A 134,567-nucleotide genomic window follows, 5' to 3' on the forward strand; every position below is an offset into this window, starting at 1 on the left:
CGGATTCCTGTGTCAGGGAAGCTCTTGGGGAGCTGCACCACCCTTATGCCCTCCTGCCTAAGGTTTCCCTTTGGGAACGCGTCCAGCCGGTGGCACCCCATGCCTTGTGTATGTGGGGGTGGAGACCTGTTCTGTCAGAGCCTCCCACCTGCGTGTCTGGTGTGGAAGAAAGTTTGTCCAGTGACCTGAGAAACAGCTGTATTTCTGCAGCCTCCGAAGGAAGAGGCTGGTCGTGCAAAGAGTTCATCCAGAAAATATGTACCTGGGTTGAGTTTATTGAAAGTTGGGAGGCAAGCGGTGGGGAGCACGTGGGGTCCTGTGGGCTGAAGCTCTTCGGAGAAGGGACCTGCCTTGTTCAGCCACCTTGCGTTTTGGAATCTCTCTCCTCCGGGTTGAGGGGGGATGCTCAGACGAGTTGCAGCTGCAGCACGTGCTTTTTTGGGCTTCACCTGCAGAGTTATCTCTGGGAGATGCTACACCTGGAGTAAGTGTCCTGGTCCAGCAGGGCCAGACTGCAGGAGGCACAGATGTCACCCGTGTTGCGTCCTGCGGATGGCCATCCCCTCCCCATCGCTGGCAGTGTAAGGGACTTGTCTTTGTGGACGTGCCCATGGACGTGTGTGGGGCCTTGGAGAGGCCACGGCCCAGCACTGAATCCCTGTGGAGACACACAGGGTGGGTGTAGCTCACGTCACCTGCCCCGTGAAGACATGGTTCATCCTACCCGCCAGGGCCCAGAGGGCATCCGTCGGCCTTGGTGGCCCTGGCCAGCCTCGCCTGGGGCCTTCCCCACAGCCCCACACGGGCTCAGGAGCTTTCGTAAACACCCAGGCTGGGGCCTTCAGTCCTTGCATAAGCAACACTGCAGCTGTGCCTGGCTGTGGTCGCACCACGGCCCGTTCTGAATTGTCCCCGGTCTTTGCTACATCTCCATTACCTCTGACTGTTCACTATAACAGGGTGGTGACGTGGGGCGAGATCACGTGCCTGTCCCTCTCCGATGGCCTGTGCAAGCAGGGATTTCAGTTTTCCGTCTTGCCTTGACGAGTGGTTTTGCTCTTGCTGTCCTGCACGGAGCCCCCCCCGTCACTGGTAGCACACTAGAGATACGCCCTTTTTTTTCCCATCGCATGACAGGAGAGTGTGCGTTGTCTTGAAGTTAGCGGTTGACAAAAGACAGACAAAGTAAGAGAGCCAAGGCTACCTGGTAAGGAGTTCATAGAAAAGGAAACCAAGAGTTCCCCAGCAGGTACCTGCTGCGTCTCAGCTGTGCCGCTTTGGAAGCGCAGCGAGGCCCTGGTCCAGCCCTGGCATCCCCGCGGGGACTTGCAGCAGGAATTCTCCTAATGCCTCCACTACGTCTGCAGCCTCCCTGCCGCGGCCCACCCTGGGGCCAGTGCTTTTGGGCGTATTTGCCCGCTGCTTGAGAAGCCTCTTGCTTTTCAGAAATCCTATTGCCCCGTCACTCCAGCCTGCCTCAGGAAACGGGACTATTACATTGAGGTCCAGGAGAGACGGGAGGTGCGGAGATGGGAACCAAAGTATCTGCCAGTGAAGATCTGCAGCAGTAAGCGTGCACAATTCCTGCCATGTCTGTCCTGGCACAGTTTCTTGGCAGTGAAACCCCACGGGTTGAGATAAAGACACTCTAATAGTCTTTAGGAGGAAGAGGAAAAATAACAACAATAATAATAATGGTAGAAGAATATACAATAAAGTGATACAACGCAAGTTGCTCTCACCATCTGATGATCGGTGGCCCAGCCCATCGTGAGCAGTGATTGCATATCCCTGGCCTGGGCAACCGCCAGTTATACACCGAGCGTGTGTCAATGGTGTGCAATATTCCTTTGGCAGCTTGTCCCGTCTGTGCTCCCTCTCAGCTGCTGTGGGAAGCTGAAAAAGTCCTTGACTAATGTAAACATCATTTAGCAACAACTTAAAACAATCTGTGTTATCAAAGTATTCTCATACTAAATTGGTAGAGGAGGTGGCTTTTCAAGACTCGTTTATCAAGGAACCAAGAAAGGTGTGGGTTCAAGGAGTCTAATGCCTCCCTCTCCATCGCACGTGATTTGACTACGAGCCGACCGCTTTATCCCATAAGCCTGACAGCCTAAGTGAGCCGTCTCTGAGCTCTCCCTGCCAGGCAGCGTGGCTGCATGGTGGTGATCTCCCCTCGAGCTGGGACACCTCTCAAGGTTGCACCTCAACGCAGAGAGACCTTTCACCAATGGCAGATCTTTGGTAAGCAACCGATATCGCCCATAACCCTGTAGTGCGGTAACTTTGATTTGCCTTGGTAGTTTGATAGCGTGCTGAACTGATGCTAATGGAATATATACAGTCCTTTGGACGTAAACATTGGCCAAGTCTGGGGCTAAGTCTGGATCCAGACACACCTGAACTCCTTTCTGAGGAGTGCAGAAAGCAAGAGGGTCCATTCTGAACCTTGTGACTCAACGGGAGGTCTTCCCTTCCCCTCCGTGTCCCCGGTCTCTCTGTGAATCATTCTAACTCCAGCAGTAATTAATAGAATGAACCTTGCCATTGAACTTTGTTAAGCTGCACAACATCCCATTCAAACGGCTTTGCTAACACCTTTGGCAGTGGTTCTTCAAGCGATCTAAATCACCCGTTCATGACAGCACTGAGATACCCGAGTACAGGCGTCTGAATGCAAGCCTGCGTGGGAAGCTGGCTCTTCAACCCACGAGAGAGACCCAGTCGAAGGGGAGGTGGTCAGTCCTGAGCCTGGCCCCTCTCTAGGTCAGCGTTCTGGAATGAGAGCTCTGGAACACCACGGAGATGTGCGGGGCTTGGTAGGTCTGTCCTAAGGAGACCTGTGCCCCACTGGAACAGAGTCACCCCATCCCAGAGGACAGGCCTGGAAATGATCGGGCGTTTCTTGCTGCTCACCTGCCCGTTGGACCCCCTGGCATGGCTAGGGAAGCTGAAAAAGGTGACCCTGCAGATAGCCGTGGGTGAGTGAGATCCTCTTGATGGTCCCAGAGCACATGGGATGCACGTCTGGGTGCAAATTATGGCAGTGTCTCCCTAACTGTAATGGCCACACGCAACAGGCAAGTCAAAGCTTGCAAGGACGGGCAAAACCTTTTGTTGGAACCGCTACTCTTGGCTGGGAAGAGCAGGGAGCTTCCCACCCCCGTGCACATTGCTCCTCAGGGCCCTGCCCAAACACGGGTCTCCTTCCCCCAGCACATGCAGGACTCGTGAAACCAACTCTGTCCCCTTGTCACTCCAGTTCCCTCTCACATGGCGACTGATGCTTCCAGGACATGGGTTTTCCAAACCAGCTGGGTCAATGCAGGGAGCAGCAAGTGTGGGGCTGCCCCCCCAGAGGAGGATGAGCCTGGAGCTGAGGGTGGACAAAACACTGGCCATGCCCTCACCAGCAGGTATCTCAGCAGGGTGTGGGTCACAGGGCCCATCGAGGGTACCAGAAAGGGTGAGGGGATGAACCGTGTCAGGGTCTGTCCAGGAGAGGCCTACGGGTGCCCTCGGGGTCCTGATGGGCAGGATGAACCACCTCTTCATGGTGCCGGTGACGTGAGATAGACCCCTCCTGCCCCACGTATCTCCACAGGGATTCAGTGCTGAGTCGAGGCCTTTCCAAGGCCACACACATGTCCCTGGGCTTTCAGTGACACAGATCTGCTACGCTAATGATGGCAGGCCAGGAGAAGCCAGTCTCCTGAGGGGACCTCAGGAGAATGCCAAGGAGCCCCCGCTCCGAGGCAGGGGAGCTGCCCAGGCTGCTGCAAGCATCCGGGGACCAGGAGGAAAACACCACCTTGTTCAGCGCGACTGCTGTGGAATGTACTCAGACACGGCGTCCTGAATCCTCCTGACTTCTGAAAAACAAGTGATGCTCTGAGCCAGGGGGCTCAGCACCCCTCAGCACCATCCCAGCTACGGAGGAGATCGACGCAGCTGTGCCAGTCCAACCCCTCTGCTCAAGCAGGGCCTCCTGGAGCTGGTTGCCCAGGACTTTTGAATACCTCCAAGGATGGAGACTCCACAATCTATCTGGACTACCTGTTCCAGCGAGACCACCGGAGATGCATGTGGTGGAAACCAGTGGCTTTCTTTTCAACCAGCTCCTGGGCATTTTTGCTTGAGTTCCTGTTCATTGGATGAGAAAAGAGCGTGAGAGAGCAGGAGCAATACGGGGTACAGATCGACGAAGTGATGGTGTCACGTGTACAAAAACAGCTCTCTGGATATGGAGTCTTGAAGGAGCCCTTCAGATGTGCTCATTCAGTCATTTCTGTGGGGTCGTTCTTTCAGTCTTGTGGATGGCTCCATCCTTTTCTGCGCTGCGCTTGTCTCTCGTGCTCGCCTGCCCGTATGACCGTGAGGGAGGAGTTCACAAGAAAAGTCAAAGGACAGAAGGAGCGATGGGCTGTGTCGAGGGCATAGAGCAATCACCCCCTGCAACGTAGGCAGCTGTTGCCTGCAGAGCTTGCCCTGAGTTTGACCCGGGCTCTTCAGGTCCAGTGGCTGGAGCTAGTCACAGCCACGCTGTAGCAGGGAGCTCCAATTGATCTTCTAATTTACCATACTTCTCTTAGCATGACCAATAACTTTTGTTTATGACTGGAACATGGATTTGGAAGTCTGGGAGGTTTTGTGTGTTTGTTTTCTTTTAAATCTGGAGCATTAGGATTGTCTCCCAAGCACACTGGCTTAAAAAGCATCCAAAGAGGAAATGAAAATGTCCACTGTCTTCAGTAGGCGAGGGATGGAGCCTCAAATTTTGACTTGATTGGGAAAAAGGCCTTGGGGCTGCATGTTGTGAGAATGGCTGTACCATCACTAGAGGGCTCTTGGGCTCTTCGGTGGCACTGCCTGTGTTGACGCCTCTGCTTTGCCCTCCTTGTTCCTGCTCCGCAAAGAGCCATTCCCTGCCCTCTTCTGCGGTGCCACAAGGGACACCCAAGTGACGCCTCGCAGGGCTGTTGAGGTGACTCTCCTGGTTCCTGGGCAAGGGCTGGGGCTCAGCCAGGGTCAAGAGGGAATTTTTCCCTGCCGTTGTAGCATCTTGTCACCATAAGCAAGAGAGGTTCTGGCAAGGCTGGAAACACATAAAGGCCACCAGGAAAGGTGGAGGAGGAATATGGAACCTGGCTCTGCCCTTCCACCCCAGAGAGCCTGTCCTTCCTCTGGCAGAGCAGCCACCAGCAGACACCTTGCCCTTAGGGCCAGTGGTTCCTCCTCTGGGAACCAGACCCTGTTGGGCAGGACACCGTGCCCTCCTCTCTCCGTGCACATGGACACCTTCGGGGTTGCCCATTAGGCTTGCGGGCAAGATTGCGACCTGAGAGCATTAGGAAGCTTACAGAGATCTGCATGGAATCACATGGACCTGTGTGACTGCAGATGAGTGACGCATGAGGGGACTTAGGGAAACCCCAAGGTAGGGAAACCCCAAAGTCGGCAGTGCCAGTGCCAAGTGGAGGCGTGCTGGTGTGGGAGCTCCAGCTCTTACTGCCCTCAGCCCCCTTGGAAATGCCAAATAAAGCCCCCTGGGGCCAGCTCCCAGCGGGGACCACCAGCCTGTGATCTCCAGGGATTCGGGCAGGAGGGTGCAGATCCAGAAGGTGGCGGATGGTGGCACGGGGGCACAGCAGCCCCCCTCAAGGTGGCCCTGCTCAGACAGCTCGCCCCATTCTTGCCCCACAGGGGACTTGAGCAGGTGCAGGGAGGGGAAGGGAGCACCGAGAAAGGGAAATCATAGAATCAAAGGGTGGTTCGAGTTGGAAGGGACCTTAAAGGTCACCCAGTGCCACCCCCTGCCCTGGGCAGGGACACCTCCCACCAGCCCAGGTTGCTCCAAGCCCCGACCAACCTGGCCTTGAACCCCTCCAGGGATGGGGCAGCCACAGCTTCTCTGGGCAACCTGGGCCAGGGGCTCACCCCCCTCACAGCAAACAATTTCCTCCTAATATCTAATTAAATCTCCCCTCTCTCAGTGTAAAACCCTTCCCCCTCGTCCCATGGCTCCCCTCCCTGCTCCAGAGTCCCTCCCCAGCTTTCCTGGAGCCCCTTTAGGGACTGGAAGGGGCTCCAAGGTCTCCCCGGAGCCTTCTCTTCTCCAGGCTGAACCCCCCCAGCTCTCTCAGCCTGTCCCCACAGCAGAGGGGCTCCAGCCCTCCCAGCATCTCCGGGGCCTCCTCTGGCCCAGTTCCGACAGGTCCATGTCCTTCTGATGTTGGGGGCTCCTCCAGTGGTGGATGTCTGGGGACACAGGTCTCTCTGGGGGGATCAGGGAGGCACCCGGAGGGCAGCGGAGGAGAGGTGAGCCCGGGGCAGTGGAAGAAGGGGAGGTGTGAGCCTGCAGGAGGGGAAGGGAGGAGACCTGAGCCATTGTGCTGGGAGGGGAAGGGATCCGACACGGTAGCAAGCAGAGTATCCTGGTTCAGGCAGGGGTCAGTGGAGAAGATGTCAGCATGCATGGAGGGAAGGAAGGGACTTTGAGCATCCCAAGAGGGGAAGGAAGGAGATGTGAGTGCTCCAGGGTGGAGAATGAAGGGAGCGTGAGCATGAACAAAGGAAGAATGGAGGATCGGAGCAGACAGGGAGGGTGGCAGGGAGAAGTGTGACGAGGCACTGTGGGGAGCTGCGAGCTGCATGGGAGGCTGGAGGAGCCTTGGAGGGGAAGTGAGGTGCTCTGGCTGCGCAGGGAGGGGAAAGGCCAGGGACATGATTGCTTACAGTGGGCCTGGAGGGGGTCCAGGAGCTTGCAGAAGGGAAGGGAGAGGGTGAGGGTGCTCAGGGAGGGGATGGGATGTGAGCAAACAGGGTGGTGTAGTGGCTTGACCTTGGCTGGACACCAGGTGCCCACCAAGCCGCTCACTTGCTCCCCTCCTCAACAGGACAGGGTGAGAAGATACGCTTTAAAACTCATGGGACAAGATAAGGGCGGGGAGATCGCTTACCAATTACCATCATGGGCAAACCAGACTCAACTTAGGGGAATTTAATTTGTTGCCAATTAAGCATAGCAGAGTAATGAAAAATAAGAAAAAGTCTAAAAGAATCTTCCCCCCAGACTTCCCCTCTTCCCAGGCTCAGCTTTGCTCACAATTTCTGCTCCACCATGGACCTCCACAGGCTGTGGGAGGACAACCTGCTTCACCATGGTCTTCACCAGGGGCTGCAGGGGAATCTCACCTCTGGCACTTGGAGCACCTCCTCCCCCTCCTTCTCCACTGACCTTGGTGTCTGCAGAGCTGTTCCTCTCACTTTCTCACTTCTCTCTCCCAGATGCTGCAGTTTTTATCCCTTCTTAAATTAAAGTCACGGAGGTACGACCACCATTGCTGATGGGCTCAGCCTTGGCCAGCAGCTGGTCCATCCTGGAGCTGGCTGGAACAGACTCTGTTGGACATGGGGATGCTTCTGGCATCTTCTCCAGCATCTTCTCCGGCATCTTGTCTCCCCACTAGGAAAACCTCGTGACGTAAATCCAATGCAGGTGGGTACTGGGAGATCCGATGTGTCCAGGGTTGAGGGGATGTGAGCTTGCCTGGTGGGTAAGGCAGGGGCTGCGAGGGCAGGGGAGGAACCGAAGGGGTGGCATACCCTCGGGAGGTTCTGAGCGACGGTGGGGGTCTGGCAGGGCATGGTGTGGGCCAGGGGGACCCTGGAGGAGACCTGAGTGAGGAGGTGGGGGGGCTGTGGGGACTGGTCAGCAGTGGGGCCGTGGAGCTGCCCTGGGGCCGGGGTGGGCAGGGGTGGTGACCATTGGGGTGCTGAGGGGGGTGTCCCTGGTGACACTCATGGGTCCAGGGTGGGCAGCAAGCATTGCAGTGCCCAGCGGTGCCATTGGCCATTGGGGCACCTTCAGGGACCTGCAGATCAAAGCTAGTGTCGGGGCCAGGAGCACTGATGCAAAAAGCCTCAGCTCAGCGGCACCGAGAATCCTGTCCCCCTTCTGCTGTGCCATCCCACGGGCGGTTTGGGCACTTCTCCTCCAGGACGGACATAGCTCCTCTCCCTGGAGTGTGCTGCCGGGTGGGATGGCCCCGCGTCCCGGAGGAGTTTGGGGGAGGGCTTGGCACCTGGCAGAGAAACCACAGCCTTAAAATCCCGCCCCGCCAGTGCATCCAGCGCAGGGTTGACGGATTTGCTGGTGTTACTTGGTGGGGAGATGGAGCCTGTGGTTCTGGAGGTGGAATGGGCACGGGCTGGAGCAGTTCCCAGGCTGTTTCGAGCAGATCCCTCTGCCCCAGCGCCTTACGACTCCCAGTCCCCACTCCTCAGGGAGGGAGCTGCAGGAGCAGAGCTGCTGCAGGTCCAAGGTTGCCCCACCCAGCACCGGCTGGACCTGCAGGGATTGCCCTTCTCTGCCGTGCTTCGGTACCCCGGCAGTGGTGCTGAGCCGTGCTTTGGCTCCGTGTTTGCATGGCGGCCCCTCTCCCTGTGTCGTTCACATCTCCATCGCGGCAACCCCGTGCACCTGTGCAAGTCACTCGACAGGACAAATGGCATGGCGTAGCAAGGCGGTGGTGGCTGCTGGGCTGTCATCCAGCCTAGGCTGGTTTGATCTCAGCAGAGGGCTCCTGTGCTTCAGATGAGAATCCCGCATCTCCCACTGCACCCCCCAGTCCCAGGACACAGCTGTCCCACAGCCCTTGGCCCACAACCTGTAGATACAGCTCCAGACAGGGACGTTGGTACATAAATGAGCTTTCTAGTTTCCTCAGAAACAACAGCATTTCCACAGGTGACGCCAGTCAATGAAAGTCTTGGGGTCACTGGGGTTTGGAGATGCCGTCCTAGAAGTGACGCCCTGCACTGATCTCATGGTGCTGTTCCCAAAGACTTGCTCACCAGATCTCTACCGATACCACCACAGATCCTACACACGCTTCTGCTTGCTGTGGCTCCCGAGTGCCCACAGTTACCTGGGGAGCTGGGGGTGTCCCTTCCTTTCTTCTAGACCCTGCACCTCCTGGTGTCCAGGCAGGTCTTCCACCAAGCCACCGCACCTCCTCTCTTCTGAATAAGCCGACAGCCACAGCTAGGTCTGGTGGAAGGCTGGAGACGTGGGGGCACTTGTCTCCTCCCTCCATGGAGCAATTACTGTCAAGAATGAGCTTCCCATTTGAGGACAACCATGAGCCAAAGTGGGAGCCACAACTGTATGATAAGCCAGAGCACATGGCACCTCTGCTCAAAACCACGGGAGGAAGAGCAGCAGCTATTTGGGGCAGGAGATGCTGAGCAAAAGACCCAAAACACAAAGAGGAGACACAAAGGGAGAGACCCGAGGGCGTGCATGAGGAGGTGTGTGAGGAGTGAGGAGGAGACGGCAGAGGAGACCTGCAGGAGGGGGCTCTGTTGGCAGAAGGTGGAGGTGGTACACCTCTGAGGGACTGCAGCCCATGGAGTACCCGTGCTGGAGCAGGACGCTGCTGAGAGAATGAAACCCATCGAGGAACCCCCACTGGAGTAAAGGAGCAGTAGGAAGACACTTTTGAATATCACCATGGATGGAGACTCCACATCTCTGGGCAACCTGTTTCCAGTGTTTGACCACCTAAAAGAGGGTTTATTCTGTGCGGGTGGAATTTCCTGGGTTTTTAGTTGGTGCCTGTTGCCTCTTACCTGTCTGTGGGAACAACTGAGAAGTGTCTGGCTCCCTCTTCTTCACTCCCTCCCATCAGATATTTACAGGGCTCTGCATGTCACCTTGTTGAACATCCACGATGAGGTTCCTCAGCCCAGTTGTCCAGCCTGTCAAGGTCCGTCTGGATGGCAGCACAACCCTCCGTCTGGTGGGTCAGCCACTCCTCCCCACTGCGTGTCATCTGCGAAGCTGCCGAGGGTGCATCTGCCCCGGTGTCCAGGTCATTAATGAAGATGTTGAACAGGACTGGCCCCAGCATCCCCTACCCCTGGGGTAGACCACTAGTGACTGGCCTCCGGCTGGACTTTGTGCCGCTGATCACCACACTCTGGCCCGCCCGTGCAGCCAGTCTTCAGTCAACCTCACCGTCCACTTACCTGACCAGACTTCTCCAGTTTCTCTACGAGGATGTTATGGCTGACAGTGTCAAGAGCCTTACTGAGGTGGAGGTAAGCAACACCCACTGCTCTTCCACCAAGCCGGTTGTCTCATTGCAGAAGGCCATCAGGCCGGTGAAGCACAATTTCCCCTGTGGCAGCCCGTGCTGACTGCTCCCCGTCTGCTTCTCACGAACATGGAAATGGTTTCCGGGGCGTAATTCTTGAAGACAGGAGTGATACTTTGCTCTCTTCCAGTCCTCTGGAAGCTCTCCCAGTCCCCACGATCAATCAAAGTTAATTTAGATCCAGCTCCCCCAAGCGCTCCAGTGCTCCTGGTGGGTCCTCACACTGCATCCCAGGCCCCCGCGCCCGCTCACTCCCCAGCGCATCCTTGGCCCTGCACTCCCCTATGCTCAGCGCTGCACCCCACCTTCACGGTGCTGCCCACTACGTTCCTGGTGCCCCCTGGACCCCCTCTGCCCCTGTGGGGCTGCAGGCACACCTGGGTCCCTTCCCAGCTTTTGGGGTGCAGAGGGATGGGACCCAGGGCCCCAGGCCATTGGGTCCTCCTGGCTCCTGCCTGTTTCCCCTGCAGCCTCACCCGTCTGGGGCAGACGGGGCCACCCAAGGGGGACAGGAGATGGGATGGGGACAGGGTGAGGGCATGGGGTCAGCCCCTGCTGAGAGGGGTGAGGGGACCCCGTGCCCGTGCCCCCCGGCCCCCCAGGCCTGCCCTGTCTGCGCACCCAGTGCCGCACGTGGCCGGAGACAAAGGGTGCGTGGGGACACGGGCTGGACTCTGGCCCGGTGACACGGGGGCAGCAGGGCCGGTGCATCCCGACCGCATGCCCCCCACCGGCTGCCATCCGTGGGCCCACGTCACCACTGTCCCCGCGGTGCGGTGGTGTGCTACAGCCCAGCCCCGGCCAGCATCAAGCCGCTGACCCGTGCCCGGCCGGGCACCGCTGCTTCCTGCCCCGGGCTGACCCGCCGCTGCTCAGCCCGCTGGGCCGCGGTTCCTGCCGGGCAATGGTCACCCCGGGGCGGGGACGGGGGCACCAGTCACCCCAGGGCCCCTGTGTGACGCTGATGCAGAGAGCCCGGAGCTGCTCCGCGGGGTGTCCCCCGTGGTCTGCCTCAGTGACCCCACGACCTGGTGCGGTGCCGGTGCTGGGCCTGGTGTGGGCTGGTCCTGAGCTGTGCCGGACCCACATGGCCACAAAGCAGGCCGTGCAGAGCCGAGCCCACACCCGGGCCGGGCCGTGCCACACCAGTGCTGGGCTGTGCCGAGCCAGCCCCCACCGGGGCCAGGCCGGGATGAGGCTGCAACTGCGCCTGGGTCGGACCGGGCCAAGCCCATCGGAACCGGGCCGGGTCGGGCCAAGCCAAACCCAACCGAGCCGGTCTGAGCCGGGCCGAGCCCACCGGAACCGGGCCGGGCCAAGCCAAACCCAACCGAGCCGGTCTGAGCCGGGCCGAGCCCACCGGAACCGGGCCGGGCCGAGCCCAGCCAAACCCAACTGAGCCGGTCTGAGCCGGGCCGAGCCCACCGGAACCGGGCCGGGCCGAGCCCAGCCAAACCCAACCGAGCCGGTCTGAGCCGGGCCGAGCCCACCGGAACCGGGCCGGGCCGAGCCCAGCCAAACCCAACCGAGCCGGTCTGAGCCGGGCCGAGCCCACCGGAACCGGGCCGGGCCGAGCCCAGCCAAACCCAACCGAGTCGGTCTGAGCCGGGCCGAGCCCACCGGAACCGGGCCGGGCCGAGCCCAGCCAAACCCAACCGAGCCGGTCTGAGCCGGGCCGAGCCCACCGGAACCGGGCCGGGCCGAGCCCAGCCAAACCCAACCGAGCCGGTCTGAGCCGGGCCGAGCCCACCGGAACCGGGCCGGGCCGAGCCCAGCCAAACCCAACCGAGCCGGTCTGAGCCGGGCCGAGCCCACCGGAACCGGGCCGGGCCGAGCCCAGCCAAACCCAACCGAGCCGGTCTGAGCCGGGCCGAGCCCACCGGAACCGGGCCGGGCCGAGCCCAGCCAAACCCAACCGAGCCGGTCTGAGCCGGGCCGAGCCCACCGGAACCGGGCCGGGCCGAGCCCAGCCAAACCCAACCGAGCCGGTCTGAGCCGGGCCGAGCCCACCGGAACCGGGCTGGGCCGAGCCCAGCCAAACCCAACCGAGCCGGTCTGAGCCGGGCCGAGCCCACCGGAACCGGGCCGGGCCGAGCCCAGCCAAACCCAACCGAGCCGGTCTGAGCCGGGCCGAGCCCACCGGAACCGGGCCGGCCCCCCGCGGCCGCGCCGCTGAGCGTGCACGTGGTGCCGGGGCGCGCTGCCCGCGTGGGGGTGGGGCGGGGCGGGGGGGGGTGTGTGGAGGGAGGGGGGGAGGCCCGGGCTGCGAGCGCGGCGCTGTCCAATGGGGCCGCGGCCTGGCCCCGCCCCGGCGGCGAGCGGGCCAATGGGGGCGGCGGGCGGGGGCGCGCGGCGGGCGGGGAGGGTGGGGGGTGGGCGGGGGCGGCGGTCACGTGGGGCGGCGGGGGCGCTTAAAGCGCGGCGGCGGCGGGTGGCGGGGGTGGCGCGGCGACGGAGCGGAGCGGAACCGGCACCGGCTCCGGCCCTTCCTGGTGAGCGCGGCCCAGCCCGGCCGGTGAGCAACGGCCGCCTCGGGCGGTGGGGCGGCGAGGCGAGGCGAGGCGAGGCAGCCGCCCACATGGCGGCGGGTGGCGCGGCGGCGCGCGCGGGAGCGGCCGTTACCGGTGCGCGGGAAGGGCCGTTATCCCGTCCCCCCCCCACCCCGATCCCGCTGAGCGCCGTTATCCCGTCCCCCCGGTCCCGCTGACCCCATCTCTCCCGCAGGATGAAGAGCAGCCCAGGCCATGGCGCGGCACCCGGTCCCCAGCCCCCGCGGCCGGCGGGGCCGTAGGACGGCGGAGTGCCCCTGCACCCTATAGCGACTGCCACCCGCCCTCCCCCCCCACCCCATTTAATTTTATATCTAATTTATTAATACCTCACCTAAACCATGGACCCCACCTCCGCGGTGCCCCCCGCCCCCATGGTGGACTTCCTCTGGATGCTGGTCCTGGGGTTCATCATCGCCTTCGTCCTGGCCTTCTCCGTCGGCGCCAATGACGTGGCCAACTCCTTCGGCACTGCGGTGGGCTCGGGGGTGGTCACCCTCCGGCAGGCCTGTGTCCTGGCCAGCGTCTTCGAGACAGTGGGCTCTGTCCTGCTGGGAGCCAAAGTCAGCGAGACCATCCGGAAGGGGCTGATCGATGTGGATATGTACAAGTCTGAGCAGCAGCTGATGATGGCGGGTTCGATCAGCGCCATGTTTGGTAAGGAACAGGGGGGTCAAAATGGGGTGGGTGGTGTGTCCTGAGGTGCCCCAGTGACGGCTTTCTCACCAGGCTTCTCCTTCTCCTCCAGGGTCTGCTGTGTGGCAGCTGGTGGCTTCATTCTTGAAGCTCCCCATCTCTGGTACCCACTGCATCGTTGGAGCCACCATTGGCTTTTCGCTGGTGGCCAAAGGGCAAGAAGGCGTCAAGTGGTCTGAGCTGCTAAAGATTGGTAAGTCCGGCTGGTCTGAGCATCCCACGTGCCCCTGGGGCTTCCCCTTCCAGTGGCGGGCGGCTGATCCTGCCTCTTCTCTCCTAGTGTTGTCCTGGTTCATCTCACCCCTCCTTTCGGGCATCATGTCTGCTATCCTGTTCTTCCTTGTCCAGAGGTTCATCCTCCGTAAGGTAAGGGCTGTTCACCCCACTTTCTCGTTTTCCGACACCTCGGGGCTCCCAGGTGCTCCCTTGCCTGCCCATTGGACTGGTTCGTTGCTTATGTGCACCAGAGCTTCTCCAGGCACATCCACCCTCACGTTGGCATTTGGGTGAGCCCTTACCCAGGAGGAGCTGAAGGGATGGGAGAAATGGGACCTGTAGCTGCTGCGTGAAGCAGAGCCTGGGGCGTGAGGAGGCTTCATTCAGCCTCCTCCAAACCTTCTGGGCTGGGAGGGCCCTGCCTGGCTTCAGCAGAAAAGGCTGCAGCTTCCAAGTAGTGAAGAAACCCAGAACAGATAGGAAAAGCCTGACAAGAAGCTCTGGTCTTGAGTCCTGGTGCGAGGCTGGACCTCCTCTTGTGTCCTGCTGCAGAGGAAGGCAGTGACCAACAGCGGTGGCTTTTTTGAAGCCAGGAGGGACAGAATTGTTCCTGGTGCTGTGAAAACTATGCTCCTCTCCTACCCGGGGCCCCAGGTCCACCGAGGGGTGCTCAGCCTGGCTTCAGGGATGTGCTCCCGCTGTTGGCATCGTCTGACGGCCCGGGAAGGGGCATCAGGCACCCGAAAGCAGCAGCACCACACCTCGCCTTTCTGAGGCGACGGTGACCCTGGAGTGCGGGGTGCTGCCAGCCCAGAGCAGGGGTATCCAGCCAGCTGTGCAGAGGGGCTCCAGCATTTTCTTCGGCGTATGCAAGGTTAACTTAAATTATTTTAGGACTTCGCTTTAACTATTTCTGGTTCAAGAGGTGTTAAGATCTTATCACTGCTGGTTTCTACCTAGCAGCCCTTTAAAACATTTCAGCGTCACCGCTGTCACAGTAACCTTGCGTAACTGGTCTTTCAAAGCCGGGCTGGCCCCGTCATGCTCCGTTCTGGCACGGAATAGTCTGGTTGCTCTGTCCTGCTCCGTGTTCAGTAACGCTTGGTGTGTTTGTACTGACGCTAGACCCCAACCGCTGGTCAGCAGCGGAGATTAAGTGCTCCTGCTGCTCGGGTGAGGGCCTCTCTGTGCAGGTATGTGCTCAAATAAGCTGCTTTGAGTAATGGACGCTTTTTTTATTTTGTCCAAGTCAGCTGGAAAGAGGTAAAAGCTTTGTCTGACAAACGGTTTTGTCTGAAAGTGTCTGGGGAGGTGAAAGAAAACATCCGTGCAGCTGGAGGCCGGGGAGGGCTCGAGAGCCGGGCAGCCCAGGCTGCGAGCGCAATGAGATGCTTCAGCCTCGGGAGTTGCGGGACATTCAGCTGGTCCAGCTCTGCGGAGCCCCGCAGCACCCACGGCGTCCTGCCGCCTTCTCCCCTGGACTGCCGGGGGTCAGACGATGGCAAGCCCCCGGGTTGTTCTCTAAAAGCCATTGGGAGCTCTGGCTTTTGGCAGAGCTTGCGGGGGGGGATTTGGTATCGGAGCTGCTGTCAGCAGCTAAGCGAGGGCACAAAACCCCTGGTGGGAAGGGACCGTTCCTCGGCGGCTGCTCAGCCCCCGGGGTCTGCCCTTCCCAGCGCCAGCCCTTGTTTTGCAGGCCGATCCCGTCCCCAATGGCCTGCGAGCGTTGCCTGTCTTCTATGCCTGTACGGTGGGGATCAACCTCTTCTCCATCATGTATACTGGCGCACCCTGTAAGTACACCACAGACTACTTGAACCTTAAGTTTTAAGTGCTTTATAAAACCTCCATTAAATGCATGATTTACCCCTTTTTTGCTTTACAGGGATGAAATCTCCTAGAAGGCGGCTGGCCTGTGCCGGTTTCAGAAGGCTGCAGGCTAGCGTGCGCTGAGTTCTGGGCTAGATAGTTGCCCGGCCAAAGAGACCTGCTCAAACTAAACCCCTCCAGACCTTTCTCCTTAGACTTCACAGGACTGGCAGATAACATGACTTCCCCTTCTCTTACCTGTGCTAAAACTCAGGTACCGGCTGCCACTGCAGAGACTCCTTGGCTGCCGGCAGCGGGGCTGGGAGCAGGGACGGAGGCTGCGCCTCCCCGCTCACCTTGTCCCTAAGAATAAACTCGTTATCCCTGGTGAGAAGAGCCGGCACCCGCACTTGAGAAGAAGCATTTGAACTTTGAAAAGCCAAATTGAAATGCTTGTTTGGCCGTTGTGTACGGGGCCAGGGTGCAGGCAGGGCTAGGAGAAGGCTCGGCAGGGGAGGGTGCCGGAGGCTCCGTAGCCCCCACCTGCCAGGGTGACTCGGTGTGAGCTGTTTTTGGTCTGAGATGGGTTTCCTGTTGTGGAGTAGTCGCTGGAGGGGGGGTGAGGGCAGGCAGCACTGGCTCCACAGGGTTTTCTCTGTAAACAGTGGCTGGAAAAATGTTTGGAGGGATGTTGGCTTCCCCTTCCCACGGCGTTCCGGCCCTGGGGAGGAGGCAGGGTCGCTGCGGTGCTGCTCCAAGATCACCTTATCACTTGGCACCCCCGAGGCGGATTCATGTTTATCCCGAGTCCTCAGCTGCAGGAGGGGCTGGGTGAGCTCTGTGTCTCTGGAGTGCAGGGTTTGTAGCCTTCGGCAAGCGTAAGCAAATAGCCGAATGGGCGGGTGAAGTAGCCGTGATGTTGCTGGTGGTGCGTCAGGAGCAGTAAGGCATTGCCTGCAGCAGAAAATGCAGGAGTCGAGCAGTCGCAAGCACCCGATAGCCCGACCAGGGGCTGCAGCAGGCTGTGTAATGCAAAACCTCTGCTAAAAGTCACGCTGCGTGTGAGGATGCCTGTAAATAGGTCACGTAATATCTTGGATGCCTTGAAACCGGAGTTCCTGGGGACTCAGGGAGCAAGAGAACCACCTTCCCCCAGCAGCTGGGGGGGTGAATGGAGGTGTGGGGCTCGCTGGTGGGAGCAGCCCGGGTCCCGCGTGGGGTAAGCGGTGCTGTCGCTGCAGCAGCCCTGCCGGCTGGCGAGGTGTGTGTGTGGTTCTTTTTTTTTTTTTTTTTTTTGACATTGCAGCAAGCGAGGAGCCTCCTGTCCCTGCTCAGGGCAGACACCGGTCCCCAATGGGCTTTGGCTGTGGGAGGGAGGGGAAAGTGTCTGCACATGTGAAAGATTAGCCCTTGATGGGGGAGACCGTAACCTGGGGGGGAAATGCCGTGTGGGTTGAGGTTTCGGTGCGCTCAGCGGTGGCTTTCCGACAGCCTTTCTCCCTGGCAGGTGAATTAGCTCAGGGATGTCGCAGGTGATGGAGTCCCCGTGTTGGGAAGAGCAGAGTCATATGTCGAGGAGGCTTTTGCCCAGAGGTTTTTCAAAGATCCGTTGTTTTATTTCCTAGTGCTGGGCTTTGACAAACTTCCTCTGTGGGGTATCCTCCTAATTTCGGCGGGGAGTGCTGTTGTCTGTGCTCTTGTCGTCTGGTTCTTTGTATGTCCGAGAATGAAGAAGAAAATTGAACGTAAGTAACACCTCTTTCTTTGCAATCCTTTGGGGAAGGGCACGCTCGGACTAACCAACTTCTTTTCCCAGCGGGAGATCTCATTAGCCGCAGGGCCGTTATTAGCAGGGATCCTCAGCGTCGGTTATCACTTAAGCTGCTCTGCAAACCCTGAGTCACTGGGGCGCATCCCTGTGAGCTGGACCCTGCCTGCTCCTAACCCCCAGCAGCACCACGACGCCGCTCCGGGGACCCCAGAATCCCCTGGGAAGTCGCCGTTGTGTTTCCCAGCGGCGTCTGGCGGCTGATTTCTGAGCAGGGCGAGCTCTCCTTGAGCCACGCAGGACAGCGGGCGATATTAGACAGCCCCGTTTCGCCCTTTAATGTAGAAGAGGAGGAGGCAGGAGACAACCTTCCTGTTAACCAGTGTAACCTTTAATCCTCTGCATACCTGCTGATCAATCTTTGGCCTGGAAGATGCAGATCACAAGTTTAAAGCGTGTAAGCTGATGAAATCCTTTCCCTGTAGCGGAGGGGGGGGGAAAAATAATAAATCTATTGAAAGGCATCCAAAAGAGCAGTCCCGAGCTCTGCCTCCTGAAAAGTACGGGCAGCTCTCCTGGAGCCGTGTGTGGTCTTGCATATAAATGTGGTGTGCAGTCTGGGGCTCTGAAGGAGCTGGAGATGAGGGGATAACCAGTGTCCTTGCCAGACTGGTGTAACTGGGGTGTGACTAACAGCTTTATGGCTGCCCTTGACATTCTTCCAGCTGTTCGAGCTTTGGCTTAACTCCTGCCTGCGAGGCGGCCTCCCCTGCCTGCTGGGGAGCATTGCTGGGAGGTGGGGGTGGTGCAGGGGGGGGGATGAGCTCTGCAGGGGCTTGATGCCAGGGTGAGGGGCTGGATGCCACAGCCGGGCCCTCGCGGCCCACAAACTGGCTGGAAAATGGTTATGTTTGTGACGAGGAGGTGGCTTTTGTTGTTGTCTGAAGGAGCTGACCTCATGTTTTTCACCTGGAGGAAACATGCTTTTCCTGGTAGAGGGGGTGTAACAGCCTCAGCTTCCAGGGCTTGGTGCTGCTGGCTTTGGCAATTCCAGTGGGACAGGAAACCAGGCTGCCCTCGGGAGGTGGAGACCGGCTCCTGTTTGGGTTTGTCACCCACCAGCGGGAGCTGGAGAGGAGCCCAGGCAGGCGAGTCCTGCCGGCAGGAGCTGATGGGCTGGCGGAGGAGCTGGTCTCTCCTGGGCACCTTCCCATCAACTTCAGGGATCACAGCCACCCCAGAAGCAGGTCCAGAGCATCCCACATCCTCTGGGAATGGGGAAGGGACAAACATGGCTCGAAGAGGAACCTCTGCCATTGGAAGAACGGGCACAGAAGCCCCATAATGGTGCTCACCACACCCCGTGTGGGTGTGGGGGCTCTAAAAATAGGAGATGAGCTGGCTTGTGATGGTTTGGCTGTCGTGCCCGGGACAAAGTGTGACTGCCCAGCAGTTTCCAGAGTTCAGGATGGGGGGAAGCTGTAAATTTTATTTAGCTGCCATAAATCTGAGTGGTCGGGGGTGTGGGCTTGCTCCTGGTGTTGGGTGTGGTGGTGGGAAGGGGTTTTGATAGCACCTGCCTCCCTTCGCAGGAGAGATCAAATCCAGTCCTTCTGAAAGCCCCTTGATGGAGAAGAACATCAGCCCAAAGGAGGACCATGAAGAGCCCAAGATGCCCTTGGGCGATGCCAAGAGCCCCATTGCTGATGTGGGGTCGGCTGTGCCCCACCGGGTGGTGGTGGAGGAGAGGACAGTCTCCTTCAACATGGGGGACCCAGAGGAGGCCCCGGAGCAGGAAAAGCTCCCCAGCCTTGACCTGAAGGAAACCAGCATTGACAGTGGTGAGTGGGGGGCGGCAGTACAGGAGGATGGGGGTCGTACCCCACTCCAGGTACCCCCAGCTGCTAAACCCCCACTGTCTCTTGGCAGGAGCCGTGCGGCTGCCCAATGGCAACCTTGTCCAGTTCAACCAGGCCGTGGGCCACCAGATAAGCTCCAGCGGGCAGTACCAGTACCACACCGTGCACAAGGACTCTGGCCTCTACAAGGAGCTGCTGCACAAACTGCACCTGGCCAAGATGGGGGACTGCATGGGGGACTCGGGGGACAAGCCCCTGCGGCGCAACAACAGCTACACCTCCTACACCATGGCCATCTGCGGCATGCCCCTGGACTCCCTCCGTGCCAAGGAGGGTGAGGAGACGGAGAAGCTGACCTGGCCCGTGGCGGACACCAAGAAGAGGGTCCGCATGGACAGCTACACCAGCTACTGCAACGCAGTGGCCGATGCCCACCCAGCGGCTGATGTGGATCTGAACACAGCCCAGGTGGAGATGGGCATCAGCGACCGCAAGGGCAGCAGTACCTCCCTGGAAGAATGGCATGACCAGGACAAGCCCGAGGTGTCCCTCCTCTTCCAGTTCCTGCAGATCCTCACAGCCTGCTTTGGCTCCTTTGCTCATGGTGGCAACGATGTCAGGTGAGTTGGGCCAGCAGGAGTTGGTGGGGTTGCTAGCTGGAGCTGGTGCCCTCCTTGCCCAGAGCCTCTGGCCCTCTAGACCAGCTCTCCTTTCTCTTCCAGCAATGCCATAGGGCCCCTGGTCGCGCTCTACCTGGTCTATCAGACAGGTGATGTGGCTACCAAGGTGGCAACTCCCCTCTGGCTGCTGCTCTATGGAGGTGTGGGGATTTGCATTGGCTTGTGGGTCTGGGGAAGAAGAGTCATCCAGACGATGGGGAAGGACCTGACGCCCATCACGCCATCGAGGTAAGGCCTGCCTTGCGGCAGGGGGAGGCTTCAGGCAGTCCTAGAGCTGCCTCCTGCTCCTGGAGCCCTTCGGGGGGGGGGGGTTCATTGCTCAGGTGGTGGAGCTGGGCCACGTGTGGCCCCGTAACACCTCCCTGCATCCCTTGGGGGATCGGCCTGGGGCTCTGGAGAGCCAAGGGAGGAGCTGACCCTGCCTGGGGGTGGCGGGGGGCAGTCCGAGGTCCACTTGGGCTAAGCCAGCCTGGTCTGCCGGGGGCTCTGGTGCGCGGGGTCTCACGCACTTTCTGTCCCCGCAGCGGCTTCAGTATTGAGCTGGCGTCTGCTCTGACAGTGGTGATCGCCTCCAATGTCGGCCTCCCCATCAGCACAACCCACTGCAAGGTAGGTGGGGGTGGCAGGAGGGGATGGTGCCGGCTCAGTGTGAGTTCGGCTTCCCCCCCCACCCCGAGTCTTGGTGCTAAGAAGGCTGAGCTGTGTGGGAGGTCCCCAGCGTGGGCTGCTGGCTGTCCTTCAGGTCCCAGCTCTGCATTTACATCTCAATGGGGTGACGGTGGCTTCCCAGGGCTGGGTGAGGGGGCACTCGAGGGGGTGAGGGGAGAACAAAACCCCTTTGATGGACCCTTGGGCTCGGTGGAGCAGCCGTGGGAACTGGGGCTCTGTGCTGCTCTGAGCTGGCAGCTCCTTGCCCTGGGCTCTCCTGGGTCCCCAAGGGGCTGGAGCAAGACCCTGGTGTCCTGTGTCCCGTCCCCCTCCCCCCCCCCCCCCCGGGGGTGGTGGTGGGACACGGGGGGTTGCTCCATCCCCCTGCCGTGCTGAATGGTGTCCTGGCTCCTCGGGCAGGTGGGCTCGGTGGTCTCGGTGGGCTGGCTGCGCTCCAGGAAGGCAGTGGACTGGCGCCTCTTCCGCAACATCTTCATGGCCTGGTTTGTCACCGTCCCCATCTCGGGTCTCATCAGTGCTGCCATCATGGCTGTCTTCAAGTACGCCGTCCTGAGGCTGTGAGGGCTCCCGGGCTCCTGCTGTTCCTGCTTCCCTGTTGCCACCTTCCTCTCCAGGAGCCAGGAAGGCTCGTCCTGGTGCGGGATGGGGGCTGCCATCATCTCTGGAGCTTCCTCAGTTCTGCATAGTGTTGTCACTGAAGTGTGTGTATATATATATATATATTATTTTTTTTTTTAATATAAATGTCTTGGCGCTAAGTTTCTGGGGGGGTGCAGCGCTGAGGCTGTGCCTGCCCCCGGCGTGACTCCCCTGCTGCGCTGTAGCTTTAGATTAGCAGTTACGGGAAGCCACTTTTCTTATTTTTAATGACTTAATTCAGATCCCCTGGCAGTGATTGCTCCTTCAGTAAGGACCAGGGCTGGTCCTTGCCCCTCCTGGGAGGGCTTGGGGGCTGCGGGGCACCCCCCACCGTGGGCTGTACTCTTCAGCTTTGCCTCCCTTGCTGTAGTGGTGCTGACACCAGGCGCTGCCCACCCATCCTGCTTGGGGTGCCTGGGGGGGGCACCCCCCACCCCCCCTCACTGCTGCTACCTCGGACTCAATAAAGATTTCCTTCCTACACCAGCGCTGTCAGTGCTCCTGGGGGGGAAGGGGGGGTGCCGGGGTGGCCCTGGGCCCTGTCCCTTGTCGCATGCCGCCCCGTGGCTTTTCTCCTGCCCCTCCTTGGACCCACGCCCTGGGAGGGAGCTGGGGCTGGGGTGGCTGATAAGAGCCCCGTGTGTCCCCCAGTGTCACGGGACCTGCTGTAAACAGCCCCGAGCTGCACCCCAGCCCTGGGGGGGGGTGTTATCGGGGCCCCACACCTGGGGGCAGCTGTGGCACTGTGCTGCAACAGCGGCTCCTTGCCCCGTTACCAGCCCCCTTCCCCCTCACCCCCCGGGGCAGGAGCTGCCCCTGCTTGTCCCCTCCACCTTCCCCCGGGTGCCCCAGTGATGCTCCCTCCTGTCCCGGGGGGTCAAGGCCAGTCACGGGGACCCACGTCAGCGGGTCGGCACCGGGATGTCGCAAGGGCTGCGGGCAAGTGCCAGGGCTGGCCCTGGGCCAGGGCAGGTGGCTGGGGGACACCAAGTGCTTCCCCCGGAGGTGCTGAGCCCCGGGATCGGGGGACAGGGTCGGGAACGCGCCTGGCGGAGCTGCCGCGGGGATGCGACCCGCGGGGCCGGGGAAAGGTCCCGCCCGGGACACTCGCCGCTGGCGCCGGGCTGCGTCCCACGGGCCGTGGGTGCCGCCTCCCGTCCCTGTCCCTCTGGCGGTGCGAGGTGCCGGGGGTGGGCCCTGAGCCGTGCAGCCCCTCCCGCTCCCTCGCCGAGCCCGGGAGCGCCCGTCGGGGCGGCGGCGGGGCCGGTCCTTGACCCCGGTTAATGATTCGCGGCCGGGCGCTGCCAGCGGCCCCGCTGGGCAAACACCAGCCCGGGGGCTCCAGGCCCGGCCGGGCGCTGCTGGCGCCGTCGGGGCCGGGGCCGTGGGAGGGCGCATCCCCCCGGGGGCCGCTGGGGCACGGCCCGGGGGGGTGGGGGGTGTCACGGTCCGGGGAGCCCCTTCTGGGGGGAGGCACGGGGAGGGGGTCACCGCCCCGTTTTGGGGGTCGCCAGCCGGGTCCCGTCGCGGCTGTTGCTCCGGGGGGGGGGGCCGGGCCGGGGGCCGGTGGCCGCGGGGCGGGGGGGGAGGGGGGGGGCCGGGGCGGGGCGGTCCCGCGGGGCGCCGTTAAAGCGGCGGCCGGAGGCCGTGGCCGGAGGCGGCGGCGATGGGCAGCGAGGGGGAGCGGGGCGCGGCGGCGGCCCCGGGCCCGGGCGACCCGCGGGCGCTGCGGAGGGACTGCCAGCACCGGTGGGGCTGGGGGGACGCGGGGGAGGAGGCGGGCGGGGGATGGGGGCAGGAGCGGGGGCGGGGGGAGGTCGGGGGGGTCCGATCGGGGACAGCGGGACCTGGAGCGGCGGGGAAAGGGGTTGGGGGGGGGTCGGGGGGGACTCTGTGGAGGGGGAGGCAGGACCTGGGGGAAGGACCCCGGGGGTGGCAGGTACCGGGGAGGACTCCTGGGGGCGGGCGGGAAGGGGCAGCGGCCCTGAGGGGGCCCCATGGAGACACGCCGGGGGGTGCAGGCCAAAACAGGGGGCTCACCATCCCCCCCTTCCCACCCCCCCCTCCCCCCAGGGCTCCATTTCCAGCTCAAAAGCCCATTTTTCTGCTCCAATAACTCACTGTCCGGCCCCTGGGCCAGGGCGGGCGTGCAGCCCGTGCCCCCCAGCCCTCTGGCCAAGGACAGGCGACGTGGGGACAGGTCCCCATCCCCTCCTCCGTGCCCCCCCCCAGCCCTAGACACCCCCACACACCCCATAACCCGCCCCCCCCCCCCGGGTTGTCCCCCAGGATCTTCGTCAACCGGAGTCTGGCGCTGGAGAAGATCAAGTGCTTTGGCTTTGACATGGACTACACCTTGGCCAGTGCGTTTTTGGGGTGGGGGGTGCTGAGGCGAGGTGGGGGGCAGTGGAACCCCCCCAGCCCCTGCCCACGCTGCCCCTCCTGGCCCCTACAGTGTACAAGTCGCCCGACTATGAGGAGCTGGCCTTCGCCCTGCTGCTGGAGCACCTCGTCTCCATCGGGTACCCCCACGAGATCCTCGCCTACAAGTACGACCCCACCTTCCCCACCCGGTGAGTTTTGGGCGGGGGGGGGGGGGAGGGAGCAGAGGGTGGGGGTGTCAGTGGGACCCCCCACCTGCTGACGGGGAGCGTGGCACAGGGGGCTGGTGTTCGACGCCCTGTATGGGAACCTGCTGAAGGTGGACTCCCACGGGAACCTGCTGGTCTGTGCCCATGGCTTCCGCTTCCTCAAGGGGTGAGTCCGGGACCGCCCACCCGGGGCGGGGGGGGGCGATGGGGCAGGGGACCCTCAGCATGGGGTGCAGCTCTGTGCTCCCTCCCCAGGGCCGAAATCCTCCACTATTACCCCAACAAGTTCATCCAGCGGGATGACATGAAGCGCTTCCACATCCTCAACACCCTCTTCAACCTCACTGGTGAGTGAGATCCGACCCCGTCCCGTCCCCCCCCACTGCCCTTCTCCCCCATCGAGGGGCGCCATGCCCCCCCCCCCCCCGCCCCGTGTCCCCTCTCACAGCCCCCTCCCTGGCAGAGGCCTACCTCTACGCCTGTCTCGTGGACTTCTTCACCAACTGCTCCAGATACGTCAAGTAAGAGGGAGGTGGTGGGTGGGGGCTTGGACCTTGTGGATCTGGGGTGGGATGATGGGGGTGGGGTGTCTTCACCCCCTCCCTGTTTTCTGACTGTTGCAGCTGCGACACCGGCTACAAGCATGGGAACCTCTTCATGTCCTTCCGCAGCATGTTCCAGGATGTGCGTGAGGCCATGGACCACGTCCACCTCTCGGTGGGTGCAGTGGGCGGGGGGCGGGGGGGGGGAGGGAAGAGGGGAGGAGCTCAGAGTGCTGGGAATGCCCCCCCTCCCCACCCCCCCCGGAGGTTTTGGCCAGATCCATCCGTTCCCTCTGCAGGGCTGCCTGAAGGAGAAGACACTGGAGAACCTGGAGAAATACGTGGTGAAGGATGTGAGTATCTGTGGCCCCCACCCACCGCTCTGCCACCCCCCCAGTCCTCTTGGCCAGGTCCTCGTGGTCCCCGCGGCCCCTCTGTTGACTTGCCCCTTGCCAGCCCCGCGTGCCGCTGCTGCTGAGCCGCATGAAGGAGGTGGGGAAGGTCTTCCTGGCCACCAACAGCGACTACAACTACACTGACGTGAGTAGGGGCTGCCTGTGCCTGCACCCCCCTCCCCCTTCCCGCTTCCAGCTTGCCCCGGGCTGGGGTGTTAAAGCCCCGCCAGCGGGGTGAAGTGGTGAAGACGCCGGGTGTCCTTGCAGGCCATCATGTCCTACCTGTTCGACTTCAGCGATGGGGACAAGGTGAGTCTGTCCCTGGTCTGGGGCCGGGGGGGTGTGTGTGTGTGTGGGGGGTGCCATCGGCAGCCCCTCGCTGACCCCACCCCATGCCAACACTCGGCAGGCTGAGACCCCGCAGCGTCCCTGGCGATCCTATTTCGACCTCATCGTGGTAGACACCCGCAAGCCACTCTTCTTTGCTGAGGGCACCGTCCTGCGCCAAGTCAACACGGTGGGGGACCCCTCCATCACTGTGGGGGGCGGTGGGCACCATCTGGGCACGGTGGGGGCTCCCGTGGGAACAGTTGGGGGTGTTCACCATCGGGCGGGCACCGGGCAGTCACAGAGAGTGGTAAACCTCCCCCCCACACCCCCCCCATCCTGGTGTTCTCTCGTCCCACAGGACACGGGGAAGCTGCGCATCGGGACGTACACTGGCCCGCTACAGCACTGCGCCGTCTACTCCGGCGGTGAGCACCCGGCCGGGCTCCGCGGGCAGCACGGGGAGGGACCTGCCCGCACCCTCGCCCTGACGTCCCGCTGTCGCAGGATCCTCGGATGTGGTGTGTGACCTGCTGGGCGTGAAAGGCAAGGACATCCTCTACATGGGGGACCACATCTTCGGGGACATCCTCAAGTCCAAGAAGCGGCAGGGCTGGCGCACCTTCCTGGTGGTGCCCGAGCTGGCCCGCGAGCTGCAGGTCTGGACGGAGAAGAGCGGTGAGCAGCACCTGGCCAGGGACGTAGACCCTGCCCAGCCTTGGACATGGCCGAGCCCCAGGGGGAGGTGGCCGGAGCCTCCTACCTGGCTCGATGGCAAAACTGACCCTGGTGGGACGTGCCCCCACCTACCATGTCAGTCGTGCCGGGAAGCGGGGGCCGTTGGCCCGCACTGATCCGTCCCCGTTGTCCTTGCAGAGCTGTTTGAGGAGCTGCGGAGCCTGGACCTCTTCCTGGCGGAGTTGTACCAGTGAGTGGGCTCGGGGCAGGCGGGGGGGAGGGGGGGTGCAGGTGCCTGTGGGGGCCCCTCCGGGCGAGCCCCCAGCTGGGTCTCTCCCACTCCAGGCATTTGGACAGTGGCAGCAGCGAGCGCCCAGACATCAGCTCCATCAAGCGTCGGATCCAGGTGACACCCAGGGCACTACGCCAGCCCCCCCCCGCCCCAGATTCCCCCGCAGGGGGGCACCCCGGGGGGGGCTGTTGGGTGCCCTGACCTTCCCCCCACTGTGCCCACAGAAAGTCACGCATGAGATGGACATGTGCTACGGGAAGATGGGCAGCCTCTTCCGCTGTGGCTCGCGCCAGACGCTCTTTGCCAACCAGCTGATGCGCTACGCAGACCTTTATGCCGCCTCCTTCATCAACTTCCTCTACTATCCCTTCAGCTACCTCTTCCGGGCACCCCCGGTGCTGGTACGCAGCCCCCCCCCGCCCCCGACTCACCTGCCATGCCTCAGTTTCCCTCCCTGCCTCAGGAAGGGGGTATGGGGCTGATGGGGACGTTTGGTGGGCACCCAGCCCCTCGGCTGGCCAGTGCCGGCCCCTCTCCACAAGCCTTCTCCCTGCCGCAGATGGCACACGAGTCGACGGTGGAGCACGGCCGCCTGGACACGGGGGAGGCAGGCATGGCCCTGGCCCCCTGGCTGACCCGGCACAGCCACCCTGGCCAGCAGGTGGGTGGCAGGGGACAGAGGGGCATGGGAGTCCCAGCGGCAGCACCCCCCTGCTGGTGGGGTCCTGTGCCCACTGAGCCCCCCCCCGCCTCCATCGCAGGTCACTGGGGTCCCCCCAGACTCCAGCGGGGAGGAGGAGGATGATGGAGAAGCCTGAGCCCACCCCAGCACCAACGGCTGCTGAGCTGGCAGGTGACAGCCCACATGGGGGCATTCGGTAGCCCTGGACCACTGCCAGCTGGCAGACCAAAGCCACCCATGGCCAGCCACCGCCTCCCATGGCCACAGGATGGCTGGTGGCTCTGGCCCATGCCCCATGTCACACCTGTCCCTGTGCAGTGGTGCCCCTTCTCCCGCTTGTGCCAGGAGCTGGGTCCTTGAGCCCATGGGCTGCCCAGTGCCCCCCGCTTCCAGTCGTGGCCCCCCTGGCATCAGCTGCGTCTCCCGGCCAGCTCGATGCCAGTCTGGGGCCACCCAATGCTGGGGAGAGCTGGCAGCGCTGCGGCTCTGGGCATCGCTGGAAGCCCACCTTGCACCAGTTGGTGGTCCCAGCAGCTCCAACCCCGGGCTCACCGCAGCGCTGGGCTCTGGGTGGAGGTGGGTGACGTTGCTCAGACATAGGAGACCTCTGGAGGCGACTGCTGCTCCCCAGGAATCCCTTTTCCCTGCTGTCACCTGCTTCTGTTTTCTATCCTTTTCTATTTATAAAAGGGACTCAAACTCCTGGCACTGCAGACATAAAATTGGCTATTTTAAACCAAAACTGCTTTGCCCTCGAGCCTGGGAGGTGGGGGGCAAAGGGAAATTCCCAAATCCTCGGCCAGTAGCTGGGACAACTGCAAGCCCCCAGGCAGAGCGTGGCCACCCCGAGACACCTCTGCCAGCACTGTCCTGCACTCCGGAGGAGGGGGACAAGGTCTGCCGGGACTTCCAGATCCTGCTCTGACTTCTTCCAACAGTGAGGTTCTCAATAAAGATGCTGAGCCAACGCTGGTGCTGGCTGTATCGGGAGGAGGCAAAAGGGCGGGATGAGGACAGGACCACCACTTGCTGGGTACAGGAGGGTGACGACGGGGCTGCCCTCCACCTTTCATGGCAGTCGCACTGCTTTACTGCTCTTCCCGCAGCGGGGAACCGTGCCAGCCCCCAGCAACCGGCCCGTCACCAGCAGCCAGTGCTGCTATTTGCTCTGGGAGTGAGAACAGCCCTTGAGGGAGGGGGGCTGCTGTAGGGGCCCTGAGCGCGCTCACAAGGGTGGGCTGGCCCATCCTGGACCCCCAGCCGTGCCCAGGGGTCTTCCCAGAGCCGGACGGCTGCATCCCGAGGACCTCTGCACCCCTTGCCTGTGCCGCCTTCAGCCTCGCTGGGGCCCGTGCGGAAGCAGGGTACCGGAGGTACCCCAGTCCCTCCAGCCCCTCACCGGCCGGGCACAGCTGGCGCTGCTGCACGGGACTTGAGACATCGGGTCCGTGCGTGGCTCCCAGCGGGAACCCTCCAGATGCTGTCCAGGTAGGGCACAACGCTGCCCTGAGGAAATCCCTCAGGATATTGCTTCCAAAACACCGGAAGGTGCCTGGCGCGCTGCAGAGTCTGTCTGACATCATCCGACAGCAGGAAAATCGGGGCACAACGCAGCAGAGGAGCCAAGGGCGATCCCAAGGGGGACAGCCCATGTCTCCAAGCCCAGACCTTGCACACTACTCACTAGGCCACACTCCATCTCTACTGCAAGTTTGTATATATTTATAAACAGTGCTTGTATATTTAAAAGAGGGTTATTACGTGCCTCCTCTACATATTCACATCTGAGAGGCAACAAGAGTCAGTGGAGTGTGTGCAAGGCAGCATGGGGGAGCAAGCAGCCTGCACCTTGCTGGGAATCCCTCAGCAGCACTCTGGGGGATACAAACTCAAACCTTCCAGCTCCGCCACCTCTGGCAAAGCCTTGTTTTTACGGAAGAAGAACTGAGTCTCCTCCTCAGCATCCAGGATTTCACTAAGGGATGACACCACGGGGTCATGGTCCTTCAGCATCTCTGGGTAGTGGCTCCCAGCCCCCTCTATCCGCAGCGAGCGCCGCACCGGTGTCAGGAATTTCAGCTCCCGGCCTCCCAGCAACTCCTTTCCTCTGTGGAGAGGACAAGAGCCTTTAGGTAAACCCTGCAGAGGAGCGGTGGCAGAAAGGGCACTTGCTGCCAGGAGCGGGCAGCTCAGCCTTACCTGGATGCAGACGTGACTTGTAACTTGACCGAGACGGGCAGGCTGGTCAGGGATCTCCCCGTCGGGCAGGGAGTCACTGCCACGTGCTGCCTCTCGTTTGGGCAAGGTGTTGTAGGCTCGCAAGGAACGGGCTGCTCAGCCTTTTCCCCTGACGGGAGAGGAAAAGGGCAGCATGGTTGCAGAGGGCAGAGAGCGGCAGCTTGGGAGGGGTTCCAACACTGCGGCACTCCGGACACTGAGGGCACCTTGCTACGGAGGTGCGATGCGCTGGGACAGTGCCCAGCCCTGGCAGAGGAATCTTGCCCCATTTTTGAGACCAGGGTTGTGGACTTTCACAACACTGTCTCCATCCAAGTCAAAAGGGACACGGGGTGCTGGGACAGACTGCAAACCATGCTGCTTCCCTGCCTGCAGCAGCAGGGACCCCCAGCCTGCCCGTGCTCCAGCCCGCCAGCCAGCCCCCATATGCACATGTTACCTTCCGATGTTTGGCCTGCAGCCTTCAAAATATCGAGGACAACTTCTCTGAGCTCCTGAAGCGGCTGCAGGAAAAGCAGAATGCAGGTCAAGGCAGGCCTGACTTGAGAACGGAGACCAGAGTTACAACCGAACAGGGGAAAAGGTTTTTTGCTGTGTCGTGACACCCTGTGCCGAAGCCAGTGGCAAAAGGCTGCAGTTTCCCTTCGCCAGGTGTGACCCGTCAGCGCACAGGCACGGCTGGGCAGGCATCCGCCCTGCACAGCGTTTACCCTGGTAAATCCCACCAGATGCTGCACTTACGCCGCCCAGACCAGCACAGAGCTGCCGTCACATCGCTTCCAGCCACCGCTCCGACACAGAGCAGGGTGCGTGTCCTCCCCGACCCCATTCATGCCCGCACGGCACTGCCTGCTTAAAGGTGTTTCTATGGGACAAAATGGGACCGGCAGCGCTAAAGGGCTTTTTCACCGGTGGCTAGTGTTGCTAAACTCATCCCAAAATCCGACCCCTGGATCTTGAGGAGACCTGCTGGTGCAGAGTCAGGGAACACGGGGAGCCACGGAAAAGAAGTGTCTCACTCACCGCAGCACCAGCGCAGACTGCTGCTTTGTACAACCCCGTCACATCAAAAGGGCCGATCCGGGCGAGAAGTTTCGCTTTGCAGATCCAGAACTTGGCAAATTTCTCTGCTTGGGGCACTTGGGACAGCACTGCAGAGATGTCCTCTGCCTGGACACCCTACAAGAAGTGCGAGGTCACAGAGAAAGGTGTCAATGGCAAGGGCCAGAGGCGCGCGCTGGGGGAGCTGTTGCCGCATAACTGCTCTCCCAGCGCTCTCTAGGAAAAGGAGTGTATGGAGAGTTTGGTTTTGCAAGTCTTCTGTGACCATGGACAGATAACAGCTTTCCTGCCTCTATTTTCCCCGTGGTAAAATGAGTCCAGTATTTCAGAGGGATGTCAAGGGACTGACTCCTCAGTGCTGGCACTAATGGAGCCACTAAATCCCAGAGCGGGGCTCGCGGTCAGCATTCCCAGAGGTGATACTTCACAGCAGCCATGAGGTCCACCAGGGACATACCCCAAGTTGGCTCAATCAGCCTGGGCTGCTGCCGCAGAAATTCCTGCTGCGGACTGCACCGCCGCGTACCAGGACACCGGCAAGGACACACACAGGCCCCATGACCGGCTGTTGCTCCGTTTTCCCCGTTAGGACACAGCGCTGCGTGCCTTTGGCCTATCCATAACTCCACCAGGACTTCTACTTTTCCTACATATGATGTTGGGTAACTGCAACCAAGCGAGCAAGAACGCTTGCTCCAAACCGCAGTGTGCTGCTGGGGGGACATAGCTCTCATCCCCTGGGATGCTCCAGGAGAAGAGGAGCCCATTCGAGTTGCTCCTTTCCCATTCCCACCTCCTCAACGAGCTTCAGGCACTCAGTCAATATGTCATCGATCTTCTCCAGGCAGAGCTGCTCCGGTTTCTCTTGCTTTTCTTTCTCCTTGACATTTCTCCAGGACAGCTTCACTGCCTTTTTCTGAAGCAGCATCATAGGTGGCCGCTTGTATATCTTGCCTTTGGATGCCAACCACTCCTCCAGCTGTTTCCTGTTAAAGGAGCAAGGGATCGCTGTTACCACCCCAGCAGACCGGCAGCACTTGCCAGGCTACTGTTCTCCCTCGGAATCTCCCTCTAGCCAACTTCAGCTGCTCAGGAAGAACCAGCACATCTATCCTGAAAAAGCATCCGAGCTCCAGGCTGGGAAAGGAAAACCCTCTCAAATTTAACAGTGCCTTGAAGATAAAACAGGAGAGCGGCTGCACACTCTCCTCCTGCTTGGTGAACTGGTGGCAGAGGAAGCCAGGGTACCACCAAATCTCTTCCCCACCCTCCTCTCTTCTGGGGCACCAAGCTCCAAGCAGGGATTCACTGATAAGGGGACTCGGGACCCTGTTTCCAGCAGATTGGTGCTGGTTCACCCGGTTAAACACTTTAAACTCTGCTGTCCCCTGGAGGTGAGGACAGTTGGCCAAAGCTGCAACTTACTTACGGTCCGCAGCCGATGGGGTCTTGGGAACACGCCTAGCCTGGATTCCACTTCCCATGGGCAGCTTTGGTTTAAGCCTATCTCTGCCGCTAAAATCACTCGCAGTTGCTTGAGTTTTGGAGCCGTGTATGCTGCGAGGCTGGTTTTGGGGGACTGCCGCTCGGGATGCCGCTGTGTGTCTGGGAGGCACCACCTTCACTTCCTTCCTACCTGCCTCCTCTTTAGCCGTGGGCCTTTGCCATGGCACAGTGCTCCCTGGTTTCAGGCTGGATTTCATGTTTGTGGTGCCACGGGGCCTGCTGGAGGCCAGAAGCTTTGTGGGAGATCTTCTCAGTTGGGGGGCTCTACTGTGGTGCTTCAGACCTCCCGCTGGAACTATGCCCAGTGGCTTTCCTACAGGTTCCCTTGCCGTATTAGTTTTTTCCTGGTTTGCCTCTGTTTTTTTATGTAGCAAATTAGTAGAAGCACTAAGTAACCGAGGGGGCTGCAACGGCTGAGTTTTGACACTTGGTTTTTGAGATGTGCTTTTTGAGCCTGGCAGGGTTTTCCTGAATTTATCCTGAATCGGCTCTTCCTTAGCCTGGCGGCTGTTAATTCTGTCCTTTGGGTCCATGATTGTTCTTGACATTGTGGCTGAGCTTTGTCTGCGAGCCAAGTCTCTCTTGCTCCCAAGATTGTTTCCATCAGACTGAAAAACTCTGTTCTGCACAGGGCGCGCAGAGGCTTGTGCTCGGACGTTTTCCTTGTTGCAGACCAGCCTGTCCCGCAGCCCCTCACTCAGGGAGCAAGGTGCCTCAGGAGGGGGGTGCTCACTTCCAGCCTGAGGTGCTGCAGTCTCCCGTGCAGGCTTCTTGCTCCTTTCTGGATTTAGGTGACCGGGGTTTGAAGCCGGGAGCCTCCCTCTGGGCTGCGTATGGTGGCTTATACTTGGCATGAGCCCCATGGGAGGCCTTGCGCTCTTTCTCGGCGGCTCTGGACGCGCCACCGCTGCTCTCTGGGATGATGTATTTGAAGACTTCTGTGGAGCAGTATGGCCCACGTGCTCTGTGGATTTGGTACCAAGCTTGCCATCCCTCTGAGGGCCCTTCGCCACGTTTCTGAGCACATCCTTGTTCTTATCAACCTGGAGAGACAAAGGGAACCTCAGCCCCAGGGAGAGCTCAGCCTGGTCAAAACCTGACAGCTTGCTCCTGCCCGAGCCCTGCTAGCCCAGGGGACGTCCACATGAAGACAAAGGTGACAAAAGGCGACAAAGCAGCTGTCAACAGAACAACAACACAACACCCACCAGTGCACGGGCAGAGGATGTGTCTCCCACACTAAGTTCATCTGGAAAATAATTAGTTATAATAACTTCTTGACAGCTATTTAGCAATCTGTTGACTGCACCCCATTGGGGTCAGGAGCTCACTACTCTGATTTGGGAACCCTGTTCTGTCCCGACTCACTTCAAGCATGAAATACAAAACTAGACTCAAAAAATTTCTACTTACACGGACTAGTTTAGAGACTGGGTCTAAGGGTGGATTCACGCGATTTGTCCTGTCCTTTAAAAAGGGTCTGTAGGAAGTTAGACAAGATATCAGGTTATTTAACGACTGTTGCAGAAAAAGGTTAAATATCTAAACCACTGCTGGTTGTATCAGTCACAGGAACTTACGATAAGTTTTTGGAAATCAAAAAGGAAGTACCACATAATATTAGTTCTTTTTCTTCTGTGCAGCAACAGAAAAGCAACAAAAAAAATTGACATCCAAGGTTGTCACAAAACTTAACGGCTTCCAAAAGTAACCAACATGGCTCCGGCAGGCAGGGGGGCCTGGCAGGCAGTAGCTTTGGAGGCTCCTGAGGCTGCTGTCCCTGGCTGCCACCCGATTTCCCCCGCGGGCTGTAGGCAGCCACGGTGCATCCAGCCAGCTGCAGCCGCGCTGCAGGTCACAGCAGCGTCTCAGAGCGCATCAGCGGGGTTTACTCTGCCACGGTGAGCCCCAGCGCTGCGGCAGCTGATTCGCAAGTCCCTCAAGCTGCCCAGGCACTGGCAGCAAAGTGGGAAGATGGGACAGCAGCCCTCGCTGCGGCTCCCCCCATCCTGTCGCCCTCCTCCTCCCCCCTGAAGTGGAGCCCTCTGACATCAACCAGCTGCGGAGTTCTCCCACCCCTCTGCTCTGCAGCTAGCAGCTCAGCCTTAGGGAAGATTAATGCCTGTGCAGATATTTTTCTGTAATGAAAGAGCCCGGAGAGTTAGGGTATTGTCCTCTCTTCTACACAAGAGGCGTACTATGCCATAAAGAAAGATCATGAATCTTCTCTCCTCATTTCTATTATATTACTGGTGTTTTCCAGAGCCCGGCACCAGGGAATGGTTTGCTCCTTCTGGTCTCTGATCCTGCTTCCCTTTATCTTCTCCCCACTGAGTAGTTTTATGGCTTCCTTTGCACCACAATGTCATGAGAAATACTCAGTGCAACAGGGAGTCTTTCAAGTCTTCAGGTTTGCCAAGCACATCAGCAGTTTCATTTAAAAGCTGTGCAGAAAGGTGCCTCACTACCCACAGCCTGCAAGCGGCTGCTGCGCTCACAGCAGAGAATCTGCTCACAGGCTGGCTCCAGGGGAACCGAGCAAGGCAGCAATGGGTTCCCAGAGCCAGGTAACTCATTTGAAAGGTGGTTGTATCTATTTCCTTTTAAACGCACTGAAAATGCCCCTGCCTAACATTAACCTGTCACAGAAGGCCACTGAAAGCTGCCACTAAAAAGTAGTGGTGAGGCTTGAACCACTCATTCTTCAAGGCACAGTTACGAAGCTGAGTCGTTGGCAAAAGGGCCCGTTCTGCCAGACCCAAGGGCTGAGATGAGAAAGTTTCACAGAGACTCAGAAAATACCCAGAAGAGAAAACATCCACCAGCAGGAAACGTCAACACTCAGAGCATCTCTTTGGTCCCGCTGCCAGTAACTCTGCAGAGCGCTGCCAGGGCGCTGTGGGGCAGAGCCATCCCAGGTCGCTGCCTTGACAGCGCGTCAGTGGGAGGAGATGCTCTGTAGGCTCGTGAACAGCTGCGCAGGGAAGGCAGACCCCGGGAAGCCAGCTTTGTCTCAGAGAAATCACTGAGTGATTTCGGTCAGAAGGGACCTTTACAAATCATCTACCCCAAGCCCAACATCCTCCTGACTTACTTTGCACTTGGGCATTTCAGCTTTTCTTTGGCTGCTCGGTACTCCTGGAGCCGTCTTCTCTGCTCTTCTGCAAAGAGATGGTAGGAAAAATGCAGTGCACGCACCACAACTTTCGTATTCAGAGCACTGATACAAACAGATTTCCTTTACATTCACAGCACTGCCATATAGGTCCCCTGCGCTCCCTGCCCAAGCCTGGCGATGCTGTTCTCAGAAATTCCCAGAGCGTTTCCATTTCCCGTTGCCACATAAAGACCAGAGCTCTCCATTGCTCGTGACGTGATGCTGCTGGAAGCCCCAGTTGTGTGGGGCTTGGTCAATTTGCAGAAGGAAAGGGGAGATGCTGCCGATGACCCCGTTTCAGCTCCGTATCCCGCGAGCCTGTACCCTGCCGCAGGGGACCCCTCTGCTAACGTGGGCAGGTGGGAACAGCGAGCAGCGTCTCGACAGGGGACAGGGGATACCCCCAGCTTGGCTGCGGTGCTGGGGCACCCCACGGCAGGGACAGCCCGGCCTGGCCAGGGTCCGGCATCGCCCCCGTCCCCAGGGCCTCGCCCCTGGTCCCCAAAGCTGTCCCACCCTCATCGACAGCCCGCACGCCCAGGGCTCGGAGGACACCTCAGTCCCCCCCCTCTCGCCACCCCCTCCCCTTGGTGCTGCACCCCGAGGCTTCCGCAGAGCTCCAAGGCACCCCCGGGCGCTCTCGCACCCCATGGCACCCCCCAGCCGCCCCCACAGAGACCCTCCCGAACCCCGCCAGTGCTCCCATTTGGCGGGTACCCCCTCCACACCCCTCATCGCCCCCCCGCACCGTCCCTGCCCCTCCACTCTGCCCCACGGAGCAGGCCCACCCGCTCCGGCTCCCCGCCCCAGCCCAGCGCCCCCAGATCCCCCCTCAGCACTCGCCGTTCCACCACTGACCACTGCCAGCCCGTCCCCAGCGGGGTGTCCCCCCTACCCCAGAGGGCCTCCCGTATCCCTGCCCTACAGAACCCTCCGATCGCCCCGCACACACACGGTCCCCCCGCCCCACATCGGCCTCTCTCCCTCAGCACCCACCGCCACACAGGGCTCCCCCCAAAACCTTCCCCAGCAGCCCCCGCCCCACAGGGCCCCCCCGGCCCCTCACCCTGCGCGACCGGCCCTGCCCGCTCCATGCCGGCCGCTCGCCTCAGCGGGGCCGCGGGGCCACCGACCGACCGACCCACCCGCTGCCGCCGCCAACCGCCGCGCCGCGCTCATTGGCCGCCACCCTCCTTCAAACCGACCAATGGAGAGCGAGAGAGAGCGGGCTTCGGGCGGGGCCGGCGGGCGCGAGGAGTCGTGATTGGCTAGAGGAGGACGGGGGGGGGGGGCGCGAACGTCACCTCCTCTCCGGCAGCTGTGGGCGCGGCGAGGGGGGGACCCGGCGCCGGCCGCTGCCCCGGCAATTAGACCGTTCCCATCAATTAGCGTGCGGCGGGGCGGCACGGCACGGCACGGCACGGCACGGCACGGCACGGCACGGCACACCATGCCAGGCAATGCCACGCTATGTCGTGTCGTGTCGTGTCGTGCCAGACCGCGTCCCACCAGGCCAGACCACGCCAAGCCTTATCACGCCAAGCCTTATCATGCCAAGCCACACCGTGCCGTGCCATGTCATGGCATGACGCGCCAGGACGTGGCATGCCACCCCACCCGACCCCACCCCACGCTATGTGATTGCAGGCCGTGCTACACCGGGCCATGCCATGCGACGCCACACCACGCTATGCCAGACCATGCCACACCACGCCATGCCGTGCCACGCCATGCTGTGTCGTGTCATGTCACGACACGTCATGCCATGCCATGCCACCCCACACCATGCCAGACCATGCCATGCCATGCCATGCCACACCACACCATCCTATGCCAAACCAGACCATGCCACACCATGCCGCACCATGCCATGTCATGTCATGACGTACCAGGCCATGTGATGCCACACCGTGCTATGTGATGCCACACCATGCCGCACCATGCCAGGCCATGCTATGGCCCACCATGTCACGCCTTGGTGGTGGCAGTGGCTGGGGCAGACGTGGCAGCCCTGGGGATGCCCGCCCCAGTTGCCCCCCTGCTGCAGGGTGGGTGTGGGAACGGGGTGGCCCGTGTCTGGGGTGGTCCCTTGGGTGTGGGATGGTCCCAGGGCTGGGGGGGGGTCACCCCCCACCCCGTGGGCTCTGTGCCCAGGCCTGCAGGACCCCCAAAAGCAGCCGAAACAGCCAGATTTTCCCATCCACAAACCACCCCCTCATCGTTTAACCCTGTGAGAGCAATTTGTTGAGCAACGCCATCCTGGGAAACCTTTTATTTCCACCTCCATCACCAACAAATACCTCCATTCCAGATAACAAAATCACAATATTTCCATTAAAATGTATATAAATTAAAAGCACTGGCCAGACACAATAAATAAGTATAAATTGGGGTGACTCAGGCCCACAGGGCCCAGAGCTGCTATTTCACCTGAAATAGATGGGGAGGACGGGGGTCCCGGCTGGGAGGGGGTTGTACTCGGTACATACAGCCTGAAAACCAGCAACTGCCAGTTGGGTTGGGTTGGGTGCGGGGGCTCCTCAGCGCCCGCTCAGCTCGTAGGTGGCAATGTTGACCTGGTCAGGGCGGTTGGTGATGCCGACGGGCTGGCGGGGCTGCAGGGAGGTGCAGATGAACCAGCCGGGGAAGGCAGCTGACTCGAAGCGGGTTTTCCCCTCGATTGGGCTGTCCAAGCGGTAGAAAATGAAGCGCGTCAGCTCCACGCTCTCGATGTCCCTCCTGACATCGGCTTCCTACAGCCAAGGGGGTAAAACAGGGTTCAGGGTGGGATGGAGCCCTCAGCCCCACGGGGGATGCAGCCGGTGGGACCCCCAACTCACCTCCAGCTGCAGCACGGGCTCGGCGCCGCTCATCACACATGACATATAGAGTCGGTAGCCCTTGATGCCCAATGCCACTGGCATCCGTCCAGTCCCCAGGCCACCCTTCGATGACCGGGGACGGTACAGAGCGATGTTGAGCTTCACTGCAAAGAGAAGGAACAGGTTAACAGGCGGTCCTGGGGCTGTGGGGTGGCTCCCGGGTGGTCCCGGGGTCGGGGACGAGGACATTGGGTTGGGACTGTGTCCCCTCACCTTTCCGCCCGGCGGAGGGTCCCTGCAGGTGCAGGGCCACCAGTTGGGTGGGCGACTCCAGGACAAAGCACTTCTGGTCGATGTCGAGGATGTCGAAGGACTGGGAGCGGGTGTAACGGTAGATGGGCGCCCCAGTGTAGCTGCCCTCGATCCGCTGGAAGGAGACGGGCTCTGCAGGGAGGGAGATGGTCAGGAGGACGGTGATGCACCCAGGTCCAATAGCATCCCCCAAGAGCATCCCCTGGCTGGGGTGACACCCCTGATGCCACGTCCCCATACCAAAAATATCATCCAGGAAGCCCCCAAGGTCACTGTCAGCAAAGTCCTTGTGCGCCGGCCGCTTCAGGAGCTTGGTCACAGCCACCACGAGGACGGCAGCCTGGCGAAAGGTCCTGGTGCCATGTCCCTTGGTCACTGTCACCTGGATGCCCACCTCAGGCGATGCGACCTCCAAGTCCAGGCGGGGTTTCTGGGAAGGAAAGGGGATGTGGGATGAGAGCCTGGCTTCCCCATCACAGTGGTCCCAGGGCCATTCCCACTGCCCCAGGATTACCTTCTGCAGGCAGAGGCAGTCGGGACCATAAAATGTCTCTTCGTTCAGGCTGGAAGGAAAGGAGAGATGGTGAAGCCAGGGCCACCACGGCACAAGGGCAGCATTGTGTCCCCAGTGTCCCCAGCTGGCACAGCCACACTTACCTGCTGCTCTCCAGTGTGTCCAAATCGGGGACGAACGCCATCTCTGCTGCCGACTGTGAAAACCTGGGCAGAGACTTGCCGGTACCTGTTGAACGCCGCGGTGCTTGGCTGCCTGCTCCTGCCTGTCCTGCTGGCGGTGTCGCTCGGGTGCCCTCTGAGCCCGGCGTCGGCGCAGCCGGTTTTCAAGAGCTGCTGGAAGGAAACGCCGTCAGAGCGGGATTTCCACCTTTCGCAACACCCGGGTTTGCCCAGCTCCTCGGATGAAACTGGGAGGCCTGGGGAGATGGCTGTCCCCGAGCAGCACTGGGGGGCTGGGCAAGGGGCCACATGTGGGGAGAGACAAGGGACGGTGCTCTGGGGTCAGTGTGTGGGGCAGACCAGGGGGGATGCTCTGGAGTTGGTGTGTGGGGCAGAGACCACGGGGGATGCTCTGGGGTTAATGTGTGGGGCAGACCAGGGAGGATGCTCTGGAGTTGGTGTGTGGGGCAGAGACCAGGGGCGATGCTCTGGGGTTAATGTGTGGGGCAGACCAGGGAGGATGCTCTGGAGTTGGTGTGTGGGGCAGAGACCAGGGGCGATGCTCTGGGGTCAATGTGTGGGGCAGACCAGGGAGGATGCTCTGGAGTTGGTGTGTGGGGCAGAGACCAGGGGGGATGCTCTGGGGTCAATGTGTGGGGCTGGTGCTTGCGTGCCAGCTCTTGGTGGCCGTGCTGATGCAGCAGGGCCTGCCCCACCCCCATCCCGCCGGGGCCACAATGACGTCCACCCTCGTCAGTGCTGGGGACCACAGCTGCCCCGGAAGGGGCTGGTGGCGCAAGCGCTGCCGCTCCGCCATTTCCCCACAGCTTCCTCCTGCGCTGCCCACGGCGCCCTCCGTCACCCCTCCTGTCCCCACTGCCCCAATACCCCCTCGGTCCCCCATGCCCACCTGCACCGCCCTGGGGACACGGTCTTTGGGGACACGGCCTTGGGGGACACTCCTCGTCACCCCCCGCAGCAGCTGCATGCCCCGTGTCCATGGAGTGCCAGCGGTTGCACCATGCCGGCTGGGCTGGGGACAAGCGTGGCCAAGCTTGCGTCGCCACGGGCTGTCAGGGTGTTTTCCTGGCGCCTGTTTCACTTCCCGAAAGTGCTGGCCGGCTCCTGCCACTGCTGTGACTCATCCCCAGGAAACAGCCAGCACCCCAAAATTCCCCGGGAGGGCCCTGTGCCCACAGCCGCCTCTTGCCTGTCCCCCACACAGAGGCGAGGCCCGCTGGCTCTCACCCACGTCAGGATGTCCCCAAAGGCCTGAGGTCCCCCAGGCCATGAGGTCCATCATGCCAGGGGGTCCTCCACATCGTGGTGGCTGTCCCCAGGCTGTGGTGGGGTCCACAGCAACGGTGAGGTCCTCAAGCCATGGCAGAAGTCCCCACAGTAGGGGTCCCCAGGCTGTGGTAGAGGTCTTCAAGCCATGGTGGAGGTTCCGAGGCCATGGTGGAGGTCCTCAAGCCATGGTGGAGGTCTCCAGGCCGTCAGGGGGCCCCCAGGCCACGGAGGGGTCCCCAGGACATGGCTAGTGTCCCCAGGCTGTGGCAGGGGTCCCCAGGGCACAGCGGGCATCCCCAGGCATTGGTGGGGTCGCCAGGCCGTGGAAGGGGTCCCCAGGCCATTGGCGGTCCCCAGGTGATGGCAGAGGTCCCCAGGCAGGCCATGGAAGCTCCTCAGGCCGTTGGGGGGGTCCCCAGGCCATGCCGGGGTCCCCGGGCCATGGGGGATGCCCACACCCGAGGCGGTGGCCGCGCCGGGTAACCATGGCGACCGCCCCGCCCCGCCCCGCCCCGCCCCGCCCAATCCCCGCCCCTCCACCTGGCCCCTCCCCTGGAGGTTCCGCCCGGCGCGCGGGGCGGCGGCGCAGGCGCCTTGAGCCGCGCCCGCTGGGGGAGGCGTGGCGGCACAGCGTGGGGGGCGTGGCGACGCGGTGACGCAGCGCGGGGCGGGGCGGGCGGGGCAGGCCGGCGCTGGGGCCGCTGTCAGAGCCGGGGCAGGAGCGGGGCGGACGGAGGGGCCGGGCTGGTGGGTACCGCGGCGGCGCCGGGCCGGGCAGGGCCTGGGCGAGGGCTGCAGCCCGAAGCCCGAGGGGTGGGGGGAGGGTCCCGCCGGGCCGGGCGCGGGTCCCGCCGGGCCGGGCGCGGCCGCGGGCGCGGCCGCTCCCCGGTGTCCTTGGCGCCGCCACCCGGGCGCCTCAGGGCGGGGGGCGGGACGGCGGCTGGACGGGCAGCCCCGCACGGCCAATGGGGAGGCGGCTGGGCGCCTGGCGGCGCTGCGATAGGCGGGGCGGGGGCGCGCGCGAGTGTGTGTGGGGCCGCGCGCCCCCCTTCCCCCCCCGCCATTCCTCACTGTGTGTTGGGTTTTCCCGTTGTTCGACCTCTCGGTGAAAGCTGGGACGGGATCCGGCCGGGCGCCACCGTCCCCGGGCCCGTCCGCAGCTGTCGCCGCCTCCCCGAGCCTCGGGTCACCCCACAGCGGCGGTCTCGGGCGCGGTCCCCGCCGCCTGCCCGCCCCGCCGGCTAGCGCTAACGGGGTTTACCTCAGAAACAGCGCCCGGCTCGCCACGGCCTCCCGCGCCTTCGGGCAGCCAGCCCTCCCCGCGAGGGGCCCTTGGAGACTGGCTGGTTCTGCTCGTTCTGGGGCAAAGCTTGGCCTTAACACCCCTGTTCTCCAGAGAGGTCACCGGGACGCTGCTGAGTGGCACCGCCGAAACCAGACACCCAAGCCAGAGATGCCGCCCACGCTTTCGTCCTGAAGCTTTTTTTCCCCCTACCGCGTGCCTGCCTGTGCGCTGACACGCCGTTCAGCCGGTCTCTGAAGTATCTGCCTGTGTTTTGCTGCTGAACTCTGAGGAGGGTAAGCTGGGAAGGCATCTCGTGCCGCCACGCTCGCTGTCCTGCACCTGCCTGCCATTTCTTGCCTGTTTGACTGCGAACAGAAGTGAGCAAGCAGGGTGGAAAGCACGAGTGATCTTCCCTCCTTCCCTCAGGTACATCTGTAAAACGCTTGGGCTGAATTAAAGTGATCCTGGGTCTTCCTCAGGCTCTTTGGACCAAAATCTTGTGTTTTGAGGCCGGAAGCGTAGCTGCTGCTGTGCCAGGTAGCCAGAACTAAATTCTACAAGGCAAATCTGGAAGCCCAGCTGATGAAATGCTGGTAACGAAGGTGTATTTTTTTCTCCAGTCCACTGCAAAGCTTCATTTTAGTCTGGTGAATGCATGATAGCTGCTTTGACATTGGGATGCTGCTTGTTAAACTGGTCGGGAATATGGAAACTGGACAGTTGCGTCCCCTCCAGCCTCGGGTTCCACTCTCGCGGGAGGAGCTGGGTGGAAAGGGTAGCTCCTTTCCTTTCAAGAAGAGCTGACTCCAAGTGCCAGCGCTTCCCCCGAGATGATCTTGCTCCAACACTTCCCCTTGGGCTGTGGCTGTCGGTCAGATGTGTATAAGGAGGAGCACGGTCCTTGCACCCCACCAAGAGCTGTGAGGTGGAGGTTGCTGGGGGACCTTTGAGAGGTCCCACGCCAGCTCAAGGTTGCTTTTCTGGGTTCTCTGGGCAGGGGAGAGCCCCTCCCTGGGCCTTTGGACTGTATTGGCCTTCTTGGCTGTGAGCTTTTAAGGAGTGGTAAAGTGGTCTGTCCTGGAGCCGGCATCTGAAGTGCTTTGCGCCACCGTACCTCTACTTTGAGAGGGGTCTTTGCCGTAGACGGTTTCTTCCCAGCTTTATCCTGGTGCACGTAACAGAAAACAGCAAGAAGAAAACCTTGGCCCAGCAGAGTGGTCGCAGGTTGAATAACGCAACAAAAATCCAAGCCCAGACCTTCTACCTGGGAGAGAGGGCAATGGAAAAAGCTTCCATGCTGGGTTGGTGTGATGAGAGCTGTCTTCCTGCAGCTTGCACAGACCTGGAGGAGCTTGCCCTGCTAGGCTTGATCAGCTCGATGTGAAGGAAAACATGATATTCAGTGTTAAAATGCAGCTGGTAACAAGTTTTTTCCAGCACCTTTCTGGGCACAGTGCTTTAAAGTGCTTTTCTTCAAACTTGTACGATGTCCCTGCAAATGGGAGATGGAAAGGCTTAAGTGTCCAGCTCTTGATGGAATCTGAGTTTCATAGAGGATTTTCCTGTTTAAAACAAACTAAAAGAGGATTCTCAGAGGAAGAATTAAAAGATCACAAGAAATCAAAGAATACTTTATGGATTTATTGTTGGAAAAAGAGTAGATGTTGTTGGCTGGGAACTAAAGAGGAAAGCACTGGGGGAAACTGATGCCTTACATTGTTAATCCAGGCTGTGTTTCGCCATCAAACGTGCCTTATTTTGTAGGAAGGTGCTGGATATAAAAAGATGCAGGTGGCTTTGAGGTGCAGTGGCTTGTTTGAGGCCAGCATTGGGTACCCCACCGAGAAAATCTGCTTTTCACCAACGTGTCGGGAGATGATGGTGCCGTGCTGGCAGGGGCAGGGGAGGCAGACCTGGCTGCGCCAAGTGTCTTGAGGAAAAACTGTGTTTCCCAGCTGTTGGGGACTTGGCTGTGGGACGGGATGGATGGATTTACCTGAATTAAAAACCGATCCTAAGCTCAGTTCTCCGTGCTCAGGGCTCATGGGGAGTGAAGGGGGGTTAGTCTCTGCTCTTCTGCAGTAATTTCTAACTGATTTTTCCCTTCTCTCCCAGCAGGGATTTGCGTGAGGTGACAGGACAAACATGCTTAACTTAAGGACTTGTGCGGCAAAGCTGAGGCCGTTGACGGCCTCGCAGACTGTAAAGACAATTTCCCAACACAGGCTGGCAGCACCCAGGACGTTTCAACAGATCAGGTGCTACAGCGCACCGGTGGCTGCTGAGCCCTTTTTGAGTGGGACTAGTTCAAACTACGTGGAGGAAATGTATTATGCTTGGCTGGAAAATCCCAAAAGTGTACATAAGGTAAGGAGCAACCTCACCAGGATATCACCTTCGCTTCTCTCTCTGTGTGTCTGAGCAGTGGGTTCAGGTAAGTAAGTGCACGTGTCCCAGGGAGGATCGAATTCAGCCGGAGGGGCCAGATTGTTGTGGATGGTCCTTCTGCCTTGCTTTGCCCAAAAGAAATATCAGCGATTCCTTGAGCAAGATCCAAGAGGAGCTTTTCTGTTCAAAAGGGAACGCCGTCACCTTGTGGGACGCAGGCAGCATCCTGGATCACGAGCGGACACAAGGAATCGCTTCTCCTGGGAATCCATCTTTAACGAGCTCCGATGCTTTATTTTTCCAGCTCTGATGGCTCATCTATTCTGGAGTGGAGAATGGGGGGGAGGCAGAGAGGGTTTTCTCCACTGGTTTCCTTTTTACGTCGGGCACGGGTGGTGTTACATGTTGAGTTACGTGTTGGGGTAGGTGGGCTGTAGCTATCCCACCAGCTGCTCCTGAACTTAAAACTGGGAAATCGCCCAGGCTGTGGGCAGTATGCGCAGAGCTCTGTCTCGATCTGAATTACTGAAGCTCCTCCAGTGAGGAGAAGGCCATGTCTCTAACGTAGAGTCCAGCAGGTGAGGGCTCAGCTGAGAAGAGGATTTCTGAAACCCAACTGCATTTTTTCCCCATCCCCAGTGTTTCACAAGGAAAATGTTCCTCTAGTGACTAAGTCTCAGCATTACCCAGGGGATTTTTAAGACAGTTTCATACACGTCCTGATACAGAGCAGGGATTTTCTTTATTCGGTAGCACATGAGCAGTCCGCAAACCAAGATGCGATGGTTAAATGAGCAGTCAACAGTGAGTAAGGAATCTCATGTCCCAACATGTGCATCAGCATTGAGTGTATTTGCGATGGCACCGGTCCCACACATCCAAAATACACAGCCTCTAGGGTGCTGTAAAGGTTTTATGGTAGGATCAAAGCTGAATTTTCACAAACAGCGTTGACTTTATGCTTCTTTTGAGGCAAACAGGTAGCTGAGCCAAGCAATACAGACTCGGAAGACACAAAGTATGTTGGTTTGGGTTGTGCCCTTTGTCAAATAGTGACTTGAAAGCTACCCAAACACATGCACGTGATGCAGCCCAGTCCTTTGGAGGCAGGATATTGAATTAAAACCCATGAATCTAAATGCTGTAGTCTAATTTGAAAACGAGTGAGGGTTATACTGCGCTTGTCCCAGTGACAGGCACAGTTGTGCCTTTGGAAAAGGGTCTTCATGGTTTGATACTGGCTCTTTGATCTACAGACCCTACTCAGTCTTGAATATCGTTCTGAGCAGATGTGAGAGTAAACATCAAGACTAACAGGGGCAGCTGACTGGGAAGCGTGTTTGGGTCCTGAGGCCAGACCTTGGATCTCTTCTGGTCCTGTCTACTCTTTAATGTAGCCTCTGGAGCTTCAGCAGCTAGCCTGTAGGTGGGCAGTGCATGCAGTGCTGAACGGGAGTCCTCATGCATGCTCAGCTGAAGAAATTGGGAGAGTTTAGGTTGGAAGGAGCCTCTGGAGCCTCTGCCCCAGCATAGCCAGCTTGGAGGTGGCCTTCAGCTTTGTGGCTGCACCATGTCAGCTGGGGCCTCGTGCGGTTAAGTTTTGAGCACTGTGCAGGGGTGGCGCTCCCACCACCTCTCCAGGCCCTCAGTCCAATGTTTATGGTGAAGAATTGCAAGTGTATATTAGTCACCCCTGGATATCGATGTCCCTTGCAGTACTTCTGAGTGCTTAGTGAGCAGTGCAGGAGTTGACATAAGATTTTGCCTCCAGTGCATCTGGGGATGGTTTGTGGCAGTAGGAAAATCAGTGTGAAATGAAGCAGGGTCTTATCATTGCCAGGAAGCAAACCTGATGCTAGTGATGTAAAAAGCAAGTCTTACAGACTGCTTTTTAACCAAAATCAAGGTGACATCCTACTTGTCAGAAAGTAGGATCCAGACCATGGGCGTTGGACTGGATGGTCTTTGAAGGTCCCTTCCAACCCAAACCACTGATCTTATGAAATCCAATGCCCGGTCCCAAAACTCCTGGTGGAGTTGATAGCTGAGGTTTGGCATGGACTTTGCTGCTACTCCCCGACACACTTAGACAGATAATGCACTGATACTTGACTCATCTCTCCTGGGTGGATCCCACCTCGTTCCAGTGACCCCTTTACCAAGATCCCTTCCTAGCTCCTGGCTTTGCCCCTTTCTCCTCTCCACGCTTTTTCACAGCTCACCCTGTCCCTGCTGAGACACCGAGCCACTGCAGTGGGATTGGGGTTGCAGCCGTCCCTGGTTATCAGCTTGTGAGTGGTCCCCATCAGCCTGCGTCCCCTGAAGCAGCAGCGGAGTATGTCACCCCTATCCCTGATAAGCGTTGGCCTCTACCCTGGTAGATGTAGGGTCAGATCCGAGGGTGGAGTTCCAAAAAAAAAGCTGGGCAGTCACATGGACCCAGCTGTGGCTTATCTGTTCTGTGCACAGAGCAGAGGACAGCTGCACCTTGCCGTGCTGCTTTTTGCTAGTGAGGGCAAGACCTTCACTAGGTCTTCACAAGGGCTTTCTTTGCTGGTGTCACCAAAACCTACAAGACTTTCAGCCAGCATGACCGTCCCAGCTGAGCAAAATGAATTCACTTCCTCTGTGCAAACACTGGTGGTTTAAGCTGTAGAATATACTTAAGTGTTTAGAGTAGTGTAATTTTTTTTTAAAGCTATTTTAGGCTTTTTTTCGTGAGCTAAACTTCAGTTGAACTCCATTTTCTGATTCCGATGAGTAAGGAGGAGCAGAGCTGGGGAAAGAGGAGGCGAGGGTGCCTGTGGGCTGCGGCAGAGGGAGTGCTGCTCGCTCCTGGGACCACTTCCCTCCTCCCACCCCCCTCTTTGCCGACGGGGGTACGGTGCTGGCTGCTAGCAATGCTTGTCACAGCCCACACCATCTCCCCAGGACCCTGAGTGTCTTGGTTCAGGGCGGGTGGCCGGAGAGCTTTGACTGCGGGTAGATGATACCCACAGTCATACATCTGCGACAAGGTTAGCATTCCTGAACAACAGCCCCCGTGTTCAGGTTGGGCTGGTGTAAAGGGATACAGTTCTCTCCATATGTATGCACATCGCATAGCCTTTAACACGGACTTCTCAATATGCCAGTGTTTTGATTTTTATATTGAAAGTGGTTTTATGACCACAATGTGTGTAGACTGCGATGTGTAACCACAGCTTTGCTGACATGACAGCAGGAGCCCACAACCTTCAGCGGGGCCAGAGCCCCGTGCCTGGCCCTGGGTGGTGCTTTTGTGTCCTTTGCAGTCGTGCTCGCAAATAGGGGCCCAGTCTGAATTTGGTAAGAATATCGCTTAGGAGTTGGAAATGTTTGGGTTTCATCCTCCATCTTCAAAAGCAGGCACCCCAGAGAACTTGCTTCTGTTGATAAGGCACAAGGCGATGTGCAGAGCCTGAACCGATCCATCGCTGCTTGACTCCCTACGCTCAGCTGTAAATTTGGTTCCGGCTGCTCTTCCTGTCTTAAGCTCTGAGTGTTCCTCCTCTTCTCCCTGCCACAGCGGGAGGTCCTGTGTGGCTTGCCCGCGGTGCGGAGCATGCCTGATTGGTGCTTTCTGTCCCCTGGAGTATGTGGCAGGAGAAGGAGCAGGGACACAGGCTGTATCTCCCTTGTGCACCTCCCAGCCTGGAGCAGCCCCAGCCCAATTTGAGGTGCCCTGCAGCGGGTGGGAGATGTCACGCCTCTCCCTCTGCTCTGCGTCTGACCTCTGAGCCAGTTTTGTGGCGGAGCCTGGGACTCACAGCCTTCTCCAGGAACCGAGTCTGATAAATGAGGTGAAAGATGCTGGTTTCACTTGGGGAGCTGTTTTGGGGGCTGTTCTCAGCAGAGAAGCCTGGGGTGAGCTCTGCTCTCAGAGCTGAGCTCAAAATCCCTCTAAAGCCTGAACTATCCAGGCTTGGTGCAGTCAGCTGCCTCTTCCATCCTGCTTTGGCGGCGCATGAGCAGCAGCACAAAGGAGTGCTGGGAAGGTCAGTCCGGGCTAACACCTTGTGCTGTGGCTGTGGTGGGACACGTGGCTGTGGGACAGTCACAGCAGGGGCCTGGGAGCATTTAGCATACCGAGACGAGGAGCACTGCCTGCGCACCGAGGAGCGGGGAGATAAAAGCTTTGGGACCTCTTAGTAAAAAAGAGGTGAATCTGACCTCTCTTATACCCTGTGTGTATATATATATATGTATTATACCCTATCTTTATATGTAGGGTATAGGAACTGTAGGAATGCTCGCAGGGCTGCCGTGGGCGCAGAGAGGGTCAGAAGGGAATAACCTGATGAGCTTTATTACTGCTCTTACCTTCTGCAAGTGCTGGATTAAGGCAAAGTCCTCCTTCCTGCAATAAAGCAGGATAAGGCTGATGGGGCTCTTCAGCCTCTCCCGTGGGATACGTGAGCTCCAGAGACACCTCCATGGGTGACCAGAAACCCCAGGCACGGCCCTTGAATACCCTTGAATTTGAAACCACATCAGCAACTTGAAAGTTGATGTTTTTATAGCTCTTATCAGGGCCACAGCCTTCACTGGGGGCAAAGCCTGCGGTCAGGTAGCCTGAAATACTCTGTAATTATGTTGGGCAATAAAGCATTTAGTGAAAGTGCCTGAGCTGACGCAGCCGGTGCCACACCTTGTTTGGAGAGCTTAAAATGAACTTTTTCGTTCAGAACAGAAGCAAATTGCATCTCCAGGAGGTTAACCGTGTTGAATGTCAGAAGGGAGAAGGTCATAAAGGCAACACCTCTGCCTCCTGGCTCTGTCCCTGTCCCCCAGCATCGCTGCCACCCCCCTCCCTGGGCTAGCAGATGCTCCCTTTCTCTTGTCTGTCTTTATTTTCCGGCACGTTAATCAACCTGAAACCACCAAGCAAAGCAGCCGGACAGATTCCTCCCCACCCCAAGGGCACAGAGCCCATCCTGGGGTACTTGTCCCTCCTGCTCCCAGGAGCCGATGGCTTCTGGGGCACCCATGAGTTCTGTGAGCCTGGGGAAGGGAAGGGGCTTGGGGTGCTCTCACCAGTGGCCAGGAGTAAGGATCGTACAAAAAGCAGCTCTCCGTCTTTTCCAGATGAAATTTCCTTTAGCAGACAACAGTCAGAACAGGATTGGGTGTTTTCCGGCTTTGCTTTCTTTTTTTTTTGGTTTTTTTTTGTTTTTCATTTTTCCTTTGGGGGAGCTATTGTTTATCAGTTACCATGCCAAATTGTTCCAGATTTTATTTATGTTCCTTCAGTGACCTGTTTCTAAATTTAGTCACCTCGCGCAGCCGTGTGATGGGGTGTCTGGGTAGGCCCGTGCTGGAAATAGCTTCCTGGGGCATGTGATGGGTGCTGCAGCTGGAGGAGCTCCATGGAAGGGGGAGAGCTGGTGCTCCTCTGGCAAAGGTTAGGTTTTCAGTCACCTCTGCCCTGCTACCAGGGCACAAAAGCTGCTTGTTCTGCCCCAAACCACCACTGGAGCTGCTCTCATGGCTCTTTCCGACTCGGGTAGGGCAGCACTTTGCCCATCTCTGCATCACTGAGGCTGGGTGATGCAGACATGAGGTTCAGGAGCACGCAGGGTGCTGAGTGCTGGGCTCTTGCTCCCAGTTGGCGGAGAGACCCTTGGGCTGAAACCAGTGCGTGAATCTGATGGGATTTGTTTGCTCTAGCTGGTGTCTTGGGTAGGTGCAGGCACGCAGATGCCGCTCTGCCTTGCCCTCGTCTTCTGCTATCACTCAGTGGCACGTGGGAAGTGGGCAGGGGTGAGAGCGTGATGGGAGGACGTGTCTGGGACTTTGCTCTGCTGGTCTCTCCCCTTCCCTATGCCTGTAGATGCCTCTCCAAGTAGACAGTTTAACTTGAGTTTGGCCTGGGACGCTTCTGGCCTCTTTAGGCAGTGATGGATAAGTACCACAAAGTTGCACCATGTCTGTTGAAGGGCTTTTTTGTCGGGGGGTTCCTTTGTTTTCTTAACACCCATCTGCAGAGGGGAACAGGAGCAGAGGGGGTATCTGGCTCGCTAAGGGCATGGGAGAGCTGGCATGGGAGTATCCACATAGTGCTGGTGTCGCTGAGGGATGGGGAAAAATTGGAGAGGAGGCAGAAAAAGAAAAAAGCCATTGTTGGTTGAGGGTTGGACAACACGGCTTACACTGGGACTTGGGTCTCAGGCCATTTAGACCATGGAAAAGTGTATTTGATTAGAGGGCAAAAATATTTTTCAGGAAATATTGTCAGTATTTAGAGGACAGTCTCCTGCCCTGGAGGGAGGGAAACTAGAGCCTGAAGACCAGGCTGGGGCTCGTTGCTCAGAGGTTTCAGTAGGCGAGCCAGGCGAGGGGTGTCACCTGTGTCCTGTCCTGAGTGCTGCTGCAGAGGGAGGGGGGGCTCTGGGGACGGTCTCATGCCAAAAGAAGCAATCCAGGTGGATGGGAAGTGGGATAATGGTGTAATTGGAATAGTGGGAGAGCTTTAGTGTTCTCCTGTCCAAGGCAGGTGGGTGCCTTCGGCAGTGGCTGTGTAGGGCTGGGGTGCCAGGGAGGAGGCAGCTCTGCCCCCGGGGGATTTCTCTCTCTGCTGTGGCAATAGAGCTGAGACCCCAGTAACCTCGAGTGAGGAGCTGTTTGGGTTGCAGGTAATGACCCTCTCGCCTCTCTTCTTTCCATTTTCCTAGTCGTGGGACATCTTCTTTCGCAATGCCAATGCCGGAGCTGCTCCAGGCACTGCTTACCAAAGCCCCCCTCCACTGAGTACCAGCCTTTCCACGCTGTCCCAAGCCCAGTTCCTGGTTCAAGCACAGCCCAACGTAGATAAACTGGTGGAGGACCATCTCGCAGTGCAATCTCTCATCAGGGCATATCAGGTAAGGAGATGAGCTTTGTGCCGAGGAGGAGCATGTCCTCCGTGGAGGAGCATGTGGTGGCTGAGGTGGGCTGGGGTTAGTGCGGCTGATGCACGTGTTTTGCATGATGAGCATGCAGGATGAGTGCTGGACTGACTGGTTTTTAACAGGAGCTGCTGATCCCTTAGGGCAGTAGCTCAGCTGATGCTTTGATGGACAATGGGAAGATTAAAGCTATTGTCACCCAAATAGAGCAATTAGGTTTGCAGGGAGGGGGAGATCTTCTCTGAGCAGGGTGGTTTGCTGGCTGCTGGAATGATGCTGCTGTGCTGTGGGCTTCTGCCTTGCTCAGCAGTGGTGTGGGACCCCCATCCTGCTTCCCCCATGTTGCTGAGAGAACTTCTGAGGTCCTAAAATAAAAGTTCAGGAAATACCTCCTTGCGATTTGCAACTGGGAAGAGGGCTGTGGTGCTGCTGGGCTGCAACTCAGATTTGCCGCTGGGCAACTTTGATGCTGCCAAAGTCAGCCTGTTGGGAGAAACAAGGAAGGAAACATCCTCTGGCTGGGGGAGGCCAGCAAATATTTTAACTTGAGATGACATTTAAATGTGTTTCTACATCTGTGTTATCCTTTCACCTTTGGTTGCACTCTGGTTTGTCAAGTGTGGGAGCTTTAATTGGGGCTGTGGTGCGAAGTTAACAAACCCAGCTGCTGTGGAGGTGTGACCACGGTCTTCTCACCTATTCCTGCAAAGAAGCACCCACTGCAGGTCGTGTTCCTGCTCAGATAAAATCCAGATTGGAAAATCCAATGTACAAGGCCACAGGTTAAGGCAAGAACTGCAGCACTGGGCAAGTCCAAAGGTCTGCCCAGCTTTGACCCTGCTCTCCGGCTTGAAGAAAGTGCCCCTACCCTGCCCTGCCTGTCTCTGCAGCCGATGTGCCAATGTCAACATTGGGGCACTGCCCTGCTTTTCTTTAAGAGGAGGAAGCTGGGACATGTTTGTGAGGACCTGCGTCTTCCCTCGTGACTGAGTTCATCGGAGGTGACTACCTGGCCAGCTCTCTCCAGCTCGGGTGGATCCTGGCAGGCCGTTTCTAAAGGCTGTGCAGCTCTTGCTGGGGGAACATGTGGGCAGACGCCAAGTTCAAACAAGTGGTGACTGATGTCGTTGGAGGCAGCAACTCCAAGTCAGCAATATGAAGACAAAATCCACAACCTCTTCTGCATTCCCGTCACTTCCTCAGTCTCAGAATGGCAGCGCTGAGAAGTGATAGCTCTTGGATGTATTTTTCTAAGCTGCCTGCAGTGAGAAATCCACCTCCCTTCCTACCCCAGTATCACTGTAGGGCTTTAGCTACAGTGGGGTGTCCAGGTGTGGAAGTTCAGCACAGTGTAGGTACAAAAGAGTAGGAAGGCAGGAGGAAACCCCACCTGTGATGGGTAACCTACTTAAAACACCAGGCAATTAATTTCTTAATTGGATTGAGCTGGATTGTCCCTGTAATTGTAGGTGAGCAGTGACCCTGCACTGCTGCGGCAGTAGTGATGGCTTCTTAATTGTAGCCGTGGTTGCATCTCCAAGTCATTATTTCTTTTTGAAGCATAGAATGCTAAAGATGCTCTGGTTCCCACCCCCCTGCCCTGGGCAGGGACACCTCCCACCAGCCCAGGTGGCTCCAAGCCCCGTCCAGCCTGGCCTTGAACCCCTCCAGGGATGGGGCAGCCACAGCTCCTCTGGGCAACCTGGGCCAGGGGCTCACCACCCTCACAGCAAACAATTTCTTCCTCACATCTAATCTAAATCTCCCCCCTTTCAGTGTAAAACCCTTCCCCCTCGTCCCGTGGCTCCCCTCCCTGCTCCAGAGTCCCTCCTCGGCTTTCCTGGAGCCCCGTGAGGGACTGGAAGGGGCTCCAAGGTCTCCCCGGAGCCTTCTCTTCTCCAGGCTGAACCCCCCCAGCTCTCTCAGCCTGTCCTCCCAGCAGAGGGGCTCCAGCCCTCCCAGCACCTCCGGGGCCTCCTCCAGCCCTGCTCCAACAGCTCCGTGTCTTCTGCTGTTGGTGGCCCCAGAGCGGGGTGTCTGTCTCCCCCGAGCGGAGCAGAGGGGCAGAATCCCCCCCTCGCCCTGCTGCCCAGGCTGCTGGGGATGCAGCCCAGGCTGCGGGGGGTTTCTGGGCTGTGAGTGCACATTGCTGGGTCGTAATCATTTCTTTCATCCACCAGTATCCCCAAGTCCTTCTCGTCAGGGCTGCTCTCAATCCATTCTTCCCCCAGCTTGTGCTCTGCCGGGGGTTGCCTAGGCCTAGGTGCAGGACCCTGCACTTGGCCTGGTTGAACTTCATGAGGTTCGCACAGGCCCACCTCTCCAGCCTGTCCAGGTCCCTCTGGATGGCATCCCTTCCCTCCAGCATATCAACCGCCCCATGCAGCTTGGTGTTGTTGGCAAACTTGCTGAGGGTGCACTCAATCCCACTGTCCACGTCACCGACAAAGATGTTAAACAGCACTGGTCCCAGTACTGACCCCTGAGGAACGCCACTCGTCACTGGTCACCTCTTGGACATTGATCTGTTGACCGCAGTTCTTTGTGTGCAGCTGTCCAGCCAACTCCTTACCCACAGAGTGGCCCATCCATCAATTCATGTCTCTCCAATTTAGAGACAGGAATGTCATGCGGGACAGTGTCAAGTGTTTCACACAAGTCCAGGTAGATGCCATCAGTCTCTCTTCCCTTACAATGCTGTAACCCTGTCATAGAAGGCCATCAATTTCTCAGGCACAGTTTGCCCTCAGTGAAGCCATGTTGGCTGTCACCAGTCACCTCTCTGTTTCCCATGTGCCTTAGCATGGTTTCCGGGAGGATCTGCTCCACGATCTTGCTGGGCACAGAGGTGAGACTGACCAGCCTATAGTTCCACAGGTCTTCCTTTTTTCCCTTTTTAAAAATGGAGGGTATGTTTCCCCTTTTCCAGTCACTTGGGACCTTCACGGGACTGCCATGACTTATCAAATACAACAGATAGGGGCTTGGCAACTTCATCCTCCATTTCCCTCAGGATCCTTGGATGCATCTCATCAGGTTGCATGAACTTGTGCACGTTTAGTTTCCTTATATGGTCTTGAACCTGATCTATGGTGGGTGGTACTTCGTTGTCCCAGTCCCTGCCTTTAGATTCCGTGAATTGGGTGGCGTGGCTAAAGCACTCGCTGGTGAAGACCGAGGTGAAAAAGTCCTTAGTCCCTCAGCCTTCTCCATGTCAGTTATAGCCAGGTCTCCCATTTCACTCATCAGGGGGTTACAGTTTCTTTCATCTTCCTTTGTTGTCCTGTGTACCTGGAGAAACCCCTTCTGTTATTTTTCACATCCCTGGCCAAGTTCAGCTCCAGCTGTGCCTTGGCTTTCCTGATCCCCCCTCCCTGCACTCCCCTCTTGGGCCATATCCCTATCACTTCCCCAGGATGTGTATCCCTGTCTACACTGCCTATGCGTTTTGGTTTTGCGTTTAAGTTTGGCTAAGAAGTCTTGACTGAGCCAAGCTGGCCTCCTGCCTCCCCTGCCCAACTCCCTGCACGTCGGGACTGAGAGCTCTTGTGCCCTAAGAAAAATATCTTTCAGTATCTCTCAGCTCCGGTTTGCTCCCTTGCCTCTGAGGGCAGTTTCCCAAGGGATCCCATGCACTAGCGCCCTAAACAGCCGAAGGTTTGCTTTTCTGAGGTTTAGGGTCCTGACTGGTTTTCACCCGCCCTGTACCTGTCACGACTGAGAATTTGACCAGGGCATGATTGCTGTAGCCCAGGCTACCTCCAGTCTTCACCTCTGTGATAAGTTCTCCCTCATTAGTGAGCCACAGGTCCGCCAGTGCCTCTCATCTGGTCAGGCCCTCCGTCGCCTGTGCTAGGAAGTTGTCCTCAATGCACTCCAGTAGTTTCCTGGGCCGTGCGTAGTTCGCTGTGCTGCTTTTACAGCAGATGACCGGGTGGCTGAAGTCCTGTATCAGGGTCGGGGCCTGCCAGCGTGGTGCTTCCTGCAAATACCTGCTGTGCTCTTGTTTTGGGTTGGGGGAAGACAATCTGCCTGACTTTGTTGCACGTGGAGAATAATGAGCAGCATGGCTCCTATGGGGGAAAAGACCTTCTCCTCGCTTCCACACTGATTTGAGGATTTGCTGTGTACCTGCAAACCGCAGAGTAGACCCCAAAGCCACCAGACCCCCCAGCTCTAAGCTGCTTGCCCGACAAAGTGGCCTCCTGGTCGTGCTGAAAGCATCCTGGCCATGGGGAACAGCGGGGTGAGCGTGCGTCCTGCCGACTGCTAAATGATGGGCTGGCCCCCGTGCTTTGTTGCAAGGCAGACAAGCAAATTGTTCCCAGACAATGCTGGCCCAGAAAAAGGGCTTTCCGTGTGGCCACCAGTGCTCGGGCACATCGTCATCTGGCCCTGCAGAGAGCACGGAGGGAGATCGGTGCTTTCTTAGCAGTTTGCCTCAATGTCAATGGCTGATTTCAGGCTCTTTGGCTGGTAAGACCACAAAAATCCTTTCCTAAAATCTCCTTGGGATACTCTGAATAGGAATGCTTTTCTGGTAAATAAGGTCAGATCAGTATGTCTGGTTTGTACCAGAGGTTTAGTAATCCCCTCATATATGATTTTTCTAACTGGTAACAGATTTGATGGCCAAGGAGTATCGTTTTCACAGCGTAAAGAAGGCACCACGCTCTCTACCGTGGCAGTAGTGTTTCCTGCCCTGCTCCCACCATGGCTGAGCCTGAAGCTTCGAGAGCAGGAGCTGTGAAGAAATAAACTGGCTTGCCAATTGGACAGTGCTGGCTGCTGAAATGAATGGAGTTTGCCCAGCGAGATGTGGTGGGGTCTGTCTGTGGGCACCTTCTCCTGTGAAGGCGAAAAGCAGAACTCCTCATTACCTTTCGTTATTCTCTGGGGCTCCTGATGCAGATTCAAACCCAGCATGGTGACGCTTGGCCTGACTGCTGCTGCCGGGAGCCGGCTTGGTGCCAAAGCTCTTTGGTATTTCCACACCTGCCCCTTCCCAGAAGGGTGCTCCAAGCCCTGCTGTAGGCTTCTCTCTCCCAAACGTTGCTGTGAGCTGCTGACCTCTAATAGCACAGACAGGCAGATGTTCCTCGGACAAGTTTCTCTGCCTTTCAGAAGCTACTGCTGCTGGTGGCAATGCTTGTTTTCTCTGCCACGTTGGCAGGGGAGCACCTAGATCTTCCAAAATCTGCAAAATTGCCTCTTCACTTGCCATGATGCTTAGGAGGAAACCATCAGTGTGGAGTTACTGCATCTGTAGAGAGGAGGTGCTCAGGTTGGACACCAGGCAGGTGGTGGGAGACCCTTGGACCGCGGCTCTGGAAGGTCTCTGCTGTGAAGGAGATCGCTCTCCCCCTGCTCGCCCTGCCGAAGCCTGGCTTCAGACAGAGCAGAGTGGTCCTGGCAGCTGGTGGCACTCACACCTCTACGTGCTGTAGCTGAAAGTAAACACAACTTCTCCAGGCTTTAGTTGGCAGCCAGAAATTGGGGTGGCTCTGCTGAAAATGTAAAGAGGGCAACTGTGCATGACTTGGGTGGTTTTTTTTTTTTAAGGAATGTCTCTTCAATTAACTTGTTTTAATGACTAATCTGTGTTATTGCTTCCAGGTCAGGGGTCATCACATTGCAAAGCTTGATCCTCTCGGCATTAGTTGTGTAAATTTTGATGATGCGCCAGTAACTGTTTCTCCAAACGTCGGTGAGAATTACTCTGCAAATTAATTCTAATGTAATTTAACTTTTTTACCCCTCCCCTCTTTTGTTTTTCTCCCTTTCCCCCCTCCCTCTTGGTGCCTGTTCTCCTTTCCATTCCTGGCCCATTTCATAGATACGAGGGCATCATGTAGCACAACTCGACCCACTGGGCATCTTGGATGCAGATCTGGACTCCTCCCTTCCAGCCGATATTATCACATCCACAGACAAACTGGGTGAGGGCTTTGAGAGCAGTTAGTGCTGCATTGCTTGAGCTCCTCTCTCTTTCACAGCTTTATAGGTAGATTGCTTCACCAGAAAGGGGGGAAAGGTCTTAAGTTTCCTTAGTAATGATCACTCTAAATTTATAGTCAACCGGCTGCTGTGGAGCAGTTCTGCCCCCCTCCGGCTGTCACCGTGAATGGGTCTTATGCCAAAACCCTATTGCCCGGCTCATGTTTCGCCTCCATCCGATGCCAATTAATTATGTCACTGAACTCGCTCATCCAGGGGTGGAAGCAATTGGAGAATCTTCTGGAAATGCGAAGCAGAGAGGTTTTGTGTTGGTGAGAGCTGGAGGTCTGTTCCCTCAGCTCCAGTGCTGCTTTTGGGGACCCCAAGAGCTGGGGGAAATGGGCTGGCTTCATCTCTGTGGGGCTGAAAAGCGCCTCTTGGCGTGCTCCTGCAGCGATGCCCTGCCCTCATTCACTCCCAGCTTGCTGCAGCGTCTGTAAATCCCTTAATTTCCCCCCTTTTGCCAAGACTGACCTATAAGTCCCTGCTGGTGATCATAACAAGGAAGCTTTGGGATGTGTTCCCATCCGAGTAGAGAGGTGGAAATCCCAATGCTTTTGAGTGAAAAATGCATGAGTGTTGCACAGAAGTGTGTGTGGTGCCTAGGACTTGAAATCCTAATCTGTAAGTGCTTAAACTCAGCGCCTCTCAACGTGCTTTAGATTTGATCTCTGTGTTACGCTGCCATTCTTCTAGCTAGAACAAGGTCGCGGCGCTGAGCTCTTTCACCTTGCTGGTGCTTTCCAAGGGTTGTTACCCTGGCACTACGAGCGCTCGAGAGGCATGCTTCTAACTTAGAGTAGAGCAGCAGTAATGATTACTAACCTTGCACAACTGAAACAGCTGATCAGAACGTATGGTGCATGTAAATGATCTTGATTCCTTGTTCAGCTGCCAGTGCAGGGACACCAGCCCTGGACCTGCTGGACCTTCATACAGGACAACGTGTACTGGGAATGGTAGGGAAGGATTAGGTTTTGGTTGTCCCAACTTGCTGGATGATGGGGAATCTGCTTCACCCGGAGGTCTGGACTTCGGATGTGCTTGTCTGGAGGACCAAGCCCTGGCTGTGCCTTGGGGGCCGGCTGGCTCTGGGTTTGAGCAAGCCCTGTGCCTGGGAGGTTTTGATGGGAAGAGGTGGGGAGATGATGGCCAGGAACCCAGGTGCAGGAGAGGGCACAAGTGCTCTTGGTGGGCCCTGCGAGGGGAACAGGGAGACCTTTCTGGTGACTTTGAAGCCACTCCCAGTGGCTGGGGAGAGGAAAGGGTGAGGAGAGCCTTTTCTAGCTCAGGGATTTTGGCCTCTATTATGGGCACTACGGTCCTGCTGAAGCCGAGCAGCTGAAGCCCTGTGCCTAGTGGACATGTTTCCCTTTTGAGAGGAGAGCTGGATCTGCCCGAAATCCAGAGCTGATGGCTGCAAGTGGTTGCAGTGACTGCTCTCCCTCCTGAGGAGAGGGAGCTGGGTGTGGGGACCAGAGTTACCATGCCACTCAGTAAGTCACAGACTCACAGGGTGGTTTGTGTTGGAAGGGACCTTCAGGGGTCACCTAGTCCAAGCCCCCCACCACCAGCAGGGACGCCTTCCACTAGACCAGGCTGCTCAAAGCCCCCTCCAGCCTGACTTTGAACACTTCTAATGATGGAGCATCCACAGCTTCTCTGGACAGCCCGCTCCCGTGTCTCACCACCCTCACCGTAAAACATTTCTTCCTTCTGTCCAATCTAGACCTACCCACTTTCACCTCAATTCCCTTGCCCCATCTCCTGTCGCTACAGGCCCTGGTAAAAAGTCTCTCTGCACCTTTTTTATCAGCCCCCTTTAAATACTGCAGTAAGGTCTCCCTGGAGCCTTCTCTTCTCCAGGCCGAACACGACCAACTCTCTCGACCTTTCTGCTCAGCAGAGCTTTTCCAGCCCCGGGATTATTTTTGTGGCCTCCTCTGGACCCGCTCCAACAGGTCCATGTCTTTCTTGTGCTGGGGACCCCAGAGCTGGACACGGTGCTCCAGGCGGGGTCTCAGGAGAATGGAGAAGTGGGGCAGAAGCACCTCCCTTGACCTGCTGGCTACACTTCTTTGAATGCAGCCCAGGCTACGTTTGGCTTTCTGGGCTGCAAGCGCGCAGTGCCAGCTCATGTCCAGTTTTTCATCCACCAGCATCTCCAAGTCCTTCTTTTCAGGGTTACTCTCCATCCATCCATCCATCCATCCATCCCCAGGTCTGTGCTGGGACTGGGGATTGCCCCGACCCATGCACTTGGCCTTGTTGAACCTCATGAACTTCAAAGGGGCCCCTCCTCCAGCCTGTCCAGGTCCCTCTGGATTGCATCCCTTCCCTCCAGCATATCAACTGCACCACTCAGCGTGGTGTCACCTGCACCAAGGGCTGACAGTGCCCTCAAACCCACTATCTATGCCGTACTGGTCCCAGTACAGACCCTGGAGGGATACTGCTCCTTCCTGGTTTCTGCTTTGGCATTGAACTCGGAGGACTGCTTCAGTGGGGATGGTCAGTTCAGAGGGCTTTTCTTCTGCTTTGACCACGTGGTTCCTCTGAAGCAAGGTGTGCTCCAGCAGCATCTTTGCTTCAGAGGATGAAGAGCCCAAGGGCTCAAAGTGATCCAAGAGCAGGTCTTCCCTTGGAGCCCCGACTGCAGAGCTGGGCTGACAGCATCGTCACAGCTGTAACAGAATCTGGGTAATGTAGTATAAGCTCCATTTCTCCTGCTCCCCCAGGGTGAGTGGTCACGAGCCCAGCAGTGTGACCCAGCCTGGCTTGCCACGGTGGAAAGTGTTCAGGCACGGCTAGTCCCGAGGCATCAGTTGGAAGAGAATCTCAGCCCGTGATCTCTGTGTCTGAGCCAGGCCTGAAGTGAAATTTCTCTTTCTTTGTGGCTTTCGTACTAACATATTTGTCATTGTGGTTCCTGGTGTTGATTTAATTACCAGGAATCCATGAATTGGTAGGAAATAATGAGTCCTGGGAACAAGCTCTGCTGGGATCAGCCGATAGCTCATGCTGGGGTTGTGTTCTGTGGTGGGACCCCAGACTGAAATGGCTGTGCCTAGTCAAAGGAGGCTTTATTATCTTGCTCTAAGTATTATTTATACTGAGTAGACTTTCCCTGGTATCCTCATCCTGGAAAACCTCATCAGGTCAATCTTAAAATACAACTTGGCGATCATAGCTTGCAAACAGCGCTCAGCAGGAGGGGAGGAGAGCAGAGCTGGTGCAGTGTGGGCAGAGCATTGGCTGAGTCCAAGATCGGGTGTTGCCTGCTTGTGGCAGGGAAAGCCAATTTCTAAGCAGATCCTGCTGGCTTTTTTTTTGCTTTGAAAGAGTCTTTCTTAACACTTGACAGAGCAGTTAATAACAAGAGTAGTTTTGAAACTTGGAAACAATCTTGTTTCGTCTTTCTGAGCAGTGAAATCCTAAAAGGTCAACTTTTGTGGTGTGAGCTCTGCCACAAGCAGCTTAAACTGTGGCCGGGCAGTGCTGTAATTCAAAGGAGTTGCATGGTTAATCTCAGAAATCGATCTTTCTTCTCAATTGCCTTTTGTTTAGCAACTGGTTTGGATCTGGTTTGGAAGCTCTCTTTAGATTAAGCAGTGTGAGCTTTGGAGAAAATGTAAGGGGAGGAAAGCCTGCCTGGGGGTACTTGGTCTGACGAGTGGTGGGGCCGGAGCCACCAAATTCCTCTTAATCTTGTCTTTTCTTTTTAAAAACCAAAATAATCTCATCCTGGTCCTCTACTGCAGCTGGTCTGGCGTGGTAAGTGTTGTAAAACAAGGACAAGATGACTGCAGAACTTGATGTGACCTGTCCAAGGAAATAATACCTTAGCACACTGAAATCCAGGTTGTGCGTGGAAGGCGGTGTGTGTCTGAGCATCCGTCTGTCTGTCTGTCTCTCTGTGGAAGCCAGCTGCTCCTGCCTCTTGCCCAGGGAAATTGATGGAAATCGTCTTCCAGCTCAGGAAGAGCCAGGCGAGCCCCTGCGGGGGAGATGGGCCGGGAACACTGCCGCCTCCCCTCTCCCCAGCTTGGGACCTTGCTAACCAAACATCCCACCTAAATGTATGACTTTTCCCTGATAACCAAAAGAAGAAGTGTTTCCAAAGCCTTTCTTGTAACCCAGGTGAGATTGAGGCACTCGGGTCACCTAACCTAGCTGGGGAGCGCGCTCCGGTGACGCGCGCTGCCTGCTGCTCCGGCAGCCCTGCCTGCATCCGGCACGGCGTCCTGGCGCTCCTGCCTGCACCGAGCATACTCGAGAAATAATGGCATCGTGCGTGCCTGCCTCACTGTTGGGCTTCCTCATTAACGGCCTGCTCGTTAATACCCTGGTTCCCGTTCTGCCCGTGCATGGGCAGCAGTGGTGCCTCCTTGGGGCCGACCCTGAAATCCTCCCAGTAGCGATGAGCAGAGCAAAACCCTCCAGGAGCAGATGTTGGTGGGAGGCAGCTCCCTGCTCTGCAGAGGATAACGCTCCCCTTGATGCAGTGTGATGGGATGATGCCTTTTGGTCGTAGCAGGTGAAGATGCCACGCTGGGCTGTCTCCCGTCTGAGGTGTGCGCGTGAGAGGAGATCTCAAACCATGCAGCTCAACTGCTCCCCAGTGATGTCCCCCGTTCCCCTCCCTACTCCTCCCTCCTCTCGCCGGACTTTCCACCAGGTTTTCTTTTCCGACTAGTGCTTAGTCATCCTCCATCCCAGCCCTTTTGCCTCTGATGGTTTTTGACTGTATTTTAAATACTGTATTTTTTTGACTTGTGCTTTCCATGACTAGTTTTCACGGTTCCAGGTGGTTTTTTTTTTACTAACTTTGAATGCGTCTCTCTATCTTCTCCCTTTCTGCACCCCCTTCCCTGCCCACCCCAGATCTTGCAGTGTTCAAGGAGCGGCTGAGAGTGTTAACAGTAGGAGGTATGCAATTAATGAGCCTTTAACCCTCTGGAGTGCAGGACTCTCTTTGAATAGGTTATTCTGGGCATGAACCAAACTGGTAAAGCGGTCCTTTCCAATCTTGCACCACTCTTGAGTTTTGTAACGTGTTTATTTTTAATTTGTCCCACTAAAAGTCTTGATGTAGGCGCTTGGTTAGTGATGCTTCACCTGTAGAGATCCCCAATTTAGAGCCTCGCTGGCCTTTTCCATACTGTGTGTTTGCATGCCTAGCTTACTAGAATACATGTTTTTTGTGAACGTTAGTTTTAGGAGGCCTCAATCTCCCCGATTGGTTCGAATCTCCTAAAAATCCAAGCTGTCTTCTCCTGACTCTGCCCTGGTTTTGTCCCAGTGAAAATTTGGCAGCTCCTCCCTCGCTTTCCCCCCCCATCTGATCATATTGCTGCCTATAAATACTCAGCACTGTCAAAAAAGCTGGCAGGCTGCAGCAAAGCAGAAGCAGAGATGCTTAGAGCCTTGAAAACTCCTTGTAAAATCTGATACCCCACAAAGTGTGCCTGAGCCTTCAAACTGGTGTGGCAGAGCAAGCCGAAGCCTTCTGCCGCGGGGCTGGGAGCCACAGCAAATTACCGAGGCTTCCCTGAAACCTCCAGCAGGCAGCTTAACTGGGATGCTCTGTACTAATGCCGCCTCTCTCCAGGACTTCGGTATGGGAGGGAACCACAGAGAAGTCCTGGAGATGCGGGGAGAGACCCTCAACACCTGCCAGCTGTGGTTCGGTGCTCCCAGGCATGGCTCTGGAGCTGAGCTCCCCAGGGTCTGGCTTAATTCCTTCCCTGGGGACTAGCAGCGTCCAGCAGGGTGATGTGGGCAAGGGAGGGGATGGACATTGGTGGCAACCGGGAAAACCTCTGCTCCGGGCTTGCTGTGGATGTTCCCAGCCTCCGGCAAGTGCCATCCTTGAGGCTGCACAGGGATGAGCTGTGGCCAGCCCTGTCTCCAGCTCATCCTCCATTCCTGACCAGAGTGTGAGGGATCGACTCTTTTAAGATTAAATTCAAAGATGGCTTGGTCTGGAGGGGCCCATTTTTGCCTCCCTTTGCCCGGGGAAAGGTGGTTTGCACAACCCTGCAGTGTTTAGGGGTGGCATCCCCCGTACCCTCCCTAAATGAGACCCCAGCTGGGGCGTTGGGCTGGTTTGGAGAGAGCTGGGAGGAGCGGGGGTAACACTACCTCCTCTGTGGCTCCTGCCCTGGCTTAGAGAACACCTCAAAACCTGGCTCTGTTGGGAGTGGGCAGCTCCCCTCACTCCCCCCGTTCCAGCCAAGCTCCTGCTTCGAAAGGATCTTGAGACTCCCTGGCTCTGCTTCTGTCTTGCTGCATCATTCAGCCAGTTCATGGTCCCTCCTCCTCCGTGCCTCAGTTTCCCCAAAGACAACCATGAGCTTCAGTGGGCGCTGAGGCACCTCTGATGGCTTTGGGGTACCGCGGAGCCACTGCGGGCCCTGGCAGGGACGTGCTGATGCTGTAACAGCAGCAGGCAGCAGCGGGGCTCATCGGCAGCTCTAAAACCCGACCTTCGGCTCCCAGCCCTGCTCAGCACCTTCTCCAGGGGCACCCAGCTACCCCCAGCCCTGCGTGCCATAAGTAGGAGCCGTCTATGAACCACAGGGTGCCAGCACCCAAAAAGGAGAGGGTTTGCTGAGCAGAGCTAGGCTAAACCCCGACTTCAAAGGCTGCTAATTGGGCGAGGGGGTATCTGGGCAGCAAAACCTTGGAGGGGCCGGCTGGCTGCCCCGATCCCGGGCTGAGCTATTCAGGAGAGTCCGTCGCAGAGCCCTGATGTCATTTTCTCTCTCGCTTCTCTTTCTCTCCCTCTTTGGGGTTTGTCTGTTTTAACCATTTCCTTCTCCACTTTGGCTCTTCATTTTTAATTCCCATCACGTGGTGACACCTCCGTTGTGCTCAGTGACTCCTCAATTCCTCTGTTTCTTTTCTCTCCCCTCTGTTATAATTTGTGGTGTATTTTTTGCGTTCCTGGGGCTTCAAACTTCCTGACTCTCACCCTGGATTTTAATTACCAATTTACATGCATATATATATATTGCTTTGTGTTTCATTTCCTGTGCTACCTTTCATAATAACCTTGTTGTTCTGTGCTTAATGTCTTTTTGTTTAATTACGGCTTGGTTTTTATCCATATAAACCTCCTTCATGCTTATTTTTGGTTTTATGCTGCTTTTTTTTGTCCCTTCCCCACCTCTCCCAACCGCACCCGGTCCCTGTGTGACGGTGTCGCCCCATCCTCCTTCCTTCCTTCTCTCTCTTGCTTTCGCTTGTCCCACCCATGAAAAATCCTGCAGGCTTTTACGGGCTGGATGAATCTGACCTCGACAAGGTCTTCCACTTGCCCACAACCACTTTCATCGGTGGAAATGAATCGGCTCTTCCGCTCCGGGAAATCATCCGTCGGCTGGAGGTGAGGAAGGCAGGGAGGGCTGTGCGAGACCTGTTTGCAGCCTGGGGCAGGGGCAGAGCAGTTGCTTTTTGGAGGTCTTGGGCCCTGCTGCTGGCCGCAGCCTGCGCCAACCTGCAGATTTTAAGCTTTTCAGGTTAGGAGCTGCTCCTTGGTGCTTGCCCCACTCGTAGCAGCTGCCCCATGTTAACCTGGTCATCTCTGATCACCTCCAGCTTCATGCTGCATTGGGGCAACACGTTTGGTCCACCCAAGGTGGAGCAAACCCCAGGCAACTAAACGTTGCATTTTTGGAAACCTCTTCATCTATATTTTCCAGTTTAAAGCAGGAAACAGTGCTGAGAGAGCAAAGGAGCAGGCTGGAGGCAGGTGGTACTCCCCTCCATAGTGCTGCTGTCCTGCACGGTGGCCCCTTGGAGGGTCTCGGTGCAGGAGCAGCTCCAGCCTGGGGCTGGGGCTTCCAGCTCTTGCAGCCAGTTCCCCTTTCCTGACACATTTCATACCCTGCTCTGCCTGATCTGAGAATGCAGATGCCTCCCAGGCACGCTGTAGGCTTGCTCGGGTTGTCTCTGCCAAGACAGGTTGACCTTGGGAGAAGCAAAGCTGCATCAACATCTTAGATATGCTGCAAGAACAGGCTCCTTGTTTGTTGGGGAGGTCGTTTTGCTGATTCTCTCCCTGCCATATGAAGTGGGTTTGTGGACCTGGTCACAGCTGATGCCACTGAGGGAAAATCTCCCCTGCAAGGTGGATGGTGGATGTAAAGGACTCAAGGGTCTGATCCTGGGCCCCTCAGGAAAAGGGAATTAAACATTTTGATGCTGGGTCACGTGCAGGGTCTGAGGTCCTCTGCGGCATCCCCTCTCCCGGTGAAATAGCTCCAACCAGACTCCCAAAATAGGGCTGGCTGCCGAACGCTGCTCATGGGTCCCCCCGGCTGCCACCGCAGGCAGCGCTTGGTGGTGTTTCGGCAGCACGGTGCGGCTGCCAGACACAGGAGGGTTTGCATCTCTGCTGGGGCAGGAGGGCTCTTCATCTTGCTGAAAGGTTAAAGAGGGGAATGAAAGAGTCCCTGGGCCGATATGGTGCCGCGTGTGTGGTGTTGTGGGGGTGAGGAGGTGTTAAAGCCCTGGCTGTTGTCTCATGGCCTGTCTCCTGTTGGGGCAGATGGCATACTGCCAGCACATCGGCGTGGAGTTCATGTTCATCAACGACCTGGAGCAGTGCCAGTGGATCCGTCAAAAGTTTGAGACCCCGGGCATCATGCAGTTCACCAACGAAGAGAAACGCACGCTGCTGGCCAGGCTGGTCCGCTCTACCAGGTACCCTGGGGGGGTCTTCACCTTCCCCTTATCTTCCCTTGCTGCCGGGGTGGTTTGCTCCCAGCCAGAGTGGTGCAGTCACCACCTGAGTCACATCTTGACATCATCTGTTGCGCTCAGCTTAATCAGCAGGGTGATGCCAGTGAGCTGCAGGGCTGGCAGGCTGAAGTGCTGGCAAAGAGCCCGAAAACACGGATGGTCCTGAAAGAAAAGGTTTAAAAATAAGGTTTAAGTGCAGCACACTGTTGGGGGTGCAGCAGCCAGCTGGGCTCTGCAGGAGGGGACTGGGTGACTGGGAAGGCTGTTGGTCTGCAGCATGATGTCTTCTTAAGCATCGCTTGGTGCTGTGGCTCCCTCAGTGCGGTCCCCATCCTTTCTCTGGTTTCTGCCCTCAGCTGTAGCACTGGCACTGATCCCTCTCATCCTTCACCTTCCAGGTTTGAGGAGTTCCTCCATCGGAAATGGTCTTCTGAGAAGCGTTTCGGTCTGGAGGGCTGTGAAGTGCTGATCCCAGCCTTAAAGACCATTATTGATAAGTCGAGTGAGAAGGGAGTGGATTATGTTATCATGGGGATGCCCCACAGGTAACCCTGCTTCTCTCCTCGGCGGCGCTTGGTGCGCGGGAAAGGGGGATGGATGCTGCTGGGGTTTGGTACTGAAGGGCAAACGGGTTTCTGCCATCACTTAACTGGTCTTGGCTAGTGGTGAACCTTAGCTGGAGAGCTCAGGCCTTGGCTGCTCTCTGCTCATCACGGTGTTTTCAGCTTCAGCTCATTTGTAAATTCATCTGGAGAGGGGTGGTGGCTCAACTGGCAGAGCTTGAATCCCAGCGCAGGATTCGGCCTGCCCGCTCTGGGGCAGCTGTCGGGATGTGGCAGCAGCTGGTCCATCCCTGAGCTGAGGGGTCTGCCGTCTCCTCAGGTGAAACCGCAGACCCCCCTCCCTGGGTGACCCTACGGCCATCGCTGGAGGTGTGGGGCTGTCGCATTGCCTCTGCGTGACGGGGGGATGGCAGGTCACTGTCGGCACTCGATGCCAGGCTGGCGCTGCTGGTTGCCAACAACGGTCTGGCTTTTGCAGGGGACGCCTGAATGTTCTCGCCAACGTGATCAGGAAAGAGCTGGAGCAGATCTTCTGCCAGTTTGACTCCAAGCTGGAGGCTGCTGATGAAGTGAGTCTCCTCCTCTGCCTGTAGCGCGTTCTGTCGCCTATCCCCATGCGGTCTGTGGCCATGCAGAGTGAGCTGGATTGTTCCACTGCTTGTGTCACTCGCTGAGTTTGGCGTCGCAAGGATTTCCATGTTGCATGCACGCTCGTGTGACTGAAGCCTTCATGTTGGTGCTGGTGTGCCCTTTCCTTTTCCAGGGGGGACGCGTGCCCTGGCCGGTGCTGGTGTCTCCAGTGCAGGCTGGGCGGTCAGTGGCTCTCCATGGGCGTAAAGCAGCCGTGGGGTGAACAACAAGGCGAGGGGAAGGCGGCCAGGAGCAGAGTTTGGCTTGTACTCCTGCAGCCGCCCCTGGTCCCCATACGGGGTCCTAAAGCAGCTCCAAAAGCTCTGAGGCTCGAATTTCTTGTGCCACGTGCTCTGTTGCGCTCCAAAGCTTCCAGCATCATCAGCAGGGATGATTTTGCTTTCAGAAAGCTGGGCTGGGCTGGCTTTATCCTGCCGTGCCCTTCAGGTGGGGTTTTGAGGTGAGAAAGCATCAGCCTGAGGCTCTGAGGTGCCCCGACTGGGAACTGCAGGGTGTTGTGAGCGGTGCCAGGAACAGCTGTACTGCCACAGTGTGGGCAGGGCTTGGGTAAGTGTTATCCCAGCTCTGTTTTCCAGTGTCTTCCCCAAACCCACCACACTTGCTTCTTCCCCTGCACCTACAACCTTACCTAAATGGGCTTGACGCGTGTCTGAGGTTTGTTGGTGGTTCGGCACCTGGAACAGGCTACTTCTGCTCTGCTGGTGCCAGGTCAGCAACTAAAGCGAGTGCCTGCTGCTTTCTGACAGTGCCTCCAGAAAGTGCTCCCTTTGTCCAGCCGCTGGGGTCAGCACCGCTCTGTCTCAGGTCTCCTTCTGTGCCCCCAAAGCTCTCATGTTCCTAGGGGTGACTCTCCTCTCCCCTCCCCTCCTTCAGGGCTCCGGTGATGTGAAGTACCACCTGGGAATGTACCACCGGCGGATTAACCGTGTCACCGACAGGAACATCACCCTTTCCTTGGTGGCAAATCCTTCTCACTTGGAGGCAGCTGATCCCGTTGTTCAAGGCAAGACTAAAGCGGAGCAGTTTTACTGCGGGGACACAGAAGGGAAGAAGGTGAGTGGTGCTGAGATGCCCGCAGTGAAGTGGCCTAGGCTGGATGGGGTTTGGTGGGAGGCAGGCTGGTGGGAAAGTGAAGAAACCCACCTGGTTTTTGTTGCCGTGCTCCTTCCCCCGTTACCCTGCTATCACCCTAACTCCCCCATCCTTCCCCGCTGTCTTTGGGATAACTTTGGTAGGGACTCGCCTACCGCGAGCTCCCATTGCCACTTCCTCCATCTCTGAACGACTGGCTCAGCCGGGCTGTGTGGAGCAGCAGATGCCTGAACCCCTGGCTGGAAAGCAGGGAAATGAGGGGCGCTTCCGAAAGCCAACCGGAGAATCACAGCTTGGGAGCCTTGGCAGTAGGAGCCTCAAGCTGAAGGATCTCAATTGACCAGGGGTAACCATTCCTGAGGCTGGGAAAGCCGGAGCCGGCAGCAGGAGGCAGCTCTGCACACCTGGGTGGGAGCGCAGGTGGGGAACAGGCTGGTGTGTGGGGGTTTATTTGCGGTCTGATGCATCGCAGACCTGTCTCCAACACCAGGGAAGTGGAAGGGTGAGATCAAAAGTACTTCCCCTCCTTCTACACCCCGAGGGCTGGATATAAATAGACAAACTCCGTCCTCGTCTGACAGGTGGCGTCCTCAGCCAGCCCCTGGGTATGGTAGCGAAATAACGGCACTGAAGTCAGAGCGAGCTCCTGTTCTGGTTCCTTGCCCAAAGATCTTCTGGGGTGAAAGTGCTGGGGGGAAGAGGCATTTTTCTCATCTTCCCACAGTTAGAAAAAGGCTTTGCTTTGGGATGTGTGTGTTTGGGAATGGGACTCGCCTCCCAGCCACTGTGTGCTGGGTGCCGTCCCGCTGCCCAATTGAGGTGCCTGAGCGTGCCGCCCTTGCTCGGGGGAGAACGGGTGGCCGCAGCCTTCTCCCTGGTGATTGTGCCAACCGTGGCCAGCTCTGCTCTGATCCCTTGAGAAGCATCGGATGTGCTGATGAGATGCTCCGTGTACTTTCTGGGATGCCGAAGGCTCACGGGGATGAGACTTGGGCCCTTTCCTGGTGGCTGTCCCTGCCCACCATCCCCACAGAGCCCCTGCTGACCGCCGTGGCTTCATGTCTCACAGGTGATGTCCATCCTCCTGCATGGAGACGCCGCTTTTGCTGGGCAGGGCATTGTGTACGAGACCTTCCACTTGAGCGACCTGCCCTCCTACACCACCCACGGCACCGTCCACGTCGTGGTGAACAACCAGGTGAGGAGCAAATGCCCTGCATCCATGGGGTCCCTCACAGACCAGCTTCTGCAGGCTCAGGTCTGGGTGGTAGCTGGCAGCAGGCAGTAGCTGTTTCCCAGGCAATGGTCCTGGCATGAGCCTGGCATCCTGGGGTCGGCAGGGGGTACTTTATACCCAGCTGCTCAACAGTAGCAGCTTTTGAGTCCAGCCTGGCACAAAGGTGGTGCAACCCGATGCTCGGTGTGCAAGATCACACAGGGCTGCTCCGTTCTGCCCCCGCATAAAGCAGAGTCGTTTCACTGGGACCAGCCCATCCCCGTGGGTGCAGAGGGATGACAGCCCAGGTGCAGGGACCGGGACGGGCTGCAGTGCCCAAGGTGCAGGAGACAGGCAGGTTGTGCTACGACTGAGCGGTGCAGCCGTGAGGGAACCCCCAGCTCAGCCGCAGCAGCCAAGCTGCCCTCAAAGCTGTATGTGCCGCTTTCCCAATCCTTACCGCTGTGTTGGTCCTGCTCCCTCTCACCTGCTACAGATCGGCTTCACAACAGACCCCCGGATGGCCCGCTCCTCTCCATACCCAACCGATGTTGCCCGCGTGGTGAACGCGCCCATTTTCCATGTCAACGCAGATGACCCGGAGGCCGTTGTCTACGTGTGCAATGTGGCAGCAGAGTGGCGGAGCACCTTCCATAAGGACGTGGTGGTGGATTTGGTAAGAAACGTGGCACAAGGCTTTATCCTAAAGCTGCAGCTCTCTGTGGGCGCTTGACAATACCTCTTGGGGTGTATTTTCTGAAAGCTGAGGTTTCTCTTCAGGGCTTTTCTGTCCCTTTTGATGTGAGGGGAGGGAGGAGGTGCTGTAAAGCAAGGCAGTGAGGCTGTAATAGCACTTGGAGAGGCGACACCGTCTCTGTATGGAGCCTGCTCTCGCCTCCGGCATGGAGGAGGACACGCTCGCGTCCCTCCTGGGCTGTTTCAGACCCTTCCTAGCACAGAGACCCAGGTACCTTTGACGGCTTTTGGAGACGTGGATTGCAAGTGGCTGTTTTCAAAGGCTGTTTCCCTTCCCGGCAGGTTTGTTACAGGCGCAACGGTCACAATGAGATGGATGAACCCATGTTCACGCAACCCCTGATGTACAAACAGATCCGGAAACAGAAACCGGTGCTGCAGAAATACGCAGAGCTGCTGATTTCCCAGGGGGTGGTAAATCAGCCGGAGTACGAGGTACTGTCCCGTGGGGCCTGGGAGGAAAACTGCAGGCGACATCTCTGGGAAGAACCGGTGTTTGGTTCAGACCTGGGTGTGGACGATGTGACGGGACCCGTTTCTGCTTGTGCTTGTCACCTAAAGGTGGCAGAGCTGTGGTAGGGTTGGGCGGGTGCTGCAGTCCTGGCAGTGATGGGTAAGGAGCCAAGGCTCGTCCTTGGACTGTGCCAACTCCAAACAGTGCAGGAACATCTAGTTCAAGGATTGCCCCATGATCGGTGCAGCACAGGCCACACAGTGCTGGGCCACTGCGGCACAGCTGGGAGTTGGGCTCTGCAGCACTTGCGCTTGCTGTGGCCTGGGGTTATCTGGGGCAGGTCCCCTGCCCCAGCTCCGCCGCCCCAGCAGCAAGTGTGGCAGCAGCTCTGCCGGCTCTTCCTTGCCCTGGTAACACTTTGCAGCATCTCCAGGGTTGAAATCAAGTTGTCGGTTCAGATGGCAGCAGAGCTGTCCCTTGGGGGGCCTCCTGCCAACAGCTCTGCTCGCTAAGGCTGAGCTGCACAGCCCTGGGGCTCCCCTGCTGTGGGGGCCAGCTGTGCTCTCCAGCACCCTTCCAAGCTCGTGCCAAGGTCCCCAGGCTCGGCACGCTTGTTTGGAGACCCCTCGCTAATGTTTTTCTGCCCCTTGGTTCTGCTTTCAGGAGGAAATTGCCAAGTATGATAAGATCTGTGAGGAGGCCCATGCGAGATCCAAGGATGAAAAGATCTTGCACATCAAGCACTGGCTGGATTCACCCTGGCCTGGTAAGTCACTAGCAATGTTCTGGAGGTCCCTAGCAAAGAGCCTGGCTTCTCTGGAGCCGTGGCAGCTGTTTTCTAGTAGGTCAACCTGGTGGGGAGGTGGGGTGGTGCTCTTGGCTCCTGGCATCCCCCGCTCTTGCTTGAGGGTGTCTGTGACCTGAGGTCTTCACACGGAGCTGGGTGTGGCTTCTGCAACGTGGTGGACTGCTCCTCCTCCTGCAGGTTTCTTCACTCTGGATGGCCAGCCCCGGAGCATGACCTGCCCTTCCACTGGTCTGAATGAAGAGGACTTGACGCACATTGGTCAAGTGGCCAGCTCAGTGCCGGTGGAGGATTTCACTATCCATGGAGGTAGGAGCTTGTGGAAGCTATGCCAGGCTGGGCGTTTGTTCCAGAGATGCGGGATAGGGCTGAACGTAGCCTGGAAGCAAGGGACCTGTTAGAGTGCTTCAATTTGCATGGCCAAGGGAGGTGACTCTGCTCCACTTCTGCATTCTCCTGAGACCCCGCCTGGAGCACCGTGTCCAGCTCTGGGGTCCCCAGCACAAGAAAGACATGGACCTGTTGGAGCGGGTCCAGAGGAGGCCACAAAAATAATCCCGGGGCTGGAAAAGCTCTGCTGAGCAGAAAGGTCGAGAGAGTTGGTGGTGTTCGGCCTGGAGAAGAGAAGGCTCCAGGGAGACCTTACTGTGGTATTTAAAGGGGGCTGATAAAAAAGGTGCAGAGAGACTTTTTACCAGGGCCTGTAGCGACAGGAGATGGGGCAAAGGAATTAAGGTGAAAGTGGGTAGGTCTAGATTGGACAGAAGGAAGAAATGTTTTACGGTGAGGGTGGTGAGACACGGGAGCGGGCTGTCCAGAGAAGCTGTGGATGCTCCATCATTAGAAGTGTTCAAAGTCAGGCTGGAGGGGGCTTTGAGCAGCCTGGTCTAGTGGAAGGCGTCCCTGCTGGTGGTGGGGGGCTTGGACTAGGTGACCCCTGAAGGTCCCTTCCAACACAAACCACCCTGTGAGTCTATGAGAATTAGTTCACGAGGGAGCTGTCGTTAAGGAAGTGAACTATGGAATAGCTCTTCTTCAGGGCTGATCCTTTCCCTGCAGTCCTGATTTCCTCACCCCTGCTTCATCCCTCGGGCAGAGGTGGATCTGTTCCTCTGCTTCTGGGCGTTTGCAGTCTGTCAGTCCGTGGGCAGGTTGAGGGACAAACACAGTGTCACTGGAGCTCCTTCCCGTGCCAGCTACGAACCAGCTGCTCTCCCGGCAGGTTTGAGCCGTATTCTGAAAACCCGTGGGGAGATGGTGAAGAACCGGACGGTGGACTGGGCCCTGGCAGAGTACATGGCGTTCGGCTCCCTGCTCAAAGAGGGCATCCACATCCGCCTGAGTGGCCAGGATGTTGAGAGGGGGACATTCAGGTAAAAGCCGTGCTTGCTTTTGGTGGCCATAAAGGTGATTCCAGGCTTTCCAGAAGGGATCCAAAGGGTGATAATGGAGTAACGCTTTCTCCTCTTCCAGCCATCGCCACCATGTCCTGCACGATCAGAACGTGGACAAGAGGACCTGTATCCCCATGAATCACCTCTGGCCCAACCAGGCTCCTTACACCGTCTGCAACAGCTCTCTGTCAGAGTACGGCGTCCTTGGTGAGTGAGGAGGTCTGTGCCCGCTGCCCAGGGTGGGTGAGCCCGCTCCGGGAGGATAACCCACTCGCTTCTCTCCCATCCCTCAGGATTCGAGCTGGGCTTTGCCATGGCCAGCCCCAACGCCCTAGTGCTTTGGGAAGCCCAGTTCGGGGACTTCCACAACACTGCTCAGTGCATAATCGACCAGTTCATCTGTCCTGGGCAGGCCAAGTGGGTCAGGCAGAACGGCATCGTCCTGCTGCTTCCCCATGGCATGGAGGGCATGGTAAGGACCCCCCCAGCTCGTGGGTGCCCAGGGGCGCCCGTTGCCTGGCCGGCACCAGCAGCAGAGCCGAGGGCAGTGGCAGCAGGTAGCACTGCTCGCGGCATGACTGTGCCCAACATCGGCTCCTCGCGCTGGCCTTGCCCCCCCCCGCTCACTCTGCCCTCGGCTTGGTCCCCGCAGGGTCCCGAGCACTCCTCCGCCCGCCCAGAGCGATTCTTGCAGATGTGCAACGACGATCCTGACGTCTTCCCTGTGAGTGGCGGCCGTGCTGAGCGCAGCCCGGCCCTCCTGTGTCCTGGATCCGACTGCTGCCTTGCCATGGGGCGGGGAGGGGGGGCAATTACACCCGGGTGGGCTCAGCGCAGCGCTGTGGTCGGGATGGGTGTCGGGAGCCGGTGGCAGGAGGCGTGGGACGCCCTGGGCTCATGCTGCAGCTGGGAGGGTTTGGGGAAAGGGGCTGAAACCCGGTGCCCAGGCTGCACCCCCGCTGCCCCTGGGCTGCTGCATGGCGTAAGGCAGAGGTGGCCCCAAAAGTGGTGTGGGAGGGGGCTGCTGGGCGCCCCGAGGTGGGAGGCACAGATCTGCAGCCTCTCCAGATCTCTGTGGGTCTCCATGTGCTCTGGAGGGGGAGAGGAGGGAGGGAGGGAGGGAGAGGGGGGGCCGCTCTTCTCCCTGCTGCCGGAGCTGCGAGGCCAAGAGGCACCTTGTGTTTGTTGAAATCCCCTCGGCTGTGCCTGCTGAGGCAGAAACTGGATGACTTTGACGTGCGCCAGCTCTACGACTGCAACTGGATTGTTGTGAACTGCTCCACTCCGGCCAACTTCTTCCACGTCCTCCGGCGCCAGATCCTCTTGCCTTTCCGCAAACCGGTCAGTGCCGGCGGTTCTGTGCCCGGTTCGGTGCCAGGGCAGGGCAGCCCAGCATCCCCGCCCGGCCTGGGGATGGGACTCGGGGCAGGCTTGTTCTTGCACCTCAGCAGCAAACGCAGGCAGTTTGCCTTTGCCCGTGCCAAGGACCTCCTGGTGCTCGGGGTTGGCTCGGTCCGTGCTGTGATGCCGGCCGGCTCCTGCCAGCTGGGGTGGCTGCAACCCCTTCCTGCGCTCCCCGGGGAGGTCAGAGGCGTTGGGGCCAGTGGGGATCAGTAAATAACCCGGTGCCGTGGGGCAGGCAGGTCCCGGGCAGCACCTCAGTCTGGTGCTCACCCCCCCCAGGGGAAACCCGTACTGGGAAAGCTGGTGCTGTGGGAAACCAGTGCCCAGTCTGGCAGAGCACGGAGCAAATCTGGCAGCGGCGGCTGTGCTGGGGCAGGGCGGGGTGGGCAGGTCGGTGCTCCGGCCTTTGCTTGCAAGGGAGGTGTTTCTGGTGAGGCTGACCGCCTTGCTCTGCCTCTGCCCCCACCTCCAGCTGATAATCTTCACTCCAAAGTCGCTGCTGCGCCACCCCGAAGCCCGCTCCAGCTTTGATGACATGCTGCCAGGTATGAGCGGCGCGGAGGTGTTTGTTCCCCTCCTGCAACGCGGGATGAAGGGTGAAGGGCAGGATCCGTCTGCCTCGGGTAAAGTCCGCCCGGCAGCAGCCTCCCCACGCTGCAGCGGCCAAGCGCGGCTGACGCCACCGGCGTCGGGGCATCGCAGACAGCCCGTGCGGGGAACTGCGCCGGCGCGGCACGCAGGCTGCCTGCCTCCCTCCCCGCTCCCCTCCAGCACCGTGGCTGGGCTGTGCCGGCTGCAGCCACATACCCCGGGGAATTGCAGCCACCTCTCGTTAGCGCTGAGCCTGGCACCCCGGGGAGATGTGGCTCCATCCGCAGCCACTTTCCACTGGAGTGGCACTGCCAGCGTTTGGCAGCCCTGACTAGAGTCACGCAGAGCCGTGATGGTTTGTACTGGGAGCCGGAGCCAGTCCCAGCTGGTCTGGCTCTGCCTCTCGGGTTTGCCTGCCCAGGCCAGGGTGCTGGGGGGGCTGGCAGGGGACAAGGGTGCAGGGTGACGGTGCCATCCTCTCCCCTCCAGGCACTCACTTCCTCCGCGTCATCCCTGACAGCGGCCCTGCGGCCCAGAGCCCCGAGCGAGTGAAGCGGGTGCTGTTCTGCACAGGGAAGGTCTACTATGACCTGACCCGTGAGCGCAAGGCCCGGCAGATGGAGGCCGACGTGGCCATCACCAGGGTGGAGCAGGTGAGCAGGATCCAGCTGCCTCCGAGCCCGCGGGCCAGCGGTGCCGTGGCCCCCGTGACACCGCCGTGACGCCACTCCGTCTGCCCCGCAGCTCTCCCCCTTCCCCTTCGACCTCCTCCAGCGGGAAGCTGAGAAGTACCCGGCAGCCGAGCTGGTGTGGTGCCAGGAGGAGCACAAGAACCAGGGCTACTACGACTACATCAAACCCCGGCTTCGCACCACCATCAACCGCGCCAAGCCTGTCTGGTAGGGACTCGGGGGGTGGCTGTGGCGCAGGGGGGGAGCTCAGCCTGCACCTTTTTCTCCCCCCATCACCTCTTTCTTCTCCCCGCAGGTATGCGGGGCGGGAGCCGGCGGCTGCCCCTGCCACCGGCAACAAGAAAACTCACCTGACGGAGCTGCAGCGGCTCCTCGACACAGCCTTCAACCTCGACGCCTTCAAGGACCTGGCCTGAGCGCCAGGCGGCGGCGGCAGCATGCGCCCGCCCGTCTGTCTGTCCCTCTGTCTGTACCCTGCTCGCCTCCCCCAGATCCTTAACTACAGACCTTGTCAAACCCCACGCTGGTGCCTGGACTCCTTGTCTGGCTCGCGCCAGGCCAGTGTCGGTGCAGCCAACCCCGGGGGGGGGGGGCGGGGGGAGGCAGAGGGGCCGGGAGGTGCCCCCTGGCAAAGGGCAGGTGCGACCCTCAGCTTTCCCACCCCCGTCATCCCCCAGGAGGAACTGCTTTCCCGGCTCCGCTCTGGGGGCGTCCGGCGCCATGGGGCCAGCTGCCTCCCCGCTCCCCAGGTCTCCTGTCGCACTTGCCCCGCAGCTGCTGGCTCTCGGGGGTAGGGGGGGGAAGGGCCCAGGTGGGTCTGGCCCCCCCGCCCCCCCCCCCAGCTTCCAGGGCCATCCGTGGGGCTGTGCCTGTCCCGGGGGGAGCCCTGGCCCCTCTGTCCACACCCAGCCTTGGGCTGCTGTGTCCCTCCCCCGGGGGGGGCCTGCGTGGGGGCGACGCCCAGCGGGGGTGGTGGGGCACCCCCAGCAAACACTGTGTCCCCCCGGGGCCACCAGGGGCCTTCAAGCAGGAGGTATTTCCCGCCCCCCCCCCCCCCCCCCCCCCCGCGGTGCTCGCACAAGCGTGTGCCACCTCCCAGCGTGACAGTGCTGCCGCGTTACTGTCCCACTGTCGTCCTGGCACCACACACGCACGCTCGCACGCAGCCCGTGCTCCCACCCTGCCACGCGTGTGTTACACCCCGTCACCCTGCACGCGGTCGCACTGGCGTGTCGCTCATACAGGTGTGTCGTGCTGTCACACACGCGTGTCACGCCGTCACACAGGTGTGCCGTGCCCCCTCACCCCCTGCTCACCCACGCGTGTCACGGCCCCCGCCACGCACGCGTGTTGTGGTGCCGCCCATATGCGCCCTGACCCGTCGCCCCGCGCACGCCGGCACACCTGCCGCAGCCCACCGCCGCGCGCGGCCACGCGCTCCTGTCGCGCTGTCACACGCACGTGCGTCACGCCTCATCGCCCCACGCGGTCGCGCGCGCGCGCGTCGTGCCGTCACGCGGGTGTGCCGCCCCCCCCCCCCCCCCCCCACGCGGTCACACCCGCGCGTCGCGCTGTCACACGCGCGCCCCGCCCTCGCGCGCCGCGTCACGCGCCGGCTGTCACACGCGCGTCGCGCGCCCGCCCACTCCCACCGGCGCTCGGCGCTCGACTGCCCGCGCCTGGCGGGGCGGGGGCGGGGCGGTGCATCCCCGGGATCTCGCGGCCCCATTGTGTGCGCGGGCGGGGCGGTCTCCGGCCGGGACCCGCCCCTCGCCCCGCCCCCTCCGCCCCCCCCCCCCCCCGGCGGCCGCGCGCGCTGAAAATCCCGCGCAGCTTCCGCGCAGCCGCGCGCGCCCGGCGCCGCCAGGGCCATTTTGGGGCCGATCGAGACGGTGAGTGCGGGGGGACGGGCAGGGGACGGGAAGCAAAATGGCTCCCCCCCACCACCCCCCACCCCACCCCACCCGGGCCCCCCCCTGACGTGCACAAGGCACAAACGCCCCCGGGCACGGCGGGGGGGGGGGGGGCGGAGATTGCCGTCCTCTTCATCCCCCCCCCGCGCCTTCATCCCCGCAGCCCCGGTTGAGGGTGACGCCGTCCCGCCGCCGATGAACTCCATGAACCCCATGAAACCCTCCACCCCCCACGGGTGAGCACCCCTCCCCCTCCCCCCCCCCACCCCCCCCATCTTCATTTTAATTAATTTGTTTTTCTTCCTAGTGATGGTTCATTTGCATACGAGGCCGTTCCTTGGCAACCGAGCACCAATCAGCCAGCGGGATCCCTCTCCGTGGTAACCACCGTCTGGGGGGTCAGCAACACCTCCCAGAGCCAGGTACCCCCCCAGCAACCTCAGCCCCCCCCCCCAGGGACCCCCCAGCATCCTTAGCCCCACCCCCTCAAGGAACCCCCCCCAGCATCCTCATCCCCCTCACCCCAGGGACCCCCAGGATCCTCAGATTCCCCCCAGGTACCCTCCAGCATCCTCAGCCCCCCCCAGGGACCCCCCAGCATCCTTAGCCCCACCCCCTCAAGGAACCCCCCAGCATCTTCAGACACCCCCCCCCCCCCCGGGCACCCCAGCCATGGCCACCCCTAGCCTAACCCCTCCACCTCCACACCCCCCCAGGTTTTCGGCAGCCCCATGGGTCCTGGGGGGAGCAGCTCCAGCACCCCGCTGCTGCCCGGGATGGCCAGCACTGGTTCAGGGATGAGCTCGCCGCCGTTCCTGCCGCAGCAGCCCTTTGCTGAGGGAGCGACCGGGAAGGGCTACGTGCAACCGGGCGTCTATGGCCGGAGCAGCTATCCTGGTGGGACAGGCTTTGCCGCCAGGTAAGGCCATCCCCACGCCTCCCACCCTGGCGTGCCTCCCGCCACAGGGCCACTGCACGCCCCTTCCCTGTCTCTCTGTTCTCCAGCTTCGCTGGTAGCCCTGGTGGCCCCAGCGGGATGGGGCTCCCCTCGCATGCCGGCCGGCCTCCCACCGACTTCACCCAGGCGGCTGCTGCCGCCGCCGTGGCTGCTGCTGCCGCTACTGCCACGGCCACGGCTACGGCGACAGTGGCAGCACTGCAGGAGAAGCAGAGCCAGGAGCTGAGCCAGTATGGCACGGTAAGAGCCCTGCCACAGCAGAGCCAGGGGGCCGCCAGCTGCCACTGCCGCGCTGTGATCCCCATCTCTCCCTGCCACAGATGGGCGCAGGGCAGCCCTTCGGCAGCCAGTTCCTGCCCCACGCCGGACCCCGCGGCCCTGCCGGCATGAGCCCAGCTGGCATGGCAGGTGTCATGGCTTCCTCTGGCGTCTCCCCCGTCAGCATGAGCCCTGTGCGGACACCCGGTGCCGGCCCCCTGTACAGCGGGCAGCGGGTGCCCCAGCACAGCTACCCCGGCCCCCCCCCAAGCCAGCAGCTCCCCCGCCAGGGCCTCAAGCGGGCGTACTCCAGTGAGGTGAGCATCCGCACCGGCGGGGTCTGCGGCGTGCCGTCACGGTCCCCCCTCCCTGCTGGCACTGACCGCCCCGGCCCTGCAGGGATATGCGGCGCAGCAGTACCTCCAGGGCGGGCAGTACGCTGCAGCTGGTGCCCAGTACGCCCCCAGCGCCCCCCAGCCCTCTGCCCCGTCCCCCTCCTACCCTGGCCACAGGCTGCAGCAGGGCATAGGCCAGTACCTCTCTGCCTCGGGCAACGCTGGACCCTATTACAAGGTACCGATGGGGAGACGGTGGGCATGAGGGGAACGGGGGGGATGGGTGCCTGCTGTCCCCTGGTGCCACCCCCCGGGGGCCTTCCTCCTCCCACAGCCAGCTGACCAGTTCAATGGGCAGAGCGTTGGCTTCACCACCTACAGCCAGGCGGCCGTTAACGGGGTGAGTCCCGGCAGCGGGTGGGGTGGTGGTGGGGTCAATGCCGTCCCGGCCGGGCGCTGAGGGTGCACGGTGCCTCTGCAGCCGGGCCGGTCGCTGCCGGGGTACCCCAGCTCGCCGCTGGCCGGGAACCCCACGCCGCCCATGGCGCCAGGCAGCGGCATCCCCCCCTACGCATCCCCGGGTCAGGATGTCAAGTCGCCCTTCCTGACGGACATGAAGCCCAGCGTCACCTCCCTGCACCCATCCCCCTCGGGTAAGTGTCCCCGCTGGGGGAGGGGGGGGGCGCTGCCGCGGGGGGGGACACTGGCGGGGGTGGCACATCACAGACACCCCCCCATCCCGCCGGGCCCGGGTGTAGGCGCCGCTGGTGGCGGCCCGGTAGCCGTTGCCCCTTTAAGGGGAGCGTGCTGCAGGGAGGCATCGCAGGGAAAGGGCGGGGCTTCCGCGCGGGGGCGTGGCCACTGCCGGGGTTTCGCGGGGGGTGGGTGGGTGGGAGGGGCCTCGCGGGCTTTGGCCAGTGGGAGGGAGGTTTGAGGCAGTGGGTGGGGCTTCGCGCGAAGGGGCGGGGCTGCGCGTAGTAGGCAGTGCCTGTGACAAGGGCGTGGCCTCAGTGGGCGGGGCCTCAGTGGGCGGGGCCCCGGGAGCGGCTGCTTTGGGAGGCGGGGCTTCTTGCACGGGGTGGGGTGCCCTGGAGTGGGCGGGGCTCAGGAATGGGCGAGGTGTGGCTGTAGGGGGAGGGGCTTCTTGCAGGGGGTGTGGCCTCCCGGAGGGGGAGGGGCTTCCTGCAGTGACAGAGGCCTCTTTGTGGGGGCGGGGCCTCCCGCAGGGTGGGTTCCGAGGCAGTGGGCGGGGCTTTTCGGGGCGTGGCCTGGGCGTGGGGTGTGGTCCCTGCTGAGGCGTCCCCGCAGGGCCGGCGCCCGGGGAGGAGCTGCGGCTGACCTTCCCGGTGCGGGACGGCGTGGTGCTGGAGCCCTTCCGCCTGCAGCACAACCTGGCCGTCAGCAACCACGTCTTCCAGCTGCGTGACTCTGTCTACAAGACCCTCATGATGAGGTGGGGGGGCGTGGCAGGGCGCGGCAGGGCGTGGCGCGGCACCACGTGGCACAGAGCAGCACAGCGGTGCGATGCAGTGGCTGCTTGGCAGGGCGGTGCCATGCAGCGCGGCGTGGCGCTGCGCAGTGTGGCGTTGCGTCGTGGTGCGTGGCACAGCGCGGCATGGCGGCACGCGGCGCGGTTCAACACGGCACAGTGCTGTACGGTACAGTGGCACCCAGAGGCCTCGGCACAGCGCGGTGCTGGACGCATGGCGGTGTTTGGCATGGCATGGTGCCATACGGCACTGTAGTACGTGGCGTGGCTTAGCATGGCACTGCAGTGTGGTAGCGCCCGGTGCGGTTTGCCACAGTGCCGTACGGTGCGGCAGTACATGGATGGCACACCTCGGCACAGGGCGTATCTGGCACAGCATGGTGCTGCGTGTCGTGGCTCGGCATGGCACAGTGCCGCGTGGTGTGGTGGCACCCAGTGTGGCATGGCCTGGTGGCACACAGGGTGGCTTGGCACGGTGCTGTATGGTGCGGCGGTACCCAGTGTGGTAGCTCGCGGGTGTGGCACGCCCCCTGCCACACCCCAGCCACACCCTGCCCTGCCCCACCAGGCCTGACCTGGAGCTGCAGTTCAAGTGCTACCACCACGAGGACCGCCAGATGAACACCAACTGGCCGGCCTCCGTCCAGGTCAGCGTCAACGCCACACCGCTCACCATCGAGCGCGGTGACAACAAGACCTCCCACAAGCCGCTCTACCTGAAGCACGTCTGCCAGCCCGGCAGGAACACCATCCAGATCACTGTCACCGCCTGCTGCTGCGTGAGTCACCGGGGAGGTCCTGGGCGGGGGTGGGGTGGGGGAGTGGTGGCAGCTGGGGCCGTGGCTCAGCGTCCCCCATCTCTCCGCAGTCCCACCTCTTTGTCCTGCAGCTGGTGCACCGGCCCTCGGTGCGCTCAGTGCTGCAGGGTCTCATCAAGAAGCGCCTGCTCCCTGCCGAGCACTGCATCACCAAAAGTGAGCACCACTGCCGGCATGCTTGGGGACGGGGACACAGACACCCTTATCGGGGCCTCTGCAGCGGTGGTGGTGGTGGGGACAACATCTTGGTCAGGGGCAGCAGCACAGTGTGGGTGTACACCCTCATCCAGGGGCTCTGGCGTGCTGGGGGGACACCCTGGTTGGGGGCTGCAGCACAGTCGGGGGGACACTGTGGTCTGGGGGCTCCAGCGTGGTGGTGGGAAGACACCCTCATCCAGGGGTCTCCGGCATGGGGGGGACACACAGCCTGGTCGGGCTGCAGCACAGTGGGGACACACACCCTGGTTGGGGGGCTCCAGCATGGAGAGGACAATGACACACTGGTCCGGGGACTCTGGTATGGTGAGGGGGACACCATGGTCCAGGGGCTCTGGCGTGGGGGACACCTTGGTTGGGGGCTGCAGCACAGTGGGGGACACGCACTGGGCTGAGGACTCTGACATGGCCAGGGGACACACCCTGGTCTGGGGGCTCTGGCACGGTGCAGGGAGACACCCTCATCTGGTACGGAGGGGGGGGAACACCCTGATCAGGGGCTGCAGCATAGTGGGGGACACACACCCTGGCTCCAGCATCGGTGGGGGGGGGAAATAGGGACACAACACCTTGATCTGGGGGCTCGGGCATGGTGGGGGAGGACGCCCTCATTTGGGGGCTCTGGCACAGGTGGAAACACATTGCTCGGGGTCTGCAGTATGGTGGGGGACACGTGCTGGTCTGAGAACTCTGGCACAGGGCGGGTGGACACCCTGGTCCAGAGCTGCAGCATGGGTGGGGGACGGGACCCCCTGCTCCGGGGATTCCAGCACGGTGGGGGGGACGACACACTGGTCCAGGGCTGCAGAATGATGGGGTGGATGCGGCACCATGCCCAGGTGCCACACCCATCCCAACGCCCCAGTTCTGACCCTCGGTGCCCCTCACCCCCCCCCCGCCTCCCCAACACAGTCAAGCGCAACTTCAGCAGCGGGACCATCCCAGGGACCCCGGGGCCCAATGGCGAGGATGGCGTGGAGCAGACAGCCATCAAGGTGTCCCTCAAGTGCCCCATCACCTTCCGGAGGATTCAGCTCCCAGCCAGGGGCCACGACTGCCGGCACATACAGGTAGGGAGGGGGGCGGGGGGCTGGGGGGTTGTGTTGTGTCCCCCCCCCTCCCTGCACCCCCTGCTGCCGGCTCAGCTGCTGCCCTGTCCCTGCAGTGCTTCGACCTGGAGTCCTACCTGCAGCTCAACTGTGAGAGGGGGACGTGGCGGTGTCCTGTCTGCAAGTGAGTGGGGGACTGACAGGGTCGTGTCCTGGGTTCCCTGCCTGCGGGGAGGGGGGCGGGGGGTGTTCCCTGCCTGTGGGTGGGGGTTACCCGCCCTCACCCTGCCTCTCCCTGCCGGCAGTAAGACGGCTCTGCTGGAGGGGCTGGAGGTGGACCAGTACATGCTGGGCATCCTGATCTACATCCAGAAGTAAGTACTCCATCCCTCTGTGACCGGCCCTATGCCACCGGCATGGACCCCCCCCCTCAACTGGCCCTTCACCACGCTCCTGCCACCCCCAGCTCAGAGCACGAGGAGATCACCATCGACCCGACCTGCAGCTGGAAGCCCGTCCCGGTCAAACCCGACGTCCACGTCAAGGAGGAGCCGGAGGGGCCGGCAATGAAGCGGTGCCGGACCCTCAGCCCCACGCACATGGTGCTGCCCAACATCATGGAGATGATCGCGGCGCTGGGGCCCGGCTCCGTGCCCTTCCCGGCGCTGCCGCCGCCACCGCCCGCGGGGGCCACCACCGACTACGGTGCCCCGGGTACGGGGGGACCCGCGGGGGACGGGCCCTGGCCATGTCCCCCCTCCCCCACCCCACTCACTTGCCTCCTTTCCTCCTGCAGGTCCCAGCTTTCCAGGGCCCGGGGGGTTCCCTGAGCCGTTCCCTCCCCCCGGCACCCCGACGCTGAGCGATTTCACGCCGGGACCCCCCCCCATCTCCTACCAGTCTGACATCCCCGGTGGCCTCCTGCCCCCCGAGAAGCCCCCCGCGCAGGTCAGCTGGGCTGCGGGTGGGAGGCTTCCCCCCCCCTCCCCCGGCCCCCCCATCTCCTCTTGGGGGGGTCGCGGGGGAGGACGGGGGGGGGGTCTCACTGCCGCTTCCCCCCCACCAGCTGCCCCCGCCGGGGCGGATGGAGCCCTCCCACCCCCCGGTGCAGCCGGGGCTGCACAACACCCCCCCGGGCAGCCAGCCGCCACAGCCGCTGCACCACCGGAGCGCACCAGCGCGGCCCCCCCCGGGCCCCCCCGCCGCCGACCTCGCCTTCCCTCCGGCTATGGCCGGGCCGGGCGACGGCGCCGAGCCTGCCCTGGACGTGAGTACCCCGGGGCTGGGGGGGGGGGGTGGCGGCTGGCCCTCCCGCCGCCGGCTGGGGACGGGGCCGGTGGTCTCACGCTGCCCCCCCCCCCCCCCGCAGCTGCTGCCCGAGCTGACGAACCCCGACGAGCTGCTCTCCTACCTGGGCCCCCCCGACCTCCCCGCCAGCAGCAACGACGACCTCCTCTCCCTCTTCGAGAACAACTAAGCCATCCATCCATCCTGCCCCCCCCCGCCCCCGCCACCACGGACCCCGCCACGGGGCCGGGGGGTGGGGAAGCACCGGCGTGCCCCTGCCGCCGCGGAGCCGGGACAACCCCCCCAAAAGGGGGTTTCCCCTGAAGGGACAGACGGACGGGCTCGCCTCCGCCCTCAGAAGCACAAGGCTGTACATAGTGTAGAAACACTACTGCCCCCCCCGCGACCCCCACCCCTTATTTAAAGGCAAGTGCGTCGCCGCGGGGCCGCACCGCGCCGCTGTATAAATGTGCATAACGCCGCCCCCCCGGCGGGGGCGGGGAGGACGGTGGGGCTCGGCCCCGCCGCCCCCCCCGCCGCCACCGCCCCCCTCCCTCCCTCCCTCCCTCCCCCCACCCCCCCCCCCGCCGCCGCCGAGCTCCCTGTACCGCGTCCTTATCGCTGCCTATTAAAGGATTTCGTTTCGGCGGGGCTCACGCTTGTCCCCCTCCGTCCTTTGTCACCCTGCGGTGGGGCCGGCCCCACGCCACCCCCTCACCTCCCCCCCACCTCCCCACGCGGGGGTAGGGGGGGCGAGTGGGGGCGGGCTGGATGGATCCTGCGGCCCGGCCGGTCGGCGGAGCGTGTCCGCCGCCACCGGTCACGCCAGGCGGGCAGCGCTGCCGGCACCCGGCATGGCGGGGGGGGGGCCTGCCCGGGCCGGGGGTCCTGGAGGGCGGGGAGCGGGATCCGAGCTCCCCCCTCCTCCCCCGCACCGCCCCCCCCCGCACCGCCTCCCCGCCGCCGGCATCGCGCATGCGCGTCCCGCCCGGCCCAGCCGCCAGACCCGCGCGCGCCCCCCGCCCCCGCCTTTTTTTCTTCCCCTTCCCCCCCGCCTTTCCAAGCGCGGCGCCGCTGATTCGCCGCCCGCCCCGCCACTCCGCCACAAGACCAGCGGCCGTTGGGCGGCGCCGCCGGGGAGGCGGGTCCTCCTCGGCCCTATATAAGCGGCGGCGCGTACCCCTTCTCCTTCTGCTGCGCCGCGCCCGCCGCACGGAGCCGTCGCCGCCGCCCCGGTCCCGCCATGGCCAACCCCGTCGTCTTCTTCGACATCGCCGCCAACGGCGAGCCCCTGGGCCGCGTCACCTTCGAGGTGGGGGCGGGTGGGCTGGGGGACAGGCCGGGGGAGAGCAGGCGGCGCTGGGGTAGGGGCCCCTGCCGCCATTTCCTCGCCGGGGCCGTGAGGGGCGGTGGGCGCCGCACCTGCGCGGCCGCGGGGCCCGCGGTGCCTCCACGTGGCTGCGGGCCTCCGCGGGGATGGTATGGGCGTCCCGGGCCGCTCGGCCACGGCGGCGGCGGGGAGGGAACAAAGGCCCCGCCGCGGGGCGCAGGATGCGGCCGGCCTCTCTGGGGAGGTGGCGGCGGTGGTGAGTGCTCGCCCAGGGCGTGCCGTCGCCCGCGGCCATTGCCCTCCCCCGCACCTGCCGCCCCCCCCCCCCCCCGGCCCCGCCACTAGCCCGCGTTCCAGGAGCTTCCGCTCCGCCCCGGCGGCGGGGCAGCGGCTGCCCGCGCCGCCATTTTGTCCCGTTCTTCTCCCCCTCGCCCCATCAGCCCCCGGACTCGCCCGGCGCATCGGAGCGAGCCGCGTTCCCCCCCCTCGGGGATGCTCCCAGGGCTCCCGCTGCGCTCCCGCGTCCCGGAGCGGCGGCAGGCGGATGGCCGGGGATTATCGCTGCCAAAAGAATGCGTTTAACGCCCTGCGAGGCGAGCGGCCGCGGCGTGAGGCATCCCCGGCACGCCCGGGCGCTGCGCCCCAGGAATGGCCGCGCTGCGGCTGCCGCAGAGCCCCGCCTGGCAGCGCAGATGGCGGCTGCTGCCCAAAACCCACCTGGAGCCGCGGGGCGGCGGCGAGCGCCCTGCCCGGGGGAGCTCCCGGCAAAGAGGTTTTTAATTTAATCCCAGCCAGCGGAACGAATGCGCATCTGCCCCGCTGGGGAGGCGTGGGGCGTATTTAAAGTTGTTTGGATGCCATGTCCGTTAGTGCAGAGTTTCCAGATGAAAGCGTGAGGCGGGGAATATTCTGCGGCCACAGGCATGGCCGGGATTCACCTCCTGGAGGGAAGCCCAGCGCTCTCAGCAGCGAGGGGGGGTATCCCCGCAGGCTGGGCATGCGGCCCGTCTTCACCCCAACTTCACTAACAACCTCTCCTCTCTTTGCAGCTGTTTGCAGACAAGGTCCCCAAGACAGCAGGTTGGTAAAGCAGCGCTGGCCGCGCTGCGGCTGCACCAAACCCTGATGCTCTCCTTAACTGTGGACAAAACGAGTCCAGTTCATGGTGGTTTTCCACTTCCTTTGCAGAAAACTTCCGTGCCCTGAGCACTGGTGAGCAGGGATTCGGCTACAAGGGGTCCTGCTTCCACAGAATCATTCCTGGGTTCATGTGCCAGGTGTGTGATGCTCCCGCTGCAGCAGGGAGGTGGGTGGGTGAGGAGATCTGGCGCTTGCGTGGGTTTTGGAGTTGAGTGCTGGCAGATTTGGGGTGGGAAGGTGGGTCTGCCTGCTGCCACGGCTGGTTCAAGAGTCTGCTCCTGTGACCTGAAACGCCACTTCTTCGCAGGGTGGTGACTTCACGCGCCACAACGGCACTGGCGGCAAATCCATCTATGGGGAGAAGTTCCCTGATGAGAACTTCATCCTGAAGCACACGGGCCCTGGCATCCTGTCCATGGCCAACGCTGGCCCCAACACGAATGGCTCCCAGTTCTTCATCTGCACTGCCAAGACCGAGTGGTGAGTTTGGGGCTGCAGGATGGCAAGCTGGGAGTCCCTGGTGGGGAGGTGACATGCCAGGCTGGGTGCCCAGGCCCTCGCATGGGGATGGCAGGTGCCAGCTCTGACCAATGCTTCTCCTGCAGGTTGGATGGCAAGCATGTTGTCTTCGGCCGCGTCAAGGAGGGGATGAATGTGGTGGAGGCCATGGAACGCTGTGGTTCTAAAGATGGCAAAACAAGCAAGAAGATCACCATTACTGACTGCGGGCAGCTCTCATAAACCCTTGTCTTAACAACTGACCATTCCTTCAGCAGCCTGGGCGCTGTGCCCCGCTGCAGCTCACCCTGTCCCACCCTGCTCCTGACTTACTGCTGCGTTTCTACGGGGTCTCAGCCACATGTGCACGGTCCAGCTGGGCCGCAGTTACCTTGTATGAATCTTAAATAAAACGAGTTAAACCACAGCGCCCCTCTTCCCTTCCCTTCCTGGGGGTTGTGGGGCTGGTCGGGGGGGAGTTGGGGTTTTGGGGGGGCACCTTCAGTGTAGCTACACCAGGCCCTCAGTAGGGTCCAGGATGAACAGGTGCAATGGTCCCACTAAGGGAAGGTCCAGGTGTGGGAGGATCCTAGTGCTCCCAGTTTAAGCAACCCAGTTTGCAGGGAGCTCTGTGTCAGGGGGACCTCAGTGGTCCCTGTTTGGGGGTGTCCAGCTCTGCTAAGATTCCCAGTTTAGTGCAGCCCTGGTTTGGGGTGAGGTGGTCCCGGTTGAAGGGTGCCCAGCTTTAGGATGATCCCAGCGCTTCCTTCCAGTTTGAGGGTGGTTGGTGGTACTTTGTGGGGTGCACCACTGCCTGTGCTGAGAGCTGGGGCTGAGCTGGGAGGGGTCTGCTTTGGAGCTGGGCTCTGGTGTGGCTGAGGGGTCTGGGCGAGTGCAGGGCCTTGGTGGTAGCGAGACTGAAGGCACTGCTGAGGGCTAGCAGCCGCTTTCCCTCTGGCACCTTTGGTGTGGGAGCTCGAGGTGGTGGGTGTGCCATTTGTACCTGGGCTGTTCATGGAGTCACTGAATGGTTTGGGCTGGGAGGGTTAAAGGTCAATTTAGCCCAACCCACTGCCATGAGCAGGGACATCTTCAACTAGACCAAGTCGCTTGGAGCCCTGTCCAACCTGGCCTGGAATGTTCCCAGGGATGGGGCATCCACCATCTCTGGGCAACCTCTGGGCCATTGTCTCACCACCCTCACAGTAAAGAATTCCTGAGATCTTGTCTGAATCTCCCCTCTTTTAGTTAAAAACCATTACCCCTTGTCCCATCACAACATGCCCTGCTAAAATGTTTGTCCCCAGCTTTCCTGGAGCCCCTTGAGGGACTGGAAGGGGCTGGAAGGTCTCCCCGGAGCCTTCTCTTCTCCAGGCTGAACCCCCCCAGCTCTCTCAGCCTGTCCCCACAGCAGAGGGGCTCCGGCCCCCCTGGCACCTCTGGGGCCTCCTCTGGCCCCGCTCCAACAGCTCCGTGTCCTTCTGCTGTTGGTGGCCCCAGAGCGGGGTGTCTGTCTCCCCCGAGCGGAGCAGAGGGGCAGAATCCCCCCCTCGCCCTGCTGCCCACGCTGCTGGGGATGCAGCCCAGGCTGCGGGGGGTTTCTGGGCTGTGAGTGCACATTGCTGGGTCATAATCATTTTTTCATCCACCAGTATCCCCAAGTCCTTCTCGTCAGGGCTGCTCTCAATCCATTCTTCCCCCAGCTTGTGCTCTGCCGGGGGTTGCCTAGGCCTAGGTGCAGGACCCTGCACTTGGCCTGGTTGAACTTCATGAGGTTCGCACAGGCCCACCTCTCCAGCCTGTCCAGGTCCCTCTGGATGGCATCCTGTCGCTCAGGTGTGTCAACTGCACCACACGCCTCAGTGTCATCCACAAACCTGCTGAGGGTGCACTCGATCCCATTGTCTATGTCATCGATGAAGATATTGTCCCCGCTTACTGCAGGGGGGGTTGGATTAGATGACCTTAAAAGATCCCTTCCAACCCAACACATTCAATGATTCTATATTGAACAGTATTGACCCCAGTACGGACCCCTGAGGGACACCACTTGTCACCGATCTCCTTCCAGACATCAAGCTGTTGACCACTCCTCTCTGGAGTCCATGGCCATCTAACCAATTCCTCACCCACTGAACAGCTCCCCCCATCAAATCTGTATCTCTCCAATTTAGAGAGAAGGATGTTGTGGGCGACCATGTGAAAGGCCTTACAGGAGTCGAGATAGATGACATCCGTAGCTCTTCCCTTGTCCACTGATGCATTCACTCCATCGTAGAAGGCCACTACATTGGTCGGGTAGGACTTGCCCGCCATGGAGCCATGCTGGCTGTCTCAAATCACCTCCCTGTCCTCTCTGAGCCTTGGCAGAGCTTCTTGGAGGATCTGTTCCATGATCTTCCCAGGCACAGAGATGAGGCTGACAGGTCAGTAGTTCCCAGGGTCCTCCTTTCTCCCCCTTTTAAACATGGGTACGATGTTTCTCTTTTTCCAGTCGCTGGGGACTCCACTCCCCTGCTCAACCGGGCTCTGGGAGCGTCCCCGACGGATGCTCAGACCCTGGAGGAGGCCAAGGAAGAAATGTCAGAGGGACCTGGAGCCCTGCATGGTTTGGACACAAGGTTGATGGGGGCTATTGGGGTGCAGGCCACGCTGCTGCACCCGGCAGATCCCTGCTCTGGAGCATGAGCGCAGCGACATGGGGGATGTGGAAGGGACAGGTCTCCTCTGACCCCTCAGAGCTGCAGAAGGAGAACGAGAAAACATTGGTGGGTCAAGGAGGAGCTCACATCTCCCCTGCCTGTGTGCTGCAAAGGCTTCCCCGGCACTGACCCGGTTGGCACCAACAGGCCTCTCCCTCCCGCCTCATACAGCACAGAATGGCTTCCCTTGTGCCACGTCCCCCCAGCAGCCAGGACCAACCCTGTGCTCCACCACCTCACCCTCCACAGAGCCCAGCACCAGAAAGGACACCCCAGGCTCCCGGACAGAAGGTGCTTGGAGGGAAAGCTATTGCTGGCCCTCAGCAGCGCTTCCACAGCCCCACCAACGCTGGGGCTCCGTGCCTGCTCTGGCACCTCACCCATGCTAGAGCCAGTCGACAAGGAGAAGGCTGAGGGACTCAACAACTTTTGGGCCTCAGCCTTCACTGGCAGCCTCTCTCCCCACACCCCTCGTGTGGATGGCCCACAAGGCAGGGACTGGGGGAGCAAATCCCTCCCTTTGTAAGAGAAGATCAGGTTTGTGACCACCTGAGGAACCTGAACATACACAAGTCTAGGGCACCTGGTGAGATGCATCCCAGAGCCCCAAGGGAACTGGCTGATGTAGTTGCCAAGCCACTCTCCATGATATCTGAAAAGCCATGGATGTCTCCCCTTACATGGGCAGACCCTGCAGGGAAGGACGCCTGCCTGCTGCCCAACCACACTGCCTCGGCACGGCCCCACCAGCACTCCCCAGGAAGGGACACATGAACATCACAAAGCTTCGCTTCCCCCCCAGCAGGACCAAGACTGACCCCTGGCCTGTAGTATCCAGTTCTGGATGTCAGGTCCACCATCAGACCCAGTTCTTCCTTCTACTCTTGGATTTTCTTTCATGAGGCCATGAAACGAACAGCTCTCCTCTGGACGAAGGTTCTGATCACAGCTCTGAGAGGAAAGAACGTCGAACAGTGGGCATTCAAGGCAGGCACGCTGCGATGGGTCGATGGAGGGAGCAGGTCTGTGCTGCTGCTTCAGGTTCCTCCCAGAGATCATCATCCCTTCAAGGAGAAAGACACAGGTGATGGGCAAAGGGACACAGACATACAAGTTACACCAAGCCAAACCAGAAAGCGCTCAGGCCCTCGCTGCTTTGTGACTGTTCAGCTGGGGGTTTCCAGGACTGACCGAAGACTTGAAGCTGGGGCAAAACACTGCAGTGAGACAAACGCTTCTGTCTTCCCCGGGTATCCCCCCTCTCTCGGGCTATTTTTATACTATTTTTTATCTTCAAAGTGGAGTTTGAGTGACTTTAGTCATACGTACTTTTATTATGACTGGTGTAAAATTCCCTCCCTTCACAATTAAAGGTATAGTTTACGAGAAATTCAGGGCGCAGACTCAAGAAGGAGTGGTGGCACCTTGGAGGTGGGCAGCCTTCGGGATGGAGGTGTGTTTTGGTATTATAATGACATTATAATGAGCAAAGTTCGCACAAAGGACAGCATTTCATCAAAATTTGACAAAATGTTGGCTCCGAGTATCGAGTGGGCAGCTAATTGGCACCTTATCTGTTTCATGGTATCATCCCATTCCCATATCCGCTATACATCACAAGGTAAAGCCGCGGAATAATTGCATCCCGTCCCGTACCTCATGTAGCTTATCAGGGAACCACAGACATTGTATTCTTCATGACAGTGCTGTACTTTTGTATTTTTAGCCAATTCAGTATTTATTCCACACAAGGACCTGCAGCAAGACTGACCGCAGGGACGTCTGGATCAAGAAAGAAGCTGGTGGATGATGAGGCCGCAGAATCAGGGTGGCTTTGCCAAACAACAGCGTGTGTAAGTAACAATTGGCCAAATCGTGTTGGATCTGAACACTTGAAAGGTGCAAGAACCATGCGTAAGACTGCACTCGGGGTCCTCCAGTTGCAAAGGGACACCTCATGCGCACAAACGCAAGAATTCCTCTTGTAATGCTGTACTTTGTGTCCCAACCTCTCTCCTCGGTCGGCCTGGGCCAGTTGCCAAATTTTCGTGACAGCTGGTACTAGCAATGGTTCCACCACAGTTGGGAGCAGCAACTTGGCCCCTCGGAGCAGAGAGGGGGAGGACAAAAACAACCCCAAAGCTCCCCGACTCCCCCCATCCCCACCACTGGGGCAGCATAGGGCAGCATATGTCAGCATCAGAGGGCCACCGGTGCCAGCCTCATCCCTTCCCCTTGGGGAGGAAATTCACCTACCCTCAAAAATCAGGCAGTTGTGGTATGAAAAGTCAAACCCTTGCGAGGCTGGCTGAAACAGGTGCTGGCAGAATGATCAACAGGGGGGCAGAGGCTGTTTGTCCCCAGCAAACTCCCCCCTGCCCCCTGCCGTGGCAGGGGCAGCAGCAGGTCCTGCTTCTCCTGGTGCTCCTACCCCGTCCCAGGATGCCCCCCACCCGCTCGGGCCCCCAGGATCCCACTCAGCACCCACTTCGCTCTCCCCAACAGGGAGGGTCCCTCTCTGGCTGCCGATGGCCTCGGAGGTGCCCGGCAGGAGCGTCACCGCCCCGGCCCCCGCCCTGGCTCAGCGCGGGGTGCAGGGACCCCCGTGCCCCGCACCCTGCCTGGCAGCGCCCAGAGCCCGGTGGAGGCCTTTAAGGAGGATGTGGTGGCCATGGAGGACCGCATCCCCACCGCCGGCCCCCACCAGCCCGCCCTGGCTCCGCCAACCAGCAGAACCACGACAAAGACCAAAGGTGAGGTTTGGGGGGTGGCCGAGCCCGCAGGCGGGTGGCCCGCGCCGAGGACAGCTTGCATCACCCCGGGGTTGGGTTGTCTTTGTTTGCCTTTTCAGCAGCGGTGACCACCCCGGCGGCCCCGGAGAAGCCTGCGGACCTGCCTGAGCAGGGCCCAGATGCCTTTGCCGAGGTCTTTCCCCAGCAGGCAGGTGACACCAACATCAGCGGTACGCTTGCCTGGCACGGACACTATCCCCCATGTCCGTGACAGCTCCAGCTTGAGCACCTTTGTCCGTGAGCTCCCTGACCTCTCAGAGCACATGGCGAAGGGTGGCTGCCGCAAGGACCGAGCAGTGGCAGCGGGGCTGGGGGACTGTCCCCAATACCCCCAACGTTTCCGATGTCCCTGACAGCCCTGCCTTGCTCCACCAGCTCCCCACAGTCTCGGAGCACGGGGCGGAGGGCGACAGCCCTGAGGAGCGAGTGGTGGCAGTGGTGCTGGGGGATGCTGACCCCTCCTGGGGGTGGTGCCATCCCCCTTGCTGGACCCCCAAGAGGACGCAGGGCAGGGTGGTGGCAGCCCTCCCCACCCGGCTGCCAGAGAGTCCTGGGGAGTCTTCTCAGGAGAGTCCTACGGAGGCTTCAGAGGAGAGTCCTCCAGAGAGTCCCCTGAAGGGTTGCCCAGAGGGTCCTCTAAAGGGTCCTCCAGAGAGTCCCCTGCCGAGCCTCCTGCAGATCCCGCTGCTGAATTCCATCCCAGCCCCCCAGCTGCCCCCCAGAGTCATCCGCCCTGAATGGCCCAGCTGGGGGAGAATGCACTGCGGAGGCAGCCCTGCGTGGGTTTGACCTACTCGCCGCTGCTTCTGGGTGTCAGGTTGTATTTTCCCAGCCCCAACCTCAATGATGGTTTTCCCAACAACCTTTATTGATACACCACCCAGGATGACATGGGCCACAACTGGTGCAGGATAACCAAAGCCAACCATACTGGTGCCATCTCAAACCTTCCCCTCTTGGAACTGAGTCTGGAGTGATCGCTGCTCTGTAAGGGTGGTAAATACACCAAATAGCACACTGTCCTTGATTTACAGTCTCTGACGGTCCGCTTGGCCAAGCAGCAGATGACTCCTGGTCTAGGTTGCTCTAGAAGGAAAACAAAACCGACATGATTCTGGAATTCCTTTAGCCTTTGGAAGCTCTAATGGTCCCAGTCTCAATCTCCAAGGCGGGTTTGACGGAGTCCCACATGGTTGACGGTGGTCCACATAACTGATGTTCTTTTGGCAGTTGTTTAACAAGAGAGTGGTGAATCCAGTTAGCCTTCTCTGCAACCTTTACAGCAAAGTAAGTGGTTGCTTACATATACACAGAATATGGACCCTTCCATTTAGGGTCCAACTTTGCTTTGCAAGAGCGGACTTGCATCTCCAGGCTGGATCTCTTGTAATTGCATTCCAGCTGGTACTGCATGAAACCATCTGGCTTGTGCCCTGTTTTCTTGTAGATGTTTTTGTATCCCCAACACGAATTTGTTAACTTGTTCATCACCATCTAAGAGGCTGGTCCTAGCAGGGACAAAGGTCCCAGGTACAGCTAAGGGCCTGCCAAATGCTATTTCTGGTGCTGACAGCCCTAGAGGTTGGCGAGGGGTGTTTCTAATATCCCACAGTACTATTCGAGAAACTTTATGCCACTTGCCACTTCAAACCTACCTGACTACAAGTTTGAGCAATTTTATTTTTGTTCATTCTTTCCATCTCTCCTGATGACTGCGGATCATAGAATCATAGAATGGTTGGAAGGCACTGTTGTACTCTGTTAGCCACTGCATTTACTCTGCACAAACTTCCTCATCATAGGTCGTTTGCACGGCATTTCATCGGGATCTACATTCCCTTGCTAGTCACCATAAATCACCTCTCACACAGCCAGTTCCCTCAGGTACTTAATACCTTTCTCCATGGTGGTCCATTTGCTCGGGCGGCGTTCGATATCATCCTTAAAGGGATACCTGCCCTTTACAGCTGGCAAGAGTCGCCTCCAGAGACTGAGAGTGTTCGACTTTCTCCTAATCGCTTTATCAACGCCTCCATCTCTGGCCGGGTTTCCCAACTGGAAGTGGAAGAGCGTAGCACCTGCGAGAGGAGCGGACAGGAGAGGTGACCCAAAACTGACTAATGGGGTATTCCATCCCATCTGCCTCATGCTCAGTATAAATGCTGAGGGATCAAGGGGTCATCCTCTTTCTTTAATGGCTGCTGTCCGAGAAGGAGTCTGTTCATCTGCCTTTGATCCTGATCCATGCGTTCTTGACTCCAGATCTGGAATCCAGCTCCCATCCGTCGCTGTGTCTGGTCTGGGACTCCCCCAGTGCCTGCCGGTGATGTCATCGTCATCCTGGGAGGTCGATACAGGTTATGTATGTTGTATATACTTCATTTTTTAAATTAATATTGTTATCTTTTGTTTTTATTATTTTATTAATATTTCACAAATATTTAATATTTCATAAATTACTCTTTTACCTTTTCCTTTTTTTAGTTTCTGTTGACTCCTACATTGTTGTATTTGCTCTACTACCTTGCCCTCATCTTTCCAAAATTTCTGGGCCCATTCAGTCCCTGCCTGGGACAGTGCGCAGTTGTGTCTTGCAGTAGTTTATCCATGGCAATTTTGTCTGTGACACCAATTTAATGTCGCATTTAGCGAATAGATAAATTTCATAAGAGGTGAATCCCTTTGCGTTCTAGCTGATCCTCAGAGATTACAGGGGCTAGGGGCGGCTAATTATCTCTTAGTAACAGGCCAATTATTGCCATGACTATAGGCCTGACAGCAGATGCACGAATAGCTGATCTGCCATACGTCCGGCTGCATTCAAAAGCAGCCATCAGGTCATGAATAGTACGGTTTATTCTTATGCAACATTTACAGATTTTTTAAGATCGGGCTGGCAAATGCACTAAACTGCAGTGTAGCTCTAGAGCTTTAAAGATATTTCCCGGGTAAGCACTCGGCAAGGCCAAGGTCACATGTCTTACCAAAAGGCATCCCTTCTGAGGCGGGGGGGACACGCGAGCAGGACAAACATGTCGATCTGTCCCTGCAATTTGGCATCGGATTCTCGTCTCCAACTTTAGGCACGAAATCGGAGTAACACTTACGCCTCTTTTTTGGGCAAAGTGAGTGGGTGGGACTGTGGTCAAGCCATTGTTGCTTATGGTTGGTCAGCATTTGTGTATCTCTTGCGAGCAGTTGGCGCATTTCCTGTGGGAACTGGGAGAACAGGACCACGCGACCCCCACTTCACCTCTTGTCCCCCCTCAGAGCCTGTGGAAACAAAAATCACCAGATCTGCACCCAGTCTCGGTGTCTGTTCTAGGCAACAGGTGTTCGTCAGTGACGCTGAGCTATTTTTTTGCGTGTGCAGCACTTCCACCCTGCGTGGTCTCAAATTAGGGCCACAGTGTTGCGACATCAATGGGGTTATCCTCTTCTTGTAAAGGAGTATAATCGGTAAGCTGAATCATCTTTATGCTAATAGCTTTCATAATGGTTGATTTTACACAAGACATTGCTACACTTAGAACAATTCTAATCACAACAAACATTAACATATATGGTGTTAAATTTTGGATCCCAACGAACAACACCAATTCCAAACCAACTAGACACTTTCAAAAGGCAGCTGCGATTCATTGATTCTTGACATGGGCAGTGTCTTTCTCCACTTGTTGCATTTTGTCTAGTTGAGTGTTGAGATCCTGTGTAACATTAGGGATACGCACCCAGCAGTCTGCGCTGGAGAGGTTTAGATATAGCCTTCATGGCTGTATCTATGTCCAAACAAAATGTCCATTTTGTTGTAACAGCATTTAGTGTCATGTGGTTATGAAGAGCCATTTTTGAAGTAGCTTGTAATTGACTGTTAAGCAACTGTAGACTGACATCGGTAGCATTAGCTAATTTCTCTACTTGGTAGGCTTATTTAACTCATCCTAATCATGTTTGTGTAGTAGCAGACCCAAATCCCCAAAATCTTTCCATCCCCCAAGCTATGCGAAGGGCTACTCCTGGGTCTTGCCATCCTACATATCCTTCCAGTTGTATTTTTGCTCTCTTTGTGCGCGCTACCCAGGGGTCCTTTTCCACGTAGGGCACAATGTCAGGAGACCCAAGGTACCTTGTAGTTCAGGTAACTCAGTCTGTCAAGAGACATACATTTTACCATCTTTACAGGATAAGATCAAACCAGCCAGAGTGTCACCTGTGGCAACATCACAATCATTTTTGAGGCGCAAAATCAGCACTTACTGCTTTGTATGCTATTGTTGTGGTTTAGCCTCAGACAGCAACAAAGAACCGCTCTCTCGTCCCACCCCCACTCCCATGGCGAGGCGGGAGGATCAGAAGAAAAAGGCAAAACTCATGGGTTGAGATAAAGGCAGTTTAACATTACAGCAAAGAGAAGAAGAAAACAACAACAAGAATACTGAGAGAGGAATATACAAAACATGACTACGATAGCACCGCTCACTGACCGGACCTGGGAAGCCCCAGCCCTGCAAAGTGGCAGCTCCCAGGGCATGGCCCACAGGGGATGGAATACCTGTGTCCCTGCCAGGTCCTGGGGAAATTAACCCTTCCCCCACCGGCACCAGGACAGCAGGTTGCCAGTTTGAAAAGGAGCCAGCTCTCTTAACACCCTCGGGTGGATATCGTCAGGGCCCATTGATGTGTAGGGCTCAGGCGCCTGTAATAGCTTCTATACCAACTCTTCCTGGGTTTGTGTTTACGTCAGCCTGGATTGTTGTTCCCAAGGCCAGCCGCCCAACGAAGGGAATTCCCTTTCTTGGGAATAAACTGGTTTTGTGCTAGAAGGGGCTCATTGAGAGGGCTTTAAACTAGATCTGAAGGGGGGGTGGGGATGGTACTGGGCTTGCTGGTGAGGTGCCAGGGTGTAGTTGCTCAGCGCTCGTGGGCCAGTGTGCCAGTATTTCTGAAAGCCAGAAGGCACACCACATCTCAAGGGTCAAAACTACACACACAACTCCCTCTCTGAAATGCTTATACACCAATGCACGCAGCATGGGGAATAAGCAGGAAGAGCTGGAGGTCTGTGTGCGGTTGCGGGGCCATGATCTCATTGCAATTACTGAGACGTGGTGGGACAACTCGCATGACTGGAATGCTGTCATGGATGGCTATGTCCTTTTCAGGAAAGACAGACCAGCGAGGCGTGGTGGTGGAATTGCACTCTATGTGAGAGAGCATTTGGAATGCATCGAGCTCTCACTAGGGGCGGATGAAGAGCGGGTTGAGAGCTTATGGGTGAGGATTAAGGGACAGGCAAATATGAGGGACACTGTTGTGGGTGTTTATTACAGGCCACCTGATCAGGGTGGGGAGACTGATGAGGCTTTCTACAGACAACTGAAGGTAGCCTCGCAAGCGCAGGCCCTGGTTCTCATGGGGGACTTCAATCACCCCGATATCTGCTGGGAAGACCACACAGCCAGGCATGCACAGTCCAGGAGGCTCCTCCAGTGCATTGATGACAACTTTTTGACACAGGTGGTACAGGAGCCAACAAGGAGAGGAGCACTCCTGGACCTGGTACTGACAAACACAGAGGGATTGGTGGAGGACATTAAGGTTGGGGGCACCCTAGGTTGTAGTGATCATGAAATGATTGAGTTCAGGATCATGGGTACTATCCACAAAACAACAACAAGAAGTAAAATTACAACCTTGGATTTCAGGAGGGCTAACTTCGACCTCTTCAAGAAACTGCTTGGAGAGATCCCGTGGGCTAGGGCTCTGGAAGGCAAAGGGGCTCAAGAAAGCTGGTTGATATTCAAAGACCACTTCCTCCAAGCTCAGGGTCGGTGCATCCCTAAGAGAAAGAAATCTGCCAAGGGACGCAGGAGACCTGCATGGTTGAGCAGGGAGCTTCAGAAAAAGCTCAAGTGGAAGAAGGAAGTTTATAATAAGTGGAAGGAGGGACTGACCCCTTGGGAGGATTACAAGAATGCCACCAGAGCGTGCAGGGATGAAACAAGGAAAGCCAAGGCCGCCTTGGAATTAGACCTGGCTAGGGACATCAAGCACAACAAAAAGAGCTTCTACAAGTATATTGGAAGCAAAAGGAAGACCAGGGAAGTTGTAGGCCCACTGCTGAATGAGGCAGGAGTCATGGTGACGGAGGATGTGGAGAAGGCAGAGTTACTGAATGCCTTCTTTGCTTCGGTCTTTTCTGCTCCGCCCAGCCCTCAGGAGTCCCAGGCATTGAATAAAGTAACAGGGAAAGAAGACGACTTCCCTTGGGTTGAGGAGGAGCGAGTGAGGGACCAATTAGATCATCTAGATATTCACAAGTCCATGGGCCCTGATGGGATGCACCCGAGAGTGCTGAGGGAGCTGGCAGAAGTCATTGCTGGGCCGCTCTCCATCATCTTTGAAAAGTCCTGGAGAACAGGCGAGGTGCCTGCGGACTGGAGGAAAGCCAATGTCACTCCAGTCTTCAAGAAAGGCAAGAAGGAGGAGGCGGGGAACTACAGGCCGGTCAGCCTCACCTCCATCCCTGGAAAGATGATGGAACAGCTCGTTCTGGGTGTCATCTCAAGGCATGTAGAGGAAAAGAAAGCTATCAGAAGTACTCAGCATGGATTCACCAAGGGGAAATCATGTCTGACTAACCTGATAGCCTTCTACGATGGCATGACTAGATGGATAGATGAGGGGAGGGCGGTAGATGTGGTCTACCTTGACTTAAGCAAGGCGTTTGACACGGTCTCCCACAGCATCCTCATAGGGAAGCTTAGGAAGTGTGGGTTAGATGAATGGACAGTGGGGTGGATAGAAAACTGGTTGAAAGATAGAGCTCAGAGGGTTGTGATTAGGGGCACAGAGTCTAGTTGGAGACCAGTGACGAGTGGTGTACCCCAGGGGTCAGTACTGGGTCCAGTCCTGTTCAATATATTCATCAATGACCTGGATGAGGGGATAGAGTGCACCCTCAGCAAGTTTGCTGATGACACCAAGCTGGGTGGGGTGGCTGACACACCGGAAGGCTGTGCCGCCATACAGAGAGACCTGGACAGGTTGGAGATCTGGGCAGAGAGAAACCTTATGAAGTTCAACAAGGGAAAGTGTAGGGTGCTGCACCTGGGGAGGAACAACCCCATGCACCAGTACAGGTTGGGTGCTGACCTGCTGGAGAGCAGCTCTGTGGAAAGAGACCTGGGAGTCCTGGTGGACAACAGGATGACCATGAGCCAGCAATGTGCCCTTGTGGCCAAGAAGGCCAATGGCATCCTGGGGTGCATCAAGAGGAGCGTGGCCAGCAGGTCAAGGGAGGTCATCCTCCCCCTCTACTCTGCCTTGGTGAGGCCGCACCTGGAGTACTGTGTCCAGTTCTGGGCTCCCCGGTTCAAGAGGGACAGGGAACTGCTGGAAAGGGTGCAGCGGAGGGCTACGAGGATGATTAGGGGACTGGAACACCTCTCTTATGAGGAAAGGCTGAGGGATTTGGGTCTCTTCAGTCTGGAAAAAAGACGTCTGAGGGGGGACCTTATCAACGCTTATAAATACTTAAAGGGTGGGTGTCAGGACGATGGGGCGAGGCTCTTTTCAGTGGTGCCCGGGGACAGGACAAGAGGCAATGGGCACAAACTGGAACATAGGAAGTTCCACCTAAACATGAGGAGGAACTTCTTTACCCTGAGGGTGGCAGAGCACTGGAACAGGCTGCCCAGAGAGGTGGTGGAGTCTCCATCTCTGGAGACATTCAAAACCCACCTGGACGTGTTCCTGTGTAACCTGCTCTAGGTGACCCTGCTCTGGCAGGGGGGTTGGACTAGATGATCTCCAGAGGTCCCTTCCAACCCTATGATTCTATGATTCTATGATTCTATGATTCCAGGAGAGCATTCTTGAAAAACTCCCAGCACTCACTTGCTCCTCCGGGGAAGCTTCCCGTGGAATCCCTGCCACCTGAGCTCTCAGCAAACTGAGCCTTACTCTTCAAAAATCTGAAATCTTTGCCTCAGTGCTAACCTTCAGGGCGCCCGGCAGGATCCCAGACTCCACAATACTGAGGTGACTGCAGCCGAGGCTGTCACTAACTGAGGCGCTACGAGGCAGGTGGGCTTGGTTTGTGAGTAGCACGTCCAGCATCCTCGTTCCTGCTTGGCACATCTTAAAGCGAGAAAGACTGCAGCCACACAGTCTTCCCTTTTTCCTCTTCTTCTGGTTCAAAAGAGTTGAGAAGTTAAGGGAAAGGTTTTTACTTCAAGTTTTCAGGAGCGTGTTCAAGATGTCTTTTGCGTACCGTTAGACACTGAACAGCGTGAAGGAGTGTGAAGGTTTTAGGCTTTGCATCCTCATCCCTTCCCAGTGCTTCTTCTGACTCGGTGTAACACTCCAAAGTTAGGTAAGGTTTCCAGGTTTTCCCTGGAAGACTTTGTGGACAAGTCCACAGGCCTGCCGAGCCCAGCCGTAGGAGCGGACGCGCTGGCCGTGGAGCTGGTGATGTTGGAGGTGTCGGAGGAGAGAAGTCGAGCAGGGTCTGGTCGCTGGGGCACGGCGGGACCTGCGCATCTGAGCACACCCAGCGCATGGACATATCTGGCATCCACGCGGCCGGGAGAGCAGAACTGACCCCACACTGCTCTTCCAGACACGTTTCGATAGAGCCCATGGGAATGCGGAGAACTGGTGTACCTGTGAGGTCAGAGATGCTCCGTTTGACTCATGAGCAAAAGCAAAAAAAGAGGCACTGGTATTTCAAGCACTCAGTTTTAAGTCCTGTATTTAGGCAACTCTCTCTCATCAGAGTCTCACCAGCGACTCCAAGCTTTCAGTCTCTTTCACCGGTAGGTTCCTGAAGCAACACTGGAGAAGACAGGCCTTGTTTGACTCGATTTCTTAATCCAGAAAGCAAAAAGGATATCTAACTCTCCCTAAGCATCCTCCCCACATCAAAGACAGGGAAAGGTATTTTGAAGGTGTCAACCAATGGGAGGAAGACCTTTGGAAAAGGTCTAACTCGTTCTGGCTGAACACAGTGGATCCCATTAAGGCCGACGTGGCATCTGACTGGCGAGGATCTTCTCCGAGCACGTCAGGTGGCGCAAAGGCCAGAGCACAAGGGCAGTCTTCTCACAACTCTGCTGAGCAGCTGTGACTGAAGTGCAGTAGTTCACAGGCTCAGTAATTCTTTGGCAGCGCCTCTACGTGACGGGGATGCAGCTTTCGCACGTATTTTGCTGTGCACGAGAGGGAACTGCCCCAGAGCCCGCGGGCGAAAGGCTTACATGCTGAGTAAAGTCGGGCTTTTCTTTAGAGAAGTTTTGTTTTCTGTCTTGTGGCCCATTTGACAAAGCAGCCAAGTCTGTCTGCTGTGGGAGTGTTTTGTCCAGAATCGCTTCCAAGCCAAAAAGCAGTGTTTTCCAGGTAACGGCGTGGGGACGAGCCTGGGTTGGCCAGTTTTGCCGCGCTGGGACTCTGCAGGTGTCACAGCCGGTCCCGCTGGGGGCGGTGCCCCAGGGCCGTGGCTGCGGTGGGGCAGCGGGGCTGTGAGGTCACAGAGCTGTGCCACGCCCTCACGTGCAGTGCTGTGCCGCGGGCAGCGCTCCGGCAGTGCCAGCAGCGGCAGTGCCAGCAGCGGCAGCGGCAGTGCCAGCAGCAGCAGCAGTGCCAGCAGTGGCAGCAGCGGCAGCAGTGGCAGCAGCAGTAGCAGCAGTGGCAGTGCCAGTAGTGGTAGCAGCAGCAGCAGTGCCAACAGCAGCAGCAGCATGGTGCAGGTGCAGGGGGCCGTGACCCCGGCCCGCCTCCTTATCCTTCTCCTGATGCTTCTGGAAGCCCATGATGCCTGGGCTGCTCCGTGGAGAGTGCCGGGATTAGGTAGGCAGGCAAGCCGTCCCCCAGCCCTGGCAGCGTGGCGCAGCACCCAGCGCACGTCGGGGTGGCAGCGGGGCTGGGGTCGTGGTGGGGCAGGGCTGGGAGGGCAGCGGTGCCAGGCGAGCTGTGGCCAGCTCTGCGGGTGTCAGGAGGCTGATGCCTCATGGGGAGGTGGCTCTTTTCCACAGAGAAGAGCCATGGGAGGTGGGGAGGACTCTTCTCCACGGGAGGTGTGAATGGTCAGTGTTTCCCTCCGGTGCTTTCCTGTGGGCTGCTTCTGTGCATGGTAGACATCTCCTGGGAAGGAATTCCCGAGGGGCCATATGTTTCTCCATCCGGTCCTTGAGGATGGACGTGCACTTGGCCTGGAAACAGTATCCTGAGAGCTGCCAGGTGCCAGCGAACGGGTCACCCAGGCCCCTCTGCAGCTTCGGAAATCTCCAGCCACGTCTGGGTCCCACGACAGTACCTGACCCCTCCAGTCACTGCAGGTCACTGAGAAAGCAGTAGATCACCACATCTCATGGAAACGTGCTTGATTACAGCTGTGCCTGCAGCCGACGGCCACCCGACTTCTCTGCCGGATCTCGTCCGGGAGCCTCAGGGCGATCCCACAGGTCTGTTGCTTGAATGAGTGAGCATTTAGGTTTTCATAGTCTGTTGATACGAAGTCTGACTTAATATCTTCTTGGCCGATGCTCAGACATGCAGAAGAGCTGAGGGGGAATGGGTCAGGCTCAGTGATGTGCCCCGGGGCTGTGCACAATGCTCCTGCGTGGAAGGGAGAGACGCGTGGCACGGGTCAATCCCGTGTTTGAACTGCATTCGCTGCCATTCAGGTGGGAAGAACTCTATTGAAATACCTCACGGGAGCTGCTCTGGTGTGTTTGTTTCCAGACGTGGCTGGAGGCGATGGATATCCAGCTTCCCGGCTGGGTTCCAGGGCTGACGCTCAGGGAGATGGCATGGGTACGTCATGGCTTTTTACGTTGTTTGAGAGCTGCCAGCTGAAAGCCCAAATGAGAGCGAGGCATCTGTTGCGGGTGTGAGAATATAGAACTGCATGGTGTGTGCCCTGTCATTGCGTGATCCCCTTAACGTGTTCTGCTATGATGGAGTGTATGCCAAGGGATGCTGGCAGCTTCCCGTGGGTGTTTGGTTGCAGATGTGGGTACAGAGGGGACTTTTCCAGCTCACCTGGCATTGCAGGGGGGAGGAATCACGGAATCACGGAATCTTCAGAGTTGGAAGGGACCTCTAGAGATCATCTAGTCCAACTCCCCTGCTAGAGCAGGATTGCCTAAAGCACATCCCTCAGGGCTGCATCCAGGCGGGTCTTGAAAATCTCCAGAGAAGGGGACTCCACACCCTCCCTGGGTAGCCTGTTCCAGTGCTCTGTCACCCTCACTGTAAAGAAGTTTTTCCGTGTATTTGAACGGAACTTCCTATGTTCCAGCTTGTGCCCATTGCCCCTTGTCCTGTCGCTGGGAACCATTGAAAAGAGCCTGGCTCTGTCCTCCTTAAACCCACCCTTTAGATACTTGTAAACATTAATCAGGTCCCCCCTCAACCTTCTCTTCTCCAGGCTAAAGAGTCCCAGCTCTTTCAGCCTTTCCTCATAAGGGAGGTGCTCCAGTCCCATAATCATCTTGGTTGCCCTACGCTGGACTCGCTCCAGTAGTTCCCTGTCCCTCTTGAACTGGGGAGCCCAAAACTGGACACAGTACTCCAGTTGTGGCCTCACCAGTGCAGAGTAGGGGGGGAGAATGACCTCCCTCGACCTACTGGCCACAGTCTTCCCTGTGCAGCCCAGGATGCCATTGGCCTTCTTGGCGACAAGGGCACACTGCTGGCTCATGGATAATTTGCTGTCTACCAGGACCCCCAGGTCCTTCTCCTCAGAGCTGCTTCCCAGCATGTCCGCCCCTAACATATACTGGTGTTTGGCATTCTTCCTTCCCAGGTGCAGGACCCTACACTTGCTTTTGTTGAACCTCATTAGGTTCTTCTCTGCTCAGCTCTCCAGCCTGTCCAGGTCACGCTGGATGGCAGCACTGCCCTCTGGAGTGTCGGCCACCCCTCCCAGCTTGGTATCATCAGCAAACTTGCTGAGGATGCACTCTGTCCCCTCATCGAGGTCATTAATGAATATATTGAACAAAATTGGTCCAAGTATTGACCCCTGAGGGACACCACTGGTTACAGGCCTCCAACTGGACTCTGTGCTGCTGATCACAACCCTCTGAGTTCTGTCACTCAGCCGGCTCTCGATCCACCTCACTGTCACCTCATCTAGCCCATACTTCCTCAGCTTCCTAATGAGGATGTTATGGGAGACAGTGTCAAAAGCCTTGCTAAGGTCAAGGTAGATGACATCTACGGCTCTCCCCTCATCCAGCCAACCCGTTATAACATCATAGAAAGCTATCAGATTGGTCAGGCATGATTTGCCCTTGGTAAATCCATGCTGACCACTTCCAATAACTTCCTGTTCCTCTATGTGTTTGGAGACGACATCCAGAATGAGTCGCAGGGAAGTTTTGACTGACTTCCCTGACAAAGCACTCGCTTTCAGTACTTGATTTGTGAGAAATTCAACTTTCTACTTTCCGTTAAGGTCCTCAAAGAGCAAAGTCTAAAGCTGAAAAAAGAAAATCTTCCCAGCGGTCATCAGAAGTCCTAAAGGAACTCCTGAAGCAATTGGACGAAGCGGCACATGGTGGGCATATCTCACTCTTAAGCACAAGGCTCGGGAAGCCGAGGTTTTAGCTGCCTGTGTGGACAAGCCGTAGCCTAGACAGCAGGAAGGGATGGAGCAGAGCCTCCCTGCGGTGACACTCAATTTCACGCCTTGCAGGCGCTGGCGAGCTGCAGACAGAGACGGTCCAGAGTCTCTGCTGCCAGGTGTGGTCCAAGCTGAGTGCCAGGGACAGCTGCTGCCCCAGTTAGAGCGTTACTGCTCAGAGCTGCTCTGGGCAGACGGTGGTGTCCAGCTGTCAGGAACTGGCGGTGCTCGCGTCTTGAGCGCGTGAGGAACTTGCCGAGGAGCTGATCCCAGAGAAGCCGTGAGAGGGCCAGCGCCCTCTCTGCAAGTCAACAGAGAGGAGAGTGGCCCTGGGTGGCAGAGAGGATGCGCAGGCAGCTTGGGGCTGCTGGGACCGGCAGAGTTGGCCAGGGCCGGCGCAGCCCCAGCTTCACAGCCTGGTCCAGCCCTCTTGTTCTCCTTGGTGTCTGAGGACTCTCGGGGACACCTCGGGCTCAGGGACAGGTGAAAGCTGGACACCCGGCTTGAGGCCGGACACCTAACTTGAAGGCCACTCAAATGAAGGGCTGTGAATTCAGCCTCAGGTGGTTTAGCTGTCTCTTGCCGGTTGTGTTTTAGGTAACTTGGGTGTGTTTTTCCGGTTCTTTTGGGGGACTGTGGGCTCTTGTGTGCACTGGTATCCGAAAAGTGTCTCGCCCCTGAATTTTTCTCCATGAAGGACACGTTGTTTGGACTAGTGACGAGGTGCACCCCCAAATTCCCAGGCTTTGTGTCTAAGCGATACTCATGTATTTTGGGAAGTATCGCCTCCTGAAGACACCATGTTGCCCATGAGGAGCGGTTACTTCTATCTCATTCAACTGACCTGCTTTCTTTTGAAAGTGAGGGACTGGGGGCCTGTGGAGAAGGAGGCGCTTCAGGAAGGAGGCAGTCAGGCAGCGCCAGTCTCTGATGAAGCAGCGAGGGCAATTCAATCAGCAGGCGTGCCAGGTAATTGCCGTCCCTCGGTCATCCAGCGTCCTGAATCAAAATCCCTGGGTGTCTGCAGGCTCTTTCCCTGGTGCCCGCTGCCGCACATCGTGTCAGCAGCCAAACTATGGAAAAGAAGCCAGGAAGGGCTCTCTGAGGATGACTGTCACCTCTGGGCTGTGGAGGTTATGGCCAGCAGTGTGCGCCTAACCCTCTCTGGATGCGGGGGGATGCTCACCGCCCACCACACCCAGTTCACCCAAGTTTCAGAACTTTGCCATTTTGGGAAGGAGGCCATCTGAGCCAGCCTCAGCAGATGATGGGAAATGCGGCTCTTAATGGAATGTACCTCCCGCAATAGCCGCCCCCCAGAGCTCGCCGTGAGTCCCCCGAGGCACAACAGCGGGGGATCCCTCCTGTGACCTGAGGTCGAAAGGGCTGCACTGAGAGATGGGGCATGGCTTAGAGGGAACCTGCACCGTCCTTCTGCACCCTCTGTGCGCGTGCCATGCTGAGGCTTTACCTTTCTGGGATTTTTGGCAGTGCTGTCCACCCCCGGGGAAGCCCGCCACGCCGGGATGGATGGCTTTCTTCCAAAGAATGCAGCTACTGAGCAGTCTTGCAGGGGGCCAGAAGTGGGAGACAAGTCCTGAAAACTCAGGGCATGCAAGCGGTGCCCACGCTGAAGAAAAGGCAAAGAGGGAGAGGGAGGTTGGGGTGTCTCCCGAGAGGGCCTGACTCCGTCCCTTCGGGGTGTGGGTGCTTGGCTGGGGCAGGAGAGCTGGGGGCGAGAGGAGAAAGAGAAGCTCCAGAGTGCACTGATTTGTGACGGCTGTGGGAGTTTCCTTTGCTTCCACCGAAACCAAGGAGATGACGCAGCCCCAGGGTGTTCCCTCCCTCAGGGATGCTAACAAAGTGCGAAAGAACGTTTGCTGGCAATGTCAGACCTCCTGTGAGACTGCCAGTGAGGCGCAGGACACACTAACGTACGGAATTGTTCCTCCAGGTGTGGATGGCAAGAGAAACACAAATGCTGCGGATCCTAAAGACTTCCAGAAGTATTGCATAGAAGGCGCCATGGCGATCCTAGGCTCCATGCTGTTTGGGATGGGACTGTGTTGTGCGATCTGTCTGTGGAGGGAGAGGAAAAAGTAAGTTGTCGTTGGGGGAGGTGCCGAACTTCTGTATTAGATGGCTGCTATTAGCCATGAAGCATTTAGAGGTAGGGTGTTCTGGAGTATTCAGGGCCTCAGCAGCCTCCTCTCTCCACAGGCGCCTCTCTGCAGCTTCACAAGCCCAGCCCAACCCCAGCAGCTACTACTAGGACCCGGACAACAGCACCACCCATCCCAGCACCTCTGGGAGCCGGCCCCAACCCCAGCAGCCATCACCTGTGCCTGGGAAACTGTCCCACCTGCCAGGGAGCACCCGGGAACCGGCTTGCGACAGCCTGGACAGCCGCCCGGCCTTCCCAACACAACGCCTGCCTCCCCCACTGCCCTGCTCGGCCAGACAACCCTTCGGGACCAGGCCAGTGCCCTCCAGCCCCTGCAGGAACTGAAACCACCCGCCTGCCCCCCAAGACCATCGTCCTCGTTGTCCTGCAAGGGTGCCAGGTGGCCTCGACAGCAGTACGGGTTTGGGCTGCCACAACACTCCGGACTGACAGCTGAAGGGGTCGACCATTCTGATTTCAGCAGAATAAAGGCGTAGCCATAAATACAGACCAGTCGTGCCATTGTCCAGTGTCCTGGTTCCAGCGGGGATAGGGTTAATTTTTCCTGGTATTCCATGCCATGTGAGCCATGCCCACCCTGAGCTGTTGGGGGAGGGGGCACGAAGTCACCGCTTGGAGCAGGCTGGGTTGTCCCCGGTCCGGTCGGTGAGCGGCAGGGAGCGGCGGTTCCGTAATCGTGTTTGTATATGTCTCTATCCGTGTTATTGTTGTTTTCTTGTTCCCTTTGCTGTTCTGTTAAACTGCCTTTGTCTCAACCCAAGAGTCTTGCCTTTTTCTTCTGATTCTTCCTGTATTGGGAAGGCCCGAGTGAGCGGCACGTGGTTCTTTGTTGCCGTCTGAGGCTAAACCAGGACAGTCCTTTTTGGCGCCCAACGTGGGGCTCGAAGGGTTGAGATAACGACAGAATTCAACTAGAGCTTGAAAAAACGAATTTGTTGTATGCGTTTAATGTATTAGGCAAATAGTCGCTGGTCACCATGTTGCTTGGTTTGTTCTCATGGCTGTGTTATGTGAATTCCTATATGGCTTATGTACTCCTTCCGATGCTTTTTGTTACTTCTGGGAGAGGGATGAGGATTATCATTTTGTTGTCCTGTGCAATATCGGCTTATGAGATGATAACATCACTTGTTAGACAGTTACTTTGGGGCTTTTATGTGGTGTTGCTGTCCTGTCCGTACCTTGGGCACCGTCTCTCAGAATTGATTAATAATTACACCCAGTCTGTGGGGGAAACAGGGGGGACACTTTCCCCAGGTCTTTTGCCTCCCTTTTCTCCTTCGGGTCAGGTATGGCAGCTTTTGAGAATTTTGAATATCCTTGGGATACTCAAACCAGCCTGGTCCTATTGTTATGTCTGCTGAATGTGTTCCAGGTCCCGTTTAAGGTTAAACAGCTATTTAAGACTACCACCCGGAGATCTGCTCCGAGGCTGGACAGTCAGGGGTGGCACGGCCTGTGGGAGAACATGGGCAGGTACCTAGAGAACTTCTCACCTCCAATGGTCTGGGAATTCACCCCTGAACAATTACAGGACCCTGATAAAGTGGTAGAATATTTGAAGGGAAAATGCTGTGGCTATTCTAGAGAGGCACAACTCACCGCACTGTGCTGGGCCCTGGCCAGTATCTATCAGGCACTGCTCAGTATTATGCAGCACCCTCAGGGGGAAGAGATGGAGACCAGACCAGCAGCCACTGCGGCTACCGCAACCCCTGCAACGGACACTGTGGCTACTCCAACCCCTGTGGCAGCCACTGCCGCTGAACCAGGGAACCAACCTGTGCCAGTATCAGTTGCCCCCATACAGAAGAAGAGGTACACGAAGAGGTATACTGTACACAGAGGTATACTGGCTGCTCCGGTGCTGGGATAATGGGGCCAGTAGCCTGGAATCAGAGGGTAGAGAAGCCAGGCAGCTGGGATCCCTGTCTAGGGAAGGCGGCATTGACAAGGCAATTGGGAAGAAGACCCAAGCCCTCAGCCTCTGGAAACGACTCCTGTCAGGCGTGAGGGAGAGGTGCCCCTTCAGTGAGGATGTTGTATGTCAACCAAGCAAGTGGACTACCATGGAAAGAGGTATCCAGTACCTGAGAGAATTAGCTGTGCAGGAGATGATTTATTATGACTGGGACGATGCAGACTTACCCACAGACCCTGATGAGCTGCAATGCACAAGGCCCATGTGGCGGAAGTTTGTACGGAGCGCACCATCGTCATATGCCGACTCATTGGCAGTAATGGAACGGAAAGGTGAAGAGGGACCAATGGTGGATGAGGTGGCTGGCCGGCTCCGGCGATATGAAGAAAGTCTCTCTTCCCCCCTTGTCTCAGCTGTGGAGAAACTGTCGCGGAAGGTCCAGCAACTTGAAGAGAATATCTCCTACTCCCCACCTGCACGGGCCAGCATCTCAGCTATTAGAAGCAGGCATTTCCCCACTCAAGAGAGAGAGTACAGAGGGTACACACCACGAGGCACCCTGTGGTTCTACCTGCGTGACCACGGAGAGGACCTATAGCCCAGCTGAAGTGCTTATACACTAATGCACGTAGCATGGGTAACAAACAGGAGGAGCTGGAAGCCATTGTGCAGCAGGATAATTATGATGTAGTCGCCATCACAGAAACGTGGTGGGATGACTCACATAGCTATAGTGCTGTCATGGATGCCTATAGGCTCTTCAGGAAGGATAGGCAAGCAAGGAGAGGCGGGAGTGTGGCCCTGTATGTTAAGGAGTGTTATGAATGCTTTGAACTTAATGATGGTGATAATGAGACTGAGTGTTTATGGGTAAGAATCAGGGGCAGGGCTAACAAGGCAGATATCGTAGGAGGAGTCTGTTATAGACCGCCCAATCAGGATGAGGAGGCAGATGAAATATTCTATAAACGGCTGGGAGAAGTCTCAAGATCGCGAGCTCTTGTCCTCGTGGGGGACTTCAATTTGCCGGACATCTGCTGGGAATACAATACAGCAGGGAGGGAACAGTCTAGAAGGTTCCTGGAATGTGCTGGGGATAACTTCCTGACACAGCTAGTGAGAGAGCCAACTAGGGAAGGTGCCCTGCTGGATCTGTTGTTTGTAAATAGGGAAGGTCTTGTGGGGGATGTGAAGGTTGGAGGCTGTCTTGGGAACAGTGACCATGAAATGATAGAGTTTTCGATTCTGCGAGAAGCAGGGAGAGGGGTCAGCAGAACTGCTACCTTGGACTTCCGGAGGGCGGACTTTGGGCTTTTCAGGAGCCTGGTTGACAAAGTCCCCTGGGAGGCAGTCCTCCAGGGCAAAGGAGCCCAGGAAGCCTGGATGATTTTCAAGAAGGAAGTCTTAAAGGCGCAGGAGCAGGCTGTCCCCATGTGCCAGAAGACAAGCCGTCGGGGAAAAAGGCCGGCCTGGCTAAACAGGGAGCTAGTGTTGCAACTTAGGGAAAAAAAGAGGATCTATGGCCTCTGGAAGGAAGGGCAGGCCACTCAAGACGACTACAAAGAGGTAGTTAAGCTATGTAGGGAAAAAATCAGGAGGGCCAAAGCCCAGCTGGAGCTAAACCTGGCTTCTGTTGTCAAGGACAACAAAAAAAGCTTCTATAAATATATTAGCAATAGGAAGAGGACTAAGGATTATCTCTGTCCTCTAGTAGATAGGGCCGGCAACATAGTGACCAAGGATGAGGAAAAGGCTGAGGTACTTAATGAAGTCTTTGCCTCAGTCTTCAGCAGTAGGACCAGTTGTTCCCTGAGCACCCAGACCCCTGAACTAGAAGACAGGGATGGGGAGCAGAATGAAGCCCCCGTAATCCAAAGGGAAATGGTGAGGGACCTGCTTCAGCACCTGGAGGTGCACAAATCTATGGGGCCGGATGGGATCCCCCCAAGGGTATTGAAAGAGCTGGCGGAGGTGCTCGCAAGGCCACTTGGTATCATTTATGAGCAGTCCTGGACAACCGGGGAGGTCCCAGCTGACTGGAGGTTAGCAAATGTGACACCCATCCACAAGAAGGGCCGGAAGGAGGATCCGGGGAACTACAGGCCAGTCAGTCTGTCCTCGGTGCCTGGGAAGGTCATGGAACAGATCATCCTCAGTGCCATTACACGGCACATGCAGGAGAACAGGGTGATCAGGCCCAGTCAGCATGGGTTTGTGAAGGGCAGGTCATGCCTATCAAACCTAATATCCTTCTATGATAAGGTGACCCACTTAGTGGATGAGGGAAAAGCTGTGGATGTTACCTACTTGGATTTTTGCAAAGCTTTTGACACTGTTTCCCACAGCATTCTCCTAGAGAAACTGGCTGCTCATGGCCTGGACAGGTGTACTCTTCGCTGGGTAAAAAACTGGCTGGATGGCCGTGCCCAGAGAGTGGTGGTAAATGGAGTTAAATCCAGTTGGTGTCCGGTCACAAGTGGTGTCCCCCAGGGCTCGGTGCTGGGGCCGGTTCTCTTTAATATCTTTATCAATGATCTGGATGAAGGGATCGAATGCACCCTCAGTAAGTTCGCAGATGACACTAAACTGGGCGGGCGTGTTGATCTGCTTGAGGGTAGGTTGGCTCTGCAGAGGGATCTGGACAGGCTGGACCGATGGGCTGAGACCAATGGTATGAGGTTCAACAAGGCCAAATGCCGGGTCCTGCACTTGGGACACAACAACCCCATGCAGCGCTACAGGATTGGGGCAGAGTGGCTTGAAAGCAGCTCGACAGAAAAGGACCTGGAGGTGTTGGTTGATAGCCGGCTGAATATGAGCCAGCAGTGTGCCCAGGTGGCCAAGAAGGCCAACAGCATCCTAGCCTGTATCAGGAATAGTGTGGTGAGCCGGACTAGGGAAGTGATCATCCCCCTGTACTCGGCACTGGTGAGGCCCCACCTCGAGTACTGCATTCAGTTTTGGGCCCCTCGCTACAAGAGGGACATTGAGGTGTTGGAGCGTGTCCAGAGAAGGGCTACAAAGCTGGTGAGGGGTCTGGAGGACAAACCTTATGAAGAACGACTGAGGGAGCTGGGGTTGTTTAGCCTGGAGAAGAGGAGGCTGAGGGGAGACCTTATCACCCTCTACAACTGCCTGAAAGGAGGTTGTAGAGAGATGGGGGCTGACCTCTTCTCCCTGGTGACAAGTGATAGGACGAGGGGAAACGGGTTCAAGTTACGTCAGGGGAGGTTTAGATTAGATATTAGGAGACATTTTTTCACTGAAAGGGTTATTAAACATTGGAATAGGCTGCCCAGGGAGGTGGTGGATTCACCATCCCTGGAGGTGTTTAAAAAAAAGGTAGATGGGGCACTTAGGGACATGGTTTAGAAGTGGCTCTTGTCAGGGTAGGCTAAAGGTTGGACTCGATGATCTTAAGGTCCCTTCCAACCTCAACAATTCTATGATTCTATGATTCTATGATTGTGACTGGCCCAGAGGCTCCATGCATCCTTGGCATAGATTACCTCAGGAGAGGGTATTTTAAGGACCCAAAAGGGTACCGTTGGGCTTTTGGCATAGCTGCCTTGGAGACGGAGGAAGTTAAACAGTTGTCTACCTTGCCTGGTCTCTCAGAGGACCCTTCTGTTGTGGGGTTGTTGAGGGTCGAAGAACAGCAGGTGCCGATTGCTACCACAACGGTGCATCGGCGGCAATATCGCACTAACCAAGACTCTCTGATTCCCATCCATAAGCTGATTCGTCAACTAGAGGTGCAAGGGGTGATCAGCAAGACTCGCTCACCCTTTAACAGTCCCATATGGCTGGGTGAAAATCTAATGGAGAGTGGAGGCTAACTGTAGACTACCGTGGCCTGAATGAAGTCACGCCACCGCTGAGCGCTGCCGTGCCGGACATGCTAGAACTCCAGTACGAACTGGAGTCCAAGGCAGCCAAGTGGTATGCCACAATTGATATCGCTAATGCATTCTTCTCAATCCCTTTGGCAGCAGAGTGCAGGCCACAGTTTGCTTTCACTTGGAGGGGCGTCCAGTACACCTGGAATCGACTGCCCCAGGGGTGGAAACACAGCCCCGCCATTTGCCATGGACTGGCCCAGACTGCACTGGAACAGGGTGAAGCTCCAGAACATCTGCGGTACATTGATGACATCATTGTATGGGGAAACACAGCAGAAGAAGTTTTTGAGAAAGGGAGTAAAATAGTCCAAATCCTTCTGAAAGCTGGTTTTGCCATAAAACGAAGTAAGGTCAAGGGACCTGCGCAGGAGATCCATTTTTTAGGAATAAAATGGCAAGATGGACGCCGTCAGATTCCAATGGATGTGATCAACAAAATAGCAGCTATGTCTCCACCAACTAGTAAAAAGGAAACACAAGCTTTCTTAGGCATTGTGGGTTTTTGGAGAATGCATATCCCAGATTACAGTCTCACTGTAAGCCCTCTGTATCAAGTAACCCGGAAGAAGAATGATTTTAAATGGGGTCCTGAGCAAGGACAAGCTTTTGAACAAATCAAACAGGAAATAGTCCATGCAGTGGCCCTGGGGCCAGTCCGGGCAGGACAAGATGTTAAAAATGTGCTCTACACCGCAGCCGGGGAGAACGGCCCTACCTGGAGCCTTTGGCAGAAAGCACCAGGGGAGGCTCGAGGTCGACCCCTGGGGTTTTGGAGTCGGGGATCCAGAGGATCCGAAGCCCGCTACACTCCAACAGAAAAAGAGATATTGGCAGCATATGAAGGGGTTCGAGCTGCTTCGGAAGTGGTTGGTACAGAAGCACAGCTCCTCTCAGCACCTCGACTGCCGGTGCTGGGCTGGATGTTCAAAGAAAGGGTCCCCACCACACATCATGCAACTGATGCTACATGGAGTAAGTGGATTGCACGGATCACGCAGCGAACTCGAATGGGAAACCCCAGTTCGCCCAGGAATTCTGGAAGTGATCGTGGACTGGCCAGAAGGCAAGGATTTCGGAATGTCACCAGAGGAGGAGGTGATGCGTGCGGAAGAGGCCCCACCATATAATAAACTGCCAGAAAATGAGAAGAAATATGCCCTGTTCACTGATGGGTCCTGCCGGATTGTGGGAAGGCATCGAAAGTGGAAGGCTGCTGTGTGGAGTCCTACACGACAAGTTGCAGAAGCCAGTGAGGGACAGGGTGAATCGAGCCAGTTTGCAGAGGTGAAAGCCATTCAGCTGGCTTTGGACATTGCTGAGCGAGAAAAATGGCCAGTACTTTATCTCTACACTGACTCATGGATGGTGGCAAATGCTCTGTGGGGGTGGTTACAGCAGTGGAAGCAGGGAAATTGGCAGCGCAGAGGCAAACCTATCTGGGCTGCTGAACTATGGAAAGATATTGCTGCCCGGATAGAGAATCTGGTTGTGAAAGTACGCCATGTAGATGCCCATGTACCAAAGAATCGGGCCACGGAGGAACATCAGAACAAGCAGCAGGTGGATCGGGCCGCTAGGATTGAAGTGGCTCAGGTGGATCTGGACTGGCAACATAAGGGTGAACTATTCATAGCTCGGTGGGCCCATGACTCCTCAGGCCATCAAGGAAGAGATGCGACATATAGATGGGCTCGTGACCGAGGGGTGGACTTGACCATGGACACTATTGCACAGGTCATCCATGAATGTGAGACATGCGCTGCAATCAAGCAAGCCAAGCGTTTAAAGCCTCTTTGGTATGGAGGGCGATGGCTGAAATACAAATATGGGGAGGCCTGGCAGATTGATTATATCACACTGCCACAAAGCCATCAAGGCAAGCGCTATGTGCTCACAATGGTGGAAGCAACCACTGGATGGCTGGAAACATACCCTGTGCCCCATGCCACTGCCCGGAACACTATCCTGGGCCTTGAAAAGCAAGTCCTGTGGCAACATGGTACCCCAGAGAGAATTGAGTCGGACAACGGGACTCATTTCCGAAACAGCCTCATAGACACCTGGGCCAAAGAGCATGGTATCGAGTGGGTGTATCACATCCCCTGTCACGCACCAGCCTCTGGGAAGATAGAACGATACAATGGACTGTTAAAAACTACGCTGAGAGCAATGGGTGGTGGGACTTTAAAACACTGGGATACACATCTAGCAAAAGCTACCTGGCTAGTTAACACCAGGGGATCTACCAATCGGGCTGGCCCTGCCCAATCAAAACTTCCACGTACTGTAGAAGGGGATAAAGTCCCCGTAGTGCACGTGAAGAATATGCTAGGGAAGACAGTCTGGGTTAGTCCTGCCTTAGGCAAAGGCAAACCCGTCCGTGGGATTGCTTTTGCCCAAGGACCTGCGTGCACTTGGTGGGTGATGCGGAAGGATGGGGAAGTCGATGTGTACCTCATGGGGATCTGATTTTGGGTGAGAATAGCCAATGAATCAAATTGTGTGTTGTTCATTACTAACTAACACTGTCACTGTATGTCCTCATTGCTATAATTGCTATCAGTTGTACTACGAGTAAGGCACGGGGGTGATGGGATAAGAACTGGCCTCAGCAGCTGGCGCCCAGCAACTTCCTCAAGATCTACATCTTCAGCCCACGGACTGTGTGCATGAGCCACACCGGGTGCGCCAGCCACAAGCTCCAAAAAATACAGCATGCAACAGACCAGCACCACACAGCATCTCACCTGCCCTGAGAGACTGTTCTAACAGATGGATCCCAAAGCCATGGATTACAAGAACTCAACGGACACTTTGGAGGGATGGCCCATAAACTAAGGGCATTATATCTGCATGAATATATATGTATATATATATGACAGGGGAAAGTGGTGGCAATTCATTGGAACCTGTAAGATCTGGGCGTGGCATAGATGGTATGGACTAAGGGGTGGATAATGTCCTGGTTCCGGCGGGGATAGGGTTAATTTTTCCTGGTATTCCATGCCATGTGAGCCATGCCCACCCTGAGCTGCCGGGGGAGGGGGCAGGAAGTCGCCGCTGGGAGCAGGCTGGGGCGTCCCGGGTCAGGTCGGTGAGCGGCGGGGAGCGGCAGTTCCGTAATCGTGTTTGTATGTTCCTCTATCCGTGTTATTGTCATTGCTTTGCTTGTTCCCTTTGCTGTTCTGTTAAACTGCCTTTGTCTCAACCTTTTTCTTCTGATTCTTCCTGTATTAGGAAGGCCCGAGCGAGCGGCACGTGGTTCTTTGTTGCCGTCTGAGGCTAAACCACGACATCCAGGTTGTAACGGCAGCAATGCCAGGAATTCAGCAATTCTGGGCCAAACTTCATATCGGGGCAGGCAGGGACGAGGATGCCCACGGTGTCAGCAGGCAGGGAGCTGGGCACGGGACCAGACGACGGGCTGTGGGATCCCAGCCTCCCTGGTGGGACCGGCCCGATAAATTCTGAGCCAGTGAGGCAGCCATGGGGCTTGTCAACAGGTCATCACCCTCTTACATCCCGGTCCAACTACGTTGGGTCCAGGAGGGGTTTGTACTGATTCTGAGCGTGAGTTTGAGACACAAACAAGGTCAGATGCCGCTCACTGCAGTTTTATTGTTATTCCCCATCATTAGTCACTAAGATGAGCACTAGAGCGAAGGAGGAAGTAGAGAAAAGGCAGAAAAGAGAGGAGCAGTATTACGGAGCACAGCAAGAGTCTAGTCACCACCACAGGCCCGATGGCAACTCATCGGTCCTTTGGAGTTCAAGGGCTTCCCGTTGATCCGTAGGTCTCAAGTGATGGTGGTGAGGGTCCCAGTTGTGGTCTGGCTTGGCACTAGTTTATAGTCCCTGTCGGCTCGCAGTTCGATCAATCAGCGTGCAGGTCGTCTTGGCTCGGCCAGTCGCTGTTTGATGCAGTTGCTGGGTGAGATTTTCCTGCCCCTGTTGCGTGGGCAGCGCTTGACTTAGCACAGTCATCCTGCCACAGTAAATTTGGGGTACCCTTGGTTGGCACATACACCACACTGGCAGCAGCAGGCAAACTTCCAGACATCCCGTTGGTCTGCCAAAAGTCAGACCTTTTGGCTCTGGACTTTCCTGGCGCCTTCAACCTCAAAACCACCCTTTCTCACTCGCCCCAGGTCCAGCCTCAAAAATTTCCATAAAGAATGGAAATCCCATAAAGAAAAGAGAGGCTTCTTCCCACTGTCTCTGGAAAGCCCCACTCTGCCCTCCTGGCACTGTTGCTGTGTGAGAAATTCTCAGAGGTTTGATGGTTTTGAGCCCGGTTCTGGGGAGAGCGTTAGCACAGAGGTTACTGGGGCAAGGAAAGCCGTCCCCAGAGAGGGTGAGAAGAAGCAACACTTTTCCCTCCTGGCTCCTTCGCCCGCGGGGTGAGAACAGGCCCGGGTTGTCGGCCCTGGCGCCTTGCCAGGAGCTCGCGCGCCACCCCACGTGATACTGGCCGACCAATAGGAGCGAAGGGGCGTGGCGCCACAGCCGAGTCCCTCGCGGTGGCCGGGGCCGGGCTCACGCGCCGCAGCGCAGGTTAAAAAAGAGGGGGGGAGGAGGGAGGGCCCCGCGCGCGAGCGGGACAGGTAGTGACATCAGAGGGGCGGGGGGGATGGCGGGAAAACGGCACTGGGAACGGGAACGGGAAGGGGAAGAAGCGACACGGTGGCTGGGGTGAGGGGCCGACGACAGGGTGAGGCCGCGTTAGTGACGTCAGCGCGGGGGTCGGGGGTGGGCGAGGGGCTGTGGGTGAGGCCCCAGGCACCCTCCTGAGGCGACGGAGATCGAGGAGAGGCCCCGACCCGAGGTGAGAGTGGCCAAGGGGAGGCCCCAGCCCTTGCTCTGAGCCGACAGTAGCCGAGTGGAGGCCCCCTCCTGAGGCGATGGTAGCCGTGGGGAGGCCCCAGACCCATTTCTGAGGTGACAGTGGCCAAGGGGAGGCCCTGCTCCCCAGTGCCCAGCCCAGCATGGTGCCCCCATCCTGGTCCCACATCACCCAGGGCCCAGCCTGGCCCTTCATTCCTGCGCTGGCCCCCGGGCCCTGCTGGGATGGGGGTGTCCCTGCCCCTGCGCTCCCCTTGGTGAGGGCCGTTCTGCTCACTCAGGGGGGTGTCGGGGCATTTTCCCACCTGGCACAGACCCACCGTCCCCTCAGCTGTGCCCTGTCCTTTGCAGTTGGGCTGGGAGCTCCCAGTGCTGCCAGTTTATCCAGTGTAAATACCCACTGAGGTCTGGGACTGGATTCAGTGAGCACGGGGGCACCGGGAGCTGCATTTCAGCGTCCCCGGCCTCTCCTCACACCCACCGCTCAGCTCCAGCGGTGACAATAGATGCCGCTCGTGCTCCTCAGCTGCCAACCTGCTGCCAAAACCCGAGCCAGGTGGATCTAGGGGGAAATCGCTCGGTTTCTGTCCCGTCCACGCAAGCTTTTCTCTCCCATTGTTGCTGCCTCAGATGGTGGTTTCCACTCCGGTGTCCCTCCGAGGAGCTGCTCTGTGTGTCCCCTTGCCGCGTGTCCCCCCGCAATGGTGTCAGGCCACCCAGCTTTATGTCCCACGTCCTTTCAGCCAGTCGCTTCCCCCTCTCTCTCTTTGTCCCCTCCATCTCTGTGGCTGCTGGGGACTGAGGACGGCCACTGCCACCTGCGTATCCTGTGGGTGTCACCAGACGAGCACCGCATCCCCGCTGTCCCTCCCCAGGCGGTTAAGTCACCCCCCTCTCTCTGCCCTTACAGGTTTCCCAGAGGATGGAACCGGCATCGGTGAGGACCAAAGTCCCCTCCTTCCTGTCGGACCTGGGGAAGGCCACGCTGCGGGGCATCCGGAAATGTCCCCGCTGCGGCACTTACAATGGCACCAGAGGCCTCATCCGCAAGAACAAGACCTGCGGTACCATCTTCCGCTACGGCACCCGCAAGCAGCCCAGCGTTGACGCCGTCAAGATCGTTAGTGGCTTGGACTTACTGGTTTATTCAGTGCAGCAGAGGGACCGGGGACCGGATTACCGGTGCTTTGTGGAGCTGGGGGTCTCGGAGACGGCCATCCAGACGGTGGACGGGACCATCATCACGCAGCCCCCAGCCATGGAATGAGGGAAAGACATGGAAGAAAAAGGCAAAACTCACGCGTTGAGGTAAAGGCAGTTTAACATTACAGCAAAGAAAAGAAGAAAACAACAAGAAGAATACTGAGAGAGGAATATACAAAACACGGTTACGATAGCACCGCTCACTGACCGGACCTGGGAAGCCCCAGCCCTGCGAAGGGGCAGCTCCCAGGGCATGGCCCACAGGGGATGGAATACCTGTGTCCCTGCCAGGTCCTGGGGAAATTAACCCTTCCCCGACCGGCACCAGGACAGCAGGTTGCCAGTTTGAAAAGGAGCCAGCTCTCTTAACACCCTCGGGTGGATATCGTCAGGGCCCATTGATGTGTAGGGCTCAGGCTCCTGTAATAGCTTCTATACCAACTCTCCCTGGGTTTGTGTTTACGTCAGCCTGGATTGTTGTTCCCAAGGCCAGCTGCCCAACGAAGGGAATTCCCTTTCTTGGGAATAAACTGGTTTTGTGCTTCCAGGAGAGCATTCTTGAAAAACTCCCAGCACTCACTTGCTCCTCCGGGGAAGCTTCCCGTGGAATCCCTGCCATCTGAGCTCTCAGCAAACTGAGCCTTGCTCTTCAAAAATCTGAAATCTTTGCCTCAGTGCTAACCTTCAGGGCGCCCGGCAGGATCCCAGACTCCACAATATTGAGATGACTGCAGCCGAGGCTGTCACTAACTGAGGCGCTACGAGGCAGGTGGGCTTGGTTTGTGAGTAGCACGTCCAGCATCCTCGTTCCTGCTTGGCGCATCTTAAAGCGAGAAAGACTGCAGCCACACAGTCTTCCCTTTTTCATCTTCTTCTGGTTAAAAACAGTTGAGAAGTTAAGGGAAGGGTTTTTACTTCAAGTTTTCAGGAGCATGTTCAAGAAGTCTTTTGCATACTGTAAACTAAACGGAACTCTCAGTTCCCGTGTTCGGTGACCTCTGAGGTTTGCAAGGCGTGCTTGACTGTGTACAGACATCATTTTATCCTGAAAATGAGAAAAAGAGAATGTTTCCCCTGCGCTGGCTGTTCAGGTAAAATGACTTTTAAGATTTTTTGTTTCCTCTTTTGAAAGATATTGCTTTAGGTAAAGGTCTGGGATAAAAATGACTCTATTTCTGTTCTCTCATAGTCTGGGCCTTTTTTTGTCAGTGTCAGGGAAGGATGGAATTCCTTCTTCCCCCGCCCCTCCTCATGAGAGCACTGGAAAGAGAATGAGATACATCTGTTCCTTAGTACCTGCAACAGCAGCTCCTTGGACAATTAGAGAGAAGCCCACCTGTATGCACGCTTTGCACCCGCTGCTTTCATTGTTACCCGGGCAGCATGGCTTGTGCTAGCCAGCACCTAGAGGAAGAACAAGCATCTTTGTAACCTCGCTCTGGAGACCGCTGGTGGCTGAATGAGCGTCCACACTTTAAAGAGCATCACTGACATTTGACAGACCCCGTGCAAGTAGTTACTAAAAGCCTATGTGAGGCGATTGCAGGCTTGCGATGCCTTGATGCCTACCACATTCCCTTTTAGCCAGGACCTTCTTTTGACTCTTCCAAGGTGTCATTATCTCTGACAACATCAGCGGCTAACCACGTAGCAGAAGTAAAAGAAATTGGCGAGGTTCTTTCAGTTGTGCCCTTTTCTTTATTTCACGTTACTAATAAGGAGTGTGAAGGTTTTAGCCTTTGCATCCTCATCCCTTCCCAGTGCGTCTTCTGACTCGGTGTAACACTCCAAAGTTAGGTAAGGTTTCCAGGTTTTCCCTGGAAGACTTTGTGGACAAGTCCACAGGCCTGCCGAGCCCAGCCTTAGGAGCGGACGCGCTGGCCGTGGAGCTGGTGATGTTGGAGGTGTCGGAGGAGAGAAGTCGAGCAGGGTCTGGCCGCTGGGGCACGGCGGGAGCTGCGCATCTGAGCACACCCAGCGCATGGACATGTCTGGCATCCACGCGGCCGGGAGAGCAGAACTGACCCCACACTGCTCTTCCAGACACGTTTCGATAGAGCCCATGGGAATGCGGAGAACTGGTGTACCTGTGAGGTCAGAGATGCTCCGTTTGACTCATGAGCAAAAGCAAAAAAAGAGGCACTGGTATTTCAAGCACTCAGTTTTAAGTCCTGTATTTAGGCAACTCTCTCTCATCAGAGTCTCACCAGCGACTCCAAGCTTTCAGTCTCTTTCACCGGTAGGTTCCTGAAGCAACACTGCAGAAGACAGGCCTTGTTTGACTCGATTTCTTAATCCAGAAAGCAAAAAGGATATCTAACTCTCCCTAAGCATCCTCCTCACCTCAAAGACAGGGAAAGGTATTTTGAAATCGATCCACGCAATATTTCTGTACTGTCGACACAACAGGTGTTCCTTTCTTTTTCAAAATGCTGAAATACTGATTTCATGGTTCTCTTGGAAAAGGGCATTTTCGAAGGAGCGGGGTGCTCAATAGATGAGGAAGAATTAAAAGCAAGGTCAACAGTATGGCGGTGTAAAGAGAAATCGGTGAAGCTTTGCAGAGTGTCAACCAATGGGAGGAAGACCTTTGGAAAAGGTCTAACTCGTTCTGGCTGAGCACAGTGGATCCCATTAAGGCCGACGTGGCGTCTGACTGGCGAGGATCTTCCCCGAGCACGTCAGGTGGCGCAAAGGCCAGAGCACAAAGGCAGTCTTCTCACAACTCTGCTGAGCAGCTGTGACTGAAGTGCAGTAGTTCACAGGCTCAGTAATTCATTGGCAGGGCCTCTACGTGACGGGGATGCAGCTTTCGCACGTATTTTGCTGTGCACGAGAGGGAACTGCCCCAGAGCCCGCGGGCGAAAGGCTTACATGCTGAGTAAAGCCGGGCTTTTCTTTAGAGAAGTTTTGTTTTCTGTCTTGTGGCCCATTTGACAAAGCAGCCAAGTCTGTCTGCTGTGGGAGTGTTTTGTCCAGAATCGCTTCCAAGCCAAAAAGCAGTGTTTTCCAGGTAACGGCGTGGGGACGAGCCTGGGTTGGCCAGTTTTGCCGCGCTGGGACCCTGCAGGTGTCACAGCCGGTCCCGCTGGGGGCGGTGCCCCAGGGCCGTGGCTGCGGTGGGGCAGCCAGGCTGTGAGGTCACAGAGCTGTGCCACGCCCTCACGTGCAGTGCTGTGCCGCGGGCAGCGCTCCGGCAGTGCCAGCAGCGGCAGTGCCAGCAGCGGCAGCAGTGCCAGCAGCGGTCGTAGCAGTGGCGTTGCCAGCAGCGGTAGCGGTAGCAGTGCCAACGTCGTCAGCGGCAGTATTGCCATCAGTGGCAGTGCCAGCAGCAGCGGCAGTGCCGGCGGCAGCAGCAGTAGCAGCGGCATGGTGCAGGTGCAGGGGGTCATAACCCCCGCCCACCTCCTTGTCCTCCTCCTGGTGCTGCTGCAAGCCCATGACACCCGGGCTGCTCCGTGCAGAATGCCGGGATTAGGTAGGCGGGCAAGCCGTCCCCCAGCCCTGGCAGCGTGGTACAGCACCCAGGGCACGTCGGGGTGGCAGCAGGGCTGGGGTCGTGGTGGGGCAGGGCTGGGAGGGCAGTGGGGCTGGGTGAGCCGTGGGCCAGGTCTGCGGGTGTCAGGAGGCAGATGCCTCACGGGGAGGTGGAGGGGCCCGTGGTTGCTGTGGGGGCATTTTCCAGGCGAACAGTGGGGCCAGGAGCGGTGCCACAGGGTGAGAAAGGAAGGAATCCTGGAATTCCTTCCTGGGAAGGAATCCCCGAGGGGCCATATGTTTCTCCATCCGGTCCTTGAGGATGGACGTGCACTTGGCCTGGAAACAGTATCCTGAGAGCTGCCAGGTGCCAGCGAACGGGTCACCCAGGCCCCTCTGCAGCTTCGGAAATCTCCAGCCACGTCTGGGTCCCACGACAGTACCTGACCCCTCCAGTCACTGCAGGTCACTGAGAAAGCAGTAGATCACCACATCTCATGCAAACGTGCTTGATTACAGCTGTGCCTGCAGCCGACGGCCACCCGACTTCTCTGCCAGATCTTGTCCGGGAGCCTCAGGGCGATCCCACAGGTGTGTCGCTTGAATGAGTGAGCATTTAGGTTTTCATAGTCCGTTGATACGAAGTCTGACTTAATATCTTGTTGCCTGATACTCAGACATCCAGAAGAGCTGAGGGGGAATGGGTCAGGCTCAGTGATGTGCGCTGGGTCACTCGGCCTTGCACAGCGTTCCTTCCCAGCCTCTCCGATCCTGCGCTGCTTCCAGCGCCTGCTGCAAAGCCAGCGGGCTTGTTGGGCTTGAGTTTAGAGCTGGTGTGAGCTCCAGGGAGTCCCGTCTCCCGACAGCTCAGTGCGTGCTTTGTTTCAGAGGGGCCTGGTCCAGGTGCCCAGTGGCTGTGCACAATGCTCCTGCGTGGAAGGGAGAGACGCGTGCCATGGGTCAATCCCGTGTTTGAACTGCATTCGCTGCCGTTCAGGTGGGAAGAACTCTATTGAAATATCTCACGGGAGCTGCTCTGGTGTGTTTGTTTACAGACGTGGATGGAGGTCCTCAGAGAGAAAAGTCCAAAGCTGAAAAGAGAAAATCTTCCCAGCGGTCATCAGAAGTCCTAAAGGAACTCCTGAAGGAATTGGACAAAGCGGCACATGGTGGGCATATCTCACTCTTAAGCACAAGGCTCGGGAAGCTGAGGTTTTAGCTGCCTGTGTGGACAAGCCGTAGCCTAGACAGCAGGAAGGGATGGAGCAGAGCCTCCCTGCGGTGACACTCAATTTCACGCCTTGCAGGCGCTGGCGAGCTGCAGACAGAGACGGTCCAGAGTCTCTGCGGCCAGGTGTGGTCCAAGCTGAGTGCCAGGGACAGCTGCTGCCCCAGTTAGAGCGTTACTGCTCAGAGCTGCTCTGGGCAGACGGTGGTGTCCAGCTGTCAGGAACTGGCGGTGCTCGCGTCTTGAGTGTGTGAGGAACTTGCCGAGGAGCTGATCCCAGAGAAGCCGTGAGAGGGCCAGCGCCCTCTCTGCAAGTCAACAGAGAGGAGAGTGGCCCTGGGTGGCAGAGAGGATGCGCAGGCAGCTTGGGGCTGCTGGGACCGGCAGAGTTGGCCAGGGCCGGAGCAGCCCCAGCTTCACAGCCTGGTCCAGCCCCGTTGTCCTCCTTGATGTCTGAGGACTCTCGGGGACACCTCGGGCTCAGGGACAGGTGAAAGCTGGACACCCAGCTTGAGGCCGGACACCTAACTTGAAGGCAGCTCAAATGAAGGGCTGTGAACTCAGCCTCGGGTGGTTTAGCTGTCTCTTGGTGGTTGTGTTTTAGGTAACTTGGGTGTTTTTCCGCTTCTTTTGGGGGACTGTGGGCTCTTGTGTGCACTGGGAAACCAAAGAGGGTCTCGCGTTTAGATTTTTCTCCATGAAGGACACGTTGTTTGGACTAGTGACTAGGTGCCCGCCCAAATTCCCAGGCTTTGTGTCTAAGCGATACTCATGTATTTTGGGAAGTATCGCCTCCTGAAGACACCATGTTGCCCATGAGGAGCGGTTACTTCTATCTCATTCAACTGACCTGCTTTCTTTTGAAAGTGATGGACTGGGGGCCTGTGGAGAAGGAGGCGCTTCAGGAAGGAGGCAGTTGGGCAGTGCCAGTCTCTGATGAATCAACGAGGGCAATTCAATCAGCAGGCGTGCCAGGTAATTGCCGTCCCTTGGTCATCCAGCGTCCTGAATCAAAATCCCTGGGTGTCTGCAGGCTCTTCCCCTGGTGCCTGCTGCCGCGCATCGTGTCAGCAGCCAAACTATGGAAAAGAAGCCAGGAAGGGCTCTCTGAGGATGACTGTCACCTCTGGGCTGTGGAGGTTATGGCCAGCAGTGTGCGCCTAACCCTCTCTGGATGCGGGGGGATGCTCACCGCCCACCACACCCAGTTCACCCGAGGTTCAGAACTTTGCCATTTTGGGAAGGAGGCCATCTGAGCCAGCCTCAGCAGATGATGGGAAATGCGGCTCTTAATGGAATGTACCTCCCGCAATAGCTGCACCCCAGAGCTCGCCGTGAGTCCCCCTAGGCACAACAGCGGGGAGACAAGTCCTGAAAACTCGGGGCATGCAAGCGGTGCCCACGCTGAAAAAAAGGCAAAGAGGGAGAGGGAGGTTGGGGTGTCTCCCGAGAGGGCCTGACTCCGTCCCTTTGGGGTGTGGGTGCTTGGCTGGGGCGGGAGAGCTGGGGGCGAGAGGAGAAAGAGAGGCTCCAGAGTGCACTGATTTGCGACGGCTGTGGGAGTTGCCTCTGCTTCTACCGAAACCAAGGAGACAACGCAGCTCCAGGGTGTTCCCTCCTTCAGGGATGCTAACAAAGTGTGAAAGAACGTTTGCTGGCCACGTCAGACCTCCTGTGAGACTGCCAGTGGCGCGCAGGACACACTAACGTACGGAATTGTTCCTCCAGGTGTGGATGGCAAGAGAAACACAAATGCTGCGGATCCTAAAGACTTCCAGAAGTATTGGATAGAAGGCACCGTGGTGATCTTAGGCTCCGTGCTGTTTGGGATGGGACTGTGTTTTGCGATCTATTTGTGGAGGGAGACGAAAAAGTAAGTTGTTGCGGGGGAGGAGGTGCCAAGCTCCTGTATTAGATGGCTGCTATTAGCCATGAAGCATTTAGAGGTAGGGTGTTCTGGAGTGCCGAGTTAGGTACGGGCCAATGTCCGTCAGGTGATGCCGTAAATCCCAGATGTTCACCTCAGCCAAGGTGTCCCAGCAACTCCGGCCGTGGTGAGGAACCTTCCCAGCTATTGTCCCGTCTTCGGAGAAAGAGCTGTCCCATCTGGAGCCCAGCGCTGCCAGCGTGCGTGTTCTCAGCAAGGGCAGGGGTTTTGTCTGGGCAGGGGTGTGTATCTCTGCAGACAGGTATTCTGAAGAGAGGATGGAGAGCAGCTCACCCAAGAGGGAGCCCTGGCTGTCCCCTTGTCTGGCGAGGGGTGGGCAGGGGAGGCGAGTGCTGGTCCTTGCAAGGCACGCTGAGAAAGGAGAGCAGGAGGCTCTCCTGGCCCTGCGTTGCTGTGCCCAGCTTTGGTCCCCTGGATCTCCTTCCCGGCACGTGCAGAGCAGCCAGGTCAGGATGGCCAGGGCGGAGAGGAGACGAGCCACGGGCAGGCGAGCGGAGCCCCAGCCCAGGGGTGTGCGGAGCCCCGTTTTCCTGCACGGAGCTCCCCGCGTGCAGCCAGATGCCCGCACCCTCCGGGGCGTCCGGCGCTGTCCCGCACCCTCACACCCGCCCGGCACCACAGCCGTGTCAGAGCCTCAGCAGCCTCCTCTCTCCACAGCCTCCTCTCCGCAGCTTCAGGAGCCCATCCCAAACCCAGCAGCTCTCCCTCGTGCCCGGACAGCCGCACCACCCGTCCCAGCACCCCTGAGAGTCGGCCCCAACCCCAGCAGCCATCACCTGTGCCTGGGAAAGCGGCCCACCTGCCACCGAGCACCCAGAAACGGGCCCCTGACAGACTGGACGTCCGCCTGGTCTTCCCGACCCCACCCGAGCCTCCCCCGTTACCGACAGCGGTAGGGATTTGGGATATCAAAAGGCTCCCGACTGACAGCTGAAGGGGTCGACCATTCTGATTTCAAAATAAAGGTGTAGCCATACATACAGAGCAGTCGCGCTCTTGTCTGTGTCATAACGGCAGCAATGCCAGGAGTTCTGCAATTCTGGTCTGAAGTTCCTATCGGGGCAGGCAGGGATAAGGATGCCCACGGTGTCAGCAGGCAGGAGGTGGGCGCGGGACCTGCCGGCGGGCCAGCAAGACCCAGCCTCCCTGGTGGGACTGGCCCACAAAATTCTGAGCCACTGAGGCACCCATGGAGCTCGTTACAGGTCATCACCCCCACCTCGGCCTCCCGTGCCAGCACCGCAGCTCTTTGTCTCAGTGAGTGACTGCTGGTGGCCATTATGTATCGTTTAAACCTTCCCCTGCTGCTGCAGCCTCTGGCCTTGCCTTCTCAGCCACTCTCGTGTGAGCTCCGGGCTGTTTGCGGTCCCTGCTCCTGCCCAGGCTTGTCCCAGCCTCAGAAAATCTTGGGAAAAGCGCCTTTTCACCGTGATCATCCGGCTCAGCTGCTGATGCTCCAGCACCGCAGCTCTTTCTCTTGGTGACTGATCGTTGGTGGCAGTTACACCTCATTTAAACCTGCCGCTGCTGCTGCAGGCTCTGGCCTTGCCTCCTCATCCGCTGTCGCGCGAGCTCCGGGCTCCCTGCGGGTCCCTGCTGCTGCCCAGGCTTGACCGAGAGAGGCTCCCACCCGACACCACAGTCGCCTCAGAGCCTCAGCAGCCTCCTCTCTCCACAGCCGCCTCTCCGCAGCTTCAGGAGCCCAGCCCAACACCAGCAGCTCCGCCTCATGCCCGGACAGCCGCACCACCCATCCCAGCACCTCTGAGAGTCGGCCCAAACCCCAGCAGCCATCACCTGTGCCTGGGAAACTGTCCCACCCGCCAGCGAGCACCCTGCCAGCCTCTGAAAGACTGGACATCCGCCTGGTCTTCCCGACCTGACCCGTGTCTCCCCCGCTACCGACAGCAGTAGGGATGTGGGATATCAGAAGACTCCCGACTGACAGCTGAAGGCGTCGACCATTCTGATTTCAGCAGAATAAAGGTGTAGCCAGAACTACAGACCAGTCGTGCTGTTGTCCGGATCATAACGGCATGAATGCCAGGACTTCCGCAATTCTGGCCTGAAGTTCATACCGGGCCAGGCAGGGACGAGGATGCCCATGGTGTCAGCAGGCAGGAGCTGGGCACGGGACCCGCCGACTGGCCAGAGGAGCCCAGCCTCCCTGGTGGGACCAGCCCGCAAAATTCTGAGCCACTGAGGCACCCATGGGGCTCGTCAAGAGGTCATCACCCCCACCTCGGCCTCCCGTGCCAGCACCACAGTGCTTTGTCTCGGTGAGTGACCATTGGTGGCGCTTACGCCTCGTTTAAACCTGCCGCTTGCTCCCACATTGAAAGTGCCAGGAGGGAAAAGAGGGGCTTCTTCCCGCGGTCTCTGGAAAGCCCCACTCTTCCCTCCTGGCACCTTCGCTGTGGGGGAAATTCTCAGAGGTTTGATGGTTCTGAGCCTGGTTTCACCGCGGTGCAGGTGAAAAACGAGGGGGGAGGAGGGAGGGCCCTGCACGCGAGCGGGACAGGCAGTGACATCAGAGGGGCGGGGGGGATGGCGGGAAAACGGCACTGGGAACGGGAAGGGGAAGAAGGGACATGGTGGTGGTGGCGGGGGTGAGGGGCTGACGACACGGTGAGGCCGCGTTAGTGACGTCAGCGCGGGGGTCGGGGGTGGGCGAGGGGCTGTGGGTGAGGCTGCACGGTGGGGAGCGGGGGGAGGGCTCGGGCCTGCTACGGAGGTGAACCCGGGCGTGGTCGTGTGGGGACCGGGGCCCAGGTGAGGTCCCAGGCCCTGTTCTGAGGCGACTGAGGCCATGGGGGGGCCCCGGGGCCTCTCCTGAGGTGACAGTGGTTATGGAGAGGCCCCAGCCCCTGTTCTGAGGCAAGAGCAGCCGAGGGAAGGCTCTGTCCTCAGGCGACAGCAGCCATGGGGAAGCCCCAGGCACCCTCCTGAGGCGACGGAGATCGAGGAGAGGCCCCGACCCGAGGTGAGAGTGGCCAAGCGGAGGCCCCAGCCCTTGCTCTGAGCCGACAGTAGCCGAGTGGAGGCCCCCTCCTGAGGCGACAGTAGCCGTGGGGAGGCCCCAGACGCAGTTCTGAGGTGACAGTGGCCAAGAGGAGGCCCTGCTCCCAGTGCCCGGCCCAGCAGCGTGCCCCCATCCTGGTCCTGCCTCACGCAGGGCCCAACCTGGCCCTTCGTTCTTGTGCTGGTCCCCGGGCCCTGCTGGGATGGGGGTGTCCCTGCCCCTGCGCTCCCCTCGGTGAGGGCCCTTCTGCTCACCCAGGGGGGTGTCGGGGCATTGTCCCACCTGGCATAGACCCACCGTCCCCTCAGCTGTGCCCTGTCCTTTGCAGTTGGGCCGGGAGCTCCCAGTACCGCCAGTTTATCCAGTGTAAATACCCACTGAGGTCTGGGACTGGATTCAGTGAGCACGGGGGCACCGGGAGCTGCATTTCAGCGTCCCCGGCCTCTCCTTACGCCCACCGCTCAGCTCCAGCAGTGACAATAAATGCCCTTTGCCTCTGCCCGCGTTCTGCGTCTGTGGGATGCTGGCTCGAAGGCTCGGCTGCGTGTGGCTTTTCACGCGGTGCCTGGTTTTGCCCCAAAAAGGGGGGTTTTGGTGGTGGTGAGGAGGCAGGGGTGAGCGGAGGGCTCTGCCGTGGGGTCGAGGGGAGCCGGGCAGCCCTCCCAGCCCGCCTGGTGTCTCACACCAGGACAGGGTGGGGCAGGGGAAGGGGGAAATGCGGTTGGCAGGGGAGAAATGTTTATGGATTGTGTCAGGAACGGTGTGGCCAGGACTGGGGCAGTGACCGTCCCCCTGTACTGAGCACTAGTGACGCCCCACCTCGAATATTGTGTTCATTTTGGGGCCCCTCACTCCAAGAAGGACGCTGAGGCACCGGAGCGTGTCCAGAGAAGGGCAACGGAGCTGGTGAGGGGTCTGGAGCACAAGTCTGGTGAGGAGTGGCTGAGGGAGCTGGGGGTGTTCAGCCTGGAGAAGAGGAGGCTGAGGGGAGACCTTCTCACTCTCCACAACTCCCTGAAAGCAAGTGTAGCCAGGGGGGGTCGGTCTCTTCTCCCAAGGAACAGGCGATGGGACAAGAGGAAATGGCCTCGAGTTGCGCCAGGGCGGGTTTAGGATGGGAATTAGGAAAAATTTCTGCACCACAAGGGTTGTCAAACATCAGAAGAGGCTGCCCAGAGCAGTGGTGGAATCGCCACCCCTGGAGGGATTTAAAAGGCGGGCAGACGTGGTGCTGAGGGACGTGGGTTAGTGGTGTTTTGGGCAGGGCTGAGTTAATGGTTGGACTTGATGATCTGAAAGGTCTTTTCCAACCTAAAAGATTCTCTCATTCCATGATCCAGACAGGATTGTGGGTCCAGCAGCACCAGGGCTGCTCGCCGGGAGTCGCTCGTGCTCCTCGGCTGCCAACCTGCTGCCAAAACCCGACCCAGGTGGATCTAGGGGGAAATCGCTCAGTTTCTGTCCCATCCACGCAAGCTTTTCTCTCCCATTGTTGCTGCCTCAGATGGTGGTTTCCACTCCGGTGTCCCTCCGAGGAGCTGCTCTGTGTGTCCCCTCACCGCGTGTCCCCCCGCAATGGTGGCAGGCCACCCAGCTTTACGTCCCATGTCCTTTCAGCCAGTCAGCCACCTGCAGAGGGACCCATGGGTGTCACCAGCCGAGCACCGCGTCCCCGCTGTCCCTCCCCAGGCGGTTAACTCACCCCCCTCTCTCTGCCCTTACAGGTTTCCCAGAGGATGGAACCGGCATCGGTGAGGACCAAAGTCCCCTCCTTCCTGTCAGACCTGGGGAAGGCCACGCTGTGGGGCATCCGGAAATGTCCCCGCTGCGGCACTTACAATGGCACCAGAGGCCTCATCCGCAAGAACAAGACCTGCGGCACCATTTTCCGTTACGGCACCCGCAAGCAGCCCAGCGTTGACGCCATCAAGATCATCAGTGGCTCAGACTTACAGATTTATTCGGTGCTTTGAGGGACTGGAGACCGGATTACCGGTGCTTTGTGGAGCTGGGGGTCTCGGAGACGGCCATCCAGACGGTGGACGGGACCATCATCACGCAGCCCCCAGCCATGGAATGAGGGAAAGACTTGGAAGAAAAAGGCAAAACTCACGCGTTGAGATAAAGGCAGTTTAACATTACAGCAAAGAAAAGAAGAAAACAACAACAAGAATACTGAGAGAGGAATATACAAAACATGATTACGATAGCACTGCTCACTGACCGGACCTGGGAAGCCCCAGCCCTGCAAAGTGGCAGCTCCCAGGGCATGGCCCACAGGGGATGGAATACCTGTGTCCCTGCCAGGTCCTGGGGAAATTAACCCTTCCCCCACCGGCAGCAGGACAGCAGGTTGCCAGTTTGAAAAGGAGCCAGCTCTCTTAACACCCTCGGGTGGATATCGTCAGGGCCCATTGATGTGTAGGGCTCAGGCGCCTGTAATAGCTTCTATACCAGCTCTCCCTGGGTTTGTGTTTACGTCAGCCTGGATTGTTGTTCCCAAGGCCAGCTGCCCAACGAAGGGAATTCCCTTTCTTGGGAATAAACTGGTTTTGTGCTTCCAGGAGAGCATTCTTGAAAAACTCCCAGCACTCACTTGCTCCTCCGGGGAAGCTTCCCGTGGAATCCCTGCCATCTGGGCTCTCAGCAAACTGAGCCTTGCTCTTCAAAAATCTGAAATCTTTGCCTCAGTGCTAACCTTCAGGGCGCCCGGCAGGATCCCAGACTCCACAATACTGAGATGACTGCAGCCGAGGCTGTCACTAACTGAGGCGCTACGAGGCAGGTGGGCTTGGTTTGTGAGTAGCACGTCCAGCATCCTCGTTCCTGCTTGGCACATCTTAAAGCGAGAAAGACTGCAGCCACACAGTCTTCCCTTTTTCCTCTTCTTCTGGTTAAAAACAGTTGAGAAGTTAAGGGAAGGGTTTTTACTTCAAGTTTTCAGGAGCGTGTTCAAGATGTCTTTTGTGTACCGTTAGACACTGAACATCCTAAACTAAACAGAACTCTCAGTTCCCGTGTTCTGTGACCTCTGAGGTTTGCAAGGCGTGCTTGACTGTGTACAGACATCATTTTATCCTGAAAATGAGAAAAAGAGAATGTTTCCCCTGCGCTGGCTGTTCAGGTAAAATGACTTTTAAGATTTTTTTTTCCTCTTTTGAAAGATATTGCTTTAGGTAAAGGTCTGGGATAAAAATGACTCTGTTTCTGTTCTCTCATAGTCTGGGCCTTTTTTTGTCAGTGCCAGGGAAGGACGGAATTCCTTCTTCCCCCGCCCCTCCTCATGAGAGCACTGGAAAGAGAATGAGATACATCTGTTCCTTAGTACCTGCAACAGCAGCTCCTTGGACAATTAGAGAGAAGCCCACCTGTATGCACGCTTTGCTCCCGCTGCTTTCATTGTTACACGGGCAGCATGGCTTGTGCTAGCCAGCGCCTAGAGGAAGAACAAGCATCTTTGTAACCTCGCTCTGGAGACCGCTGGTGGCTGAATGAGCGTCCACACTTTAAAGAGCATCACTGACATTTGACAGACCCCATGCAAGTAGTTACTAAAAGCCTATGTGAGGCGATTGCAGGCTTGCGATGCCTTGATGCCTACCACATTCCCTTTTAGCCAGGACCTTCTTCTAAGGTGTCATTATCTCTGACAACATCAGCGGCTAACCACGTAGCAGAACTAAAAGAAATTGGCAAGGTTCTTTCAGTTGTGCCCTTTTCTTTATTTCACGTTACTAATAAGGAGCGTGAAGGTTTTAGCCTTTGCATCCTCATCGCTTCCCAGTGCGTCTTCTGACTCGGTGTAACACTCCAAAGTTAGGTAAGGTTTCCAGGTTTTCCCTGGAAGACTTTGTGGACAAGTCCACCGGCCTGCCGAGCCCAGCCTTAGGAGCGGACGCGCTGGCCGTGGAGCTGGTGATGTTGGAGGTGTCGGAGGAGAGAAGTCGAGCAGGGTCTGGCCGCTGGGGCACGGCGGGAGCTGCGCATCTGAGCACACCCCGCGCATGGACATGTCTGGCATCCACGCAGCCGGGAGAGCAGAACTGACCCCACACTGCTCTTCCAGACACGTTTCGATAGAGCCCATGGGAATGCGGAGAACTGGTGTACCTGTGAGGTCAGAGATGCTCCGTTTGACTCATGAGCAAAAGCAAAAAAAGAGGCACTGGTATTTCAAGCACTTAGTTTTAAGTCCTGTATTTAGGCAACTCTCTCTCATCAGAGTCTCACCGGCGACTCCAAGCTTTCAGTCTCTTTCACCGGTAGGTTCCTGAAGCAACACTGCAGAAGACAGGCCTTGTTTGACTCGATTTCTTAATCCAGAAAGCAAAAAGGATATCTAACTCTCCCTAAGCATCCTCCTCACCTCAAAGACAGGGAAAGGTATTTTGAAATCGATCCACGCAATATTTCTGTACTGTCGACACAACAGGTGTTCCTTTCTTTTTCAAAATGCTGAAATACTGATTTCATGGTTCTCTTGGAAAAGGGCATTTTCGAAGGAGCGGGGTGCTCAATAGATGAGGAAGAATTAAAAGCAAGGTCAACAGTATGGCGGTGTAAAAAGAAATCGGCGAAGCTTTGCAGAGTGTCAACCAATGGGAGGAAGACCTTTGGAAAAGGTCTAACTCGTTCTGGCTGAGCACAGTGGATCCCATTAAGGCCGACGTGGCGTCTGACTGGCGAGGATCTTCTCTGAGCACGTCAGGTGGCGCAAAGGCCAGAGCACAAGGGCAGTCTTCTCACAACTCTGCTGAGCAGCTGTGACTGAAGTGCAGTAGTTCACAGGCTCAGTAATTCATTGGCAGGGCCTCTACGTGACGGGGATGCAGCTTTCGCACGTATTTTGCTGTGCACGAGAGGGAACTGCCCCAGAGCCCGCGGGCGAAAGGCTTACATGCTGAGTAAAGCCGGGCTTTTCTTTAGAGAAGTTTTGTTTTCTGTCTTGTGGCCCATTTGACAAAGCAGCCAAGTCTGTCTGCTGTGGGAGTGTTTTGTCCAGAATCGCTTCCAAGCCAAAAAGCAGTGTTTTTCAGGTAACGGTTGGGGACGAGCCTGGGTTGGCCAGTTTTGCCACGCTGGGACTCTGCAGGTGTCACAGCCGGTCCCGCTGGGGGCGGTGCCCCAGGGCCGTGGCTGCGGTGGGGCAGCCGGGCTGTGAGGTCACAGAGCTGTGCCACGCCCTCACGTGCAGTGCTGTGCCGTGGGCAGTGCTCTGGCATTGGCAGCAGCAGCAGCAGTGCCAGCAGCGGCAGTATTGCCAGTAGTGGTAGCAGTGGCGGCAGTGCCAGTAGTGGTAGCAGCAGCAGCAGTGCCAACAGCAGCAGCGGCATGGTGCAGGTGCAGGGGGCCGTGACCCCGGGCCGCCTCCTTATCCTCCTCCTGCTGCTTCTGGAAGCCCATGAGGCCTGGGCTGCTCCGTGGAGAGTGCTGGGATTAGGTAGGCAGGCAAGCCGTCCCCCAGCCCTGGCAGCGTGGCGCAGCACCCAGCGCACGTCGGGGTGGCAGCGGGGCTGGGGACGTGGTGGGGCAGGGCTGGGAGGGCAGCGGTGCCGGGCGAGCCATGGCCAGCTCTGTGGGTGTCAGGAGGCTGATGCCTCATGGGGAGGTGGCTCTTTTCCACAGAGGAGAGCCGTGGGAGGTGGGGAGGACTCTTTTCCATGGGAGGTGTGAATTGTCAGTGTTTCCCTCTGGTGCTTCCCTGTGGGCTGCTTCTGTGCATGGTAGACATCTCCTGGGAAGGAATCCCCGAGGGGCCATATGTTTCCCCATCCGGTCCTTGAGGACGGACATGCACTTGGCCTGGAAACAGTATCCTGAGAGCTGCCAGGTGCCAGCGAACGGGTCACCCAGGCCCCTCTGCAGCTTCGGAAATCTCCAGCCACGTCTGGGTCCCACGACAGTACCTGACCCCCTCCAGTCACTGCAGGTCACTGAGAAAGCAGTAGATCACCACATCTCATGTACTTGATTACAGCTGTGCCTGCAGCCGATGGCCACCCGACTTCTCTGCCAGATCTCATCTGGGAGCCTCAGGGCGATCCCACAGGTGTGTCGCTTGAATGAGCGAGTATTTAGGTTTTCATAGTCTGTTGATACAAAGTCTGAATTAATATCTTGTTGGCTGATACTCAGACATGCAGAAGAGCTGAGGGGGAATGGGTCAGGCTCAGTGATGTGCCCTGGGGCACTCGGCCTTGCACAGCGTTCCTTCCCAGCCTCTCCGACCCTGCGCTGCTTCCAGCGCCTGCTGCAAAGCCAGCGGGCTTGTTGGGCTTGAGTTTAGAGCTGGTGTGAGCTCCAGGGAGTCCCGTCTCCCGACAGCTCGGTGCGTGCTTTGTTTCAGAGGGGCCTGGTCCAGGTGCCCAGTGGCTGTGCACAATGCTCCTGCGTGGAAGGGAGAGACGCGTGCCACGGGTCAATCCCGTCTTTGAACTGCATTCGCTGCCGTTCAGGTGGGAAGAACTCTATTGAAATATCTCACGGGAGCTGCTCTGGTGTGTTTGTTTACAGACATGGCTGGAGGCGATGGATATCCAGCTTCCCGGCTGGGTTCCAGGGCTGACGCTCAGGGAGATGGCATGGGTACGTCATGGCTTTTTACGTTGTTTGAGAGCTGCCAGCTGAAAGCCCAAATGAGAGCGAGGCATCTGTTGCGGGTGTGAGAATATAGAACTGCATGGTGTGTGCCCTGTCATTGCGTGATCCCCTTAACGTGTTCTGCTATGATGGAGTGTGTGCCAAGGGATGCTGGCAGCTTCCCGTGGGTGTTTGGTTGCAGATGTGGGTACAGAGGGGGCGTTTCCAGCTCACCTGGCATTGCAGGGGGGAGGAGTCAGTTTTGACTGACTTCCCTGACAAAGCA

The 134,567-nt window shown here is 58.2% G+C and overlaps 7 protein-coding genes across 25 annotated transcripts; 5 read left to right on the forward strand and 2 right to left on the reverse strand.

Annotated features, from left to right (window-relative positions):
- Positions 1-12,526: 12,526 nt before the first annotated feature.
- SLC20A1 (solute carrier family 20 member 1) lies at positions 12,527-21,531 on the forward strand. Of its 3 annotated transcripts, none has more exons than XM_063358611.1 (11): positions 12,527-12,678; positions 12,888-13,369; positions 13,461-13,601; positions 13,689-13,774; positions 15,321-15,417; positions 17,059-17,178; positions 18,794-19,042; positions 19,131-19,680; positions 19,783-19,968; positions 20,265-20,349; positions 20,809-21,531. In XM_063358611.1, exons 2-11 carry the CDS (start codon positions 13,054-13,056, stop codon positions 20,968-20,970), a joined length of 1,992 nt encoding a protein of 663 aa, XP_063214681.1. In that variant the 5' UTR covers positions 12,527-12,678; positions 12,888-13,053; the 3' UTR covers positions 20,971-21,531. The 3 variants fall into 3 exon arrangements, with proteins under 3 accessions (XP_063214681.1, XP_063214682.1, XP_063214683.1); XM_063358612.1 differs by having other exon boundaries at positions 12,529-12,655; XM_063358613.1 differs by having other exon boundaries at positions 12,655-12,787.
- A 329-nt stretch (positions 21,532-21,860) lies between these two features.
- On the forward strand, positions 21,861-27,523 carry LOC134526601 (cytosolic purine 5'-nucleotidase-like). 4 transcript variants are annotated; one of them, XM_063358646.1, is made up of 18 exons: positions 21,861-21,987; positions 23,338-23,411; positions 23,504-23,621; positions 23,710-23,805; positions 23,895-23,986; positions 24,103-24,160; positions 24,263-24,356; positions 24,481-24,534; positions 24,638-24,721; positions 24,844-24,885; positions 24,986-25,093; positions 25,265-25,331; positions 25,411-25,581; positions 25,780-25,831; positions 25,927-25,987; positions 26,098-26,274; positions 26,433-26,534; positions 26,635-27,523. In XM_063358646.1, the coding sequence occupies exons 2-18, from the start codon at positions 23,393-23,395 to the stop codon at positions 26,689-26,691; spliced, it is 1,452 nt and encodes a 483-aa protein (XP_063214716.1). In that variant the 5' UTR covers positions 21,861-21,987; positions 23,338-23,392; the 3' UTR covers positions 26,692-27,523. The 4 variants fall into 4 exon arrangements, with proteins under 4 accessions (XP_063214716.1, XP_063214714.1, XP_063214713.1 ...); XM_063358644.1 differs by lacking the exons at positions 21,861-21,987; positions 23,338-23,411 and adding an exon at positions 22,065-22,797 and having other exon boundaries at positions 26,635-26,726; positions 26,874-27,523; XM_063358645.1 differs by lacking the exon at positions 21,861-21,987 and adding an exon at positions 22,643-22,797.
- Positions 27,524-27,670: 147 nt separating this feature from the next.
- CKAP2L (cytoskeleton associated protein 2 like) lies at positions 27,671-35,955 on the reverse strand. Of its 6 annotated transcripts, none has more exons than XM_063358639.1 (9): positions 35,664-35,796; positions 34,456-34,522; positions 32,775-32,841; positions 31,281-32,404; positions 30,649-30,841; positions 29,817-29,972; positions 29,233-29,296; positions 28,755-28,902; positions 27,671-28,662 (listed from the first exon to the last, which is right to left on the reverse strand). In XM_063358639.1, exons 1-9 carry the CDS (start codon positions 35,695-35,697, stop codon positions 28,419-28,421), a joined length of 2,097 nt encoding a protein of 698 aa, XP_063214709.1. In that variant the 5' UTR covers positions 35,698-35,796; the 3' UTR covers positions 27,671-28,418. The 6 variants fall into 6 exon arrangements, with proteins under 6 accessions (XP_063214709.1, XP_063214711.1, XP_063214710.1 ...); XM_063358641.1 differs by having other exon boundaries at positions 34,456-34,519; positions 35,585-35,778; XM_063358640.1 differs by having other exon boundaries at positions 35,585-35,778.
- Positions 35,956-36,849: 894 nt separating this feature from the next.
- LOC134526614 (interleukin-1 receptor antagonist protein-like) lies at positions 36,850-38,456 on the reverse strand. 4 transcript variants are annotated; one of them, XM_063358671.1, is made up of 6 exons: positions 38,310-38,456; positions 38,167-38,215; positions 37,893-38,082; positions 37,614-37,784; positions 37,359-37,504; positions 36,850-37,271 (listed from the first exon to the last, which is right to left on the reverse strand). In XM_063358671.1, exons 1-6 carry the CDS (start codon positions 38,348-38,350, stop codon positions 37,059-37,061), a joined length of 810 nt encoding a protein of 269 aa, XP_063214741.1. In that variant the 5' UTR covers positions 38,351-38,456; the 3' UTR covers positions 36,850-37,058. The 4 variants fall into 4 exon arrangements, with proteins under 4 accessions (XP_063214741.1, XP_063214739.1, XP_063214740.1 ...); XM_063358669.1 differs by having other exon boundaries at positions 37,614-38,082; XM_063358670.1 differs by having other exon boundaries at positions 37,893-38,215.
- A 1,805-nt stretch (positions 38,457-40,261) lies between these two features.
- On the forward strand, positions 40,262-75,079 carry OGDH (oxoglutarate dehydrogenase). Of its 6 annotated transcripts, none has more exons than XM_063358764.1 (24): positions 40,262-40,364; positions 43,021-43,269; positions 49,983-50,171; positions 56,032-56,134; positions 61,077-61,121; positions 63,467-63,582; positions 64,747-64,901; positions 65,339-65,485; positions 65,982-66,072; positions 67,028-67,207; positions 68,316-68,444; positions 68,959-69,138; positions 69,501-69,653; positions 70,336-70,438; positions 70,658-70,786; positions 71,700-71,850; positions 71,951-72,078; positions 72,165-72,343; positions 72,524-72,595; positions 73,090-73,212; positions 73,748-73,820; positions 74,356-74,519; positions 74,611-74,765; positions 74,854-75,079. In XM_063358764.1, exons 2-24 carry the CDS (start codon positions 43,048-43,050, stop codon positions 74,972-74,974), a joined length of 3,108 nt encoding a protein of 1,035 aa, XP_063214834.1. In that variant the 5' UTR covers positions 40,262-40,364; positions 43,021-43,047; the 3' UTR covers positions 74,975-75,079. The 6 variants fall into 6 exon arrangements, with proteins under 6 accessions (XP_063214834.1, XP_063214833.1, XP_063214835.1 ...); XM_063358763.1 differs by having other exon boundaries at positions 40,283-40,364; positions 43,018-43,269; XM_063358765.1 differs by lacking the exon at positions 40,262-40,364 and adding an exon at positions 41,219-41,328.
- Positions 75,080-75,236: 157 nt separating this feature from the next.
- ZMIZ2 (zinc finger MIZ-type containing 2) lies at positions 75,237-83,515 on the forward strand. Its single transcript, XM_063358762.1, has 19 exons — positions 75,237-76,450; positions 76,635-76,707; positions 76,779-76,893; positions 77,188-77,390; positions 77,477-77,669; positions 77,750-78,004; positions 78,087-78,260; positions 78,357-78,422; positions 78,504-78,675; positions 79,331-79,475; positions 80,080-80,290; positions 80,380-80,485; positions 81,458-81,615; positions 81,711-81,778; positions 81,900-81,968; positions 82,061-82,308; positions 82,391-82,542; positions 82,661-82,861; positions 82,964-83,515. Exons 1-19 carry the CDS (start codon positions 75,925-75,927, stop codon positions 83,069-83,071), a joined length of 3,243 nt encoding a protein of 1,080 aa, XP_063214832.1. The 5' UTR covers positions 75,237-75,924; the 3' UTR covers positions 83,072-83,515.
- A 528-nt stretch (positions 83,516-84,043) lies between these two features.
- PPIA (peptidylprolyl isomerase A) lies at positions 84,044-86,276 on the forward strand. Its single transcript, XM_063358811.1, has 5 exons — positions 84,044-84,193; positions 85,261-85,291; positions 85,400-85,488; positions 85,659-85,831; positions 85,957-86,276. Exons 1-5 carry the CDS (start codon positions 84,125-84,127, stop codon positions 86,090-86,092), a joined length of 498 nt encoding a protein of 165 aa, XP_063214881.1. The 5' UTR covers positions 84,044-84,124; the 3' UTR covers positions 86,093-86,276.
- Positions 86,277-134,567: the final 48,291 nt, after the last annotated feature.

Source organism: Chroicocephalus ridibundus, chromosome 23 (assembly GCF_963924245.1).
Source record: "Chroicocephalus ridibundus chromosome 23, bChrRid1.1, whole genome shotgun sequence".
Classification (NCBI taxonomy): Eukaryota; Metazoa; Chordata; class Aves; order Charadriiformes; family Laridae; genus Chroicocephalus; species Chroicocephalus ridibundus.

What these genes read in the sequence shown, in the direction of transcription:
- SLC20A1 (XM_063358611.1), top strand. Translation starts at nt 13,054, where the DNA reads ATGGACCCCACCTCCGCGGTGCCCCCCGCCCCCATGGTGGACTTCCTC. An exon ending in ACGCCCATCACGCCATCGAG is followed by an intron (nt 19,969 to 20,264) that starts GTAAGGCCTGCC and finishes CTGTCCCCGCAG; the next exon opens with CGGCTTCAGTATTGAGCTGG. An exon ending in TCAGCACAACCCACTGCAAG is followed by an intron (nt 20,350 to 20,808) that starts GTAGGTGGGGGT and finishes CTCCTCGGGCAG; the next exon opens with GTGGGCTCGGTGGTCTCGGT.
- CKAP2L (XM_063358636.1), bottom strand. Translation starts at nt 35,697, where the DNA reads ATGAGCGCGGCGCGGCGGTTGGCGGCGGCAGCGGGTGGGTCGGTCGGT. An exon ending in CAGTCTGCGCTGGTGCTGCG is followed by an intron (nt 29,297 to 29,816) that starts GTGAGTGAGACA and finishes CTTTTCCTGCAG; the next exon opens with CCGCTTCAGGAGCTCAGAGA. An exon ending in CAAGTCACGTCTGCATCCAG is followed by an intron (nt 28,663 to 28,754) that starts GTAAGGCTGAGC and finishes TCCTCTCCACAG; the next exon opens with AGGAAAGGAGTTGCTGGGAG.
- LOC134526614 (XM_063358668.1), bottom strand. Translation starts at nt 38,350, where the DNA reads ATGGCGTTCGTCCCCGATTTGGACACACTGGAGAGCAGCAG. An exon ending in GACACACTGGAGAGCAGCAG is followed by an intron (nt 38,216 to 38,309) that starts GTAAGTGTGGCT and finishes CTTTCCTTCCAG; the next exon opens with CCTGAACGAAGAGACATTTT. An exon ending in AGCCCGTGCTGCAGCTGGAG is followed by an intron (nt 37,272 to 37,358) that starts GTGAGTTGGGGG and finishes CCTTGGCTGTAG; the next exon opens with GAAGCCGATGTCAGGAGGGA.
- LOC134526601 (XM_063358644.1), top strand. Translation starts at nt 22,332, where the DNA reads ATGATTCGCGGCCGGGCGCTGCCAGCGGCCCCGCTGGGCAAACACCAG. An exon ending in GACCCCACCTTCCCCACCCG is followed by an intron (nt 23,622 to 23,709) that starts GTGAGTTTTGGG and finishes AGCGTGGCACAG; the next exon opens with GGGGCTGGTGTTCGACGCCC. An exon ending in TGGACCACGTCCACCTCTCG is followed by an intron (nt 24,357 to 24,480) that starts GTGGGTGCAGTG and finishes TTCCCTCTGCAG; the next exon opens with GGCTGCCTGAAGGAGAAGAC.
- OGDH (XM_063358764.1), top strand. Translation starts at nt 43,048, where the DNA reads ATGCTTAACTTAAGGACTTGTGCGGCAAAGCTGAGGCCGTTGACGGCC. An exon ending in ATCCCAAAAGTGTACATAAG is followed by an intron (nt 43,270 to 49,982) that starts GTAAGGAGCAAC and finishes CCATTTTCCTAG; the next exon opens with TCGTGGGACATCTTCTTTCG. An exon ending in TCTTGCCTTTCCGCAAACCG is followed by an intron (nt 73,213 to 73,747) that starts GTCAGTGCCGGC and finishes CCCCACCTCCAG; the next exon opens with CTGATAATCTTCACTCCAAA.
- PPIA (XM_063358811.1), top strand. Translation starts at nt 84,125, where the DNA reads ATGGCCAACCCCGTCGTCTTCTTCGACATCGCCGCCAACGGCGAGCCC. An exon ending in CAAGGTCCCCAAGACAGCAG is followed by an intron (nt 85,292 to 85,399) that starts GTTGGTAAAGCA and finishes CTTCCTTTGCAG; the next exon opens with AAAACTTCCGTGCCCTGAGC. An exon ending in TTCCTGGGTTCATGTGCCAG is followed by an intron (nt 85,489 to 85,658) that starts GTGTGTGATGCT and finishes ACTTCTTCGCAG; the next exon opens with GGTGGTGACTTCACGCGCCA.
- ZMIZ2 (XM_063358762.1), top strand. Translation starts at nt 75,925, where the DNA reads ATGCGCCCTGACCCGTCGCCCCGCGCACGCCGGCACACCTGCCGCAGC. An exon ending in ACGCTGGACCCTATTACAAG is followed by an intron (nt 78,261 to 78,356) that starts GTACCGATGGGG and finishes CTCCTCCCACAG; the next exon opens with CCAGCTGACCAGTTCAATGG. An exon ending in CCGAGAAGCCCCCCGCGCAG is followed by an intron (nt 82,543 to 82,660) that starts GTCAGCTGGGCT and finishes CCCCCCCACCAG; the next exon opens with CTGCCCCCGCCGGGGCGGAT.